At 38.2% G+C, this 144179-nt stretch overlaps 1 protein-coding gene across 1 annotated transcript; it reads right to left on the reverse strand.

Annotated features, from left to right (window-relative positions):
• Window positions 1–15385: 15385 nt before the first annotated feature.
• LOC131073106 (probable pyridoxal 5'-phosphate synthase subunit PDX2) lies at window positions 15386–113246 on the reverse strand. The gene is made up of 7 exons (XM_058009480.2): window positions 112683–113246; window positions 112457–112584; window positions 87749–87836; window positions 87563–87636; window positions 87208–87396; window positions 15996–16090; window positions 15386–15808 (listed from the first exon to the last, which is right to left on the reverse strand). Exons 1-7 carry the CDS (start codon window positions 112732–112734, stop codon window positions 15655–15657), a joined length of 780 nt encoding a protein of 259 aa, XP_057865463.2. The 5' UTR covers window positions 112735–113246; the 3' UTR covers window positions 15386–15654.
• Window positions 113247–144179: the final 30933 nt, after the last annotated feature.

Raw genomic sequence — 144179 nt, forward strand, 5'->3', positions numbered from 1 at the left:
ACCAGATGTTTGGCCTCTGAGGTCCTATGTCTTGCTTTATGATCCGTTGCCACAACCACAAGTGTTCCAATTCTAATTACAATTGGTCAATCTTTCGACTTTCTCTATCTTTCTTTGCCTTACACCATGATTGACTTTCTATACCAATTCCGAATATGTTGTTAAAAAACTACCTTCTAATGTCATCTGCAATTTTGGTGTTATCGCCAAAATGAATCATTTCATCTTTTTCTTATCATTTAGGGGTTTCTCCAGTCTCTTATCACTTTCTTAAATCTTATGTCAAATTCAGTGATCGATTAATCCTCCCATTGGGATAACTCGGACCGCAATTTGGTTACTCCTATCACTAGTTTTGAACTATCAAATTCTCCAAATGTCTTCACTTCAACCCATTCCTTGACATTCCGTAGATATGCTTTGCGATACCATTTCAACAATTCGTTCCTTAGTGATCCAACAAAATCAAACAGTTTGATGTTATCTCAACTTCCGCTCTGGCTCTGCCATATTGAATCCAACAAGAAAATATATTCTACGGCAATGTTTGTCTTTCTCTGAGATGGGCATTTTCTGCATGCTACCCATGGTGTCTTCTTCATCGCAGGTATTCTCTCCCTGACTTTAGGAATTACTTGAATTTGTAGGTGTACCAGTCGTTGGATTAAAACCCCATGCAATCACCTTTTTATCGCCTTCAATATTATCCTAATTTATTGTTAATGTTGTCCACAAGTTGTTTCTGTATTCATTCCTCTTAGACTCCTCTTCGTTCATTGTATCGTGTCAAATTTATTTGGCATTGGCGACGACTCCTGGTTCGAGGGTGGTGATTGTCCAAGGTACTAATTTAGTTCTAGAGGTGACGTTTGAATAAAGGTTGACATCATTTTTTTCTTCTATAACTTATTCCTCTTCTTCCGTGGCATTGTTGGTTTCTAGTATCTTTACTTTCCCTTTTCTATCCTTGGTTGTACCCACATCGGCGCTCTCAGTTGCACCCTGTTTGGTGTGCTTACTCCTCCCTTTAAATTTTCCCTCTGCCAACTTGTCGACTCTCACTTTGTATCTCTTTTACATCTTTTTCAATTTATGCGGCGTCTTTCTTCTCTTTCCTAAATTTTTCTCTCCTTGAGAGGTATTCATGCCCATTTCTTCTGCAATCAATTCTCTATTCTCCAGTCTCTCTTTTTCTCTCTTTCTCTCTTCTTTTCATAGTATTTTGTTCTATTCTTCTACCCCCCACATATATAAAATAGTGGTGTCTTTTTAGGGGTTTTTTCGAATCATGCTCTCTTCCATTTGCCATCTCCTTATTGCCTACCCCCCTCCTATAAAGGTGGTGCCTAGGGTATGGCACAAATCAAATTTTAGCCACTTTGCCTACTTCTGTTAAAAATTTCCAGTATTCACTCTAGGGTCCTAACAACAAAACCAATGTTAGCAAGAGGTATGGGGAAACTACAATCCAAAGATCTATACCCCAACTATGTCTTATTGTAGTCTTTATACCCTAGAGGATGCAAAGAAAATCAATAGATGTAGAAATCAATCAAAACGATAAACCATTCATATCTTAACAAATCATAAAGCATAATCAGAATACATATAATTGGATCATCAACATCATCATTATATTTTACCATGGATCTCCAAAATGCATTACATGTTTTGGATCTCAATCTTTATATCTCCTATTTCATCTATATCATCTCAATCATTCCTATCACTTATATGTATTACAAATATCATTTACAAGGCTATTATATAGATCTCCCAAGATGAGATATCACTCTTAGAGTTGGCCTAGAGGTCTATTTCTATATTGTAAACCAAATGTAGTAGCCTGAGTTAGCTTTGTTCCTAGTCTAATACCTGCTAACACTTCTTATGATCTAGAAATAAAGAAAATTGATGTTAAAACTAATTTATTGCATTGGGATCTTGAGGAATAAACTTTCATAAAATAAATTGCTTTTTTTTTAATGTTAAAAGGGAAGGAGAACTTAGTTTGTAGTTTGAGTATATAGTATACAACAATCACCATAGATGTGGTATTGGAAGCTTGATGCTTTAAGATTAAAACTTGGGTTTGTTAGAAGTGAATGTGATCAATATATTTATCTTAAATCAATTGATGGTCATTTGTTAATTATCATCTTGTATATGATGGCATGCTCATTGGAAACACTAAATAATTAAAGAGCTCAAAACTGACTTGGATAGTGCCTTTGACATGAAGGATTTTGGGGTTCTCTAGTACATTATAGGTATAAAGAATAGCAAGGATTTGGCTAGCAAAAATATTTTTCTAGTCATTGTAAGTATGTTCAAAGTATTTTACAAAGGTTCGCGATGCATGATTATAAGCCAATTAATATTTCATGTATTTGTTGGTACACGGTTATCATTAGATTAGTGTGCTAAGTTAGATTCTGAGCTAGATGATATTTTTAATGCTTCTTACATTATTTTTTTTGAGAGACTGATGTATGTTTTTAATTAGTAAAGCAATGTTAACTAGGGTGCTAACCCTTAACATAGTCAAAAACTATCAACTGCATACAAACAACACCAAAAATCATGATGTTGGCAACAAAAACAACAGCCCAAAGGCAGTGAAGAACAAAACACAGTCAAACAAGCCAAAGAAACCCCTATCAAACTGGAAAACTCTCAAAACCCCAATCAAGAAATGGGAGAGACACCCAAATCTGGACAAAGGGGGGTTTGGAGGAGGGGAGAAGACTTCCCCTTATGTGGGAGAGACTGGTGTATGTTATGCTCTATAAACGATTAGATATTGTCCAAATATTAGGATCTCTAGCAAGTTTATGTCTAACCTTGTTAAAGAGCATTAAACCTACAAGAAAAGAATTTTTAGATATTTGTAAGGGACTTCTAATAATTTTATCTATTATCATGTAGAAACACCAACACAAGCACTTGATTTATAAGCAATGGATAAACTATAAAATTGAGGTGTTTCTCGAATACTATGGTCTCAAATGGAGTGCCATAATCAAACATGCAACCTAATAGCCTATATGTATGGTTTTAACACCCCTTATGCATCGTAAGAGACCATCCAAGTGATTCTCAATCTTAAAAAGAAATATCAAGATCTTCCATACGACACCCAAATCCGTGAAGATCGTCATGACAATATTATTCTATGTAAGACATGTAAGACATGGAGCACACCTTCCTAACATTATTCACTTTTTGTATTCAAGATTTCAAAATTATAATTGTGAATTTCCATTTCCATCATCTAATTTTTGTCACATTCTTTTTCTTTTACTCACTTTGTGCACACTTTTCTAACATAAATTCAAGAACATCCTATTTGTTTATTTGGTTCTCAATTCAACTTATTGCAGTCCAATCAATTGGAGAACCGGGAACTCAACTAACACTAAGGACTTTTCATACTGGTGGAGTATTCACGGGTGATATTGCAAAACAACTAACAGTTGAGATGTATTTCAATGGCCCCAATAATTAATATCCTTTTATTTCAATATATTATTTTTTTTTATGTATTTTTACTTTGACGTGTATGTTCACATATGCATGCATGTTAAAGTGGGAGCAAAATGTAGAACAAAATATGCATACCTTAACACTTCACTGCTCCAACATTATGTTATTTGATGCAAGAGCATTTGGATCCACAAACAATCTTATGTTAACCAAAAATATTTCCCTATTTAGTTGTTTTCTTTTTTTGTTTTTGCTTGTAGGAGTTTGGGATCAAATCCCAAAAAATTCAAATTGGTTAATGGCCAAGTAATGACTTCACTTTGTGGAAAGGCCAAATGAGTGTCCATATTTCAAATTTGGTGAAGATTCGAGCTAAATTAAGTAGTTACAAATATTTGGCCTACAACAAGATGTTGTGAAACTCTCTTGATTGCCTACATGCCCTAACATTCAAAGAAGTGATTTCCACACTCCATAGTATAGATAGATCGTTGCTTTTGGATTAAATTCATACATGATTTTTATATCAACGTTTCAGATTACACTATGTGACCATCATCAAGATAATGGGAGCCAAAAGAATCATATCCTAATGATGGATCATAGAGTACGATCTGAAACATTGATACAAAAATCTTGTACACAATTTAATCCAGAAGCAACAAACTGTCTGCCCTAATACTTCTACTAGGATCTTATGCAACTAAAAACACCATTTACCACTATCTTCATGCACTGGTGAAACTTTCATATGCTTCTAAACATATCTTATCTACCCTTGAATTCCCACAATGTCATTATGTGCATTATTTCTCCACTTGTCAAAAATGACAAACAACTATTAGAAATAGTTAAATGACTTGAAGATCATATCCTAGTAGAGAATAAGCAGTTGACACGACATCCTTCATGTTAGAATGTGGGGTGGTCACCTTTACTCCATCTTGAATTTTGTAAACAATGGTTTTTGAGTTCTCTTTGAGAGAGTTGAATTAGAGAATTTCTTACATGAATGTTGCAAGGCTTGATAGTCCAGGCATGTGTAAGTCTTGTTAGATTACAAAATTGTACTCCTATTGTAATAAGTTGTTTTTCAAGTTAATATAGGAATAATACTACATTGTGTATAAACTTCAATCTCATTGCTTTGTTCAATAGCTTGTCAAAACCACTAAGCCTTGACCTACATTATTACTTTAGGTCAATGTCTTGGATGCATGGTTCTAGCATGAGTTTACCATTATAGTGCACTCGCTAACCTAAGATCTAATCTACCACTCAAAAACCTTATGCCTTGGCTTATATTATTATTTTAGGGCAATGACTTGGATGTATGATTCTAGCACATGATTTGACCATCATAATGCACTTGCTAACCTAAGATCTAATCGACAACTCAAGCATGTGTAATGGATACCCCTAGTTTTTTAAAATATATTTGCCAAACAATTTAACCCAACAAACATCTAATTGAAGGATTAATATTGTAATGAATAATAGATCATTTGAGTCTCATTTGAAATGTTGTTTTATATCATATTTGGATTACTAAAAAGTCTTTAAGTAATATAAGCATTTCACGCTAAGGATATAGACATTAAAAAACATGAAAAGTACCTCATAATGGTATTATTGACTTTCCATTCAGGATTGATCCATAGAGTTGAATAAAACAAGTATGAGACACTCAAAAATCACCTTCAACTATAGGTTAAAGACATCAACAATTAACTCCCAAAAGCTCCAAGGCCTTGTCCATGAATTCATGAACATTAGAATTATTTTTCCCACTATTTAACCACACTTAGAAAGGTCTACGATTAGTAGGTGTGCATCCAAAATTACAACACTCCAACAATACAAGATACTCTACCCAAAGCCTATTACAAGGGTAGCATAACTAAAAGTTCACCCAAATTGCTTCTAAATATCACCAAAAATACTTTTATAAGCCTATAACACTATAACGTCTCCTTTTGACCCACAAAAAATGAGTTTAGCACCCTCGTCATATAGCTTTAGCCTCCCTAATCTCCATGTACCTTCCAACAAGGTGAACATCTATCCCAAAGGGGCAATTTCACTAGAAAAATCAAGGTCACCAAAAAACCATCAAACATAAGGAGAATGATCACCTAGCCATTAAAAAAAATGGATCAATACCCTAACTAGAGAATCGCTTCCTCATATATAGCATCTCAAAATGTGTGGTACAACTAGAATAGAAGTATGGCTTGCATCAACAAGTCCTGCAAATAGCTCAAAATCCATTACCAAAACCCTCTGAAATCTTTGCAAACACTTTCAACTGAAAATCCAAAACTTCCCTTTCAAAATACACTAAAAATCTTCATGACCAAGCAAACCTCAAATCCAAAAAACTTCATCATACCCTTTGTGTTTCTTGAATGAAAACACTAGAACAGCTAAGGTGGATCCCTCACCATTGAAACTAGCAGATTAAAGAGGATTTTTGTCTTCAACAACACTCAAAAGAAATTCCCTCGTCCATTCCAACAACATTTTGTTATGTGTGCAAACTTTGTTTGAAGAAATGAAAGCCCAAACTCTAGATTATAGAGTTTGAAGGGAAATTAGGGCATTCAATTTTTAATGTTCTATTTCCCTTGAAAAGGCTCTCATAACACCTCTTTAAAACTACTTTAGTCCCCATGATCTAAGCATCCAACTCAGGGACATTTACTTTACGAAATATTTAACACTTCAATTAATAATAAAACACCATTTTAATCCTTAAGTGTAAAATTTAAAAATAATTCCAAACACCTTACAAGAACTTGCGAAGACAAAAAATAAAGAATCAAACATGTCAAAACTAACCGAAGTTGAAAGATGATAACTAATGTTGACACAAGAATATATTATAAATAGCAATGTTCTTTAAGAACCAAAAAGAATAAACCCAAAAAAACCCAAGAGGATTGATGCTATGCAAGAACTTACTAAAAATAGTAGTGTTCTTTGTGGACCAGAGAAAACAAACCCCAAAAAACCCAGAAAAAACGATGCCATGCAAGCACTTACAATAAATAGAAACCACTTTCAAACCCATTGAAACAAAGAACTAAGCTCACCAAGAAAATTGGAACCCTCCCAATGCCTCTAGAAACCTATGGAAAGCCCTAAAATCTAGCCAATGCTCATAGAACAAGATGGCATAAAAATGGTAACATTACAACATGCCATATTGCCTCGTCCAAAAGAAAAGCAACCCAATTCCTAAAAATTTAATCATCTTAGACACAATCATGACTACCATCATATGACATTGAACAAGATCATTGATGTGATATCATTTTCTAATTTCAATCTTCAAATTCTTGCATTTTGGGGTTAACATTTCCATATTTGATTATCACCCACAAGTGCCAAAAAAAACTAATTCATGTGTCAAGGGTGTGTATTTAAATACATCATTCTAAGTCATTTTAAGATAACATGTCACATTAAGAGGATAATTGTTAGAATTTTTAATCTTTACTTGGCTTAGGTTTATTTGTATTTAGTTTAGGATGTTCCTTTGGAATCCCTACATGTAATTTGTCCTCTAGTACATGTGTGAGGACAAATCATTTCTTTTATTTTCCTTTATTAAAAAAATTTGTTTCCTCCTTAAGAGGATGTGGACACATGACACGCACATTTTATGAATGGTGGCATTCATAGATTTGGGAGTTACTTTGTAACTCCTCTCCTCATCTCTATTTAAGAGATGTCTCATCTCTCATTTCTTCTTAATGACATTATTGTAATGAGCTTCTTTCTCTCTCTCTCTCTCTCTCTCTCTTTCTCATTTTAGGCATTGCCTCATGCATAATAACACAAAGGGTTTTTCTTTGTTTTTCCCCTTTCAAAAGTTTTTGTGCCTCCTTCACATTTGGGTGATTGCTCCAAAGTTTCTGCATTTCTCTTGGTAACATTTACTTCATCAATAAACTTACTTGGATTTTGTTTTTCTTTCCTTGCTCTTGTATTTATTTTTATGGTATCAAAGCCGGTTTCTAATCCTTGTTTGAAGTTGAGATTGATGAAGGTTATCATTCTGTGGAGTTCACCTTCTTGGAGGCATTCTTAAGAGGAGAAGAAGTTCTTTCTCTAATATTTTTTATTGTGCGGGTTTGGGTTTTAGTTTTAAATTTATTTATTTTTTCAAACTTGTTAAATGCATGATTAATCCATTTAGATTTTAGCAGAAAGTTTATTTTCCTTTAGTTTTGGAAGGCTTGCCGTCAAAACTCTGTTTCTAACTTCTTTAGTTTATATTCACTTTGGAAGGTTTGCCGCTAAGACATTCTCTATTTACAAGTTCTAATATTTAATTTCACTTGCAAATTATTATTGATTTATTTTTCTAACTATTTCTGTTTGCGGATTAAAAAAACTATTTTTAGTGTCTCTCTGCTTTAATCCTTTTGTTTTTCAATATTGTTTCAATCTTTTGTTAAATCTTGAATCTTTTTGTTTAAATGTATTTAAAATATTTATGTCTGACTTTAAATGAAACTTATTACAGTTTACATTTGAAACTGTCTATTTTATCTTCTGGTCAAGAAGAAATCAGTTTGAAGATTAAGCTCTTCCATTCACATTTTTTCGAGCGAATTTTGTGTTTTTCTTTGCTTTCACCTTTTCCAGAATCTTTGCCTCCTTGCTTTGAATCAGATTCTTTCAGCTCTGCTTTGTTTATTTGGTGAGTTTGATTTGATTAAGTAAAACATTCTTTTATCACCAATCGTCCTCTATGCATCTTGCATGTAACAGTTCTTCTCTAACTATCTCTTCTCTACACCCTTGGTAATGCATTGGTCCCCTTTTTTTTTTTTAAAGTCTCTTTGAAAACTCAATCATATTCTCTTTTTCTTTTTTTCCTTCCATGTATCAAGTAGGGCCATTAAGCCTACTTTATTTAAAAATAAGAGTATGGTTACTTTATTTTAAAGTTTTAAATTTAAAAGTAATTGTGTTCCTCATATTTTAAAGCAAAAACTAAAGTTCTAAGTTTATTTAAAAGTTTTTTAAAAGGTTTATAAAGTTTTATATGTATTTAAAAAGTTTATAAAGTTTATGAAATTCTTTTAAAAGTTTTCATTTTATATAAAGTTTTTTATAATATAAATAGTTATAATTTATTATTATTAAAGATTTAAAAAAATTTAATATAAATTTATTATTAAAGATTTAAAAGTTTGTTTTTTTAATTTAAATAAATCGTTATTTTTAATAAATTATTATTGACATTTTAAATCAAGGAGGTTAATTTTTTGTTTATTAATTAAAGGTGGCTTTTTTTAAGACCTAACTATTATTTGTTCAAGTTTATTTTGCAAATATGTCTATTTTAATTCCAGAAATTAAATTAAATAGTTCAAATTATCATTCATGGAAAACGCATATTTCTTTCATTTTTCGTTTAAAGCACCTTTTGGATGTTGCTATTGATAAAAGCTCATAGCCCCGCTACAACTGCTCCTCAAATCGACCAAGATAGATGGAAGGCTCAAAATGAGGAAGCACTTGGTTTGATTGGAATTTCAATGATTCTTGATTTGTATGTTTTAATTAAAAATTGTACAAAAACATATGAAGCATGGGAAATTTTAAAAACAACTTATTATAGTTCAAATGAATCTAGAAAAATTCAGCTTCAAGATCAACTCAAAGATCTCAGGTATACAGATTTTAAAACCATGGATGAATTCTTATTAAAGTTTGATTCTATTAATGGTCAATTAACTGGTTTAGGAGTTATTCTAGCTAATATACGTTTAATTCATCTTATTCTTAAAAAATGTATTCTTCGTCAATTTCAGCAATTTATTACTGATATTCATGCTCAACTTGCTATTCCTAGTTTAGCTACTCAATTAACTTATGATATTTTTCATAATTTATTACATCAAGAGGAAGCCAAATTAATTTAGTTTGGTACTCTTAAAAGTAGTGAATGTGCTTTTATGTCTAAAAATCAAAATCATAATAATAATCACAAATCTTCTAATTATCAATCTCATTCTAAATCCTATCATAACAATTCTCATAATAATAATCATAATAATACGTACAATAATCAAAGGAATAATTCTCATACAAGACCCCATTGCACATATTGTGGAAAAGATGGACATATTACTAATAAATGTTTTAAAAAGCAAAATGGTAAAAAGCCCATGAACCAAAATAATCAAAATAATCAACAACATAAACCTCATTATAAAAAAGGTAATAATAATGGTAATTCATATCGTCATACATTTACATGTACTTATAATGTTTCTCAACCACTTGAGTGGATTATTGATTCCGGTGCATCTCAGCATATTACTTCTCATAAAGAATGTTTTGAATCTTTGCATCCTGATACTTCCAATATTCTTGTTCAATTAGCTAATAATCATAGTAGTTGCAAAGTTGAAGCTATTGGTGATGTGAATGTCCCTAATGGAAAATTACATGATGTTCTTTATGTTCCTGAATTAAAATCAAATTTGCTTTCAGTTCCTAAACTTTGTCAAGATTATAAGATTAACTTTTATAGAGGCATGTGTTATATCATTGATCCAAAAACTAATCATATTATTGCTACTGGTAAAATGGATACTGATAACTTATTCAAGTTCTATGAATTTGCTCCTACAAAGTATTCCTTGCTTACTACTATTGATTTTACTATATGGCATGAAAGACTTGGCCATCTCAATTTTGATTATATTTCATTAGTGCAAAAAGAAAATATGGTTGATGGATTGCCTACTATTGTTCCTTCTCAGATTGTTTGCAATGGTTGAATGAGTGGTAAGATGCATAGGGAACCTTTTCCTCGTGATCAATCTTGGAGGGCATATACTAAATTGCATCTAGTTCATAGTGATCTCTTGGGTCCCATGGAGAATCCCTGGACATCCAAGGTTCAAGGTATGCTCTTACCTTTGTTGATGATTTTTCAAGGAGAACATAGATATATTTCCTTCACAGTAAGGATCATGTGCTTGATGTGTTCACTGAACTGTATATGTTTGTAGAAAGACAATCTGGTTCTAAAATTAAGATTCTTCGTACTGACAATGGAAGAGAATATGTCAATAATGCATTTAATGCTTATTTGAAATCTTTTGGAATTAAACGTGAGCTTACCATTCTTTATACACCACACAAAATGGTGTGGCAGAATGGAAGCATAGAACCATTGTGGAAATGGCAAGATGTTTATTGCATGCAAAAAATATGCATTACAAGTTTTGGGCTGAAGTTATGGCTTGTGCAACTTATTTAATTAATAGAACACCTACCAAAGCCTTAAAGGATAAAACTCTTAAAGAAGTTTGGTCTCGTAAAAAGCCCAATTTGCAGAATTTAAGAATTTTTGGTTCCACGGCTTATGTTCACAAACTTAAGGAGAAAAGACAAAAATTAGATGCTAAATCTTCTCCTTTCATTTTTGTTGGTTATGATGAAAATACTAAAGGTTATAGAGTTTACAATCCTATTACTAACAAGGTAAACGTTGCAAGAGATGTTTGTATTGCGAAAAAAGGCATTCGTGATTGTTCTAAAGTGGAGGATGGTGAACTTGCTCAAAGCAAAGTTGTGCTTGTGGAGGACCAACCTCCTTCTCTTAACCCTACTCCTAATGCATCTCTTTCTATTCCTTCTAGTGATAGTGATGATGATAATAATAACTCTACTCCTCATGATTCTTCTTCTAGTAATGAATCCATTTCTTCTAAAAGAAGACCTGAATGGTTTAAATCTTTAATTCAAGATAGTGATGAATATTTAGCTAGAATGGATAGACTTCAAGCTAGAAGAGTTAATTATTGTAATTATGTTTTAATGTCTACTATTAGGAATTCTAATGATCCTAAAACATTTGATCAAGCTAAAAATCAACCACATTGGCAAAAAGCAATGAAGGAAGAATATGATACTTCAATTTCTAACCGAACTTGGGATTTAGTTCCCATGCTTCATGATAAAAATCTTGTTTCTTGCAAGTGGCTTTATAAAACTAAATTGAATGCTAATAATCAAGTTAGTAAATTTAAAGCTAGATTAGTTGCTAGAGGGTTTTCTCAAATTGAAGGCTTAGATTATACTGAAACTTTTGCTCATGTTGCTAAAATGCCTACAATTAAACTTGAGCTTGCTTTAGCTTCTAGAATAAATTGGCCCATTCACCAAATGGATGCTAAAAGTGTTTTTTTAAATGGTCATTTACATGAGGAAATTTATATGTCTCAACCTCCTGGTTTTGTTAAGGAAGGTAATAAACTTTTAGTTTGCAAGTTAAAAAAATCAATTCATGGTTTGAAGCAATCTCCTGGGGAATGGTATTCTAAGATTAATGCATTCTTTCTTTCTCAAGGTTACATTAGAAGTAAAAATGATCCAAATTTGTATATTAAACATAGTGAAAATGACATTGTGATTATTATTTTATATGTAGATGATTTAATTCTAACTTCAAGTTCCAATAATTTGATTTCTAGAATTAAGTTTCAACTCAATCAAAAATTTCAAATGACTGATTTAGAACTTTTACATTATTTTTTGGGAATGCAAATTTAACAAAAAAGTAATGGTATTTTTCTCTCTCAAAGTAAATATGCTCAAGATCTTTTAGACAAGTTTAAAATGAATGATGCTAACCATGTTTCAATTCCTATTGAATTAGGCACTAAGTTAATGCTTGATATGCAAACTCCACTTGTTGATCCTACTTTGTACAGACAATTAGTTGGAAGTTTGAATTATTTAACTCTTACTAGGCCAGGTAATGCTTATAGTGTTGGTTTGGTTTCAAGATTTATGTCTAAACCTCAACAAACACACTTTAAAGTTGCTAAAAAAAATTTAAGATATTTTAAAAAAACTATTAATGTAGGTTTGTTTTATGAAGCAAATTCTGATTTATGATGCAAATTCATATTTTACTTTAAAATGTTTTACTGATTCTGATCTAGGTGGAGATCCCAATGATGGGAAATCTATTTGTGGTTATTGTTTTTTTGTTGATTCAGGAGCAATTTCTTGAAATAGTAAAAAGCAACAATCTACCTCTCTTGGATCCACTGAAGTTGATTACAAAGGATGCACTAATGCTTCCAAAGAAGCCTTGTGGCTTATAAGACTACTTGAAGATTTGGGTCTACCTCAACACGAACCAACTCCATTGTATTGTGACAACCAAAGGGCCATTGTCTTGGCTAAAAATCCAGTTTTCCATGCAAGGACAAAACACATTGCTCTCCAACACCACTTTATCAGAGAACAAATTGAAGACAAGCAAGTTTCACTCCTCTATTGCAAGGAGGAACACCAAGTTGCAGATATTTTGACCAAGCCACTTTGTAAAGAGAAGTTCCAATTTCATTGTAAAAATCTTGGTTTGCAACCCATTGAAAGGTTTGATGTAAACTCCCCAAGTAAAGCTTAAGGGGGGGTGTTAGAATATTTAATATTTACTTGGCTTAGATTTATTTGTATTTAATTTAAGATATTCTTTTGGAATCCCTACATATAATTTGTCCTCTAGTACATATGTGAGAACAAGTCATTTCTTTTTTTTCCTTTATTAAGGAATTTTAGATTTCCTCCTTAAGAGGATGTGGACACGTCACACATTTTATGAATGGTGGCATTCATAGATTTGGGAGTTACTTTGTAACTCCTCTCCTCATCTCTATTTAAGAGATATCTCCTCTCTCATTTCTTCTTAATAACATTATTCTAATGAGCTTTTTGCTCTCTTTCTCATTTTAGACATTGTTTCATTCATAATAACACAATAGGGTTTTTCTTTGTTTTTCCACTTTCAAAAGTTTTTGTGCCTCCTTCACATTTGGGTGATTGCTCCAAAGTTTCTGCATTTCTCTTGGTAACATTTACTTCATCAATAAACTTGGATTTTTTTTCTTTCCTTGCTCTTGTATTTCCTTTCAATAATACATCAACATATCTCTTACAATATTGCAAGTACATCAAGTTCTCTACAAGTAATGGATTGGCATCCACTATGAGGACACACATCGAAAGGAACACTCACTAATACAAGATCTCTCTACAAGCAATGGATCCATTGTCAAGGCATGCATTCAAAGGAACATTATCTAGCATAATCACACTTTAACTCACAACCACAACAATCTACAATTATCAATCACTTGGCAGTATTAATTGTGACCTGCACAATGGCATTCATTGTCACCCCATTTTCTCTCTTTACTTGATTGTTAATTCGATTGCATAGATTGACCAAAGTGCAAGAAAGTCCAAAACTTCAATAGTTACACCGCAGGCTCTCCAGTGCACTCTTGTACGACCCCCATTTTCCTTGCATCAATTAGCACCATGCGAAGACATTTTGCAAGTACAAAAGACCAAATTTTGTAGAGGATAGGATTGTAATTTTGCAAGATGAATTGCTACTGCAATTCTGTCCGAAACACCCAAATTCCCGAAATTCATTCATGTCAACCTTCAGATCCATCAAGTATTAATCTGAGTCATTCATCTTCTGACACTGTCTGATCAAGTAAGGTTCATTTTAAGGTACTATAAATCCATTTACATCACCCAACTAATAAAATATGTGTCACATTTAATTTAATTTATTCATATTTTGTATGGTGTGTTTTTTCCCTTACACTACTTTCCGTTGAGCTTTAAGCAGCTTTTAAATTTGTGCTGAATGGATATTTAATCATTTGACTGTTGCATTTAACATTAATCATTTACTCTTAAATCCATTAGGGGGTGACATGGTACGCTGGTACAAATGTTTTTCCATTAAGTATAATCATGAAATAATAACCTTTTGTTACACTGAAGACTGAAAGCTATGTATAAAAATCTGCATAACACATGAGTTTCACATGTATACTGAGAAAGAAATAAAGAATAGAGAACATATCTGATTTGATAGCCTCAAATGCTTCTTGTAATAAATTAATAATACAAAGCAGATCTGCAAATTCAAGTCCAAGGTACACAAACACTGCTTTGATTAAACAAACCATGCATTACCTAGAGTCCAAGACATTTACTGCATAAATGTCTTTTGCACAGAAATTTGATAACAGCATAAGACAAATTAAAGCATACTTTTCAGATCAGTCCAACATGACTAATGCATTTCAGCGCTCCCTAGGAATCTGTCCTAGACTGAAGTGCTCATACTGATCTGCATCTAATTAGCTGACTGTAAAACTAAACCATGCAACATCTTTAGTCAGCTGCCTAACGCATGCACAAGATTCTAAATGTCTGAAAAAACCTTAACCTAACTCTATGGTATATTGAGAAAATTAAGAAAAAAATGGTTACTAAAATCTATGATATATTGAGAAAATTAAGAAAAAAAAGGTTACTAAAAATAGGTTTCTTTATATCCAGATCTGCTATACAGTATCAAATTCATTTCTAAAAATAGGAACTTTTTTAAATTAGAGAAAACACATGGTGATCACATTTTTCAGCATTAGGATTACAAACAACATACCTTACATGACCAATAATAAGAGAAGATTAAACGGGAAAGGAATGAATTTAATGGATAACTATGATCATTAAAACACTACTTAATTCAAAAGTCAGGCAAAAATCCCTTAAACACCATTACTCCAATTCTATTGTATAGTGCACCACAAACCTGAACAAAATATGACTCTGGGAATGAAGATACTTGAAAGACATCGCTTGAAACTATGTTAAGGCAAGTGAACAGAATCATACCAAGATAGAGGATGATAGGCAATACCAAGTAAGTGCCAGATGAGTCATGGACACCACTTTCACAGTTTACTTCAGTGACGTGAGGGATATCAAAGGGAACGCACTACACACCATAATGCACACAAAGGACTTGCAAATGAGAGGCATATTAAGTTAAATTAGTTTAAATAATATATATGCAAGGTTGCAAGGTTTGGCTACAATCTCTTTAGAGCATAACACAGGCCAGGCCATGTAGTATGCAGGAGCATAATGCAAAATCATAAATGATAACAAATACAAATTTCAATAAATCTAGAACAAAATACATCTTCCCAACTTTTAAGAGAATGGAATATACCAGTTTGAAACAAATTACTGTTAGAAATTAACAAGAATACCTAAGTCATAAAGAAAGAATGAATATTTATTGAATTTTCACAACTCAAAACTTAATCCTTCTGTTTGTTGGAAAATTGGGAGATCTCTTTGTTGAGGTGAATGTTGAATTCTTTCTGGATCTTCCTTTGATCCTATGCATGCTGAAGTTGTATGTTCGCTATCACATACCATCTTTAGGAAATAACTGTGCCTGCAAAGTAAGGTAATGAAGATAATCTCAGAAAATACCAGTGTTTGGCCAAAAACAATATAATCAACTGAATTGAATGGAGAACTAGAAGAAAGAAAACCAGGTAATGAAATGATTTCGTGAGTTGCAATATTTTCTGCTGTTTTTGCATTCAATATTTTTTTATCTCGTCAATTGAGCCACGTACCAACGAGTGTCTGATGTCAACTCTGGGTGAAAAGCTGTTGCTAATAAGTGTCCCTGCTTCACAGCTATAATGACTTTTTCTCCTTGACTTTTCTCCTGCAAAATATTTCAGTCTATTATATAGCAGATGATGGCCGTAAGAATTTTTAAATTGTAAGAAAGAAACATGGATAATGATGATGTTAGGAGAAGCAGAAAAGAAGAGTTTTCAACACACAACACAACCTTCTTGAGTTTCATGCATCAGATTTTGGATCTTTGTGGTCAAACATCAGAGAATTGCACTATCATCAGGGCTAAATTCTTAGAAAACCGATTTTGTAAGATTAGGTCATTAGCAATTTTTCTAAAATAATCTCACCCTTTGCCTTCTAAGTTTACTTTTTCTTGGTCAATCGTCACAATTGATTTTTCCAGCCTATACGTATGCATTCTTCAGAGTATAATCCACACCAGCCCATTGAGGATAACAGTAGCCTCTGGTTGGCCATCATTTTTTTCAAGAGAAGTTCACTTTCAAGGGGATTAATGCTCCAAAGAATCCTGAAGTTTTTGGGATTAGAGGCAGGTGAGAGTTGAATGTTTATTTTATTTTGATGGCTTCAATGTGACAGAAACTGAGAAAACAATCACACTATGACTAGATCTCACTGGAAACCACAAACAATGGATGGCAAAAGTTTTTTGAATCCAAGCAAAGGCTGTGTTTCGTTGAAGTGGCCAGGACTTATTTAACTTCTAAATTAGTTAATTTCTTAAATTCCCATTACTATTATTTAGTTACAGCTAGAGATATTTCTGACTGCATTCTTAATGCAGAGGATCACTGACCTACGGAAAACTGCAATGTTTATAATCTTACATGTTAAGTTGTATGAGAATGAAGAATACTGCAGCGTTTGAAGCAATGATGGGATAAAGCATTTAAATTAGTTAAAGGATAGATTTTAACTTAACAGATATACCCCAACTTAGTGAAGATTTTCAAAAGCAAAATCAAAGAATACCCAGTAAGGTTACTTCCTTTAAATGGAACATGGAGGGAATGATTGTTTTCAAATTTGAACTAAAATCAACACTCCTAGTCCTGAGGAATTACATTATTAATGCGATGGAGCAATTCACTTTAAAAAAAATTTCACAGAAATCTGTTCATATGGGAAAGAGTTGTTCAATGCTGGCAGAAGCTGAATATGCAGGATTGGATTCACTCCCTTCAGGCTGAGTTTGATCTAGACTTGAAACAGAGAGGGAAGAAGATCTGAGGATTCATATATCCATCCAAATCATGTTGCCACAGGTGTAAACACCATTCTTATCCCCTCTTTAATCCTCCAGCCTCTTGCAGCCAACCTTCTTCCTCGGATTGATATGCATGACACAGATTACAAGTTTAGGCCTCTTCTCTCAAAGATGATGATCTTTTTTGCAAATTTGCTAATTTATGGCCTGTCCTAGGTCAAATGGAAAGTTGGGCTCTCAAACAATAGGACAAGGACATAAAAATTAGGGCACTCCCTAAAGGTTTGTTACTGCTAACTGCACAGTTGCAGGATTCAAAGTTAAACATCCCCAATAAAGAACCCTAGATTTGGAATGGCACATATCGATTTTTCAATAATATTGGAATCCAAGTCAATCTTAGTAATTGCAAGATTGATTCTACTTTGTTTGGCTCAGGTTATACAGCCTTCCCTTCCCTATTGAGCATTGGATTCCCCAAGCTCTTGCTACAGATCAGTAACAATTTGGATTCTTTTCTCTCCATGGATGAGAGTCTTAAAGGAGGGCATTTTGGAACCTACACATACATTTGTATCAATCGTAATCTATCCAAAATTCTCCCTAGTAAATTTGATCACTAAAGATGGTATCTGAAAAGGAAGGTTTTGCTGAGTTGTTACCTCTGCCATAAAACTAGCCATACCCAACTTGATACCAAGAAAAAAATTGAATTCAAAAAAAGGTGTTGGGAAAAAGGATAAGCATAAGGTCAATTCCAACATGGTTGACCCCTCAAGCTCTCCCACTAATCCCAGCTCTCTGACTCCGAAGGATCTCAACTGCATTCTTCCTACTAGCCTAATATTATAAAAATTATGAAAAATTTTGCTAATCCCATTGCCAGCATTCCTCAATCACATCAAGTTGAAGCTCCTTTTGTGAATCTCAACACATACAAGGTTACTCCCCTTCCCAAGGAAATGTTCTATGAATTGTGAAGAGCACACAACGGATGCAAAAATTTATTGCTGCAATAATTATACAGACTATTAAATGAATGGGATCTAAAGCATTTTCTAAGTCGTAACAAACAACACAAAAATTATAGAGCAACTGGTTAGTTGAAGCATGCTATTCAACATAATTTGGACAACTTGTGTTGTCTTCTAACTCAACCTAATGCTACAAAAGTTTGGCAGCAAAATTGATTGGATAAATCATAAAACAAGTATATGTCAAGGCTGAAGAGATCCAAATGTTCATCACTAATCATCATGTCACAAGCCATATTTAGATCATTCCCCAAATTGCAGCAATTGAAGGTAAATGAAAGTATGAAACAATACAATTGTACATTTCACCATAGTAATTTATTTTTTTAATTTTATGCATGTTTTTTTCTTTTTTCTTTTATTAGTTTTTTAACCTTCAAATAGGTTGCTAAGACTGAATTTCCTCGAACACAATCAACTCGAAATGACTTGTGGAAGTGTGGGAAGCACTTTCTAGCGTGGTCATCAGTCAACTTTGGTTTGCATGAAGGAAATCCAATAGTGAAAGAGCAATGAACATTAAGTGGATGATCCTAAATGAGACTCGGTGGAATCATGTGGAATATCTTCTTGTTTCAACAAAGCAATCTTGAGTATGATTTGTTTTACTTACATGATGCTTGGGAGAGGTATATTATGGCATTGATTTAACGATTGCGAAGATGAAGACCATCATTAAAGAGAAAGAGCAAGACTTTGAAAAATTCTTCAAACTCATACATGCAATTCTTGAGTTGTGGAACAAGATGATCACCTTGCATCATCTTTTGGCCTTTACATTGACTCCAAAGTATTACAACATTGAGATCCTTTTTTGGCTGAGGAGACTTGCACCATAGAAAGATGTAGTTCAGCAATGGGTACAAGCTAGTGTTTATTAAACTTTTCCCTAGTTCTAAGGTGGAGGATGTCGTTATAGGTTTGTTGATTTTGCAGACTCCAATAATCAAAGTATTTCTTCTCTTTGTGACAATTATAAGAAGAATGCTAACAATTGGTGGTAGCTCCAGAGTCAAACATTTCAACACTCACACCCTCTTGCATCAAAATTCTATTGTGACTGGGATTTTTATTTTTAAAATGGAGCTCTAAAAATTTTAAGTTCTTTTCATTTTTGAAACAATTTTTTCATGTTTAAAGTTTGATTTATAATTTTATAACTCTAGCTCTCTACGTTTACCTCAATATGTTCCCAGTTTGTCTTCATCTAAGAAAATTCGAAGTGCATGCTCTGTCCACTCAATAAAGCACAACTGATAGGCATCAAAAAAGGCAAGCGAGTTTACATTTATGCCAACTTTCAGATTCTTTTGCACCAGCAAACTAACTACAAGGGGCAACAAAGTTGTGGGGTCTAGAACCAAAGCAACTTGACTTGGGTGCTACTACTGTGAAACAATCAATCATTTTTTGAAGAGTTAGATAGCCAACATAGTTTTATTATTAGTGGCACTACTCATAGTTTCTAGTTTACATTTATCATTAAATGTCAATGATAATGATGATGATGCTCTTTATGAAGAGTAATATGATAATGATTGCTGATTTTATTTTTCTTGATTTTCATATTGAACAATGAATACGTACCATGACATTCAAGTTTGACAAACTGACATTGTAGTATTTTATGGTTATTTTATTTTTTATTAGATAAAATGGGAAACAAGAGTCCAACCCTATTACAAAGCAAGCCCATAGGCAGGGACAAACACAATGACCTCCCAAATGAGAGTAAGACACAACTGCAACCAAAAAACAAAGGAGTACCCAAGGTTCCAATGTAAACAATGTCAGATCCAACCCCCATTCAATTTCACACCTGTCACTCTATTTTGAATTTAGAGAGATTTGGCAAGACCTTTCTTCTACCTTTGTACAACTATCCAAGACATATTATCTTCCAATTCCTAAGACCTAGGTGAAGCATGTGGAAATTTGTAATGTCCCCTTTTGGGGATATACTTGTTCTTGCCCAAAATAACAATTCTCAGACTACGTTTTATTTACAAATAGTATGTTATTACATGATTGCAATTCAATTTAGGGAAAATTGTAATCAATTAATATCAAGGATCTATGATCATATACAAATAATTCCTACTGAAAAACATAGTATCCTAAATGCATTGAATCTAATTCTTAACATATTTCCAACAGTCAATCATAGTACGAATTTAATGGGAAGGCCTGGTAGGATGCCCGAAGACTGTCCCCACAATTAAGCCCAAGAACACGAAATGACCAAACAAGTCAATTCAACCCCTTGGCCCACAAGCTAACCAACTCGGGGTGGGCTACTTAATTGAAGGTCGCCCAGATACTAGTTCCTGATAAGTAAGACCAAGAGCGCAGAACAACCAACCAAGTCAATTCAACCTCTTGGCCCACATGCTACCAGCTTGGGGTGGACTACTTAATTGGGGAAAAAACGAGTACTGCTGCACCTCCCTACCACATCTTCTCACCAATCAGGTATGATTGCTTGTAGGAGAATTAAATGAATAATTACTAATATGTCTTGATGGATTGGCAATTTAATTCAATAAATAAATTAAAGATTTATTAGAGATCTCATAAGAAACAATAGATTCAACCATATTGAACACCATTCACTCTGCTAAATACAAATGGCTGCCTTTTCTGAATTTAATTTACATCTCAGAATTCTGATTTTGATTGATGCCTTTCTCCAAGTGAGGATCTGCCTTATCTAGCCCTCAAGAGAGGGTGAAGAGTCACATCTATTAACACATTTCCAATGCAGCGTCTCCTCTAAACTAACCGCTGCCCCTTCATCAACTTGTGACTGCTTGGAAACACTGCTGTTTAGGATTTGTTAAAGATAACTATCCCTTATGCTTAAAACAGATCGTCGATCATAAGTGGAGGTTCTTTATTCAATTATCCAATAAGAGGGAGATCTTCGAATTTATTTTATTTTGTTTATTACTTTTGTTTCCTTCTTACTTAAGGATGAGCATGAAAATGTCTCATGGTTGGGGCATGACAAAATTCCCCTATGGAGGGTCCATCCAAGGCGTAACAAAAATAGAGAAATGTCAAGTTGGAGTAGCCAAACATCAAACAACCACCATAAGAGTAGGTTGAAGCTGATCTGAAGCCAATGGAATAGCAAACTAAGCATGCAAAATAGATGGTGGATGTGGATCACCAATAGGAGTTGAAGGAGCGAAAGAAGCAAGATTTACTAAGAACCACATGGGAAACCCCCTTGAGAACCACAAGAAGAATAGGAAGAGAATAACCAACATCCTAAGAAGACTCGCCATCTCGAGAGGAACCATCAACCAAGTTGTTGGAAGCACGAACATTTAGGTGATCTCTGTGGGCACATCTCCACCACATTGCCATGCTCTTGTGCTAGAAAACAAGACAATAAAAAACTAGGTGACCCTCATAGTCAAGTGGTTGAGTCCAAGACCTATTCCCCACCATCAAAAGAATATCCCCATGAAACAACATAGAGATATCAATGTCCATCAAGATACGAGCAAACATAGAGTGACCCAGGTAGGAAGTAGTAGTCAACTTTCAAGAAATGTCTAAATAGCATTGCCAATGGCCTCATGGCAAGAATCTTCCGAGAATTGGATAGGAGGATGCAAAAGCCAACCCCACACAAATCTATCATTGAGAGGTTCAAAAGGGGAGTTAAAATGGTAGATCAAGGCTTGACCAAGAGAGAGTGCTCTCGCCACATCCATAACCCATTTTCAAGCACCAAATCCCTGTCCTTTGAAGAAGCAAACAATGTAATGAAGAAGCCCCTAGAACAAGGAAAAAAGTTGATCTTGCCCTTAATAAGACACTTTCATGAATCCAAGAACCAATTGTGTATACTGGGAAGATAAGGCCAAAAAACATAGTTACCAAAAGATTGGTAGTAGTACAAGAGACTGGTGCCAATATTAGTATGGCTATTTTTCGAAAAAAAGGACAAGGGTACTTGGAGTCACCATTTGTTTTAATAAAACTTCCCACGCCTATAGGAGACCACATGATGTCAAGGAAAATAAAATGCTTTGGAAAAATATAACATGTATCCTATGTCTAGATAAGCATTGGTATTTTTGCATTAAAACAACAGTAATTGACCTTTTAAGGGTTTTAATTATATTGTGACCATTTCACACATCGCCCCATACAAATGGGGGCCCCCTCTTTTTGCTTTTGTTTTACTTGTTCTCTCTCTGCTTTTAGGGTTTTGAGTAAGTGGGTGAGTCGTCTGGGCTAGGGTTAAGCCTTAGGGGTTTCTTTTGGATATTTTCAAGCCAAATCCAGTCAAATTTTGAAGGTTATTACGCATCCTCCTGAAGATTGATTATTGAAGTCAGGATTCTTTTGGGGTAAATTCAAATTTTTCTAAGTGACAGCATTTTGAGGATGAAATTGCATATTTTGTCTAGATAAATTTTGACCAAATTTTTGGAAGCAAGATGACCGATTCCCGGCCTTGAAGATGACCTAACTCTGCATGGTGAAGTGATTTGAATATTTGAATTGTGGATATTTTGGCTTATAGAGGCAAAATCGCTCCTGTCCCTCTCCCAGGGACCAAGGCGAAAATGTTATTTAATGCATATTGGTAACTGACTTGTTTAAATTGTTTTGTGCAGGGTCTCCAGGGGAGGTGATCGAGCGTGAATTGAAGATTTTGAAGATTTTGAGGATTCGAAAATGATAAATTTTGAAGGTTTAAGGTGAATTCGCTCCTGTCCTCCACTGAAGGACCAAGGCGAAGTGGCTTATCAAGGTCATTCTTGGCCTTGATTCGTCAAATTTGAGCATCGAAGGCACAAGGAAGGATGAAGTGAGTGTAATTGAATATCCAGACTTAGTCAAAAAGCAGTGAAAGGTTGAACTCTTTGTCTAAAAGACAAGTTCGCTCCTGTCCCTCTCCAAGGGACCAGAGCGATTTTCTCCACACACACCTTTTGGGACCTTTCCTAGACTTGGGCTCTCGTTCGTGGCTTGTAAAAGATGATATCTCCCCCAGCAAAGAGATTTCGATGTAAAAAGTGAAAAGATTTGGCCTTGAGGACAAAAGGAGCTCCTGTCCCTCACTGAAGGACCGGAGCTTGAATTCTAAATTTGCATTATCCTTGCAAGATTTAAGTGACTTTACGATTTGAAGAGGTCAAGGAGAATGTTTTCTGTCCATTGAATATAACTTGAATAGGTCACAATGAAGAAAATCAACCTAAGTAACAAGTTCGCTCCTGTCCCTCTCCAAGGGACCAGGGCGATTTTTCAAAGGGCGCTCCTGTCCCTCTCCAAGGGACCAGAGCGATTCTCTCACAAGACAAACTTTTGGCAAAAGAAAAGCAAGTTTCGAGTTTGACATGAATGAAGGAAGGCGTAATCAATCCATTGAAGATAATTTTGGAAAGTTAGCAAAACATAAGTGAGCTCAAAATTGCCTAGGCGCTCCTGTCCCTCACCCAGGGACCAGGGCGAAAAACACATTATCAAGTCTTCCCCTCCAAATTTGGACGAATCCAGGCCAAGGCACAAGATGGCGATGATATTTAAAATGCTTCAAGGAAGAATGAAGTTGCAAGGACCACAAAACTTGATGAAAAATGGCTAGGGCGCTCTGGTCCCTCACCAAGGGACCAGAGCGAAATCTTCAAATTTGCCTAATAAACTTAACATTTGAAATACTATTTCTCGTTTCCAGGACTCAAGATAGAATGGAGAATCATGTTTTATGCCTCGAAGGTCATTGGAAGTTGATGCGATCATGAATGTGTGCAATAAGCTAAAGAGCACTCTGTCCTTCACTGGAGGACCAAGGCGACTTTTCATAAAATCAATCATTTCCTTCCAAGACCACGTCAAGGCAAGGTTGTGCAAAGTCAGAAATGTCTTTAAGAGGATGGTGAACAAAGAATTGACCCCAAGAATCAACAATCCTAAGCTCAAGAGCAAAAATCGCTCCTATCCTTCACTGGAGGACCAGGGCGAAAATCTTTGGAGAGTCTATGTTGCCTTGGAGAAACGAGTTAAGCATGCATAGAACGAACAATAATGATCATTGCCTACCTCACATCATGAATTGGCAATTTGGAAAATGAAGTCCAAGGACAAAAGGTGGGATTGCTCTTGTCCCTCACTAAGGGACCAAGGCGAAAATGTTTTAAGGCAAGCTCCTTCCAAAGGTCACGTGAATTAAACTCAAAATTCCAAGCAAGAGTGCCATTTTGAACGTCAAGGATGGGATTTTGAACGTAAAAAAAACTAGAAATGCGAGGTCTAAAATGTATGGGCCCTCCTGTCCCTCTCCAAGGGACCAAAGCGATGTTATTCATGTCTACTATTTTCCCATGCTTGAGCACGTGCTTTGAAAAACTCGTATTAAATGCCAAATTCGCTAAAACCTTGAAATATTCTAATTAAGTTGGCATTTAACAAAGGTGCGTTGATATTTAATAATTAATTTAAGCCTTTAAAAAATCAAAATTTTTAATTATAAAGGCATTTAAAATTAATTATTATTAAATTAAATTTAAAAATAGAGCACTTGGGGTATTATTTTAATATTTTTTATAAAAGTCAGCCTCTTCTTTTATTAAATTTTGTTTATTTTTTGGCCTATTTTCACCAAGTCGGCCTATGAGGAATGAGGTAATGAGCGCCTATATAGTTGTGGTGTTTTGAAGCATTTTAATCCATCATTTAATCATCCATTCAAGTGCGATTTGAAGAAGCAATAAAGGTGCGAAATCTGGTCAAAGAAGGAGCGAATTTGGTTGAAGGCTAGAGGTGGTAAAGTTAATGCTTGCGAAGTCTAGAGGAAGACGATTTTGTTGAAGGGAGAGCCTCGATCCACATTTTGCCTAGCGAACTTGCCTAATTTTGCATTATTTCTTAGAATTAGTTCTCAAGTGGAGGTATGGCGAGATCTTCCTAGTTTAATGTTGAAATTTTGAATTTTGAATTTCCAATTGCATAGTTATATTTAGGAAATGATAATTCAAAGATTTATCATGAAGTTTCCTAAATTTAAAACTTAAATCTAGTCTATATTTCTACGTGGCAAAGTATATTGCTCATTATGAAATGTTATGTAGGTATCAAGATGGCGACCCCAAAGGCAGGAGCATCCACCAGTCGTCCAGCCCTCATGAAGGAAGATCAAAAGAATGAAGAATTGGAGACTAAGATCGTGTCAAAATGGAGCAACATTGGAGATACCAACTTGGGAAACTTCAGTGTGAAGAAGTTTCGAGACGTCCCTTACATTGGAAAGCCATCACCTGTCGCAAGGAGAATAATTGAAAGTGGCATTATTAAGGCGGCCGGTTTCTCTCCAGCAGTCCAGTGTCATGAGCTAATGATCGAGCGTGCCCGCCATTATGACCCACAATCAAGATCAATCGTGTCCAAGGAAGGAAACACTTTGGCTTACCTTTCAGAGGAGGCTATCAGTGAAGCTCTCGATCTACCAGAACATAAAGATATGATTTACAAAAGCTTGGAAGGAGCTAGATCCATGTACGAAGATGATCCAGACACTTGCTTGAGCATCATCAATAAGAATTGGTTACTCAAAAGTCGTCCTCACCTGAGCAAGATTCCCAACACACCACATAGGATCGACTTTCAGGAGGAGTACAGAGATTTGATAACTTTACTCAATCGAGTTACAGGGGCTCCTCAAGCCTTCTATTTTGAGAAGTGGATGTTATACTTCATCCAAGTGATAGTTCAAGGAAAAGGAACAATTCATTGGGCTAGAATTATTAGCCATTGCTTGGACGTGCAGTTGAGAAGACTGAAGGCTACCAAGTCATTCCACATGAGCTCGTACATCATATATGCCTTGATCAGGAGTTTTGAATATGCAGGACTACCTCACAGAGGAGTGATCGGAAGAGGGCCCGGGGAAGTCAGAGTTTGTGAATCTTATGTTCATTTGCATCATCCACCTGGAAGTAACTACAAGTTAGTTAATGATACCTTCACGATGAACATCACCAGGACATTGCAAGGCGGGATTCACAATCGGATATCTCAAGATGCACAAGAGCTTGTGAAGAGGTATGGTGCTTGGTTTATCCAATTCCAAAAGTTTACATATATTAGAGTTCATGGGTGTCCTTCACCTCCATATATGTTGCCAAGATATCCGACAGACAGAATAGTGTTACTTGAGGTGACTAGGCAGTTGGCAGCTTATGCAAAGGCATTCAAACACAGGCATGGAAATGGAATTCCTGTGCCTATCATACTAGGGAATTCAGTTGAGGTATGTCCTAATGCTCTAGCCATGGATGATGCAGAGAAAGAATTGGCCTTATACTCATTTTCGTTCTTTGCCTTGAGAGAGAACTTTGATCCTTATGGATATATAGAGGAAACAGTTGGTAGAAAGTACAAGCACAAATTTCAGATAGAGGACTTTTTGATGAATCTCTCAGATGATTTAGAAGTGAAAAGAAAGTTGCATTCCAGGATACCTTTGGATCTCCTCAGGAAATGCAAAGTTTACAGAGTGGCTGATCAAGCTCAGGACAGTGGCAGACATCTCCAATCATCTTATGACCGAGAAGACAAAGCAGTAAAGATAGATTGGAACGAGCCTGAGATTACAGACTTGAGAGCTTTGATGGCTCCAGTTTTGTCTAGTACTCGCAGATGGGTTGATGTTCAACATCAAAAGTTAAGAGAACAGAACATACCTATGACTTTTACTTTGGAGGAAAGACCAAGGGAAGGAGGAGCAAGCACAAGCGAAGGCAATCCTCATCCTAGGAGCACAAGTGAAGGCAATCCTCATCCTAGAAGCGCGAAGAGGAAAGAAAGACCTGAGAAAAGGGAACCCTCCAAGAAGAAGCAAGAGGCCCATCGAGATCACTCATCTGGCACATCTTCCCGACATGAAAAAAGGACAAGTCAAGGACAAGAGAGGAGGGTACTTGAAGTTGAGGAATCTATGGAATCAATGGTCCAGAATGATAAACATGAAGAAAGGCAAGCACCTCAACATTCATCAAGTCAATCTCCTCAAGTTAATGAGCTACATGAAGACAAGAATAGCGATGAAGTGACATCTCCTCTCCGAGAAGAAGAACCATTGCCTAAAGAGATACAAGTCAGAGAGACAAGGTCCGCCATTCCAGATTGGTTAAAGGAGAGGCTAACAAGGGTAATTGTGATCGAGGACGAAGATAATGTGATTGATTTAGAAAGCCTTGTTGGAAATTCTCAGGGAGTAATAGAAAGGAAGAAGGCCACCAAAATGTCCAAGATGATCAGAGATGAGACAGGGTCCAGGAAGTTCCAGATAGCTACACCAGCAGTGGACAAGTACGAAGGTGAAATCCTTGCAGAAGAGTATGATGTAGAAACATTTGAACTTGATCCACTCACAGCCGAGCAGACAATGGATGAGGCAACTGATTCATTTGACGCACTTAAAGACAAGCTTAAAGAAAAAATGGAAAAGAATAGAAAGCTTGAGCGAGAGGTCGGTGCTTGGAGAGGCTACTTTGGCCATCTCAATCAGCCTTTTGGACATCAGGATCCAGCAGTATCTCCTGTGCAGGCACTTCCCCTTGAATCAGTTGGTGAGGCAGAAAGAGTTAAGAGCTTGGTCCAGCTTATGAGCTCTTGGATTGACAAATCCCATACCATTGCCATTGAGTTCGCAACAAGAATGATGCAGACCACCCATCGAGCTATCCAGGTCCTTGAGATCATTCACAACCTAATGATAACAGTAGCCGCCTTTGCCCACACTAGAGATGTTATCATTCCTGTTCTGCAAGTAATCAGGCAAACACCAAGGAAGATCTTAGCACAAGAAAAGATAATGGATGGAGGAGCTCATAATTTACTCCAGTGGTCAACTCTACTTCAGATGAAGGAAGTTCTTTTCGAAGACATTAGTACGAAATGCAATCAAGTTGAGGAGGTCATCCATCCAATTCAGGACAAGGTGTTTGAGGTGTTATGTTCTATTCTTGGCAGGAGGATTGAAGATGAGACAGATGTGAATCTTCAAGAGTTGGAGGAGAAGGCCAAGGTCATCTTTTGCAAAGATGAGAATGTTATCACAGATGAGCAAAGGGATCAAATGTTCGCTACTATGCTCCTGATTGAGAAAATCAAAGACCTTGAGCCTGGATGGGACATAGCTCTTCTCAAGGCTTTTGATCAGGTCATCCACTTGGAGGAACGAATGAGGAATCTTCCAAAGATTCCTATTGTTGAGATCGAGGGAATTGTGTCTAGATTCACTGCATATGCTAAGAAGGAGCATTGGAAAGGGAACAAGGTTCTAGAAGAGAGGTTGTTATAGATGATGTGGCACCTTAATTATCATTGGTCTATGTTTCCTAGATTTTTGTGCCAATTAAATATTTGGCTATGCATTTAATATTGTTCAATAAAGGGGAACTTTTTGTAATAAAACCCTAATTAGGGTTTAGGTGTCAGAATCTCAGCCGTTGATCTTCTTTTGATCTAGGTCGTTCATTATAATTGAGGATGCTATATATACCCTCATTCATTTTCATTTTGTCATTAGAAATTAGAGTATAGATAGAGAATAGCAAAATAGAATTAGAGCTTTTGGAGAGAAGAAAGTTATTTTGTAGCAAGATTGAGTTTTGAAGACAGAATTTCAAGCAATTGTTGTCTATTTTGGCTTTGAGATCAATAAAATATTGAAGTTATGGTGTTTTATTGCAAATCTTGTGGCTACTTTCATGGTTGCTTACTTTCTTGAATCATTCTTGGTTGAAGTAGTATTTAAATTTGAAGGACTAAGTGTTGAGCTTGATCTTTGGTGAGATTCACGTTCCAAACCACTAGCTTCTTGCTGATTGTAAGGATGCCTTGTGTGGCCAACTGGAGATATTTGGATTACTTAAACCTTCAATCATCATTGAACTATTGATATGTACCTTCATGGTAGTGTCTATGATTCTTGATGATTCGAAAATCAATAATCACCTTAGAAGATCGCATCAATCTCAGTAGAGTTGTAATTCCTTGGCAATACTAAAATTGGTCGAATCCTACCAAGTCTAGCCTACATCGAGTCATTCTAAGGATTAGATTAGAATCTACCTCTTGCAAACCCTACCTTTTGATCTTTTTGAGAACTTGTTAGTTTTAGGAAATTATGTTCCTGTACGGAAACGTAAGGCCCCTTGATGAAACAGCATTCACAACGACCACTGGTGCTTATCCACACGTAGAGACCCTACATCAAAGAACCTTGGAGTCATCTTGATTGATCCTTTTTTGCGACATCTTCAGCAATCAGAGGCTTTATTCAAGAGAGGATAAGGTACCCTTGGGTATTTTATTCTGTGTTAGGCAGTGTACAAAATACACGTCAACAAATTGCCACATTTTAGCAAAAACAAATGGCTTTTTCTTATTTTTCTAGCGAGAGATGTCTCCTTTCTCACGGGAGACAGGAAGAGACATCGGGATTCTTTTTGTCGAGTTTCCTACGTTTAGGTGCGTCTTTTGGGACATCTCTGGTACTAGAGACACATCTCGGTCTCCAAGAGGCATCCCAGGGGGTCAAAGACACATCTCCTTGTAACTATGTCAAAAATTGTTGAACTTGAAAACCAAGCTGCTACACTAATAAAGGTTTTCATTATCAAGCATATCTTGCCCACAAACCACCACAAGGGAAGATTGTGCATAGGAATGACCATAATTTATCCCATAAAGGTCATGAAGCACCCTCAGAAATTGCAATGGTTGTGTCGGAACACTGATGACTTGCACCTGAAGTTGCAAACTTTGTAACACCAACAACATGTCTACTAGGAGAAACCTCAATAGCTAGAAGAGAAACCCACAAGTTTGTGGATCCATTACCAATCTTAAAAACCAAACAAGCACCAGCAAGGGTGTGGAAGTTAGATGCTAAAACATTGCCTAAATCAGCAAGAGCAAGGGGTGGAGAATATTTATTAGACTCCACAAGAGGCGGCAAGACACCCACATCAAAGGCATCCAAAATTGCACTAGCATCCAACGAAACTAAAGAAGCAGATTAAGCACCACTTTTGCTGCCTTAGGGTTAAGCACAACACCAAGGCCAATAGCATTCACAAGAGTAACACATGAATACAAGGAGTTGTGACAAGAAATAAAGAAGCACAAGCAAAAGAGACGAAAGGGTTGCAGAAACATGTGAGAGAGCCACTACATAAACAAGCATGAGATCTGTTATTAGATGCATGTCATGTGGATATCAACACCTAGTTCCTATTTTTAGGCTGAAATATGTCTATATTTATGATTTTCATATGTTTTAAACATACCCAACCCCAAAAAACGTTGTCATATTAGCATATCAAACTAGTATAGAGAAAAACAAAAGGAGAATCCTTGCATCTTGAGTCCTTGCATAAATCTTATGCAATAAAATTAAACCATCCATGAGCTAGTGTTGTTTTTCAAAAGCAAAAACAAAACTTTTTTTCAACCCAAGCCCCAACTAAGTTGAATCATCCCAATTGATTGCCCTTTCTTGGGGCGGGTGCAAACCTCCTTGCATGCAAATATTTGATCGCCTATATTCGAAGTGAGGATTTTTCACTATAAAAAGGTCAACAAAAACTATTATAAAAGGGTGTAGGATGAGCAACCTGAGCCCTATCTCCTTTTAGCCTCTAGTGCCCCCCATTGGAAGAGAAGGAAGAGCAGCAATTCCATTTCTTGCATTGTCACCATGAGATCTCATAGAATAAATAATGATGAGAGGTTGGGGATTTAAAAATTGAAATTCAAACTGAGAATATAGATGAGGGGTTGGCAAGCAATAGAATTGACAAAGCTAGTTCAATTGGGAGTGTTTCTCATTTCATTTATCCTTCCAAGTAGTTGGAACCCTTTTACGACAATTGGCTATGAAGATATAGTCAAAACAAATATACAAACTGATGGAAATGCCAATTTTCTACTGAATTCTATGGTGACATTACTAGAGTCGTTGTGCATCTCTTTTACATCCCTAGTAAAAGCATTGAAATATGTGGTATTTTGATACTGAACTGCCAAAGACAATTGGCTAAAAATATATAAAAGCAAGCAAGGATTGAAGATTAAGGTCTTACAAGTTCAAAGCATTGTATGACGGCTTTTGGTTTTAGCTGTATATATTTTTCAATAAACGTTTTGGATCACACAGTCGACATGTATATTTTTAAGAAACTATGTATATTGCTTTTGGTTTTAACAAGCTCAACACAGCCTAAAGAAATGGAATGATGAATCTATCAGGAAAATCCTAGGCAGTTGTTGCAGAATAAACGTGCAACTAAGTCAAATCAATGAGAAAGGGAAGACATGTCTAGAAAGGGAATGGGGAGATTACAGATAAATAGAGAATGAATTGGAAAGCAAGGATTAGCCTTTTTTGGTTTGTTATCTTGTTTAATATCAGTTTGCTAAGATCATTTCAATGTTGGTTTTAGTCTTTTGATAGCCTATCTTGGCAGTATTCATTTTAGTGAATTCCTATAAGGGTGTGTGAATATCCCAAGCAAGAGTCAGGATTGGCTAGTCAGGCAGCAGATTGAACAAGTGGAAGGTAATGATTGTAGTGAGTGGAGGAGAGAAAGGATTCAGAGAATCATCTTCTCATGTTTGTGTATCATCTTAAGCAAATACGCTTTCTTGTTTTATTCATCCAGCTATAAGACTCGGTTGTAGGTAGGAGTTGCAACCACAATCTAGAAATTGGAGCTCCACCACCATGATTGGTGCCTGGCAGAGGTTTTGGTGACCCCTTCTTACCTGATTATACTTGCTTGGACCCCTTGCATAAACAGTGAATATGAATAAGTGTTTGTGTTCTTGTGTTGTCTTAGACTCATTTGTACTTTATAAATGTGTCTGTTTTTATTGAGCCTTGAGTCAGGGTGAAGCCCAATATAGTCAATGTGGTGAATGAGAATGGAGAAATATTGTCGAGCATGATGCCAGATGGGAATAGTGAAATAGGTACATGAACACAATGTTACTCAGCATCAGTTTCCATTCTATGAACTTAGATGGCACACTCGTTACCCCTTCTGGAACATGGTTATCCCTTGTGAGGATGGTTAGGTGGAACAACAAAACCATGTGCTTAGTTTGGTCAATGGAGAAATGATAGTAACACACCAGGAGTTTCCCAGCAATATCTTTCCACTTTATTTTATTATATTCCAAATGTTTCAATTAGTTATGCTTGTCAAGCTGAAATGTCTAAGGATGCCTGCGAATGAATCTCATCCTAAAATATGTCATGTTTCTCTTCTTTCTGAAAATACACTAACTTGCAGGCTTGGTTTAACAAGTGAGGCCTAGCTGAAGGAGTGAATCTGAGGCTTGAAGACTAAACCAAGAGTCAAGAATTCAAGAATGTTTTATTTAGCTAATAGTGAAGTAGCTGTAAAGAAATAGTGTACCTTGTAAGAAAGAAAAGTATTCGTTGTTGTTAATACTAAGAGATTCATACTGCAAAAATTTCTTACAGCATGTTCAATTAAGTGAACTTATAATGATAGAAGAGATAGTCCTGAAGGTTTAGATTGACTGTTTCAGAACTTATCTCTGTGAAATGATATGTAGTTCAGATACTACTCAAGAATTATTTCCTCATATAGCTTTGCATTTGTATGATACAAAAATAATAATCTGTGCAATCAATTAAGGTTATGAATCAAGTTCAGTATCCATAGTAAATTGAATAATAAGATTTATTTGAAAGAGTGAACCACTTCCAATCTGTTGTATAACCCATAAAAAATTTGTGAAATAAATGAATAGTAGAAACCTTATATTTTGGTTATATGACTGGTTTGAATGTGTGGTTTAAAGGAAGTTTTGATTTTGTAGTATAGGTCCCTTATTGGTTGCAAATTGTTGATGGTTAAATGAATTTTTTCTGTGTTAGTATGTGGCCCATGATTATGATATTGAGATGTTCACTGAGTCCTTTCACAGTGTTTTCTGTGATCATTTGTCATGCCCCCGCCTTAATAACATTTCCCACACCACCCTTAGGATAAGTTCAAATAGAGATATTCAGAAAATTGTCTTATTAATAAGACTTCACGAGTGGTTATCTTCATAAGAAAGATGAGAAGGCAAACTAATATAAATAGCAGCGATTAATAAATATACAATGCAACAGCCAAACCTAGGCGTTAGCCACAAAGGATGACTAAGATTAGAAATAGACATAATAATAATAATGGTTATTGAAGGGCCGACCCAGCCCAGGAGGATAATAGTTATTGATTAATCTAAGAGGCCAACCTGGCTAGGAAGAAAGCAATGAATATAAGCAGTGGCCAACTAGGCTAAGGGATTAAGCACATTCAAAATTAATTATTTTAAGGCCGAGTAAGTAGTTAGCAAACGCAACGGTCATTATTACAAAGAGGCAGCAGTAAGGAGACAAGATCCCTTATGGAAGGAAAGCCACTTCCGATGGATGCATATCTTCAAAAAATATTAAGATATATAAATAGAAGGCCACGATGGGGAGAAGGTAGGGAGAAGAACAACAAAATAAGCTACAGTCTCATAAAAAGAAGAACAGTTATGGATACATTAGTGAATTAGGCATACAAAATAGTCCTGAAACCATTATTTATTGCAGGCTGTAGCATTATTAATTATCATGGGTATGCATGAGATACTCATTAATATGCTGGAATGATAAGCAATTAACATATTATTGTTAGTATGCACAACACACACACATATATGATAAAGATTCCTTTTAAAGCTTATAGCCAATCTGCCATCCCATTATGGAGGGGAGAATGTACATACAAGGAATGCAAGTAGCATAAGGGTCCATTCAAGTAGAGTAACCCCGAGTGGGGCTGGCAGGCTGAATGGTCTGTCATTCCATGCTCCTAGGCTTGATAAATAGGCTCAAGGCACCTTGTATGATCTCCCATGGTGCTTCATAATGTGGATGGGTTGTTGGGCAAAGCCTTAAGGGAATCCACATGCACATTATGTAAATTACAATGATGGTTAAGATAATGTTCCTAACCCTAGTAGGAAAGATCAATTTTATATCTAACATGATTGAAGGGTCTCAATCAGGATCTAATTGGTAAATGATATCTCTATTTCATTTCTTATTTTACTTGAGATTAAGATCTAGGGCAAAAAATAGGGCATTTACAAAAAGGGACATTACATTATTGTCTATGTTGGAGTCATTTCCAGTACCACAGCAAGAATCCTCGTTGTCAGTGAGTCAAATTGTCTGTGTTAAGCCCTGTAGTTTATCTGAGAGAAGATGTAACTTATCTTCATTAAAAGTGAAGCCACGACTTAACAGTGAAGTCCTTGTGTTCACCTTGTTTCAGTGTCATAATATTCCTCCACTGGCTTGGACTTCAGTCAAAACCAGTGAAAATATGGTGTTGTTGCCAAGGGATTGTTGAAACCCTAAGTTGGTTGAACCTTAAGCCTTTGGTAATGACTTGATCAGAAATTCTTCTTTTGGAAGGCATTCACTTTCTCACAAGACCAAATTCACAATCAAAGAACAGATAAAGGGTGTAGAGTATTTGATCAGTCTTTTTCTGATTGGCTTAGCCAATAGCCTTGTGTAAGCATGATAGCACACTCAAAGGGTTTGACTGATTGACTGGAAAGCTGGCATTTAGACAACAATGTAGTCAGATGAGGACCAATGCCCAACTATCCAATCAAAGGATCTACCCTTAAATCTTTTGAGGATGGAATATCTTATAAAATCCCAAGGTTTCCCACATTCAATTCCTTTGTTTATCTTAAGATGTCAATAGTTTTTTGTGGGACTTAATTCTCTCATGAATGTTCAGACATCAGCCTTCCTTTTTGTGTTTCAAAGATTCTAAGGCTGTAAGCTGGCTCTACCATTCATTAATTCCTAGTTTGGACCTGTCTCAGGTTCTCCAAAGAATGTCAAATCTTATCCAGTCAACAGCAGCCTCATTTGTTGAGTCTTTAATGTCGTAGGTTGACCAGATTGGAATTGTGTCTTATGCTTTAGTATTCCTTCCCATTTTCCCCAAAGTCTTTGCTTATTGACCAGACTTTTGTTCCTTTCAAACTCTGATCAAAGAGGTGTTGATGATAAGTCCTGTTGTTATATTTTCAACATAGCCCCAGTGCAAATGGGGACCCCCTCTTTTTGCTGAATAAACCAAGTCTTTTGAAGTCTGTGTTGTCTCTCGACCCTAAGGAATGAGTTGTAAGGTCCTGTCGGTCTGGATTTTGATCTTTGAAAATAATGAAATGACTAAGCAGGGAATGGATTCTTAAAGAGTATACAACCTAGATAGGATACAGTCTTAATATTGTCATCAAGTTGAGAATTAGGGTTTTGATGTATTGAGAAATGCATTGTGCTTATTGCTTTATCCTTCGAACTTTGCATTTTGCTAACTATGAATTTGATTGATACTTGTATTCACAATGTTTCCTTGTTTTTCTCACCTCTAATTGCTCCATCACCTCTGAACTTGATTGAAACTTTATTCTGTGATGGTGTGGTCATAAAACACCCATCAAAAAGTCCCTTGCTTGATTGAACATTCACAGGTTAAACCATTTAGTGGACAGTTGAAAAGACAAAAAAGGCACTAAGGCGAGGTGACCTAAAAACTGGCTACCAGGAATTTGGTTTTCAAAGTCTCCCAATTGAAGGGTAAAATCAGATCACCCAATCAAAGAGTCCTTATTTAAGCCACATCTCGTCATGTGACAGGCAATGTGGCAAGGATGATGCCACATCTTATTAGTGATTGATCTAGCCAATTGTTTGTTGCCTAACATCAAGATTAAAAGTGTTCCACATATGCCCTGGTGGACCCCAACCTTGATCTTTATTGTATGTTTGAGGATCTAAACCCGATCAAGAACCAATTGTTGATTAGTGTCCAAGGAGAAATAGTTAGATGTTGCCATGTACCTAAGTGGGCCTACTGTGGTGTCATAAGTCCTTTCGTTAGGATTTTGGAGTTACCCTTCGGTTGTAACAAGTGAACTCTCAATTTCCCACAGACCATTAATGTGTCTGTCTATCTTGCATAAGATAGAGTTGTGTTTCCTTAATGGTTCCCACACTCCAATCCCTTGTTTGATTGCTTTCAGGTTATACACAGCAAACATTCAAACAAGTGTCGGTTGCTAATGGTTGCAAGATTAGATGGTTGCAATCATAGCAGAAAAAACCATTGGGGAAAAAATCCGATTTAAAAAAATGTAAAAAAATCATACAAAAAGAGACAAAAAATACTTTTTCTAAAATTTAAGGGAATTTCCATAGCATAGAGATATAGAGAACAAATAAAATAGAGAGTTTAACCCATGAATTGTTGAAAATAGTTTTTTGTTGTTTATATTTATATCATTGATGTTCTTAACTTTATCGTGTACAAAAAGACCAAACATAGGCAAATGTTCACTTAACTTTTTAAGAGGGCAGTCACCAAATAGTTGTCTAAACCTGAGATCAATTATTAGCTAAGTCTATGAAGCAACTGAAATCAAAATTTATCAGACAGCGATCCAACCACTGTTAGGAAATTAGTCCTTAACACTTTGGCTTCTTGGAATAATCCCCGAAACAAGTTTTAAACTGATCCATATTTTTCTTTCTGTGCAAGTTGTTTTTCTAGGCCTGATTTTACGGAAAGGAAGAAAATGCAGCAACATGGAGGCAAGGGTGGAGACTCTTTGTATAGTGGAGCCATCTTAAATAGATCAATGAAGAAAACATTTTCCATTCCTGGTCTGAGAAGGTTAAAATGATTATGGGGCAACACGACATTGGAAAAATGATTATGTAGCCTTATTGGAATCTAATGTGAATTTAAATTTTTTTGAAGTAATATAAAATGCATTTCTTTCTAAAAAAATAGAACAGCAGCAATTACACTAAATACAAGTACAGCAATGCCCAATAGAGTAGATTTTATGAGTTATTGCAAAGCTTGAAGAACCTACTTGCTGAGAATGTGACTTAGGAGGTTTCATCTTTGCAACTCCATGCTTTCTTGAGGAGTCCCCTCACAAGACTATTTCACATTGCTCTTGTGATTTGGGATTTAACTATTTCACCCCATTGTTTGATTTCATATTTATTTATGCTGAATTCTTAGTTACTGTTTTGTAATTTAGAGCCCTTTACCATTGTACTTCTCTGTCAAAACTAAATTTACTTTTTGAACCCCATGGACATGATATTGGCTGTTCAATTATGAGCACAAAAAAGCAGAAATGTGCATGCAAAAAATAAAGTTTCCAAATTAAAATTAAGAATTATTATAGCCTTGACAAAGATATATTCCCTTTAAAAAGTAGTAATGAAGACCATTATTTATCTGTATATTGTTTTCACTGACAGAAATTATCTTATCCACTTTGGTTCTATATAGTGTCATCAAATGCTTCCATTATACCTTTTTGTGGGCAATTTGCTAGTAGGGTGATTGTGAGGTAAGTTGCTGAAAGAGTAGCTATTATTAAATAAAGAAAGAGAGGAAAATAAAAGAAAGGCTTACCTTCAAGAAAGAAAGGTAGTGGTTCATCTCTTTGATCCAAACATTTCACTTTTGGATCAAAAGTAAACATGAAACTGAGTCTACGATGATAAGTAAGGCTGAAGCAAGAAGATTAAGTAGTTTTTATAGGCCCTACAAAGTGTAACAAATGTTTTTTGTGTTACCCTCTCTTACTCTTTCTTTCTAAAGACACAGATCTGTTTCTAGTGAGGCTCCAATCTGAAACCTGCCAATATAATGAGTAAGAACCTAACATATGATATCTTGAAATTTAAAATCTTCGAAATAGAGCTATGTGCGCTTGTAAACAGAAAAGGCCAGCTAAATAGACATTTAAATCTAGAATTGATATGTAGATGCAAAGCAGAAAATGCTATGCTCAACCTCTAACTCTGCTGTAACCTAGCAAATTTGAAACTAGTAATAAATAAAATTTGATTTTGTTTCTTTGAACTGTAAAGTAGACCTTTCAAAAAGATCAAAGACTTAAAACATCAAATGGCACAACTCTAGGAATTCAAACAAATCAATACAAAACTTTAATTGACGTCACTATAGCATTTGCCGACAGTATATAGAGTCACAATTAAAACTCAGTTATCTTTTCTCAACATAATTGGTTGCTAGGCCTTCAATTACTTCTACTGTTGTATCTGCAATCCATCACGATTTTGCTGAAGAAGACATCCAACCAAATCCATTGCAATTTCACTGCTGGAAGACATCGTACAACCACCTTTTTACGAATTTTTTGGCACGCTTCAGGGTTTCGTGGATCATGGGAAAGGGACACAATTTTTTGCCAGATTAATCATAATTTTCAATGAAATTTTTTGCAGATTAATTGTGATTTAAATAGTTATAAATCGTTGACCAGAAGTCAACAATTTTTACTATAAATTGGGGAAAAATCATGGAGATGTCTAATTTTTGGGAAATCATGATTAATCAGGATTTTTTCGAAATCGCGATTAATCGGGATTTTTTTCCAGATTTTGCTTCTATGGTTGAGATTGAATGATCCATGAAAATTAGCACAAATAATCTTGACAAGCACATGAACATTAAGGTTATTGAAGAAGGGAGAAAATTGCAACTATTAACACAAGAATATTAAAACATGCCATAAAATAATGAAGGCACAAATTTACCCCAGTGAAAACCCACATGATAGAAACTCCAACAATTATGAGATCATATGGAGTCCTCATTTGTTATCTCCATGACTGAAATTCTATCTATGTTCAAAAGACAATATCAGAAGCTTTGATTCTCTCCACAATTTACATGGCTATCAAATAGAAACTCCCATCTATTAACTATGGTTCTACAGAAAACTATGAGCATAAATCAAGAGATACAAAGCATCGCGTCAATCAAATGTCTCTACACAGGTCTCAAAGGAATTCAACTTCCATGCAGACTCTTGAAAACTTCTGACTTGCTAATGGACTCTCATAGGAATTACTGGACCTCCATAACTTAAGGTTATTCCAAGGACCTCTAATTGTCATGGATGCCAAATCATCTCATTACATTTCCCAAAACATTTCCCTCCTCTCTCCTTTAAACCAGGAACATATATCTAAACTTGTGCAATCAAAAACAGAATCCAAATAGTAAAAGAAAAACGCCAAAATGAAAGAACCTTGAATGCCAACCAATTGGTTTTTCCATGCATAATGTTTTCCCTACTTTGCATAGGAAGCGTTTGCACATTTACTGTTTTTGCAAAGGGGATTTTGCACATTTGCTGCAATCAATGAAAGTTTGCTAAGGTATGTGACTCAGCATTGTAGTGATTTCGTATTCACTGCCAATGATTTCACCAGAAACAACAAAATGCCTCCTTTCTTCAAGACTTATAAACTATTGAAGCTAGAACTCAAATGTCACATGGCCATCCCACCACCTTCAACAATCTTGGCATCTGAATCTAACAAAACCTTGCATATCTTTGAAATGTGTCAACAGCACATCCTATTCAATCTCAATAGAATAGCACTTTGCAACTCTTTCAAGGACCTATGTTTCCAATCGCGCCTCCCCAATACAAAGGCTCTTGGTCCCCAAAAACTTGTCACACCATGATATGAGAAATTGCCTTCCAATGGAGAAATGACCACTATGCCCTAAGCCACACTCATATCTTATTGCTCTAATACTACTTTTCCAATAAAGATAGTGATATTCCTCAACTAGCACATCAACATTAAGGCTTTTGGAGAAAAGACAAAATTGCAACTATCAACACAAGAATATAAAAATATGCCATGAAAGTATGACTACAAATATCTGCCCTAAATAAAACCCAAATATGGGAAAAAATCCAACAAGAGTGAGGTCAAATGGCCTCCTTATTCATTATCTCTGACTGAAATTACATCTCATGAAATCGTATATAAAAAGATCAACATCAAAAGTGCCTATTAAATAAACAATACCATCTATTCAACTCTAGTTCTACAACAAATTATTAGCCTAAATCAAGTTATACAAAGAAACTAGGCAATCAAATATGGCTCTACATAATTCTCAATGTTATCCAACTTCGATGAAGACTCTTGAGCTCAACCTGACTGTTATGACGTCTTCACACATCGCCCCATTGCAAATAAGGACCCCCACTTTTTCGCTTTCTAGGGTAGTTGTCTTAGCTTAGCCTTTGGTAATTGTAGAGTCTTTACTATTAGCCTTTCATTTGTAAGACATTCAGTTGCTCGAAAGTTGGTCAAATGGTTAACTCTCGAGGTTAGGCTCCAAATGAAGTTTCTTTTGTCTTAGAGCATTGTCAATCTTAGTAGCTGAGGATGTAAGTTTCATGAAGTTGAGAGGTGCATTCAAGGATCAGGATCATTAAAGTCGCCTAGGTCAATTTGGGTTTGAGATGATGGTTTGTATCATCAAGTTCTAGTGCGAAAGAGTCTTGAAATGGTTGAGGATGAAGTATTGAATCAAGATCTGAGAGTTTGTCAAATTTAGTCTTAAAATCAGGATAGAACTTTAATGCAAGCAAATTGCAATGGTCTCTCAATTTGCCGCCTAGTTAAAGACTTGCAATGACCCCCCTAATTTCCGAAAACTTGCAAAGAACCCCCTGATTTCCAAAATTTGCAAAGACCCCCTTGATTTCCGAAACTTGCAAAGATCCCCTTGATTTCTGAAATTTGCAATGACCCCCCTGATTTCCGATAACTTTCCGAATTTTGCAATGACCCCCTTGATTTCTGAAATTTGCTTGCAATGACCCCCCTAAAAACCAATTTGATAAAGAGTTGCAATGACCTCTCTAAAATCTGCCAAAGTTGAAAGAATTAAAAAATTATTAATAATGATACAAAGTCGGCCTCCAAAAGTACAATTAAAAGTTTCTTTTTGACAATGAAAGTCGGCCTAGGAAACTTTGAAATGAAGAGACACACACTTTCAACCCCAGCATCTATAAGAAAAGTGGTGACCTCCATTATAAGCAAACAATTACAATCCGCTCTGCAATTTAAAGACAGCGAACTACACGAGACAACATCCAGATTGGTAAGGCGAACTCCTATATCAGCAATTGTGAAGAAGACATCAACTTCAAGGCAACATTAAGATTTACAATCAAGAAGGGCGAATTTGTTTTCATTAGCAAAACAAATCTGGTCATTACACATTTGCAAGGAGGGAGAAATCAATTTGATATTCAAGTCTGCACCTCCGAAAATCACAATTTTGAAGGCAAAGCTCTCTACAAGTAGCGATTTTAAGGGTTGATCATTTCATTGATCAAACACTCATCTACAAAGAGGGGCGAATTCACCTATAGCAGCAATTTTGGATAGCAGGTTTGATTATCTCATAGATTAAATACACGTTGACAAGAAGAGTGGAGTCAATTTGAAGATCATTATTCGGATTTTAAAGGCATTTTCAGATCAGAATCTTTGTGTAATCAACCCTACATTTGCATATAGAAGGTGGAATGAGATCTCCAAACATGTGACTCAGATCTTGGAGCACTTCAAAGTCAGATATGGAAATGAAAGATAGAATCACCATCTCATCATCATCTTGAGGATTTACCAAATTGTAGGTTCGTGAAACCTATCCATGTGTGTTTAATGCTATCTTTGTTTGTTTTGCAGATGACAACAAGAGGAGTATAATACATTCAAAAGACTTTCATTGCATCGTGGCAACATGAAGAAGTTGGTTGATCAAGACAAGCTCGAAGACCTTCAAGACATCATCTCAACATGAGGAAGTTGAGACACTAGAGCATGAAGGAGACAACTTCATGATGAAAAGAAAGTTTTACAATCTTGAATTCCCTTCGGGAATCCAAGAATCAAAGTCGGTACATTTGAGGAGCTAAACTCAACTAGTTGCACCATTCATCAAAGGGAGGATCAATCAAGGTCATCACACAGCCTGCATCAAACATGTTAAAGGAAGCAGATAGTTCCAAAAGAGTTAATCAAAGATTGTTAGATCATAACAATGCTTCCCATCATCATCACATTGAGCAAACTGGATAATGTTGAGTATCAAGAGATACTACTCAACACTCTTTCATGATGATGAATCAAGTCTACAAGAACAAGCAGATTAAGGTGGTGTCCCAGTCATCGTTCCAACAATCAGAGGAGTTCCACCTCAGCATGTGCAGATTCAATGCACCGAGCTCATCCATGAGGGCACAAACTTCGATGTACCTACCCTCACTATTTATCGATCGAATATTCTAAAGAGGACATGTGTCAAAGCATTGTAATTATTTCATTGGCCTGAATAAGGTTTGTTGTAACAAACCCTAATTAGGGTTTCATTGTAAAATCTCGGCCATTGATCTCTGTTTGCCCTCTCGGGTGAATACTTAAAGCACAAAGTACGTAATGCAGAACAATAACGCCATAGATATCAGATGCAATATATCAGATGTTATTCCATTCATAAGTCGTGTCCTTTACAAGTTACAATCAGGAGTATATAAAGATACCGAGGGGGGGGGATGCGAGCGCCAACCGTCGCACCGCAACTACCACCCCTCGGTTGCCAACTAACAAACCCAATTACGACTTAATTAACTATTCTTATTCCCGTATACAATAATGCGGCTAACATCATCCCCCCCAAAAAGAAAAGTCGTCTCCAAGCGACTTACAACAAAATGGAGAATACATGGAGCATGCAAAAATCCAGAAGAAGAAAAAACTAAGGAAGTGCAGAAGGCATCCCTGATGAAGAAGGCGCCGGTCGTGGTGTAGCAGTGGATGCCAAGCGCCCACGGAGCTCATACACTTGCTCCGTCCTCCTCTTGAGATCCCATTCCGTGACCATCTGCCGGTCCATAGCAGTCTTTACCATGTAGGCTGCCTCGAGCACCTCCTTATCCTTCTTGTCCACATTTTCCAGGGCACTGATCAACCAAGTCTCCAACAACTCCCTCGAGGCCCTCTCCTCCTCCAACTGTATCAACAAGGCAGACTTCTTTGCTACTAAAATGTCCACCGCTGTCTGGTTCTGTGCCATGGTAACCTCTAGCTCGCGAAACCTGGTAGCCAGCTCCTCCCAAGCTGTTACTGCTACCACCCTCAAAGCCTCAACTGTAGTTGCCATCTGTTGTGACCTCCGAAGCTCCAGATAACCTTCACGGAAGGCCTGCTCAACCTCTCTCACCAACGACTGCATCTGGGTCTCGCCAACCCCCTTAGTGAGGCGCCAAGCCTCCAACATCGCCAGGCTCTCCGTGTCCAGCCACTCAACACACTCAAAACACCTCTCAAACTCAACTTGGCATCCCATGCGGGCAAAGGTAAACAACCCTTCTATCCGCTCAACCATGGTCGCATCGGCCTGGAGCGTGGCAGATGACACAAGCCGCTGTGCTCCCAGAGTCATCTCAGTAATAAACTGCTCCAACACTCCACCCTGCTGACTTCCCACTGGCACCTCCTCTGCTCTGTACGGACTAGTTACTACCACCGCAGGGGGTGAAGCAACCCTCTGAACTGCCCTGCTACTCGGGGAACACCCTTCCTCGAGATCAATGACATCCAAGGAATACGTGGTCCGCCCTGGGGATAGAGTGGCCTCTCCCGGTGCCATGGGTGCCATCTGGTAACGGCTCAACCAGCTAGTGAGGTCATCATGAAGAGTGCCTGCTGCCGTCATTGCCTCCTGCATATATTCGGGTAACCCTGGCACATTCTGTCCTGTCAGATCCGGCACCTTGTGCACCATGGAAGCCTCTGCACTTGCCAAGGTCGCCACCAGTGGTGGTGTCATGGTTATCCTTGCCCGAGGCTGCCCGAAACTAGGAACTGGTACCGTGGTGACTACACTCACTGTCCCGAAGGACCGCAGCACCGCCAACTGACAAATCTCTAGTAAGCGGGCTAGTGTAAAGTGGACCTGCACCTGTGATGCTACAATAGACCCTACTGTACCTGCAGACTCCACTACCCCCTCTTCAGGCAACTGGTCGCCCCTTCTCCCTGCTAGTCGGAAACTCCCTACGCTTACCTGGGAGGTGTCTGCGGATTCGTCCCTGCCACTTTCTGCATCCTCAGCCTCGGACTCTTCCGTGTCGGACTCCGTATCGGACATGGCGGCCTTCTTTCTTTTTGTGCCCAAACGTGCCTCCGTGCCATGTGCCAAGATGTCTAAGTGTGACCAATAGAATATGGGCGGCTGGTCTAGTGCAACACGGCCCTGTGGCTCCAATGGTTGTGAGCCCGGGGTGATCTGTGTGCAGACTGTGTCCAGGAATAATCCAATGGCGTGATGCGACATGTAGAACTTCTTGTATTGCAGCGTCATGAACTCGTCCATCTTATCCGCCAATAGTGACGCCCAATCGTATACCACTCCATTGTGCAGCCCGTTCATCAGCACTATCTGTGCAATGGCTATGTCCGACGCGCGGGTGGCACCTGTGAGGCGACTCTTCACCACAGACAACAGGCATCGCCATACTCCCTTGGCAAAAAATTGTTTCTTCACTCCCCGACTCTTGCCTGCACTCTTGAGGCTATCTTTCTCGCCTTGGGTAAGGTTATCGCGCAACATCAACTGGAGCAGTGTGGCACGATTCTCTGGGGATATTTTCTGTGAAGTGTCTATTTTCTTTCCTTTTATCCCTGGTATGCCAAATACCCTAGTGAACTCGCTTGTCGTGAATGACACTGTTATCCTCTGATGTTGATAATCAAATACCGACTAGTGGCGATGTCTGTCATAGCTGCCAATCATGGCACGCAAAACCACCTCAAAGTCCTTTATCAAAAAAACTGGCATCTGGACAACCCAATGTACCTGTGCCTGGCGAAGGCTTTTCTTTATTAAATCATCCTGAGGTGTCTTTGCCCACCAGTTCCGACAGTCGATTCCATTCAAACCCTCGAACATAATATTATCTGCCGTTATTTCATCTTTGTCCTTTGTCGCCAAGGGTTTGGGACGATGCTTCTTGCTTTTTTGACTGGTGCTCATACCGAGACTACCTGCAATGCACAACCCAGATGGTAAAATCCGTTTGCCTGTGTCTGCACTGGTTCCTTTTTGCCCTCCCTGAAACTTGTCTTCTAACGGCTACAACTGTTTCCGCCACTCTGCCTTGTTCCTGTTTATGTCCATTAGTACAGATTACTTCTTCAATTCTGCTTTTATAACCCTTTTTTTCAAAACTAAAACCGTCTGCCGTAGCGACACGGACTTGTGCGGCTTGGTGCGTGCGGGCTTGTGCCGGCTGCGCGTGTGGGGCTGTGCAGGCTATGCGACTGTGCGGCTGCGTGGTTGTGCGGTTGCGGCTGCGGTTGCGGGCTGTGCGGCGCGGGAGTGTGCGGGCGGGAGTTTTATTTTTTTGTTTGCCATTGCCGCGGGGTTTTATTGTGCGGTTGGCAGTTGCGGTGACCACCGCACGGTGGTTCCCCCGTCGGTAGTCCCACCGTACGTCGGTGGTTCCACCATACGGTGGGCCCACTTTTTTTTATTTTTTAAATAATTTTTTATTTTTTTATTTTTATTTTTTATATTTTTTTAAGTCTTTTAAGCATCCGTCATGGTCCGAGCTCCCTCCGTTCGTGGTAAATTTTTAATTTCGACCTGTTGACGGCATCTGGTATCTCTTCCCTATCCAGCGTCCACAACTTTATTGCCCCGTTGGTATTGACCTCGCGTACCTTGAATGGTCCTAGCCAACGCACTTTGAATTTCCCAGGTTTGATTTCGTTCCTTCCGTTGAATTTCAATACCAACTGCCCAGGAGTAAACTTCATTCGCCGGAGATGCTTGTCGTGCCAAACCTTCCGTCTTTGTTGGGTTGTCTCTATCGCCCATTGAGCCATCATCCTTCGTTCGTCCAATTTGTTCAAAGCGTACAGTCTCTCCCTCAGGCTTTCCATGTCACCAAGTCGATTATCGATGGTGATCCGGAGACTCGACACCATGAATTCAACTGGCACCACGGCTTCTTGTCCATACATTAGCTGGAAGGGAGTCTGTCCAGTAGTTACCTTGTAAGTTGTTTGGTATGCCCAAAGTACTGATGGTAGGCGCTCCTCCCAGTCATCCTTCTCCACTCCGCAAGACTTATATATCATCGACATTATTATTTTATTGGTCGCCTCGGCCTGCTCGTTCGCCCGTGGATAGTAGGGGCTTGATAAGGAGTGGAAGATTTTAAACTCCGTTGTTAACAGTCGGATTATATGATTTACAAAATGGCCTCCTCTGTCACTCATCAGTTGGATTGGAATCCCATACCGTGTAATGATGTGTTCATAGATGAATTTTGTTGTATTGACCGCCGAATTGTCGGGTAAGGCCTGTGCCTCCACCCACTTGGTCAAGTATTTTGTTGCCACTACAATGTATCTGCATCGTCGAGCTCTACTTGGTTTTAATGGTCCGACAAAATCCAATCCCCATCTCTCAAACAGTTCCTGGGCATTCGATGGGTTGAGGGACATAAAATCCCTTTTTAATGGCTGTCTGGCCCGTTGGCATGTATCACAGCTTGTTACCCACTCCCTGGTGTCATTATGTAAAGTTGGCCACCACAGTCCTGCCAACAAAACTTTCCTCGCCGTGGTGTCGAGCCCCATGTGTCCACCTGCGGGCCCTTCATGTGCTTCCCTTAGGACGCCCGAAATTTCCTCTTCTAGGACGCATCACCGTAGGATCTGATCAGGCCCCATTTTATACAATAGGCCATTAATGAGTTGGAATGTTTTGCTCCTCAGTACCAGTTTCCTTCTTTCTCTTGGTGGCATCCCCCTCGGGAACCGTGATGTCGACAAATATTCCCAGGCGGGGAGAGCCGCGATGCGAAATAAGTGAGCGTCTGGAAAATCTTCATTCACTCCCTCGGCTGGTTCTCCTGACTAGATTCTCGACAGCTGGTCAACTATCACATGGCTCTTCCCAGGTCTTACCATAATGTTGAATGTAAATTCCTGCAGCAATAGCAACCATCGGCTGATTCGTCCTTGGATATTGACTTGTTTACCAGATACATTAAAGCCTGGTGGTCCACATAAAATGTGAACGGGGTGGCGAGCAAGTAATGTCGAAATTTCTGGACGGAGTACACCATCCCGAGGGCTTCCCTTTCTGTGGTGCTATAATTTTTCTCTACCTTTGACAGGAGTCTGCTTGCAAAGTAGACCGGGTGTTCTAGCCTGTGGTCGCCAACCTGCGCCAGTGTGGCCCCTATGGCAAAGTTGGATGCGTCAACGTGTACGTGGAACTCTTTGTCCCAGTCAGGATATGTTAGGATTGGCGCACCCACCAACCGTGACTTCAGTTCTTGGAAGGCCTCCTCCTGAGCCATCCCCCATGTATACCGTTCACCTTTCCTTGTCAGCTTGTCTAGAGGGCAGGATACTTGAGCAAAATTTTTGATAAATCGCCTGTAATACCCTATGTGTCCTAGGAAGGATTTGACTCCCGTGACATCTGTGGGTGCCTCCATTTCCACTATCACCCAAATCTTGTCTGGGTCAGTCTTGAGTCCAGCCTTACACACTATGTGTCCTAACAGCTTGCCTTGAGGCACCATGAATTTGCATTTTTGGGGGTTGAGTGCTAGGCGAGCTCGCCTGCATCTCTCCATGCATTCGCCAAGTGCGGCCAAATGTGTATCTTGGTTACTGTAGATGGACTAGTCGTCAAGGAACACCCTGAAGTTCCCTACTGACATCTTTTCAAATATGTGAAGGATTATCCGTTGAAAGGTCGCTGGTGCATTGCATAATCCGAACGGCATTCGATTATATGCGTACACGCCATCCTCCACTATGAAGGTGGTTTTTTAATTGTCTTCTTCAGCGATGGATATCTGGTTATACCCCAGAAATCCATCCATGAATGAATAAATTTCATGACCGGCCACTTCTTCCAAGATGCTATCCGTAAATGGTATTGGAAACGGGTCTTTTATGGTGACCACGTTAAGGCATCTGAAATCCACGCAGATTCGGATCTGGTTTGCCTCCTTTTTAAGGGATATCACTATGGGCGATACCCACTCGCTGGTCTGCACTTTAAAAATAATCCCAGCTTCGAGCATACGTTCAATTTCATCATTCACTCTTGTCGCATAGTTTTTATTCATTCTGTATGGCCTCTTCCGTATAGGTACGACCCTAGGTACGAGTGAAATTTGGTGTACGCACAGTTCTGGCGGCACCCCTTTGAGGTCCTTATACGTCCAAGCAAATACATCCTTGTATTCCATGAATATTTTAAACACGGCAGCTTTCACGACTGGGTTCCAGTCGTCGCCAACCAGGATGTTTCTTGGCTCTGCTTCGGTGCCGAGGTTTGTAGGTTTTACGGATTCTTCGTACCGGATTGGTTTTGTCGTGTCAAACCTGTGTGCTGGTACTTCGTTGATCGGGGCATCCCCTTCGGTGTATTCCCCGTATGCTGGTGGAAATTCATTCTCGTCCCGATCCTTGTCTACCTACAACATGTTACACCCATACAGCAACTCGTAGTCCTCCATTTGCCAGTGGAAAAGCCCATTAAGGGAATTGGTCTCGTCCTCAGAACATCCTTGGATTCCGAGAATGCCTTCCTCATTCGGTTCTCTTCTGTACTTTCCTCCGCCAACTCCGCCTTCGCCGTCTGATTCTGACTCTGACGCGAGTTCTTCACTCACAAGTTGTGTTTTCAGGTCAATAATAAATTTTCTCTCGGCTTTCTCCATTGACAACGTGTTACGCTTCCAGTTGTGATTCACTCTGGCTGCCACCAACCACCAACCACCCTCTCCCCAGAATGGAGTCGTATCCTTTCTTGGCTAGCGGAATCACCATGAAGTCGAGGACAAATGGTTGTCTCCCGATTGTCACTTGTTGTGCCATGAGCGTTCCAAGGGGTTTGATACCATGTTGATCCGCTCCCAATAAGTTGAAGGTTGATGGCCATAGTGTCGGTTTGCCCAGCTGCTTCCAGGTTTCTTCCAGAAGCACATTCACTCCAGACCCGCCGTCGACGATAGTGTCAGTCAGAATGGTGCCCAGTATTCCCATTTCTACCACCGTCGGGTGTCGGCCACTGTATAGTGTCAGGACCAATGGGTCTGTAGGTGTTCTGTCGGAACCATCCGTATTCCAGGTTGCTTGACTGTGCGGGGTTACTTGGACCGTACGTAGGAGTGTCGTACATAATTGCGGCATCGTTTCCAGGAGGTCCTTCATTTTCATTGGCACTTTAATCTGCAGCATTTGCTTCAAGATATTTTCCTCTGCCTCAGATCGAGAAGTACTTACCGCTTCCTGGGTGCTCCTTTGTGCCAACATTTCCTTCGCCACTTCTGCCTTGGCCTCCAGCGCCCGCTGCTTCTCCGTGCGAGGGTCCGGGTATGTGGCCTTCTTTGCCTGTGACCATGTGATTGCCAATACCCGTTCCTCCGTCCTGTCGATGTTGAGCAGGTTCACTCCAGACTTTGGGCAAGTTCCATCATCGTGGTCTCCAGGCCCACACCATTTGCATAATTTTTGTGGAGTTTCTTCTGAGGTGCATTCTCTAGCAAAGTGGCCCCATTGATTGCAGGCTCGGCACTGGATCATTGACCGTCCCTTTGCATCATATTGGATTCAGCTCCTATTATTATTATTGGTCCTCCCCCCTCGCCGGTTGTTCCGGTATCTGCCAGGTGATGCATTATTGTTGGCGGTTTGCGAAGTTCCAACGACCGGCTGCTCTTGCATAAAGAGAACTTGTTGGTTCCTGGTTTTCATTTTGTAGGGACATTCCTTTGTCAAATGTCCCGCAATCTGACAAATGTTGCAGAAAGCCTTCTTGGAATAGGAACCCTTGGTGTGTCTGTCACTCCTACAGTCGGTACACCATACGTCATTTTCTTCTGTCTTACTTGTACTCCCTTTCATGGCTTTGAATTCTTTCAGTATTCGTTCCATGTCCTTTTGGAGAGCGTGCACCTTTTTACTCGATTAGCCACCGCTACTGCTTTCCCCGTCAGAATCTTCATCATCGTCAGATGAATATTTATTACTTTTCTTCTTCCTTGATGTTTTGCATTCGCTCTCCAAGTCCATCGCCCTATTATAGGCGTCGTCATATGACGTCGGGGGTACAATTTTCATTTTTTTCCGTAGGGAGGATTTCAATCCTTCCACGAACCATCATTTTTTCAAGCCCTCAGCCGGTTGGCTTTCCATTTTACCCAACAATTCCTTCAGTCTCCTGCTGTATGCCCATACTATCTCCTTGGTACCTTGTTTGGTACTGTATATCTCTGTTACAATTTTGTTGTCGTCACGGAGCAACCGAAACTCTTCTGTGAATTCCTTCTGTAGGTTGGCCCACGTGGCCACTTTTTGCTTATCTACATGGAAGTACCAATCTATGGCAACTCCACATAACGTGGCTGGGAACTGCTGTACCCAGTCATTCTGGTCTGTCACTTCGTTGGCAGACCAAATGGTTTCACATGTACGGCAGTGCCGTAAGGGGTCTTCCTTGCCGTCCCCTGTGAACTTTGGTAATTTTTGTTTACTCGCCATCCTAGGTCGTCTTCCTAGGGCGGTTGTGTCTGTGTTTGTGGCCCTGTGCTGCTTCCTCCGGTGGCGTTGGTAGTGTGTTCTGCGTGGGCGACTGGAGGTACGGTGTTTTGCCTGTCGTGTGTGGCACCTACACCAATACGGTTGCCCTCCCCTTCGCTCTCACACGTGCCCACTCCTGGTTCCCATTGGTGATCTTCACTCCGTGGCGTAAGGGATAAGTTTCTAAACTGATCCCGAGTCTCCTCGACTAGATTTCGCCGTAACCTTGTTTCTTCCAGAAACTCTTCATGGCTCCGCGTCCTACAATGATCTAGCGACGCGTAGAAATTTCCGTCGGCCTCTGCACCCTCCGTGACACCTCCTTGGTTCCCCTCGGGCCCCCCTTCGGCAGGTCGTCCTTCGGCAAGTTGCCTTAGTCTCCATCTACGTTCTACTTGTTGCTCCAGAATCAAGGCCCTCTGCGCGGCCTCCCACTCGTTCGTTTCTGCTTTTTTATTTCTATCTTTATTCAATAGGTTTGGCATTAATTGTCGCACATTTCCATAACTCACAATTCATAAATCAAAACATGTCTTTATTAATTCATCTGCTCAAATACAACTCGTGTCAATGACACTTTTATTTGAAAATAAAAAGTTCAAGGTTCAATTCCCTCCTAGCCTGGCGCCATCCTGTTCCGTTTCCCGTCAACTGTTTTCTTTGTAGTGTCGAAGGATCTGTTGGCGTCGCTCCTCCTGGGGGATATCTCCTCCAGGTGAGCCTGTTGTGCCAGTGATGCCTGTGCAAGCAACCAGGGGAGGTGGTTCATCAACCGGTTTACTGTCGGGCTAACCTCCAGAGCTATCCACACGGCACTTGGTGGGATTTCCGCTTCCGCCGCCTCTCGTCGGACGTAGGTCTGGATGGCTACCTGGAGTAGGATTGAAAATTCTCTCGTTGCCGTGTCTTCTCCTGTGTAAAGTTCTATGTGCGCGTCGTCGGCCTCTGGGTTTATTTCACCAACAGGTAGGCCCATTGTGTCTATGCGCCATCCATGTCTTCCGTTCCCGAGTACGTCTAGGCAACGGCGCCAAATGTTTGCCCTCTCGGGTGAATACTTAAAGCATAAAGTACGTAATTGTAGCGTCGTAAATTGTACGCACTTGCTAAAGCAGTACAATTTCACACCTAGTTTAGCACCCGCCTTGGCGCAGTTTGCATTTTGCATTGCATTTCCCCTTTAGCACTTAATTAATCAAATTAATTAGGTCTAAGGTCCTATTTCATCATCCTCCACATCATAAAGGTGGGCCCTTTCATTAAAGTGTGCCCCTTTTCATTTTATTCCTCCAATACATCATCTAATCAAAAACCCTAATTAGGCCTTCTTTTGAACTTGGGGGCTTGATTTCGGGGGTCAAAACATCTCGAAATCACCTGTAACTTCGGGATTCTCTCTAAAATCATCATATCCGACGGCCCTGAAAATTTGGTGAAAAGTTGCCGGGACCATGGCGCCCGGAGTGCACACGGTCCCGGACATTTTTCCCGAAATTTTAGGAGCACGATCCAATCATAAAATAAAGCTTAACCCCAAGAAATTGGCGGGATATTCAATCTCTAGGTCGGCCAAAAGTTGGAATTAAGACCTAAGGTTTCATACATAAGAGCTCTCTTTCTTCATTAGAAAGGAGGGGAATTTTGTTTTCAGGACCTTCTATGCAACGAAAGAGCAAATCTTTGAAGACTTCAACAAGATTCAACATCCATCCATCAAGCATTCATCAATTTCATTCATCCATTTAGGGCTTTGAAGGCATTGAAGAGCAATAAGGGATCACCGACTGAAGATTGGCTTGTATCCCCCCCCTTGGGGTTGGGTATGATTTCATGTTGTTTTCATGTCTTTGCATAAGCCTCCTTACATCATTTGTATTCATGCTTTAGATCACTCTACATCTTGATTTGGAGCATTTACATTGTCATTTACAAGCAATTAGGGTTTACTTTCTAGGTTGCTCTAGTTTGCTTACTTGCATTTTTAGATCTTGCACACACACTACTTTTACAGTACAATTTGGCTATTCGTGGAGGTGGAAATCACCGAAGCGGGGGTTTGACTAAGGCAAAACCCTATATAGCCGCCCAAACACCTTTTCAGATATAAGTGCAGATTTCGGGATTCAGACGACGCCGCAAGTTGCAGATCCAAAAGAAGCAGACGGAGACGGATCCATACACCAAGTTTCAGAGCAGAAGACCAGGACAGGGGCGTGGGGCGCCCTAGTCCTGCCAGGACAGGGGCGCTGGGCGCCCTGGTCCTCCTGACAGACAGCAAGTTTTGGCAGTTCCGACAGTTTTCCAGGTTGCAAAGTGGCAGTTTCAAGTGCAGTTTCAGGAACAGAATCAGGACAGTGGCGCCCGCGCCCCCGTCCCGAACATTTTCACTCAGATTTTGACTCCGGGTACGCATCTGCATTCTTGTCTTGTCCTTATGTTTGCAGCTTTCCATTGTTTAAGTTCAATTCTGCAATCTTGTTATAAGTTCATACTTGCATTTTGGGGTTAGGAATTGAACTTGCATAATCTTACCTTTCAATTACAACAAAGGAATAGAAACCCTAATAGGTAGCCCGTGGCTCTCTCTTTCACCAAAAAGAAGTAGCCAATTGTGCGATACCTCTAGGCTCTTTCGTATTCCGTAATGTGTGTCAAAAGGTAGGATTAGGACATGTTAGCCTAGTCTCGCTTTTTCCCCCACACAGTAATGCAGAACAATAACGCCATAGATATCAGATGTTATTCCATTCATAAGTCGTGTCCTTTACAAGTTACAATCAGGAGTATATAAAGATACCGAGGGGGGGGGGGGGGTGCGAGCGCCAACCGTCGCACCGCAACTGCCACCCCTCGGTTGCCAACTAACAAACCCAATTACGACTTAATTAACTATTCTTATTCCCGTATACAATAATGCGGCTAACAATCTCAAATTAATCGGAGCCATCGAATTGTATTGAGAGCACTATAAAAGGCTCATATCTCTCATTTGTAAAGGTTAATAGTAATAGCAATAGTGAATAGTTAATAGAAGGCTAATAGCAAAATAGTAGACAGCAATTAGAGTAGAATAGGAGAAGGCAGAAATTGTTGCCAAAGTTGTAAACAAACTTCCTTTTCATTGAAGTTATGGTGGAATGTGTTGTTTTTTTACAAGTGTGTGGTTTCTTGTTGGATCTTCATGTTAGATGATAAGTAATTAGATGAATGAAAGGAATTGTGTATGATTAATGGTGAAACCCTAATCCATACCACTAGCAGTTTGTTGATTACAAATTCGCCTTGTGTGGGCAACTGGAATACTTGAATGAGCCTAAGTTCAATTGTTATTCGATCATTGATATGCATTCAAAAAAATGGTGTCTATGCTTGATAATGATTTGAAAACCATCTAATTTCCTTAGAAGATTGCACTAAGCTTTGTGGAGTTGTTGCTTTGCATGTCAAAGAAAGGCTTAGTGGAGTTCCCAAAAGATCATTCATTGTTTCTTGCATTCTCAGGAGTAGCGTAGTCTCCATAAACCCATGTCTTTTGCCACTTTGTTTCCAAGCAAGTAGTTAGATTCTAAGTTCCAACAGTTCAAACATTCAACATAAGGCCCCTTGATGAAACAACAATCACAACAACCAACTGTGCTTATCCACACGTCATGACCCAACATACAAGAACCTTGGAGTTGTCTCATTTAATCACGAAGCATCATTTGAGAGACTTTATTCAAGAGAGGATAAGATACTCTTGGTATTTTATTCTATGTTTGCATGTGCATAAAAAACACATCAACACTGACCTACACTCAAGCTCTCATAGGATCTACTGGGACTTCCATTACTTCTAGTTATTCCAAGCACCTCTAATGGCCATGAATGCCAAACTATCTCTCTACATTGCTCAAAACATGTTAAAAACTTCTCCTCTTCAAAGGACACCTCCATTGCAAATGCAGACAAGGATATCCAATGGGACTTCTTTCTAATGTTCACTAGCACATGCTTTTGGGGCTCTTGTTCACCCATCATTTCTATTTGCATTGCATTTTATTGGTAGCATGATGCTTTATGTTGTCTTATGTACTTTTATTTATTGTTTGGGTTCTAGAGTTCTCTCTTCCTAGAACTTTCTACTATTAACTACTATAACCTCTAGTCCCATTGACCTATTTTTTGTCATCTACAGACATTAATATAATTTCATTCATTCTCCTTTGAACTAGAAATGCATACATAACATGTGCAACCTAAAATAGAATCTAATTAATTCAACAAAAGGCCAAAATGAAGGAATTTGAATTGCCAACTAAATTCCATGTGTGATGTTTATGTTGCTTTGCACAATAGGTGTTTACATTTTCACCACTTTCACAATGGGGCTCTTGCACATTCACTATTACATATTACAAAACTCCATGGCAGTTGTGTCTTCACCACTAGCGATGTTGCCAAGAACAAAAAAGTACCTCTATTGGATCCTAAAACCATTGCTCCACTTCCTAGAACCAAATCCCACTCACAAGGTGTAATATACCAACTTAGGAAATAATTTGCAAATCCAAAATGACTGTTCACAACAAGATTTCAGCAATAATGAACCAAGAAACTCAGTGCAAAATAAATATGTATCAAACCATACAATCTGGATGTCTTGGTTCCATGAATAGTATTAATCAACAAAGGCAGAATTTATGAATATCAATTCTCAGTTCTAATCATCATAAAAAACATAGAGACCTTAGAACATAATTAAAGAGATTCATACTAAAACTTACTGTGTCACTAATGGTCTTTGATCGAAAGGCTTTCCTTGGTGACATAGGACAATGGATCGATGCAGGTGAATGGCCTGTCAACTTGCCCCACTGTATCCTGTGCTAGAATTTCAGGTTCTTTGATCTGTTGTAGGTGCATAAACTTTGCCCTTCTATCCTACTTATCAAAACCTGTGAATGAACAAATCAACTCATACTCAAACCTTGCAAAGGAAATAATCCGATTAGTCAGATAGGGGTATCGTCCTACTGGTTTGTGTCTTTTGGGGTTTTCGTCCCAAATGACATATGTGCTGCTGAAAGCGGAGTTCTTCCAAACTTGTGGTGCTGTAAAGACTTCCGTAGCACAAATATATAGGCGCTAACAAAAGAAATCCATCAAGTCTGCCCCATGAAAATACATCACTAATTTGCACAAGTCAGCCTTCAAAAGAAATTATTTATTAATATTAATATATTTAATATGGTCGGCCTAGAACAATTTATTCAATAATTGCATTTATTAAAAATTTTAATTTATTATTTATTCAATAATTTATTATATATTTATTTAAGAATATTGGGTTGGTCGACTCAGCTTAAAATCAGGGACATCACAGTCCTCTCATCCCAGAGATTGCTTGTCCTCAAGCAATCCACACTTGCATGCCAAACCCAAATGCCAGGATCCCATATCAACCTCAGAATCACTAATCCACTACTTTGCTGCACTACTCTGAGATAAAGAACTCTCATCAAAACTCTATCAACGATCTTATGAATCTTGGAACAAAGGAGTTTGAACATTTCGTAATGGGTGTGCATAATCACAAGGTTGTCTAGATAAACTTGCAATCTTCTTCATGGCACTCAATCTCCAACAAACCAATCATCACAACATCACTCTTAATATGTTGCATAATATCGTATAAACCGCTCATTCTCATACACTGCAAATCATCACAATTACATGATGCATTTTTGTCCATGCCTAGAATTTGGGATTCTATCTCTTGGACATTACTGTCTTCTGTTATGAAGGAGTCCTCCTGTTTGACAGCTTGAAACTCTAATCCTTCTTCCTGCACCATTATCATCTCATCTTCCTTGATCCCCTCTTGTGCTTCTGCATTCCTCCTCATTTCAGGTTCCACTCTTCTTGTTGTGGAATATTCATCTTCCTTTCTTATTCGTCTTATGTTGTCATATAGTTCCCTTTCACTTGGATTTATCCAATCCAAAAATCTCAAATAATCTTTAAAAGAAAATACAGATCTAATTTGATCAAAAAGCCCTAAATATTCTTCAAAGATTTTGATGGCTTCAAATGTGTACCTGTTTTGATCTCATCATTCCAATCCAAAACTCTCCTTACATGTTTTCTCCCCAAATTATATTCTCCTTGGTTTATACGTTTGAAGCTCAAAATACTCAATAAAGGACAAATCTTGACAGATGGTAGGGCCAAGGTTCATATATTTGGCATGACATCTGGCCACTTCCTTGGCAGGCTATTTCGATCATCGTTCTTCCTTTAGGGATTCTATGTCCCGTCTTTCTAGCAATTTCACTTTGAATAGCGGAAAGAATGTCATCAGATCGATAGCCTCTTATTTTCAAAGATTTGCATCATCAAACCCTCATAAGCTGGCAGGAAGGTGGCTCTGATACCACTGTAATACCAGCTCTGGAAATAATTTGCAAATCCAAAATGACTGTTCACAACAAGATTTCAGCAATAATGAACCAAGAAAGTCAATGCAAAATAAATATGTATCAACCCATACAACCTAGACACGTTGGTTCCATGAATAGTATTAATCAAACTATTCAAATTACAGAGGCAGAATTTATGAATATCAATTCTCTGTTTCAATCATCATAAAAAAAACAAAAACCTTAAAACGGAATTAAAGAGATTCATACTAAAACTTTAATGTGTCACTCCTTAATGGTCTCTAATCAAGAGGCTTGGCTTGGTACCCTGGGACAATGGATCGATGTAGGTTAATGAAGCTTTAAAAGTGGCACAATTAAATTACTTGTGACTTATCCAATTCATCTGCACAATCCTTCTACAGATTGTATCCTTGTGTAGGCACAGGTATCAGTCCTTGGTCTGCTCCAATCTTGCAATATTGATTTATCTCCCTGTAAACTTGTCCCACTGTAGCCTGCACTAAAATTTCAGGCTCTTTGATATATTGTAGGTGCATAAACTCTGTCCTATCCTCCTTATCAAAACCTGCAAATGGACTGATTAGCTCACACTCAGACCTTGCAGAGGAAATAATCAGATTAGCCAGATAGGAGTATCATCCTATCAGTTTGTGTCTTTTGGGTTTTTCGTCCCAAATGACATACGTGCTGCTGAGAGCGGATTTCTTCCAAATTTGCGGTGCTGGAAAAGACTCCCATAGCACAAATATATAGACACTAGCAAAAGAAATCCATCACCCAAGCAAATTACAACACTAATTTGCACAGGTCAGCCTTCAAAAGAAATTATTTATTAATATTAATATAGTTAATATGGTCAACCTGGAACAATTTATTTAATAATTGAACTTATTAATAAATTTAATTTATTATTTATTTGATAATTTACTTATTTGTTTAATTAAAAATATTGGGCTGGCCAACTCAGCTCAAAATCAGGGACATCACACAAGGCCAGGATTGTCACCAAGTGAGTACAAAAGGTTCATTGACAAAACAATGGAGGGTGGAGGGTTGAAGGCCAACTCAACAAGAGCGGATTATCTCTCCTACACTTTGCGCCCAGCTTAAACTCACAACAGTGGTCCTAGAGGCTTTGATCAAATAAATAAATAGTTCAATTTTATAATTTATTTAATTAATTAATTGAGCTATAGGATAAAATTAAATTTGAATTACAGCATGAAATAAAATCTGAAACTTGAAGGTCTTAAGCATAAAGTTCTAAACTTTTTGTAAGTTGTTTAAATTTCATTTGTTTTTCAAACTTTTTGCTAGGGCTGCTCCATGTAGAGAATATCATTACATTGTTATGATGGCAACCAATTCTAGCTCCATTAGCAAATCCATCTTCAAAATTGACTCAAGTTCACCTTTGTTTAGACATGTAGAAATGGTATGGCAAATTCCAAGAGGCAGGATATATGTTTGGATATGCAGTGGGTGTGATCAATAGTATACAAGTTCATACAATTCAGCAAAATCCTATTTGTGTCATTCCTAGATTGGGAATCAAAGCCTATACAAAAAAACTTGGTGCACCAATGCTAGCTTATTAAACAGCAAAACATATTAAAGAGAAAGAGGAAACAAATGGAAGACTTCTCAATAGAACGGGACCTTTAAAAAGAGGAAAGGGCTCATGGAGACCACCTGCTTCTCCATCTCATACTCTGTATTGTCCCTAATATTGTAGTTGAATGCCATCCATTTTTGGATTGGAATGAAGCCCAGTAATATGAAGAGAGAAAAAGGACAATTGGAAAGAACATTTAAATTTGATGCTAGAGATATTGTTCACCAAACAGTTGCAAGTAAATGACACTCCAAAAGGGTACGCAAGCCCAAGGTTATGAAAAGGTGTGTACTACCTTATTGTTAAAGGAGGTCAAAAAAAAAAAAACTTCATTCGCTCCCATTAAAGCCTCATCAAAAGAAACAAGCGTGTCTATCATTTCTAATGGATGGAAGAATGCAAGTTATAAGTCATAAATTAATGTGATTGCAATGTGCCTTAAATGGGCAATGTTTTTGAAAATCATGAATTGTGAGGGGTAGGTGAAAGTTGCACAATTTTTTGCTGACATCCTTATACAAAAAGTGGGTCCTCAAATGTTGTCCAATTCATAATGGACAATGCAAAGTATTGCAAAGCACCTGGTATGTTGGTTGAGACACCATTCTAACATATATTTTGGTATGAAATTTTTTTAATTATCTTGTAATGCTGGGCTTGGGGTCAATTTCTTGCTGGCCTCTTGCTGTCCTTTTCTCTGCTCCTGGGTTTTTTGCTGGTCTTTTGCAGCTGTCTTGTTTTGTTTCCTTCTTGAATATCTTTTGATTGTAATCGGGTTTCGGGTCCCTTAAAACCTGTTTTTACTTATTCAAAAACATATATTTTGGACAACTTGTGCTATGCAATTTCTCAACCTCTTGCTACAAAAGTTGGGTAGAAAAATAGATTGAAACAAACAAGTCTATGCTAAGGCTGAAGATATCCAAATGTTAATTACAAACCACATGTCGCAAGCAAATTTTAGATCATTCTTAGATTGGAACAAACAAGTCTATGCTAAGGCTGAAGATATCCAGATGTTAATCACAAACCACATGTCACAAGCCAATTTTAGATCATTCTTACAACTAGAGCTACTGAGGGTAATTCAAACAATGCAATTTTTTAATTTTATTTTTTAGTTAAAAATAATAATTTAACTATGCATGCTTCTTTGATTTTTATATTTTTATTTTTTATTTTCAAATAGGTTGCTAAACTAGATTCGCATCCAAATCAATCTTCTTGAGACAACTTATGAAGGTGCGAGAGATGCTTTCTGGCATGGTCATTCATCAATCATGGTCCATATGGTGGCAATCCAACATTGAGAAGGCGATATATGTAAAGCAAATGATTCTAGATGACACTTGATGGGATCGCATGGAATATCTTCTTAATTTCACTGAGCTCATTATGAGTTGATCTGCTTTACTAACGTGGACAAGCCATGCTTGGGAGAGGTTTATGATGGCATCAACTCAATGATTGAGAAGATGAAATCCATCATAAATGCAAAAGAGCAACATCCTAAAGAAACTTTCTTTAAAGCGGTGCAGTTAATTTGTGTTGAGTGGTGAAACAAAATGACCACCCCACTCCAACTCTTTGCCTTTGCATTGACTCCTAAATATTACAACAAAGAGGTCCTTGCAATGCCAACAAGGGTGCCACCATATCATGATCCAAAAGTTTTTGATTAAGGTAAAAACAGGTTTTGAAGGGGCCAAAACCCTTTAATAATAAAGCAAAGAGTAGTCTAGACTTAACAAGGCATTAAGCCAAAAAGAGACCACAAAAGACCATGCTGCCCCATAAGATATACAATAAGCCTCAAAACAGAGAGGGGGCAAACAAAAAGACAGACCAAAACAACAAAAACCAAAACACAGCAGAGAACAACAAACCCAACGAAGAGGCAACAGAGCACCAGCACTAGTCCAAAAGATTCATTGACTGTGCCATCTCCTTTTCAATCTCAATCATTGTCTTGGTGATCTTCTTTAACCTCTGGAAATCAAGAGGACATCCCACTGCCTTCCTCTTCAAGGTGCCTCTCGTTCTTTTGCCGAGGCCCAAGGAGATGTCCTGATCATTGTTGGTGTCCACATCCACAATATCTTTCAACTGGAACTATTCTTCAAGACTGCTAATCATATTCTTAAAGCTATCAACCATGGCACCAATCACACCATGACTAGTTTTGACAACAGCTTTGATAGAATTCTTAAATTTACCATTTTGTTCTTCCTGGATCGCCATCCTAGCTTCATAGTCTTTTTTGAATTTTTCAAAGGCCTCCATGGTAGTCTTTAGGCAATTGATAACAGAAGCCTTCTCCTTCTCAAACCAGGGACTGTTCTCATCAGAAACATGCACATTATCCATATTCTTAACTTTTTCTTTAATTACCTCCAAAATACTGCTATCAACTCTCTGTTTTAGTTGGATATCTTTGATCTTGTGGAACATCCACTTGAAGATTTTGAAAGTGTCCGCCGCCCCATCTCTGGCTAAGGCAAGGACATCAGATACAGACTCTTTCTCAGCACTGAGCAAAGGCGAAGTAGGGTCAAGGGCATTCGGAAAAGGCGGTCGGCTCTCGATGTTATGGTCAGGAAGAGAGTCAATGGAAACCGAAGGAGAGGGATGCTTAGAGCCCAAGTGAAGTCAACCAAAACACTAGCAGTCTTAGAGCCCAAGTGAAGTCAACCAAAACACTAGCAGTCTTAGAGCCCAAGTGAAGTTTCCGGATGGGGGAAGGGGAGCTGGAACCACAAGGTTTTTTGGATTTGGGGCTTTTCACAGCAAGGGCTTTACCCTTGGTCTTAGGGGGGAAGCTCTGGGGGAGAAATCATCATCATCAGTATTAGTATGGTAGTCATCCCTTAAAGACTGAGTATCATCCGAATCAAGATCAACCTCAGTGGGGGAGGAAGACATGAGCTGTAAAGACTTAACATGTTCAAAAATTAGAAGAATTAAACTCTCATGTAGAACAAGGTTTTTAACTAGATCTTTCTTGTGTTCAACAATGTTATCATTCAATGAGGACACATGGAAGAAGGGGAAAGAGATTCTAACCTTACGCCGAAAGTGATTGAGGAGCGCAAAATGGTAACCGAAAGCTCTTGTGAACCGCCCATCAAGGGTAATGTACTCCATGAGCACTTTCAGGACATCACCCCAAATAGTCTTTATCTTCGCTGTGTTGTAGCTTGTCATCCCATCTCTTACCAAATCTTTCTTCTCCTTCTCCTCTTTTGGGAAGAGCTTGACCGCCTTTTCAAAAAAAATTTGATCTTTATAAAACTTCGCCCCATCAGTGGAAAGACTAGTAACTTCTGCAATAAGGTCTTCATTAACAGCAATTTCCCTTCCAAAAAGGGCATCCGACCCATTGTTGTAATTTTTGACAAACTGTTTCGTCGCCTTGGCTTTGACGCCATGCAATTTTTCAACATAAATGGTAAAACCACCCTTCTCCAAAATGTGCCAGATGGTTTTGTTGTTTTTCAACTCAGTGCAGTCCATCAGCTCCACACGTTTCAAATCCCCGCCCATTTTGTGATAATCATTGTGCTCAAAGAGAGGGAAAATTTTGTAATTGACAGATACTCTGGAATTCCTCAAACCTAAAACAGCCCCAAACTGGAAGAGAGCACAAAGGAACTCCAAGCGCACCTAGAATACGTGCGAAGAGAAGCCTTAGAATGAAAATTAATGCGGGGTGCCCATGACATGTTCATAACACAAGAAGCTCGAAAAACACTCATGGCAAAATCAATCATGGCAAAATAACTTCCCTACTGGTTAGGCTATCCAGCCTTAATAATCCCCTCCCTTCATCGTCCAAACGGTCCCCTTTTCGCTATATAATTTTATCATAAGCTTGAACTCCAAAGTTGACGAAGTAGTCCACAACTTTATTACTTTCCCTATATATGTGGGAGATGTGACAACTTTCGAGAGAGTCAATTATTTTATGGGATAAGCCAATCCAGCTAGCAATAATCCATGAGGGATTAACTTCTTTTTTGAGACACTGAATAATGTTTCTAGAATCCCCTTCAATCCACACCTTAGTACAATTAATCTGTTTAGCAAGCAAGAGAGCCTGGTAGGTGCCAATGGCTTTGGCAACGTGGTTTATCTAGCTACCTAAGGGGAGCGCCACTGCCAAAATTCAAGTGCCATTACAATCCCTAATCACCTAGCTAGACCCGAATTTCCCTTCGCCGCCCCATCAAAATTAATTTAACCCAACCCGAAGGAGGCACATGCCAACAAGTTCCATCACGGGTTTTTCTGATAGGCTTGAAGACTCTAGCAATATCCAACTAAATTTTCCAAGCCTTTGCAATCCTATAATCATAGTCAGTGCAACTTTGAACCTCATTTGTCGACCGGAAACTGTTAAGACAATTGAAGTTTTCCTTCACAGCTCTGTAGATTTTGTGGAAAACAATCTCAGCAGATAAGGCCGAGTCTCTAAAGATCCTGTTGTTTCTTTCTTTCCATATACACCAGACAAGATGAGGAAGGGCATAAAGCCAGTCTTTTGATTACTTAATTTTGACTAGGAGCTCTCCATTGAAGGAACAAATCCGGCATAAAGGAAAAACCCAACAAAGATTCCAGAGTTGAAGAATTCTCCCCCAAATTTCTTAAGCAAAGGGGCACCCAATAAAAAGATAGGAAACAGACTCTGCATTGGCCATACAAAGAAGACAAATGTTGGGAAGACAAAAACCCCCTTTGCATAAATTGTTAGTGGTAAGGATCTTGTTTTGGAGAAGAATCCAGGTGAAGATATTAACTTTTGGGATAAGATTTTTAATCCAGGCCTTGGCCCAAACAAGGCTAGAGGAATTATGATTAAGAGAGAGAAGCGCAAAAGTAGAGGAAACCGAATACAAACCAGTAGGTTCAGCTTTCCACACCATCATGTCCTCTGACTGGTCCACACAAACCGAATTCAAAAGAATTTGAAGAGGGCGTAACTCCGAACTAATCTGGACCAGATTAACCCAGCGACCATTCCTCCAATAATCCGCAACCATGTGGCCAAATCTTCTAATGCAATCATCTCTGAAGGGATTGAAAGAAGCATTAAGACTAAGAGGCTCATTTCCAATCCAAGAGTCCTCCCAGAAGTTAATACTAGAACCATTACCCAACTTCCATCCAACACCTTTAGCAAGAAGACTTTTGACTTTAATAATGTTGTTCCAGAGATAGGATCCTCGAGGCAAACAATCTGAGGTGATGAAATCCTTGAAAGAGGTAACTTGACGCAAGTATTTACTATGCAATATCAAATTCCATTCCATTCTATTAGAGAAAATTCACCACACCTGCTTCGCAAGCAATGCCTCATTAAAAGATATTATGTCCCGTAATCCAAGGCCTCCTAACTTCTTAGGCTTACACACCTCATTCCAGGTTATCAAAGGAATTCTCTTTCTATTCTCAACACCGGACCACAGGAACCTCTTTTGAATGCCATCAATTAAATCAACAAATTTAGTTGGAATTCTGAAGAGACTCAGAGCATAGACAGGGAGGTTCTACAAAGTAGACTTCAATAATTGAATTTTCCCAACCTAACTGAGAAGAGCACCTTCCCAGCCAGCAAGCTTCTTATAAAATCTATCCACAAGAGACAGCCAAAAAGAGTTTGGCAGCAAAGTTCCAAAAGGAAGACCAAGGTAAATTGAAGGGAAATCACCAATACAGCACCCCAGGATATTAGCTATTCTTTGTTGTCTTTTAGCTGGAGTATTGAGGAAAAAGAGAGAACATTTACCTCCATTAATAAACTGCCCTGACGCTTCTTCATAAGTAATGAGAACCTTTTTTAAAGTTTTGGCCTCTCCAATTGCCGAAGTTCCTAGGAGAATTGTATTGTCAACAAACTGTTGATAAGAACAAATAGTAGTATCAGATGAAGGGTGGAGCCCCTTTAAACAACCATCTCTAACCATCTTTTGCAAGTACCTACCAAGACTTTCAGCCATTATGGTGAAGAGGACCGAGGATATGGGGTCCCCCTGTCTTATCCCCCTAGAGGATTGGAAGAAATGAGAAGGCGAACCATTAACCAGAATTGTAGTATTAGTTGTAGAAATCAATTGCCAGATAAGTTCCAAGACCTTGTTATCAAAACCAAAAGCCGCCAAAACCTTGAGAAGGAAATTCCAGTCCGCTCTATCATATGCTTTGGATAAATCAAGCTTTAGCAAAAAGCCCTATTTTCTAGATTCCACCAGGGAGTGAATATTTTCATGCACCATTACAATCAAATCAAGGATTTGTCTCCCAGGGACAAAGCCAGTTTGTTGGGATGAAATGATAAGAGGAAAAGCAGTCAACAGCCTGGAAGTGAGAACTTTAGAAATAATCTTGTAAAAGGAGTTACAAAGGCTGATGGGACGGAAGGCATCAAAAGAATCAGCTGCAAGAATTTTGGGGATAAGAAGGATGAAAGTAGCATTAATCTCTTTTAAAATTATCCTAGCTCCAAAAAACTCCTTCATAGCATTACAAACATCATCAGCAACAATGTCCCAAAAATTCTGAAAAAACATTGGGAAACCATCGAGACTGAGAGCCTTATTGCCTTCAAAAGAAAAGACAACTTTTTTAATTTCTTGGCTAGAAAGAATAGACGAAAGCATTTTATTATGTTCTTCATTAAGGATGCACGGAATGGCATCAATGAGGCACTGTTGAGCATGAGGATTCAATCTCAGATCAGCAGATAATAGCTCACTAAAGTATTGAACCGCTTCATATCTAATCTCTTCCTCAGACTCAAACTTGATGTCGTTTCTCAAAATGTATTAATTCTATTGGATGCCCGATGTTTCATAGTAGAGAGGTGGAAAAACTTGGTATTCCTATCACTAGAAGCTAGCCAAGTAACTCTCGACCTTTGCTTCCAAAACTCGTCTTCCTTGGTAATAATGTCATGGTATTTGGAAAGAACGTCATTTTCTCTGGCTAGATAACCATCCTTATAACCTTCTTCCTGGATTTTGTCTTAGATCTCTTTCAACTCCATCTGGATAGCAATCTTATTGATGAATATGTGCCCAAAAGAATCCTTGTTCCATTTTTTGATATTCTTCTTTACCTCTCTGAGCTTCTTCGCAACTCTAAACATGGCAGAACCATTGATTCCAATATTCCACCACTGTTTAACTTTATCATGAAGAGAAGGATGAGAAAGCCACATGTTCTCAAATCTAAACAGGAAATTTCTTTTCTTTGAAAAGGAGTCAGCAACAAAACTGATTTGATAGTGGTCAGAACCAATTCTTCAAAGCGCTGAAAGAGAACACAAATAATTACACAACCAATCATTAGAAAGTAGAGCTCGATCAAGTTTGACCTGTATAAGATCCCTACCAACTCTTCGGTTCGTCGAGGTGAAGGAGGTGCCTTTAAGATCCATGTCAATCAGGCCATGGTTGTTTATAAACTCAAAGAGGTCCAATTTACTATCCAACTGCACTTGGGATCCACCAAATTTTTCTGAATCATTTATCGGGGTGTTGAAATCACCCATAACAATCCAGTTTTCATTAGGGTATTTGGCTCTAAATTCAGCTAAAGACTTCCAAAATTTTCTTCTTGCAAATTTACAATTTGGGGCATAGATATTTGACAGAATCCAACTAAAATTATCTCTGACATGATGAAATTTCGTAGCAACATGATTAGAATCTTCCCAAACAAGGATACCACTAATAATATTAAGATTCCAGAACGAGGCAATTCCTCCAAAAGCCCCCTTAGAGTTGTTACCATGAACACCATTAGAGATGAAAAACTTTAATCTTTCCACTATCTTTTGCCATTTTTTAATCTTGGACTAGAACAATATTTGGTTTGTGATCTCTGATTAGATTACGCAAAATTTCTTGTTTATGAGAGCTATTTAGCCCTTGCATATTCCATGACATTATCTCCATTGCTTACCTAGAGTTAGGTTCTTACAAATCTCAGGGATAGTGTGTTGTATCCCATCTGCAATGTCTTGGCTACTATCTTGCTCTCTATGCCATCTTGAATATTTTCTCCCAACACTTCCTCTTGGCCCCACATCAGCTCTAGTTTTGTTCCTAGTGGTCATACCAGGAGCTGGCGTTTTCTTATTCCTTTTCTTCTTGACGACTGTAGTGAACCCACTATCCTCTTCGTAATTTGTTTCTTCCACACTCAAGTTCTCTTTGCCCGAATCATAATTTCTCTCTTTAGACTTCCCATCTATTTCCTTTTCCGGCATTGAACTCTGGATGTGCTCCTCAGAGGTAGGATGAACAACATTCCCCAATACATCCTGACCATCATGAGTGAATGTAGATTTGACACAGTTGACAGTTTCATTTGAGTCGTGAGACACATTCTCACTCAGACTATTCAAAGCTTCCTCCGAAGACAGGATAGGCAAATCAGAGATCGCCTCATGGAAAGTTTGTTTTCTATGTTCTTTTTTTCAACAGGACTAGGAACCTTATCTTCATTCTGAAATGAATCACTACCGTTCTTTTCCCCTTTTTCACAAGAGATCACATCACAATATTTTCCTTCAAGATGGGCATTTCTATCTGCCTCCATTGGATGCCCCCCGCCATCAAGGGTAGAGCTATTTCCAACCAACACTTCCTTGGTACCATGAGTATCCTTAGGGGTTTTTCTTTCTGGAGGATCACTCTTAGCTTTCCAGACTTTTTTTGCCTTGCCTTTTGGTTTCATAGCATTGTTTGGAGTCTTTGGACATTTTTTTGCCCAATGACTCGATTTTTTACAGTTGAAACAAACAAAAGGAAGAGTCTCGAATTCAATCGGTTGAATCCATTTCCCAAGCTTAGAGAGAATCTCAATCAAGGGGAGATTAGTGGATTGAACAATACTTACACAAATCCTGGCGAAGACCAACCTCTTCCTAGCAGCAGTCACTTGATCTATCGATAATAGCTCCCCAAAAGAGCTTGCGATTCCTCTAAACACATCTTTATCCCAAAATTCCATGGGGAGCCCAAGAAGCCTTACCCAGACCGGGACAGCTTCATAGAAATTTCCAGAGTCAAGACCATTAGGAGCCCATTTTTTTAAAGCCAACGATGACTTGCCAATAACCCAAGGCCCTCCACAGCGAACGGCCGAAATATCTTCTTTGTATGAAAATGAGAAGGAGAAGAAACCTTTAGGCAAAGCAACAACCTCCACTTGCCCTTTCAAGCGCCATTTCTTCCTCACAAACTCTCTAACAGCTTCGATATTTGGCCTTGGACCCATAAACTTCCCCACCAGAGATAAAGCCATCAGGGAAATGTTGTCGTCGCTCATCGGGTCTAGGACCAATATTGAAACACAACCACTGTTGGGGTCTGAGGAAACCTTTACAGGTGGAAATGAGGATTTACCATTTGGTTTAACTCCAAAAAGAGAAACCCAAGATTTTCTTTCCCCAACCTCTTTCCCGCTCAAATTTCAAATTTGAATTATTTTGAGGGTTTCTGTCGGAAACAAAGTCACCGACACTGGGCCCCAAGGCGAAACCATCTTGTGCATTGTTAACAGGGCCCCTGGCAACACACGAATCCCCCTAGGGAAAGTTCAAACCATTGTTAGAAGTCAACTTCTTATATGGGTCCAACTGAGGCAGTGGGTCACAAGAAAAAGGAGCCTTGCTCTCTATTCTTGCTCCCGTGACAACTCCAGCAAAGGGTGGAAAACCAGCTATCTGTCCTGGATCATTCCTTCCATCTCCATCACCTTCAGTACCACCATCTTCGCTCCAGCTAATCTTGATTCTCTTAATAGATTTATTCCGCCACCAAGGTTACCTGCGTACCACCATCTTTCTGCAACCCGCTACCATCTCCGCTACCCTCTTCATTTAGCAATGTTTATTACTAGAAGTACCCTATATTTGATGATCATGATCCAAAAGTTAGCAAAAGGTTTAGGAAAGCATTTACTAAACTCTTCCTTGATCTTGATATGGAAGATGTCGTTATAGGTGAGTTTGTTGATTTTGCAACCTCCGTAGGTCAAAAGTGTTTCCACTCTTTGTGACAAGGATAGGAAGGATGTTCATTCTTGCTGGTACCTCAATGACCATAAATTGCTACTTCCAAGCTCTTGCAATCAAATTTTTCTTGCAAGTTTATGAATTTCTACCCACTCTCTAGATTTGATTTTTTTCATTTTAAAAATCACTATTTTCAAACTTTAAGTTTGATTACAATTTATTAATTTAACTCTAACAAGAACTCCCTTTGCTTCGATAGGTTGCTAGTTTTTCATTTGAGGAATTGGAATCCTACTCCATAAACTCAATGAAGCACAATCAATTAGTATCAACTAAAGTAGAGGAACTTGTTTACATGCATTCCAACTTGCGCCTTCTTACTCACAAAGATGATGAATACAAGGAAGGGGCAACAAATTTGTGGGATGTAGAAACAAAGAAAACTAACTTGGATTTTTCTTTTGTTGCACAATCTTCATTTTTTAAAGAATTGAGAAGTCAGCATACTTTTAATCCAAGCTACATTGGGGTTCCATGTGGTTCTCCTAATCTACTTGCATCATCTAATGTTAATGATGACGATGACTTTGGTCTTACTGATGAAACATAGGGTGCTCATTAATGATTACTAATTGTATTATTTTAATATTGAACAATAATTATTGTAATGTCCCCTTTTGGGATTGCTAGAATCATCAATTTAAGTAAATAAGGAATGAGGTATATTTAAAGAATACAAAATTACCAACTATAAATCTTGATTTAGACCCTACAACCAAGTTAGTTATCATTATGAAAGATGACGAAACATATAATCAACAACATTATAAAGAGAATCCTAATCATCATTGTAAATTACATAATGTGATTGTGGGATTCAATAATACTTTCCCTAACAACCTATCCCCGTTAGGAGTTCCTTGGGAAATCATATAAGGCGCCTCAAGCTTATTCCTTTCCACCAAGCCCAAAAGCACGAAATGACACCCGCCATTCGGCCTCCTCTCCCCACTCGGGGTTGGCATACTTGAATGGAACTTATGTGCTACTTGCATCCCTTGAGGCCCCACTCGGGGTTGGCATACTTGAATGGAACTTATGTGCGACTTGCATCCCTTGTTATGTATTCCATTCTACCCTCCATAATGAGACAGTTCGTTGGCTTATTAAAGAGTCTTTAATTTATATATAATCTATTATGTATAAATACCATATAAATATATATTAGCAACAATATGTTAACTGCTTATCATTCCTACATACTAAAAAGTGGAAGGTCAGATAACAAGTCAGCAAGATCTGAGTTCTATGCATTATGCATCATATCAAATACTTGAACGGGATATAAGTCTGCTGACTAGTTTTAATAATTATGAAATGGAAAGTCTCTTCCTTGATCGATTGCCTTCTTTCTCTTATTCCCGTTCTCCTTTTTATTCTATTTCTTGATTCCCTCACCAGTAATCCCTTCTCCCTTTTATATCCCTTATGGTGGGATGAATAGTCACAACTTTTATAATTATTACACCCCTTTCAAAGGATGTACCCTTCATAAACCAAGCACTACATGTCTATCCACCCATTTTATGAATTATTACCAATTAGTTTTGATTAATAAAGGATCGCTGCTGTTAATATTTTATTATTATTATAATTGTATTTTGGTGTTTAGAGAAATTGCTGGAGGCACGAGAATTACCCACGATTTCCCATATTCCAGATTCATTTTTATGTTTGATCATTGTCATCTTAGTATATTAAGAGACCCTTAATAGAATCATTGTTTTATTCCTTTGAGCCTTAGCGACTGTAATTGACTGAGATAAAGGCTGTGATCTAATTGTTATACAAGCTGTAATCTATTTCGGCGGGGGCATGACAGTCCGCCCTTCCCAAGATTGCATGCCCTCAACCAATGACAGTTTTAATCTCATTAACCAAATCTTTTCAATGCGAGGGTCACTAAACAAACCCTTGGAGATTTGTAAACTTTAGATCCTTCATTTGCGTAATGTCATAGATATCTCTTAACATTAAAGCAAGAACTTATATATTAAGATGAGGATTAGAAGAATGACACACATCTGTAATGAAATGTTCTTTTCTAAATAAATTCATATCTCTTTTGGTTCACTCTCGTTACTCTCATTTTCGAGATCAACTAAAACTAGAAAACATGCTGGAAACACATCAGGTATGAGCCAAACACGGAGCATACACATAATGACGCGGAGCATACACATAATTGTATGCAAAACAGGAAGCATAGACACAAATACATCCATTGATTTATCTTCACCCTGCAGGCTGGCAGGATCAAAGCTCTGATACCAATTGTAATGTCCCCTTTTGGGAATACCCTAGATTTGGCCCTTAAATCATCAATTAAGTAAATAAGGAATGAGGTATATTTAAGGAATGCAAAATTACCAACTTTAAATCTTGATTTAGACCCTACAACCAAGTTAGTTATCATTATGAGAGATAAGGAAGCATATAATTAACAATATTATAAAGAGAATCCTAATCATCATTGTAAATTACATAATGTGCATGGGGTATTCGATAATACTTCCCCTAACAACCTATCCCCATTACGGAGTTCCTTTGGAAATCATATAAGGTGCCTTGAGCTTCTTCCTTTCCATCAAGCCCAAGAGCACAGAATGACACCCACCATTCAGCCTCCCGGTCCCACCCAAGGTTTGCATACTTGAATGGAGCTTATGTGCTACTTGCATCCCTTATTATGTATTCCATTCTACCCTCTATAATGAGACGGTTCGCTGGCTAGATTATTAAAAAGTCTTTAATATATATATAATTTATTATGCATAAATATCATATAAATATATATTAGCAACAATATGTTAACTGCTTAATGCTTATCATTCCTACATACTATCAAGTGGAAGACCAGATAACAAGTCAGCAAGATCAGAGTTCTATGCATTATACATCATACCAAATACTTGAACAGTATATAAGTTTGCTGACTAGTTTTATTAATTATGAAACTGAAAGTCTCTTCCTTGATCGATTGCCTTCTTTCTCTTATTCCATTTCTCCTTTCTATTATATTTCTTGATGCTTTCACCAATAATCCCTTCTCCCTTTTACATCCCTTATGGTGGGATGAATAGTCACAACTTTGTTGGTCGTAAAATGGGCTTTGTACTACTTGTTAAGCTACGTTGGTTAAGTATGTTAGTGTCGTCGAGGGTAGTTGTCCGTTGCACGACGGTTCCCCACGGGTGGTAACCGCAACCCTCGACCATGTCTTTATATATGATCTTGTACTTCTTGTTGGAGACACGAAGGCAGAGAATTATTATTGTACTAGACATTTTGGCATTAATGAAAGCATTGCTCTAAGTTTCTGGTTACTACTCTATCCTATCGTTATCATCTGACTGTTGATATGCAATATTAATAACACACCCCACAGGGTAAACATCTGGTGCCGTTGCTGTCTGAATCTGGGTAGCCACGGAGCGTGAATGGCCTACGGAGGATAATGGGCTAGCCCATTGGCAATAGCATCGAGGGGGATGATAGCCGACTAAGAGAACTTTACGAAGGGGAGAACGCATTGACAGACGACTTCATGATCCAGTTCCAAGCGGCTATAGAGACTTTCATACAAGGGGAGGCTACATAGGAATAGGTACCCGAGGGTGTAGTATAGGACGCTCTCAACGTCAATCCGGTGGCAAATAGGTTGTTGCACCAACTCCCACGTCTCCTAGCACAAGCAACCCCTGCCCACTAGCACCGAAGGGAGGAAACCTAGCGTGAGGAGCGACGCCAATAGGTCCTCCGGGAGTACGAAGAAAACAGCCGTCACTGGGAAGAGGAGCATAATGGCAAGTGACGACGGGAAACTTGAACCTTGAGCCTCAGGGGCAGAATAAAGAACACTCCTACATTATGTACGGGAATTAATGCCCAACTTATTAAATAAGGATAGAAATAAAAAGGCACAAAGTGAGGAGTGGGAGGCCGCACAGAGAGCCTTGATTCTGGAACAAGCAGAACGTAGACGGAGGCTGAGGCAACTTGCCGAAGGACGACCTGCCGAAGGGTTGCCCGAAGGGAACCAAGGAGGTGTCACGGAGGGTGCAGGAGCATAAGCCGAGGGAGATTTCTATGTGTCGCCAGAACACCGTAGGGTGAGAAGCTACGAAGAATTTTTGGAGGAAACAAGGCTACGAAGAAATCTGGTCAAAGAGACCCGGGATCAGTTCAGGAATTTATCCCTTACACCACACACGAAGGACCACCGAAGGGAGCGAACAGACGATGAGGGTGAGAACAAAGGGGAGGGCAACCGTACGACCGTAGGTGCGAAGGAGGCACAGGCACACGACAAGCAGGACCCCCTCTCGGGACCCATCACACCAAGCACGCGGGTACAAACCACCGTACCCCCAGTCACTCAAACAGCAAACACCACCGACGCAGGTGGGAGTGGTGCAGGTGCACGACAGGCGACACGACCCCCATCAATGGCCAGTAAACAGAAGCTGTCGAAGTTCAACGGCGACGGGAAGGAAGCTCCCATCCGCCATTGCCGCACTTGCGAAACCATATGGTCAGCGAACGATGTTACCGACCAGGACGAATGGGTTAACACAATTTCCAGCAACCTTAAGGGGAGTGGCCATCGACTGGTACTCCAATACAAATAAGGCCAAAATCGGCACATGGCCCAACCTGAAGGAGTTCGAGATAGAGTTCCACCTCCTCCGAGACGACAATGAAATAGTAGCCGAAATCTATGGCACAAAGCAGAACAAGAACGAGACGGTCCGAGCCTATAGTCGGCAGCTCAAGGAACTGTTGGGGAAAATGGAGAGTCAACCAACGGATGGGTTGAAAAAGAGATGGTTCGTGGAGGGACTGAAACACTCCCTCCGGAAGAAGATGAAAATTGTTCCACCAACCTCGTACGAAGATGCATATAATAGAGCGATGGATCTCGAGAGCGAGACCAAGACATCCAAGAAGAAAAAGAAGGATAGCTCGTCCGAGGATGATGACTCTTCCAAGGGAAGCAGTAGCGATGGCGAGTCTGGCAAAAAGGTGCAAGCCCTGCAAAAGGACATGTTGAGGATGATGAAAGAGATGAAGGTTATGAAGGGAGGCCCGAGCAAGACCGACGAAGGGGAGGTTTGGTGCACGAAATGTAAGACGGACGGCCACACGAAAGGCTCCTGCCCAAATAAGGCGGCCTATTGTGATATATGCCAGTTGATGGGGCATCCCACCAGGGAATGCCCCTACAACATGAAAACACGAAACCAACAAGTATTGCTTATGCAGGAACAACCAACTACATCGAGCGGTACCGGCAGCTCCCAGGCGAACAACAATGCAACATCGAGAGGCTACCGAGATAACCGGTGGGGAGGACGAAACAACAATAACAACAATAACAATACAAGGAGTCGGATCCAATACGACTCCAAAGGCCGACCGATGATACAATGCAAAGAGTGCAGCCAGTGGGGGAACTTCGCCCGAGACTGCCCAAAGGGAGAGGCCACACAATATTTGTGCAAATGGTGCGGACTGGGAGACCACGAAGATGCCACCTGCCCAAAGTCCAGCGTCAACTTGATCAATATCGAGGAAACCAAAGAAGAGGAAGTGCTGGCCGTAACCCACGCCCAAGCTAGACAAGCAACGTGCCCAGACTCGGAGACGCAAAAGCAAAGGGTACGGGAAGCACAGGAAGAAATTAAGAAAGAGATACGAGAGAGGGTGAAGGTGAAGGGTACGACAGGTACTTCCAGCCGACCGAAGGCGAAGGAGGCTATACTAAATCAAATTTTAAAACTGGAGGTGCCTGTGAAGGTACACGACCTCCTCCAGACGATGCCTCAATTACGAACGCCGTTGTTGAATAATCTCTCCCAACCATGCACCAATACCAACCACCACACGGATGTTCCTAGGGGGTCTGCAATAGACCCCAGGTTACTGGCAGTTAACACTGAAAGGAACCCGGCCATTGTGGAGATGGGTATCCTTGGCACCATTCTAACCGACACCATCGTCGATGGTGTATCGGGAGTGAATGTTCTTCCAGAAGAAACCTGGCGGAAGCTGGGGAAACCGACGCTATGGCCATCTACATTCAATCTGCTGGGAGCAGATCAACATGGAATCAAACCCATCAGGACACTGAGGGGCCAGCAAGTTACCATCGGGGCGCAACCCTTCATACTGGACTTCGTGGTAATCCCACTAAAGAAAAAAGGGTATGATGCAATCTTAGGGAGAGGGTGGCTGGTGGCAGCTAAGGCCACCCACAACTGGAAGAAGAACACTTTGTCTATGGAGAATGGAGGAAGGAAGTTTAGCATAGACCTTGGGACGCAGTTGGTTAGTGAGGAACTGGCATCATCTTCGAAATTGGAGGGTGAAGGAGAAGGCGACCTGAGGGACGAAGGACAGGGCTGCATGGAGCCCAACGACTAAGGGATTCTCAAACTAGGAGAGTGCTCGGAGGATGAGACGGGGTCATTGAACGAGCTATTCTACTAGCAGATGGAGGATTACGAAATGTTCCAGAGCTACAGGCTCGAAGTAGAGGAACTAGAGCAAGGAACAGAGGTGTACCTGCCAGAATACAGAGAATATTGGAAGGGAGACGCCCTTGTGAGTGACACCACCGCACACCAGTTCCCGAAGGAAGAACCCATCAAGTATCAAGAGGTAAAATTGAAGGAGACAAACCTCGGTGACCTAGATAATCCCAAGATCATTTGTGTCGGCAACGATTGGAACCCTGTGTGGAAGGCCGCAGCCTTCAAAATCTTTATTCTTCTTCTTCTTCTTCTTATGTACGGGAAGGAGACCGTGGTCCCTGTAGAATTTATGGTTCCATGTCTTCGGATGGCCATTGAAAATAGACTTGCCATCAACGGGTCCAAATTGAAACCATACCACGAGAAGCGTGCAGGGGACCCGAGAGGCTGGAAGGACACCCGAGAGTCCGGAGGGGGACCCGAGAGGATGGAAGAGGACCCGAGAGGCCGGGCAGGCGACTCGAGAGGCACAGGACCAAAGCAAGAGACTCGAGAGGCGAGGCAAACCGAGAAGGATGAAGGGCGATCCTAGAGGCACAGGACCCGAGCCAAAGACTCTCTGGACAATTAGATTAGGAAATTAAATTAAAAAAAAAAAACGGTGGCCACAGTGGAACCGTCGTGCGGTGGGACCACCGTCGGGGGGGCCACCATGCGATGGAACCACCGTCAACGGAGGTCACCGGCGAACCACCGTATGATGGACCACCGTCGATGGAGGTCACCAGCGGTGGAATACCACCGTAGGCCTAAAGGAGCACGGCGACGGCGGTGGCAATTTAAAAAAGGGTGAAAGGAAAAATACCATGACACGGCAGGGATAAACGGTGGTGATGGCACATGAAAAGAAAAATGCGCCGAAATTCAAACAAGCATGCATTTAATTTATAAAAAACAACGACCAAATTGAAAAATCATTCGATGGAGTCTGGAGCCAGGACGCTAAAAAAATTAGAGTGGAGAAGAAGGTTTTTGGCATCTTAAAATATCACAAAAATGATATGCGCCATGGACGCCGCAAGGGGCGCTGCCCCTCGACCTCGTTGGGGGCACTGCCCCCAGACCCTTAGTTTATTTTTGAGCTACAATACACTTTTGAGTTGGGCGAAGGGAATCACAGAAGTCACGGTAAGTGTTGGGGTTGTTTCGTACTGTGAGAAAGAAGCCTGAAGCTAAGCATTGGCAGGGAAGCCATAAGCCGTAGAGGGAGATGGATTTGGAGGTTGCGAACAAACAGAGTTTGAGGGAAGGCATTGCAAGAAGGCGAAATCGTATGGCACCAGGGAGTTATTCAGTTCAGTTATTAGCCTTTGGGGCATGTGATGGAGGATTTGAGGCGTCTCCTAGCCTTTGTGCCAGAGGGTTGTGGCCACTTCCAGGCATGAATGGTACGCTTTGAGGAACTGTTGACATGTATTTTGTACACAGCCAAACACAGAATAAAATACCCAAATGGTACCTTATCCTCTCTTGATTAAAGTCTCTGAATGCTGAAGATATCGCGAAAAGGATCAATCAGGGTGACTTCAAGGTTCTTCGTTGTAGGATCTCTACGTGTGGATAAGCACCAGTGGTCGTTGTAAATGCTGTTTCTTCAAGGGGTCTTACGCACTTTCTAAGAAAGCTTGTCCGTGTCACTCTCTTTTGACTGCAGGAACAGGATTTTCCTAATACTAATAGATTCTCAAAAATAGCAAAAGACAAGGGTTTTCAAGAGATGAATTCTAATCTAATCCTAAGAATGACTCAATGTAGGCTAGACTTGGTAAGATTCTACCAATTTCAGTATTGCCAAGAAATTACAACTCTACTGGAATTGATGCGATCTTCTAAGGTGATTCAGTGATTTTCAAATCATCAAGGATATAGATACTATCATAAAGATACATATCAATATTTTGACAATGATTTGAATGTTTAAGCATCTCAATATCTCCAGTTGACCACACAAGGCGTCCTCACAATCAGTGAGAAGCTAGTGGTTTGGAACGTGAATCTCACCAAAGATCAAGCACAACACTTAGTTCTTCAAACTTAAGCTTAAATACTACTTCGACTGAGAGTGATTCAAGAAAATAAACAACCATGAAGATAGCCACAAGTATTGCAATAAAACACCATAACTTCAATATTTTATTGATCTCAAAGCCAAATAGACAACAATTGTTCAAAATTCTTTCTTCACTACTCAATCTTGCTACACAATAACTTTCTTCTCTAAGCTCTCTCTCTTTTCTAACTTCTAACTATCATCAAAATGAAAATGAGTGAGGGTATATATAGCATCCTCAAATACAACGAATGGCCCAGATCGAAAGAAGATCAATGGCTGAGATTTTGACACCTAAACCCTAATTAGGTTTTGTTACAAAAAAGGTCCCCATTTAGATAAACATTATTAAATGCATAGCCAAATATTTAATTGGCACAAAAATCGAGGAAACATAGACCAATAGGAATTAATCTGCCAAATCATCCTATAACAACTTTTCATCTAGAATTTTGTTCCCTTTCCTATGCTCTTTTTTAGCATATCCAACGAATCTAGACACAATTCCCTCAATCTCAGCAATGGGAATCTCAGGAAGATTCTTCATTCGTTCTTCCAAGTGAAGGACTTGATCAAAAGCAGTGAGAAGAGTTGTCTCCCACGTAGGTTCAAGTTCTTTGATCTTCTCAATCAGGAACATGGTAGTGAACATTAGATCCCGTTGCCCATCTGTGATGACGTTCTCCTCCTTGCAAAAGATGACCTTGACTCTCTCCTCCAATTCTTGGATGTCCACATCTGTCTCAATCTCGATCCGCCTGCCAAGAATGGTACACAACACTTCAAACACCTCATCTTGAATTGGATGGATGACACCTTCAACTTGACTGCATTTGGTGTTGATGTCTTCAAAAAGGACCTCTTTCATCTGGAGCAGAGCTGACCACTGTAGGAGGTTATGAGTTCCTCCATCCATTATCTTTTCTTGTGCCAGGATCCGTCTTGGTGTTTGCCTTATCACTTGTAGAACAGGAATGATAACATCTCTAGTGTGAGTGAAAGCAGCTACAGTTATCATTAGATTATGGATAACCTCAAGGACCTGGATAGGTCGATGAACTGTCTTCATCATTCTTGTTGCAAATTCAACGGCTACCGTGTGGGATTTATCAATCCAAGAGCTCATAAGCTGAACCAAGCTCTTGACCCTTTCTGCTTCGCCAACTGATTCAAGAGGAAGTGCCTGTAAAGGAGATATTGCTGGATCCTGATGTCTCAAGGGCTGATTGAGATGACTAAAATAGCCTCTCCAAGCACCGACCTCTCCCTCAAGCCTCTTATTCTTTTCCATTTCTTCTTTAAGTTTGTCTTTAAGTGCTTCAAATGAATTGGTTGCCTCTTCCATTGCTTGTTTAGTGGTAAGTGGACCAAGCTCAAATGTTTCTAAGTCATACTCATCTGCAAGAATCTCACCTTCATACTTGTCCACTACTGGTGTAGCTATTTGCAATTTCCTGGATCCTGTCTCATCCCTTATTACCTTAGACATCTTTGTGGCCTTCCTCTTTTCCATTACTTCTTGAGAATTTCCTATAAGGCTTTCTAAATCAAATACATCTTCTTCCTCTTCAACCACAACCACCCTTGTCAGTCTCTCTTTTAACCAATCCGGAATGGCGGATCTTGTTTCTCTTGTATTTCTTTAAGCGGTGGTCCATCCTCTCGAAAGGGAGATGTCGCTTCATCATCATTCTTCTCTTCATGTAGCTCACTAGCATCATTTTGGGGAGATTCACTTGATGAATGTTGAGGCGTTTGTCCCTTCTCTGGCTTATCATTTTGCACCATGGATTCCATAGATTCATCAACTTCAGGTACCATCTTCCCCTGACCTTCCCCTTGGCTTGCCCTCTTTTCATGTCGAGAAGATGTGCTTGATGGGTGACCAAGATTGGTCCCTTGCTTCTTCTTGGAAGGTTCCCTTTTCTCAGGTCTTTCTTTCCTCTTTGCACCTCTAGGATGAGAAGTGTTCTCACTTACGCTTGCTTCTCCTTCTTCTGATCTTGCCTCCAAAGTAAAAGTCATTGATACATTCTGCTCCTTTAACTTCTGATGTTGTACATCTACCCATCTGCGAGTGCATGATAAAACAGGGGCCATCAAAGCTCTCAAGTCTAAAACCTCGGGCTCATTCCAATCTATCCTCACTCCTTTGTCTTCTTTCTCATAGGATGACTGGAGGTGTCTACCATTATCCTGGGCTTGATCAGCTACTCTATAAACTTTGCATTTCCTGATGAAATCTAAGGGTAGCTTGGAATGCATCTTTCTTTTAACCTCTAAATCACTTGGGAGATTCATCCAAAAGTCCACCTGAAACTCATGTTTGTACTTCTTACCGCTTGTCTCCTCCATATGACCGTGAGGATCAAAATTCTCCCACGAGGCAAAGGATGTGAATGAATATAAAGATAATTCCTTCTCTACATCTTCCGAGGCTTGAGTGTTAGGACATACTTCAAGTGAATTCCCTAGTATGACGGGCACAGGAATTCCATTTCCACGCTTGTGTCTGGATGCCTTCGCATAAGCTGCCAACTGTCTAGTCACCTCAAGTAGCACTATCCTGTCTGTCGGATACCTCGGCAACATGTAGGGAGGTGAAGGACACCCTTGAACTCTGATGTATGTAAACTTTTGAAACTGGATGAACCATGCACCATACTTCTTCACAAGTTCTTGTGCATCCAGAGATAGTCAATTATGAATCCCACCTTGCAATATCCTAGTAATGTTCATCGTGAAGGTATCATTGACTAACTTGTAGTCACTTCTAGGCGGATGATGCAGATGAACATAAGAGTCACAAAATCTCATTTCTCCAGGTCCTCTTCCGATCACTCCTCTGTAAGGTAGCCCTGCATACTCGAAACTCCTGATTAAGGCATACATAACATATGGGCTCATGTAGAACGATTTGGTGGGTCTTAGCCTTCTCAACTACACATCCAGACAACTGCTAATAATTTTGGCCCAATGAAGCATTCCTTTTCCTTGGACTATCACTTGAATGAAGAAGAACATCCACTTTTCGAAGTATAAGGCTTGAGGGGCCCCTGTAACTCGATTGAGCAAAGTTATCAAATCTCTATACTCCTCCTGGAAGTCGATCCTATGCGGAGTATTGGGAATCTTGTTCAGGCAAGGCCGACTTTTGAGCAACCAATTCTTCTTGATGAGATTCAGACAAGTGTCGGGATCATCTTCATAGATCGACCTGGCTCCTTCTAAGCTTTTGTAAATCATATCTTTATGCTTTGGAAGACGAAGAGCTTAACTTATAGCTTCCTCTGAAAGGTAAGCTAAAGTGTTCCCTTCCTTGGATACGATAGTCCTTGATTGTGAGTCATAGTGGCTAGCACACTCGATCATCAGCTCATGACACTTGACTGCTGGAGGTTAACCTGCCGCCTTGATGATACCACTTTCAATTATCTTCTTCGCAATAGGTGATGGTTTGCCAATGTAGGGGACCTCTCGAAACTTCTTCACGTTGAAGTTGCCTAAGTTGGTGTCTCCGATATTACTCCATTTGGACACGATCCTGGTCTCCAATTCGTCATTCTTCTGATCTTCTTTGATGAGAGCCGGGCGACTAGTAGATACTCCTACCTTTGGAGTCACCATCTTGATACCTACACAACATTTCAAAATTAGTCCTTGAGGATTAAAGGGTAGAAAATAAGACTCAAAAGGAAGATTTAAGATATTAATTAGGAAACTTCATGATAAATCTAGAGTTATCATTTCCTAATTAATTAATCAACAGACTTTTCTAAAAAAAAGCCTAAAAATCAAGTCTTAACCAAGGATATTAAGATAATTTCGCCATACCTCCTCTTGAGTACTCAAAAAAACTTGACAATGATGAAAGAAAACTAGACTTTGATGGACAAGGCCTAGATTATAGTCCTCCTTTGGATGGATTGCGCCTCCTCTAGCTTCAAAAAGAATAAATTCCACCCTCCTTAGTATCCACACTTAGTAGAAATTCGCTCAAACAAGCTATATTTCGCTCCTCCAATTTGCTCTTCAATTTCGCATTAGAAGGAATGAATGAATGATTTGAAATGTGAAGCAACGCTTCTCCATTATATAGAGCGCTCACCCTACTCCCTTCAAGGCCGACTTGGCAAAAAAGGGGTAAAAAATAAATAAAATCTCTAAAAAGGGTGGCCCACTTGCCTATAAAGGCAAAACAATTCCCTTGAGCGCTCATTAAATTTTTTAAAAATTAATTTTAATCCTCCAAGGTAAAATTTCAATTATTTCAAGGCTTAAAATTAATTCATTAAATGCAAAATGCTTTTAAATTAATGCGAATTTAACTTTAATTTTCCACACGCCTCAAATTTAGCAATTTTGGTGATTTAGTGCAAACTAGAGAATATCAATTTTTTGATCAAGGTCTTAATGAAGTTTTGCTAATGATTTTGCCCTGGACCCTCCCCAAGGGTCAGGAGCAATTTTCCAAATTTAGCCTTGAATATTTTGTACCTTGACTCTAAAATCTCTTGGAGGGTAAATTCATATCCAGTTAAGGTCTTGCATTTCAAATTTTGGTAATCAGCATGAGGAATTTAGGTGGAAATGTGGATTTCGCCCTGGACCCTCTCCAAGGGTCAGGAGCGATTTTCTCATTTTAGGCTTATAATCCACCTAAATTTTGATTGTTGAACTCTCAACGCAATTCCCAAGATCCATTTCCTTGCACCACCAAGTTACTTCATCAAAAATCTTGAAGGAAATAATGCTTTTAGAGGAATTTCGCCCTGCACCCTCTCCAAGGGTCAGGAGCGATTTTCACAATTTAGCTCAAAATTGACATTTTTAAAAAGCTCAAAATTTCTTCAAGGCATCTCAAATAGGTCTTCTTACTGAATTCCAGACTTAGCTCTATCCAACTTAGGAGAAAAAGTGTGATTTTGGTGTTTTTCGCCCTGGACCCTCTCCAAGGGTCAGGAGCGATTTTTGCAACTTTGACTAGAAATCCTCACTTCCTCATCTAAAAACTTCTTCACCAAGCAAGATCATGTTTATGCCTCCAAACTAAGCAAGAAAATCCTCTTTCCAAGTGTTTCGCCCTGGACCTTCTCCAAGGGTCAGGAGCGATTTTGCAAATGTAGACCCAATCCATCATCATTTTTCGTTGAAACTTTATTCATCACTAGGTAATGTCTTTCCTTATCCACTCCATCCAAATTTGTCTTGTTTCTGCAAGGTAAAATAAGAGGTTTTCAAATTTTCGCCCTGGACCCTCAGCAAGGGTCATGAGCAATTTTTCTTTCCTAGCCCAGGATCATCAAGTTTTGGAAGCAAACCTTTATTCATCATGTCTTTGAAGGCCTTTTCTACCTTAGTATAACCTTGCCTTAGCACAATCTTGAAGGGAACATGTTGGTTTTATGATTTTCACCCTGGATCCTCTCCAAGGGTCAGGAGCGAATTTTGAATTTTAAGCATATTCCTTCATTATTTTGACTTCAAATCAACTCTAAGGCATAACACATCACATCCTTCTCCTATCCAAGGGAGATATAACAAGATTTTGTCTTAATTCTACAAATAAAAGGAGAGAACCTTGGAAATTCGCTCTGGACCCTCTCCAAGGGTCAGGAGCGATTTTGATAATTGCCTTCAAGACTTTCATTCTCAACAATCCTTCTTTACTCTAAGGCAATTCAAACATCCTTTCAAACTCATGCCTAGGTTTAGCTTCGTTCAAACTTGGAGGAAAAAGTAGGTTTTTTAGAATTTTCGCCCTGGACCCTCAACAAGGGTCAGGAGCGATTTTCCCTATTTAGCTTGATTGATTCTTTATTGGCCATCCAAATTATCTTCAATGGGTAAAACACACCTCTTCACATTCATTCCAACCATAAAAATCACTTTGATCTTGCAAGAAAAATGTGTTTTTGAGAATTTCGCCCTGGGCCTTCAGAGAGGGTCAGGAGCGAACTTTGCCATCTAGACCAAAATGCTTCACTTTTCACCTTGAAACCTCTTCGCTAAGGAAGATTTCATCTTGTATTGTGCTATGAATAGGTTTTCATGCCTAAGAAAGGTCAAAAAATATACTTATAAAGAATTTCGCTCTGGACCCTCAGCAAGGGTCAGGAGCGAAATTGCCTTTCCTGGGCAAAACTCCTTCATCTCTTCATCTTCAAACAAGTTTGGGGGCTTCATCATGCTCACTTCTCCATTCATCATGCCTTTGATATCTCAATTTGACCAAACAAGGCCATAAATGACTCTAATAGGAATTTTCGCCCTGGACCCTCAGCAAGGGTCAAGAGCGATTTTTAGGTTTTCAACAAAGTCCTCCATCATTTCAAGTTAAAACTTTTTCAGGAGGGTAGAGGGAGTTGTTCATTTTCTAAAAACTTGATCCTTTTTCACTGCAAAATGAGGAAAAATCAAAATTTCGCCTTGGGCCTTCAGCAAGGGTCAGGAGCGATTTTACCTTTGTTGCCCAAAATTCATCATTTTTCATGTTTTCAAACCTTCAAATGCATCAAGCGACATCCAATCCTCTCTCCGGGAGACCCTGCACAAAACAAGTTAGCCAAAATTAGTGACAAATAAACTTAAACAACATTTTCGCCCCGGACCCTCAGCAAGGGTCAGGAGCGAAATCCTCATTTTAGGCTAAACTGCTCAAAATTTAAGTTCAAAACCTCTTCACAAGGCAAAGTTAGGTTATTTTCAAGGCCAGGAACCAGTTAACAAGCCTCCTCAAAACAAGAAATTGTGTTTAGAATGAAGTTCGCCCTGGACCCTCAGCAAGGGTCAGGAGCGAATTTGACATTTTCAGGCTCTTGATTTATTTCATTCCCTATTTAACTTGGCCGACTAGATTCACTTTCCTTACTGACCAAATTTAACTGACTCAGACTTGGAAACAAACAGGACTTTGCCCTAAAAAACCCTTATTCAATCTAGACCTGACCTGAGACCTGGTCCTATCCCTGACCTAACAAATTTGACCCTCCTGAAAGGTATACCTTATTCTGACAATCTCAATTCCTCAGGGAGACATTTAACAATACTCCAAAATTTGACTCAACTTAGCTTGAATGATACCAAAAAAGAACCCTTAAGGATTAGCCTTAGCCCAGACAGACAACCACTCACTCAAAATTCCAAAAGCAGAGAGAAGAACAAGTAGAGAGAAAGCAAAACAAAAAGCAAAAAAAAGGGGGTCCCCATTCTAATGGGGCGATGTATGAAATGGTCACAACAAGAACTCGGAGTATGTCTCGGTTGGACATGAGGTTGCCTTGGTGGATGCACAAAGGGCTCGGGAGGAGCTGACCACCAGGTTGGAGGCAGTAGTAGCGTGAGACTTAGCTCAGCGTACCCAGGAGTTGGATGCCGAGAGGGCAGTGCGGGTGGTGGCTATCAAGGACAAATTGGCTAGGGAGACAGTATCATTTGAGTAGCAGTTGGTGGAGGCTGAGACTGAAAAGCCTGTTTTGCAGACAAGTTTGGTTTAGGCACAGGAGGACTGTGATGTCAAGGAAAAAAAGAACTCCTTGCGGAAGCAATAATGGTGAAATCCGCACTTGAGCATCGGATGGTAGCAGAAAAGGGTTTTCAGGCAAGGATGCAGCAGGTGTATGAGTTCCGAGCTCGACTGGCGTCAGCAGTCCTGCATCTTCTTCATCGACGATGCAACTACCTCCTTCAGGGACGTCCCCTCAGCCCCTTCTTCTCAGTGATTTTCTTATTGTATACAGTGTACTTCATCCCCATTTTGTTGTGTTAGTCCCGGATTTTTGTCCTTGTTGTCTGCAGACAACTTTTCTGGGGGGGGGATAATGTTGGTCGTAAAATGGGCTTTGTACTACTTGTTAAGCTAGGTTGGTTAAGTATGTTAGTGTCGTCGAGGGTAGTTGTCCGTCACACAACGGTTCCTCACGGGTGGTAACCGCAACCCTCGACCGTGTCTTTATATATGCTCTTGTACTTGTTGTTGGAGACACGGAAGCAGAGAATGATTATTGTACTAGATATTTTGGCATTAATGAAAGCATTGCTCTGAGTTTCTGGTTACTATTCTATCCTATGGTTATCATCTGACTGTTGATATGCAATATTAATAACACACCCCACGGGGTAAACAAACTTTTATAATTATTACACCCCTTTCAAAGGATGTACCCTTCATAAACCAAGCGCTGCATGTCTAACCACCCATATTATTAATTATTACCATTTAGTTTTGATTAATAATGGATCGCGGCTGTTAATATTTTATTATTATCATGATTATATTTTGGTATTTAGAAAAATTGCTGGAGGCAGGAGAATAACCCACAATTTCCTGTATTCCAGATTCATTTTTATGTTTGATCATTGTCATCTTAATCTATTAAGCGGCCCTTAATAGAATCATTGTTTTATTTCATTGAGCCTTAATGACTGTAATTGACTGAGATAAAGGCTGCAATCTAATTGTTATACATGCTGTAATCTATTTCGACTGGGACATGACAATTGTCTATCATGACATTCAATTTTGATCCTTGTGATGTTGAATTACTAAATTTAAATTGGTAAATTGAATTCAAAATTTGAAATTTGTTATGGTTTTGATTAGCATATGCATGATATATGGTATTCTATTTTAGGCAGCCAATACATATATACACGGACATACCTAAAACATAGCCAGCCCCAAAAATAAAAATGCAATAACACCATATCCTACCCACGTTCCCGTACCCATAAATATTTCTGATTCAGCAACTTATGAAATTTGATAAATATCCATTAGCAATATGCACAGAACATGTTATATAATCTGGAAAGTATCACACAATCAGATAATTCAATCATGGCCGCCATCTTGGCTTCAGTCACTTTTTGATATTTTATGATAGCTGCATCAAAGACAATTGAGCAAACTATGCAGCTTAAGATCTAGTAATGAAATGATTCAACCCCTTGCAAGATTTTACTAAGATGCCCCCACATTGGAGTAGCTTCTACATACAAATTGTGACACCACTAATCAATGCCTTATTTAGTGACAAGGTTATTAAAAACGTGGTTTACTCACAAGCATTAATATACAAGGGAGCATGAAGATTCGGAAGGCACAGTTTGCTCTCCAACTTTGCCACAAAACCTAAACCCAAGGTATAATTTTGAAATAGTATATGTTAAGTTCTGTTAAAAAATCCCATTGTTCCCACAAGGAAGGTCTCATATACTTGTACAAGGCAAATTCAAAGATAACCCTTGTTCCCACAAGGGAGGTCTCATCCACCAGGCATTCTGAATAGGACAAGACCTAATAAGTTACCTTTACCTATAATTGCATTTGTTTAGAGGTAAAAAACCTAATTATGATGGAACACCTGCTCTATAGAAAAATAGCTAGCCCTTTTCTGAAAGTAGAACTCTTTTCTTGGACAGCACAACCCAAACTGAGATGTCAAAAGCCAAATAAACGTCCACTATATGTCTCATCATTTTCTGTTAAACCAGTGCAATGTAGGGTTATCAGGAATCCTACTAAATGTTTTTCTTATCAGCCGAATATTACTAAATTACTTTAATCACTGAAGGACTGATTTTGAAAGAATACAGGACAAACCTCATTTGCACTATCAGAACACATCTCTTTTGATTCCTTTGATGGAAGACTGTACTCAGCTAGAATTTCAACAGATGGACCTGCCTCAATAATGGCAGGAGCACGAATAAATATAGCACGGAAAGTTTTGGGTCCGCCTTCCTTTGCAACAAGTTCAGGAACTGGAAGTTCTGTTTCAAAACTGTTTAGCTGCACTCAATCACAAAATAGAACACAATAAATAGAAAAAATAATTATAATAATCACATTTGGAACAAAAAATTCAATTCCCTATGACAAGAGACTAATACATTGTGTTATATAATGGATAATGAATTCCTGTACAAATATCAGTTTAACAGATTATGCCAGTTACCTGGCTGCCAAAGAAGTTACGATGGACAGTGCAATCCAGTCCTCCAATAAGTTCCTGGCCCCCTTCTTTCTGCCCTGTGGAGCATACCTACCTTGCTTCTAAGCTAATCCTCAAAATCATTCAAGATCTTCAATGTTACACTTATGAATTCTAGAAAAAGGAAAATATGATACATCTGCTACTCACCAACTGCTTTGTTTGCCAAGAAAATAAGTCCCGCACATGTGCCCCATATAGGCTGTCCTTTGTTGCTGAACTCTCGCAATGCACGAATCTACATTTGTGATACATATGGCTCAAACATCAAACAAACATGGGCCTTTATCTAAGCTTCATGCAATATGTGTAGCTTTTTCTTCGATGAAAGCTTTTTATTGTGGCTTTATAATATTATGTCAGATTTTCCGAGATGATAAAAACCCAATCAGCTACTGCTAGATGAAAGTGTGTACAATGCTTACATTCATGCTTTATAAATGCAAACAATTGAAAGAACTATAAAAAATGAGAAATGACAATGCTATCTATGCTATAAAGAGCAGATACAAGTATATACTGATAGAATGATTTACAAATGGATGCACTAAATTTCACAAAAGGAGCAACAAATTGGGCATAAAATTATTAAAGGTCAAAATCTCCACCTAAAATTCAAATTGGGGAAGTTAGCAAACTAACTGAAATCAATTTAAATGAGGAAGAAGAGAAATAAGCAGTGAGATTTATCGTACAAAAAGATTGATCCAAAACTCAAAATCCTATTACAAAAGATGGATTATAAATGAAACCTAATATGAGTAAACAACCAAAGATGTGTATCTAATTCACACTCTAACGTGGCTTCCACATAAATTTATTTTCTTTTGCACATTTGCACAGTAGTCCGTGCATGTTGGCTAGGTTGCTGCTATGGGTATGGGTTAACTGGTGCAGCAAATTTTTTTCTAGATGCAGTACAGCTCTGTAATGCTGTATGTATGTATCTATATATATATATATATATAAAGAGAGAGAGAGAGAGCTCAAAACATAGTTGAAACTTGAAAGTGATAAAGATAATTGGTTATTCAATGTCAAATCAATACAAATAATATTCTCATCTTGCTCTTCCTCAAGAGCATTAAATCCATCATTTGGTTCTTTTGAGAAAGAGCAAAATAAAGAATATTATTTGTTACCAGAAGACACATCTCTAGACCCCTGGGATCCCACCTCAGGGGTGTCTCAAGAGTCTTCATGGTGCATCTGGTGCACAAGACAGACATCTCCACAGTATTCCGTGTCTCCCACATCAAAAACCTTTAAAAAAGTAAAAAACACCGGACTTGAGCCAAAACATGCGGCTTGCAGAGAAAATAAATTTGACGGTACAGAAAATAGTGAATACAAAGTTCAAACCGTCGGGAATAAATGGCAGTCAAAATACTAAGATTTTGCAAAGGCCTTGAAGAACTTTGAAGAAGTAAGCCATAAGGGTTTCGAGTTTGACCAGGAACCTTCGTTTTTTTATTTTTAAAATTTTTGGTATTACTGATTTGTTTTTTAAATTTTTGGTATTACCAGTTACCTATGATTATTTTACTAGTATGTCAGACTACTACAATAGCACACTTCATGTATTAGTTATTACTTGGAAATACTACCCTTCCTATTAAAATTTATTAATTGTTATTAATTTATTACCTATAAATTATTATAGAAATACCAGAGATTACTGTTTTTTGTTAGTCTACTACTATAGCACACTTCCTAATTACAAAGTCTGCAAATTTATCAATGAAAACAACAATACACAATGATACATACAACTGGACTATAAGTCTATAAATATATCAGAAAAACAACTAGACTATAAATTTATCAGAAACTGAAAAACTAACTATAAATTTTTCTGATACAAATATTTCACTGTTTTTCAAATTTTCTCCCTAAACAAAGCTAACAATGATACACCAGACACCTTATCTTTAAATATGCAAACAATTAGTGCTAAAAATATTAGACCTGCTGGTAATATTTTTTAAATTTATTTTCTTCATGCAAATTCCAGAATGTCAAGTGGGGGAAGACAAGCCTTGTAGCCCTTGTGGAAGTATGCCGACCATGTTCCGAGACAAAAATGTACAGGTGGAATAGCCACAATCAAACGCAAGCTTTGTTTGATGGCATGGCAAGGTACTTACATGAGGGTGAAGGCTCATTTCCTTAACATACCTAGAAAAGATGTTGATCCTTGTCCAAATGAATTAGAATGATATGAGGCTTTGAGGGATCAAGAAAGGGTTGATGGAAAAATTTATAATATGAGCTCCTCTCATGCTTCAACAACAAGGGCACCAGTTGCAACTCCTAATTAGAATTGAGAGACATAGGCAAATGCGTCTTCTAGAGTCAAAGATGCAGCAGCACAACAATCTCAAAAGAGACCACATACTAGCAGTTCAACCCCATTGGAAGGCTATTTGATGTGCAAGGTCAAGAAGTAGTTGATGCAGCGATTGCACGCTTCTTTTAGGCACATGAAATACCGTTTAATGCTTCTCACTCACCTTTCTATGGGGAAATGGTCCAAGCTATCAATAATGGACCAACTGGGTATAAACCACCTGGGCCTAAAAAGCTTGCCACAACTCTAATTGATAAAGAAAAATTCGATTAGAGCAACAAACTGCACCAGTGAAAAGAGTGTGGGCTACAGAAGGATGCAGTATTGTGATGGATGCGTGTATAAATGCTTAAAATCGTTCACTGTTTAATGTCATTGTGACATGCAACAAAACGCTTTATTTTTTGAAGACAATAGACTATTCAAGGCAAGAAAAAAGTGCAGGTTTTCTTCATAACCAGCTACGTAACAGCATTGAGGAGGTGGAGGCATCACATGTAGTCCAAGTTGTTACCGATGCTACCCCAAAGCAGCAAGTATGATGGTGCAAAAAAAGTACAAGCATATATTTTGGACACCATGTTGTGTGCATTCGTTGAATAATGCACTCAAAGATATTGGCAAATTCCAATGGATTTCAGATCTCATAGAAAAGGGCAAAAAATGCATATATTCATATGTAACCATCACCACACACAAGCCATTATCGTAAATTTGCCAAGGTGGAACTTCTCAAACCTACTAATTCACAGTTTGCTTTTTACTTCATTCTTCTTGACCGCCTTTGTGAAATCAAAGGAGCTTTGTGTTCCACGGTTGTTAGTGATGCATGGGCAGCTTGGAGACAATCTAAATCAGATACTACAGTTGAAGTGAGAGGTTTGGTCCTTGATGACAGTTTTTGTGTTGATGTGAGATTTGTTGTGAATTTTATTAGGCCCATATGTGAGGCGATTAAATTTGCCGATTTAGACAAGCCATGTTTGGGAGAAGTTTATAAAGAAAAATAGATTCCATGTCTAAAAGAGTCAAGAAAATAATTGATGCAAAAGATCTTTCTCTATATCCTTTGATAGAAGAAAAGTTACATAGAAGATGGAACAAACTTAACACACCCCTTAATTGTGTTGCCTGTGCCTTAAATCCTGAATGGCATAATACACAGAAGACCAATAAGAGGGTTCCACATGAGGATAGAAAGGTTATGAAGGGATTTTGGGCTGCAATAAAAAAGATTTATAGTTGAGGTGAAGATGTCTCAATTATATAGAGTCAATGGAATAAGTTTTCACATGGAAAAGGTGATTTTGCTTCAGTGGGAGCTTTATATGATATGCGAGAAAAGAAAGACCCTTTAGAGCAGTGGTGGAACTGTTATCACAAAAGCTTGCACCCTTGCTAAGCTATCAACTCAGCAACCTTGTGAAACATTGAAACAACCCTGAAGTGTGGGACCTTGCGCAAGGGGGTTGAATCTCCGGAGAAGGCCGGCTTCCTTCTCAATCCAGGTGCAGGTGTTGAACCAACTCAACACTTAAAAACTAACTCCTAAGCCTATCCTAACAACTTGCAAAGGAAAAGGAAGAGAGAATTGCTTAAAATGAAAGGAGGTGATGCACCAAAAAGAGATTGTTTCTCTCCCTACCAAAATGACACAAGTAATTAACTGAAACACCCTGAAGATGCACAACTTTCAGTTGTATGAGTAACCCCAATGCATAGATGAAGGTTAGAATCCATTGAATGCCAAGAGGGTAGAAGGATTCCCATAGTCACACTCAGAAAACCAATTAACACAGCATATATGAAGAGAAAGAGCCACAACATGCACCTATGATGAAGGTAAGAAAGCATACACAACATACATAGGTTGAAAGAAGGCAAGAATAGTGTTTTTCAATTAATCATAAGGCCAAAAGCCAATCTTACAGTTGCAGAAAATACAAAAATTACAAGTCTTCAAGAGAAGAGAAGAGCATGACAAAGCTCAAGGCAACAGGGAGAGAACCCTTTACAATGAGGCTTAACAACCTTTATATAGAAAAATGGGTTACAATGGTGATCATGACACCTGCATGTCAGTCTAGAAGTGCAGGGAAGTGCATGCACTTGACTTGTACATGCAAGCAACCTAGCCATACCTCCAAAGGCAATTCTGAGGAAGATAGATTGATTGACCTTCCAAAGTCAGACATGACATAAGTCACCCAGCATGGCCCCGTACCTTCCCTGATGGAAATCCTGCCAAAAACATTAAATGCACCCCTGTGTCTCCACAAAAAAAATGCATAAGTCACCAAAGTTGTCAGAGCATTTAAAGCTTTGAGTGTCGATCACGCCATCCGGAAGTGTTGCAAGTCGGAAGTAGTTGGAAAACCTCGGAGACCGAGGTCACCGTGGTTGGACAAGGAACTTGGGAACCTGGGGGTTTCGGAGTTCCGGGGTTGAAGACAAGGAACTTGGGAACTTGGGGGTTCCGGAGTTCTGGGGTTGAGGAGCTAGGAACTTCGGAACCTGGGGGTTCCAAAGTTCCGGGGTTGAAGACAAGGAACTTGGGAACCTGGGGGTTCCGGAGTTCCGAGGTTGAGGAACTAGGAACTTCGGAACCTGGGGGTTCCGGAGTTCTGGGGTTGAAGACAAAGAACTTGGGAGCCTGGGGGTTTCGGAGTTCCGAGGTTGAGGAACTAGGAACTTCGGACCTTGGGGGTTCCGGAGTTCCGGGGTAGAAGGACAAGGAACTTGGAAACCTGGGGGTTTCGGAGTTCCGAGGTTGAAGACAAGGAACTTGGGAACCTGGGGGTTCCGGAGTTCCGGGGTTAAGGAACTAGGAACTTCGGAACCTAGGGGTTCCGGGGTTGAGGAACTAGGAACTTCGGAACCTGGGGGTTCCGAAGTTCCGGGGTTGGAGAACTAGGAACTTCGGAACCTGGGGGTTCCAAAGTTCCGGGGTAGAAGGCTAAGGAACTTTAGAACCTGGGGGTTCCAGAGTTTCGGGGTTGAGGAACTACGAACTTCGGAACTTGGGGGTTCTGGAGTTTCGGGGTAGAAGACTTAGGAACTTCGGAGTTCCGAGGTTGGAGAACCAGAAGAAAAGCTAAGGGAAGGAAGGGAACTTAGAACCTCGAGGTTTCGAAGTTCCGGAGAAGAGAAAGAGAGGGCCAAGGAACTTCCGACAAGGCAACACTTCAAACCATGATTTCGTTGCTTTTCTCCTTGATCAACTGGGCAGCGCTGGTCCATGGAACATATCTCTGATCGATTCTCACTGGTGGACCAAGGGTGTCATAAAATGACAACATTTTTGGCGATTTTTGCGGGATGCTTGCCTGCTAAGCATGAAGTCCAAAAGCCTTAAGCATCCATTGGGCACTGAGTCATGGAAGACCCAAACATGTGTGTGCCATCACTTGGAGGAAAACTGAAAACTAGAGCATACACCCTCATAAGGAGAATGCGGCATGTGCATAAGCATTTATGAAAGCAAAACAACCTCTAGTCTAATATTTACATAGTCATCAACACGCTCTTTAGAAGCAAGGCTTGAGATGAATCCCATTCACTGGGATTGAAAGAATTTTGCCATCAAGCTTGGAGAGATGAAATGCATTGGCCTCCTTGCAACTAGTAATGACATATGGACCACTCCAGGTAGCATCAAATTTGGAGTGTCGCCCAACTTTAGCTCTGTCTGCATCCCACTTGAGAACTAGGTCTCCCTCTTTGAAGACCCTATTAGTAGCCTTTTTGTCAAAAACCTTCTTAACCTACTCTTGATGAGTCTTAAGAGTATGCATAGCCTGACTTCTAACCTCCTCCAGCTCCATCAGCTCAGCTAGTCTTACTGTCATGGCATCATTCTCTATTAATTCTAGCTAATGTGCTAGTTCAAGAGAGGGTAACTCCAGGGAAGTTGGGAGTCTTGCTTCCTTCCCATATACCATCATGAAAGGGGAGTTACCAATCGCCCTCTTGGGTGTGATCCTGTCAGCCCATAAGGTTGTCCTCATCTTAGTGTGCCATGCCCTCTGATTGTCTTCAATTGTCCTTTTGATTATCCTAATGAGGTTCTTGTTAGAAGATTCAGCTAAGCCGTTACCCTGAGGGTAATAGTTGGATGATGTCTTCAAGTATACACTATGCTTAACTACCCAAGAACCGATTTGGGTTCCAACAAATGCCTTGGCATTGTCTGATATGATGGTGGAGGGGACACTGAATCTTGTCACAATTCCCTCAAGGAATTCCAACACTGAGGCCTCAGTGGCATCCCTCAATGCGACAGCCTCCACCCACCTAGTGAAGTAATCTGTTGCGGCCAAGATCCACTTATGGCCAGCACTAGAAGGTGGGTTTATCATGCCAATGAAGTCTAAACCCCATTGGGCGAACGGTTGATTTGCTTGGATGGGATGAAGAGGTAGGGCAGCTAGTCTTTGCTTCCCAGAGAAGAGAGCACATTTCTTGCAATTCTTCACCCATCTATGTGTCACTGAATAAGAATGGCCAGTAATAACCAGCCCTCATTATTTTGATAGCCGTAGTCTTTGCAAAGAAGTGGCCCCCTAAAAAGCCATCATGAAATTCCTCTAACAATCTGCTGACTTGGTTTTGCTCGATACATCTTAGTAAGACTTCATTGGAGTCTTTTTGAAAAAGAGTGTCATTCACTAAGACATCGGGAATGGACTGCATCCTGAAATGTCTTCTTTTGGTCCGGTCTAGACCTTGGGGGTATCTACCTTCCATTAAGAAGGTGGTCATGTCACTTACCCAACTGAATTGAGTGTTGTTGTCAGTTGGCTGATCCTCTTGTAACACAAGGGCGACCTCAGAAGTAGTCTCAAAAGATGAGACAAGTTGTTCACATAGGCCCCTGCCTCTTACAAGCTTGGTGATCTTGATGTTGATGTCATACTCCATGTCCTTGGTTATCCACCCAGCCCTCTTCTCACTGATATCCTTGTTTAGAAGGAAATCCTTGACACTTGCATGCGGAACTAAGAGTTGGATCCTGTTGTTGGACAACATGTGCCTAAACTTTTTCAATGCCCTTACAACAGTGAGGACTTGCTTCTCTACATAGCTATATCTAAGTTCATAGTCCTTTAGCCCCTCACTAAAGAAAGCAATAGGTTGCTCCAACTTGTCATCGTTCAGCTGTGTTAGGATAGCTGAAATGCTAGATTCTCCTCCAAAGGTATAGAGGATAAAATCCCTTTCATAATTAGGATTGACGAGGGTAGGGGCCTGAGCAATTGCTTGTTTGATCTCTTCAAAACTGGCCCTTCCTTCCTTGGTCCAACTGAAAACCAAGTTTTTCTTCAACATGGATGTGAGGGGTTTTACCATGGTGGCAAGGTTGGGAATGAACCTCCTCACAAAGTTGATCCTACCAAGGAAACTTTGCAATCCTTTCTTGTGACTAGGGAGTGAAAGAGAAAGAATAGCCTCCACTCGCTCTGGATCAATGGTCAAACCCTCCTTGGATACGATGTGTCCTAGCAATCTTCCTTGATCAGTAGCAAATACACACTTGCTAGGGTTCAAGGACACACCATACTCCTTGCATTTCATGAACACTTGCTCAAGATGACCAAGATGGTCAGTTGCATGCTTCGAATAAACAGTTATGTCATCAAGGTATACAAGCACAAACCTTGCTAATACACCCTTGAAGGCCATGTCCATTGCTCTTTGGAATGTGGCACCTGCATTGGTTAGCCCAAAGGGCATTTTACAATAAGCATAGGTGCCCCACTTAGTAGTAAATGCAGTCTTGTATTGGTCTGATTCTTGGACCAAGATCTGATTGTAGCTTGAATACCCATCCAAGAATTAAAATCTTTTTGAGCCACTGACCTTTTGGAGAATCTGCTCCATAGAGGGAAGGGGATAGTGATCCTTGAGGGAGGTTCTATTGAGATCCCTAAAGTCTACACATAGTCTGATTTCCCCATTCTTCTTCCTTACAGGGACAAGGTTGGCCACCCAGGAGGAGTGCTTGATAGGGAAGATGATATTGGCTTCTATGAGCTTGGTCAACTCCTTCCTCATTAGTGGCTCAATTTTGGGGTTTATTGGCCTTTGCTTTTGTCTAACTGGCTTAGCATCTTGGTCTAGCTCTATGGTATGCTGGGCTAAGCTAGGGTCAAAACCCTTCAAGTCCTCATAGGTCCAAGCGACTATGTCATCATATTGTTGGCAAAGCTCAACAAAGGCCTCTTGCTCGGTTGAGGAACACACCTTGCCCAAGTTCAAGGACCTACCTTCAACAACAACAACTGGCCTGTAATCACCCCTCTTTGCAGCCAAGTTCATCCTCTTCTTCAACTGATCCTCTAAGTTGAAAATGCCCTCCAAGGTAACTAGACCTTTAGGCAACTTGTTGGAGTTGAGCTGCATGATTTGATCTCCATACTGGTCTTGCAACTTGGACTGATTTTTAGCAATAAACTCTGCTTCATTTTGCAAGAAGTTGACGATCTGCTGATCGCTTTCAAACACTTGCCAATTCACTTGATTGTACGGGACAGCAGGCCTCACAACAAGTTTGATGTGTTGCTCTTTCTCTCGTGCAACATGCGTTGGTATGTCGAACTGAGCACCAACTGTTGCAAGCCTATCAGCATGCTTGTTCTAACCTCTAGGAATGCTCTGGCTATTGAAGGCCTCAAATCCTTCAATCAAATCCCAACCCCTGTGTTTGTATGATTTGAGTAGGTTGTTCTTTGCTACGCTTTGGGCTCGGATGTGATTAACAACCAACTCACTATCTCCAAATACTTGCAGAGATCTGATCTTTCTGCTTTGTGCAAGTTGGAGACCTTGGATCAAGGCTTCATACTCGGCGACATTGTTAGTGCAACCAAATTGAAGCCTAAAAGAGAAGAAATATTTCTCCTGCTCAGGAGAAACAAGCAATACCCCAACGCCTGCACCATTCTTGTTTCTTGAACCATCAAAAAACATGTTCCATAACCCCTCTGAATCTCCTTGCGTCTTGATGAGGTTAGGGATAGGAGTATCCTCTTCATGGATACAATAGGTGCCAAGCCCAGTCTCTTCAGTCTCAGCTAATGGATCAAACTGAAAAGCATTGGCCCATTCGTCCAGCAAGCAATCAGGAACCTCTTGCAAGAGAGTAGCAAGCTCACGAACAGCACACTCCTCCCCCTCTTCATGCAAAGTGCAATTCATGTTTATAGGGCTAGGGGTGTGTTGACATGTATTTTGTACACAGCCAAACACAGAATAAAATACCCAAGGGTACCTTATCCTCTCTTGAATAAAGTTTCCGAATGCTGAAGATATCGCGAAAAGGATCAATTGGAGAAACTTCAAGGTTCTTATATGTAAGATCTCTACGTGTGGATAAGCTCTCTGTGGTATGATGTGATTTGCTGGAATCACAAGGGGACTTACATTTGATGATTGAACGTCTGATCTGCTTTGAATATTGCTGGAACACAGGGTCTTACTAACTTTGACTTGAAAAAAGGAAAAAAGAGGAGGGTTTTGAAAGAATCTAATCCTAATACTAAGGAATGTAGGAGCAATGATTGATCTTTGATGAAATTCTAACTAGGTCTTGTTTTGACATCGCAGGACCATCTCCACAAGGCTAGTGCGATCTTCGAAGGAAAGCTTTATGATGTTCAAATCATCACTACAGGCATAGACACCATCAGGTTGATGCATATCGATGAAGAAGCGACAATTGAAGTTAAGCTTAAGCTGAATGATTCCAGTTGACTACACAAGGCAAGTCTGCAATCAACAAACTGCTAGTAGTATGGATATACGAATTCCACCATCAATCAAGCACATTTCTTCCACTCATCTAATAACATGAAATCAAACATGAGAAGTATAAAGACCATGCAAATTGTCGAATCGACCCATAAATTTCACCATTTCTTCAATGAAGTTACAAGTCTTTTACAACAACATCTTGGCAACAATCTTTGCCTTCTCTCTCTACTCTATTCTAATTGCTTCCAACTATTCCTAACTATTAGAATTTACAAATGAAATGCCAGGGCTTATATAGTGCCCACAATACAATTCGATGGCCTAGATCAATTTGAGATCAATGGCCAAGATTCAACAATGAAAACCCTAATTAGGGTTTGTTACACCCATTACATAACATTTAATGCTTGACCAATGATAAAATTGTATTGCTTGGACACATGTCCTCTCTGGAAAATTCCACCAATGGATAGCTGGGGTAGGTACATCGGAGTTTGTGCCACCTTCCATGAGTTAGGTACATTGAATCTGGAAATGCTGAGGTGGACCACACTGATTGGAGAAGTGATGACTAGGATGCCACCTCGTCTGACACTTGTAACTTGGTAAATATTCAACTTGGTGTTGTTGAGAAGCTAGCTTTAATTAATTCATCTGGAACTATCTGCTTCTTCAACGAACCCTTGTTCTAACCTCTTGTGTCCTTGATGTGCAGGATGATGATGTACCTCGCCTTGTAATACTGGATTGGAGAAGGTCGCCCTTGATGACGTTAGTCCAAAGAAGGCCGTCCTTGTCGATGCTAGGCTGGAGGAGGTCGCCCTTGTCCTTGCTTGACCGTCCTTGATCTGGCTTGATTTTCCTTGAGAAGAGTCTTCCGACTTGTGGATCTTTCGAGCTTGGGAGTCGCTATCTTGGTACCTACACAACATTTCAAAATTAGTAATATATCTTGAAGTGTAGAAAGGAAAATTCAAGATTCCTTTAGGAAACTTCATGATAAATCTTGAGTTATCATTTCCTAATTTAGGATTTTCAAAGCAAAATTTAAATCTTCAAAAATGGTGCCAAGGTGATTACGCCATACCTTCACTTGGGAATTAATTCTAAAAAAATGATGCAAAAATAGGAGAATTCGCTAGGCAAAATGTAGATCAAGACTCCCTTTAGCAAAATGCACCCCCTTTAGCTTGGAAAAGAACTCCATCTTCCACTAGCTTCTTCAAGATCTGGAAATTCGCCTTCAAATGTCTTCAAAAATCTGGAAATTATCCTCCAATCTAGCAAGAAATTTGCCTCTTCAATAGCCTTCAAGATGAATTTCGCCTTCCTTAGTCTCCACACTTGGTAGAAATTCGCTCCACACAAGCTAGATTTCGCACCTCCTTCCTTGCTTCTCCAAATCGCACTTGAGAGGATGATTGAATGATTTGAATTGTGAAACAACACCTCCAATATATAGAGCGCTCACCTTCTACATCTCTCCATAGGCCGACTTGGTGGAAAAAATAAACAAAGATTAATAAAAGAATAAGGCCGACTTTATAAAAACATTAAATAATACCCCAAGCGCTCCAATTTTATTTTATTTTTTAAAATAATAATAATTAATTTTAAATGCCTTTATAATTAAAAAAAATTCGATTTTTTTAGGCTCAAAATTAATTATTAAATACCATGCGCTTTTATTAAATGCCAAAAATATTTCAAGGTTTTATCGAATCTGGCATTTAATGTAATTTGAAGGATATTGGCGCCTAGGCATGGCAAGATAATGGACATTAACAAGATCGCTCTGGTCCCTTGGTGAGGGATAGGAGCGATCTCATTCTAGACCCCACACTTCTTGTTTTTTACGTCCAAGACCTCATTTTTGACGTCCAAGATGGCATTTTAAATAGGAACCTTGAAGTTTCTCTGATTGATCCTTTTCGCGATATCTTCAGCATTCGGAAACTTTATTCAAGAGAGGATAAGGTACCCTTGGGTATTTTATTCTGTGTTTGGCTGTGTACAAAATACACGTCAACAAGGTGTAGGGCTCAATGTGGTTTTGGGCAATGGGCTATGCCCTTATGGTGACCTTGGTACCATACCTTGTTCGAAATAGCATATGGGACCAATCGGAAGACAAGTACCCACCTATCTTGGCTGTGAAGTCTCTAGACAGGCAAATGGCGAAGAAGGCAGGGAGGTCGATGATGGATACGTCTTGCAAGACAGTGCAACCAGAGCATGCATGCAATGTTAATTTCAAATTTTTTACCACCCCTACTGTCTTAATAGAAGTGCCATCTAACTGGACCACCCCTTTGGTCACGGGTTCATATTCTATGCCAAGAAGATCAGCTACCTTCTTAGGCATGACTGAGCTACTAGCTCTTGAATCTATCATGCAGTTGTGAACCAAGTTGTCTCCTATGATTAAGGAGAGATAGAAAGGGGGAGGCTTGCTGATCTTGCTTGAATCTTCCTCCTCCTTGGGTTGCACCAAACTGGTGGAGACTGCCTTTTCTCTGACTGTTGCCTCCTCACTTGACTAATTGACTTCCTTCAGTGCCTCCTTAAGCAAATCCCTTTGAGATGGGATTGAAAGGGCCTCCCACATAGTGACGTTGAGGTTGGCCTTCTTCATTTGATCAACTATGTTGAAAGGGATACCAGCTGGTTTTAGAGGCCCCTTTGAGGCTACAAGGTCTGTCTTTGCTCTTTGGACGACTTGGGTCTCCTCCTGCCTCTTGTTCCCTTGCATGGTACTTTGGCTTGTATCATGGATGGCTACATTGGGTGTTGGAGCTTGGACTGATGTTGAAGGTGAGGTAGCCTCCATGGCTCTCTTCTTTGACCTTGCATACTGCAACATGGACTCACCATTTGTTTGGTTCAAACCACAAAATTCCGCCTCCTACTGACAAAGGTAGAATCCCCTTGTAAGTGAGCCTGGGGACCAACACTAGGCTGATTTGGGTCATATTGCTGGCCAGAAGTGGTCGGCTCATCTTGCACTACTAAAGTTTGGACAAACCCTCCACTTTGGCATACACCTTGGTTGTGTGGCTGATTACATGGTTGACACCAATCTTGCTCTTGGGCAAGGTTATTTTGCATTAGAAATATCGCCTTTGAGTTGCTTGCGTTTGTGGGGTTCACACTATTCAAAGGCCTACCATTGCTCCATTGGTTTTGTCCTTGAAAAGGTGGCCTGTTTTGCTGATATTTTTGACCTTGTGTTTGGTAAGGTCTATTATACTGAGTTTGCTATCTTTTTAGTGCCACCAATTCATTGCCAAAATTTTGTAATAGAGCCTTGACCTCATGGAGCTCATTAGAAGACGTAGATGGCATGGATGGTTGACTTGCAGGTGCCATGGGAATAGGAGCCAAGGTTGGTTGTTGAGTAGGAGCTTCTGGGAAGAGAGGCATTGGAGACCTTGGAGCTATCTTCCCAGCCTAGATCAAACAATTTTCTGCTCTTATGGCTATGTCATATGCACCTAGTAGAGAGGCTCCACCCATCGATTGTACCATGACAGCTATATCGTTGTTGAGAGCTCTAAGATATTACAAGAAGGCATGATTTGGGGATGGCTTCACTAGAGCAGGAATCCTATTCCATGTTTTATGGAATCTAAAGTTGAAGTCTCCCATGAACTCGTGGGGTGCCCTCTTGATCGTAGTTAAATGCTCCACAAGTGATAGGTGATCACTTTTGTCTTCAAAATGGTTGCACAATTTCTCCCCCAATTCATCCCAATTGTGGATGGAGCTAGACGACAACCCTCTATACCACTGCAAGGCTTTGCCTTTCAAAGATGTGGCCAAGAGTCTAACAGCAACATCATCCTGAGTGACGTTATGGACGGAGCAAATGTTTGCAATGTCTGGAATGTGCTCAATGGGTGTAGTAGTTGTTTCACCAATGAAGTATGGTATACTCTTCAACGCAACCACTGGTATGTCATTCCATTGAGTCAAAACAAGGGGACTCCCCCCATTGAAGGTAACAAAGACTTGATTTCTTGCCATGTGAAACAATGGTCTATTGATATGAGTGGTGGGAGCCCTTGATAGAAAAGGTCTTGTAAATGGAGGAGTAGAACGAGACCTGGGAGATGGAGTGTTTACAACCTCGTCACCCCTGACTGGTGATAATGAAGGTCTACTTCTCCTCCTTATAGAGCCTACAGATGGAAGCTCTATGACTTGGAAACTGCCCCTAGAAGATGCCCTTGTATGAATTATGGGTATGAAATCTGCAACCGCCCTCGGGAGCTCGGAGGTCCAGAGTTGCGGAGTGTGACCACTTCGGCACCTCGGGAGCTCGGATATCCGAGGTGAGGAAGTTCAGGAGCTCGGAACCTGGGGGTTCCGGGATTCCGGAGTAAGATGGTTTCACTGACTTCAGAACTTGGGGGTTCCGGGGTTCCGGAGTAAGCAGAGCTATGATGACTTGGGAACCTGGGGGTTCCGAGGTCCCAGAGTTATGAACCTTGTGTGAGCACGAACTGGTCCTTGAGCGGAGTCGCCAAGTGCTTGAGAGATGATTGCCTCTAAAGGCCAAAACACTAAGAATAGCACTAAATCCTTAGCATGTGAATTGAATAAGTCCCACCGGGCGTGCCAAAAACTGTTATCACAAAAGCTTGCACCCTTGTTGAGCTATCAACTTAGCAACCTTGTGAAACATTGAAACAACCCCGAAGTGTGGGACCTTGCGCAAGGGAGTTGAATCTCTGGAGAAGGCCGACTTCCTTCTCAATCCAGGTGCAGGTGTTGAACCAACTCAACGCTTAAAAACTAACTCCTAAGCCAATCCTAACAACTTGCAGAGGAAAAGGAAGAGAGAATTGCTTAAAATGAAAGGAGGTGATGCACCAAGAAGAGATTGTTTCTCTCCCTACCGAAATGACACAAGTAATTAACTGAAACACCCTGAAGATGCACAACTTTCAGTTGTATGAGTAACGCCAATGCATAGATGAAGGTTAGAATCCACTGAATGCCAAGAGGGGAGAAGGATTCCCACAATCACACTCAGAAAACCAGTTAACACGGCATATATGAAGAGAAAGAGCCACAACATGCACCTATGATGAAGGTAAGAAAGCATATACAACATACATAGGTTGAAAGAAGGCAAGAATAGTGTTTTTCAATTAATCATAAGGCCAAAAGCCAATCTTACAGTTGCAAAAAATGCAAAAATTACAAGTCTTCAAGAGAAGAGAAGAGCATAAGAAAGCTCAAGGCAACAAGGAGAGAACCCTTTACAATGAGGCTTAACAACCTTTATATAGAAAAATGGGTTACAATGGTGATCATGACCCCTGCATGTCAGTCTAGAAGTGCAAGGAAGTGCATGCACTTGACTTGTACATGCAAGCAACCTAGCCATACCTCCAAAGGCAATTCTGAGGAAGATAGATTGACTGACCTTCCAAAGTCAGACATGACATAAGTCACCCAACATGGCCCCGTACCTTCCCTGATGGAAATCCTGCCAAAAACATTAAATGCACCCTTGTGGCTCCACAAAAAAAATGCATAAGTCACCAAAGTTGTCAGAGCATTTAAAGCTTTGAGTGTCGATCACGCCATCCGGAAGTGTTGCAAGTCGGAAGTAGTTGGAAAACCTCGGAGACCGGGGTCACCGTGGTTGGACAAGGAACTTGGGAACCTGGGGGTTTCGGAGTTCTGGGGTTGAAGACAAGGAACTTGGGAATCTGGGGGTTCCGGAGTTCCGGGGTTGAGGAACTAGAAACTTCGGAACTTGGGGGTTCCAGAGTTGCGGGGTTGAAGACAAGGAACTTGGGAACCTGGGGGTTCCGGTGTTCCGGGGTTGAGGAACTAGGAACTTTGGAACCTGGGGGTTCCGGAGTTCCGGGGTAGAAGGACAAGGAACTTGGGAACCTGGGGGTTTCGGAGTTCCAGGGTTGAAGACAAGGAACTTGGGAACCTGGGGGTTCCGGAGTTCCGGGGTTGAGGAACTAGGAACTTCGGAACCTGGGGGTTCCGGAGTTCCGGGGTTGAAGACAAGGAACTTGGGAACCTGGGGGTTCCGGAGTTCCAAGGTTGAGGAACTAGGAGAACTTCGGAACCGTGGGGTTCTGAAGTTCCGAGGTTGGAGAACTAGGAACTTCCGGAGTTCCGAGGTAGAAGGCTAAGGAACTTTGGAACCTGGGGGTTCCGAAGTTCCGGAGTTGAGGAACTAGGAACTTCAGAACCTGGGGGTTCTGGAGTTCCGAGGTAGAAGACTTAGGAACTTTGGAACCTGGGGGTTCCGGAGTTCCGCGGTTGGAGAACCAGAAGAAAAAGCTAAGGGAAGGAAGGGAACTCGAAACCTCGGGGTTTCGGATTTTCGGAGAAGAGAAAGAGAGGGCCAAGGAACTTCCGACAAGGCAACACTTCAAACCATGTTTTCGTTGCTTTTCTCATTGATCAACTAGGCAGCGCTGGTCCATGGAACATATCCCTGATTGGTTCTCACTGGTGGACCAAGGGTGTCATAAAATGACAACAGGAACCATGCAGGTGAAACCCCTAAATTGTAATCACTTGCAATCAGATTGCTCTCACAAGTAGCTAGCTCTTCATCTTGTGAGAGAAATTGGAGTACTTATGATTTTATTCATTCACTAAAGAGGAACCAATTAGGGTCAAAGAAAGCAGAGAACTTGATCTACATTTAGAGCTCACTTCGTCTTCTCTCTCGTGTTGATCTTAGGTACATCAAGCATCAAAATGGCACCAACTTGAACCTAATGGAGAAGTTGCAGCCATGGTGGATGAAGTGGTTCAACCAAAACGGCCTTAATGAATTACCCCCAGTTCTACTACCCTTAGAGGAACCTAAGTTAAAGAGTAATGAGTATCTAGAGAGCATCCTAGCTAAGGACCTTGATATTATGGATGATCAAAATGTAGAAGAGTAGATGATAGATTTCTGATTTTAGTTTTTTGTTTGTGTATCAGCATGAAACTATCGATATTTTTGGATTTCAATATGTAATGATAATCTAACACGAAATATGTAGTGTTAGTTTTAAATTCTTTGACACAATGGCATTTGACATTTGTATATTTAACCTTTCAAAGTTAATGTTAAACTTTACCACTGTTCTTGTTTACAAAGTTCTATGTCATAATATTTTTTGGAAATTATTAAATTATATTGAAAAAAAATTGTGTCTCCAAGTACATCTCTTTTTTTGAAAATTTGTCATACCGATACCAATACCAGTCTCCAAGTATCCCTGTCTCCTGGCAACCTTAATATATATATATGTATGTATGTATGTATGTGTATGTATGTATGTATGTATGTGTATGTGTATGTATATGTGTGTGTGTATATACGTATGTATATATACATATATATTTGTACGTATGTACATATATATGTAGATAATGTTGGCAATTGACACTCATTGGATTCATATGTTTTCATTGATAGCAACAAGATTCTATTGGAGACACACACCGGTATTTGGAGGCATACACTGGCGGATACCGGCATTGGAGTAATCAAGGTCACAACTGGCACCGGCATCGACATCCAACACTTCAAGGAAGCCGACATCAGGCTAGGATCCGAAGGAAGTTTTATTTGTAAAATCATTTTGTAATTATTGTATGAGGCCGACATTGTATATCTTTTTTAATGTATTGTAAGCCGACATAAGGCATATTGTTTGTAAAGGGTATATAAGTCAGTCTGTTGGGTCATTTTGAGATATAGAGAGATATGAGAAAGTAGTAGAATTGTGTAATGCGAAGGACATGTATGTAGATCATTTGTATGCGAATGTAATATCATGCTATGATCAGTAGATGGTTTGTAAAGCATTCTTGGAGGAAAGAAGATACTGGTAGAGGTGTTCAAGGTTTATGAACCGGTATAGAACAAAGCTATAACCGGAACTCTTTTTGGCATTGCAAATGCATTTTGTGAGTTCATCTTTACTGTTTTATCTCAGCAGAAGCTTGTAGTCAGTGAGACTCTCTTGTGTTGAGCAGTGTGCCTTCCTGCATGTGCAGACCCCATGCTATGTAATATCTTTCATATGGTCAGTGAACTGATATTGTGGGTCACAAATCCCACCGTGGTTTTTCCTCTTTTAGGTTTTCCACGTATAAATTTTGTGTGTTATGGTGTTCATTTATGTGGATGGTTTATTTGCTTCAAGATATATGTTTCTTCATCTACCGGTTTATATGTGTATGTTATAAAAGTGTAAAATCCTATGATACTGGCAGAACACTGATTCACCCTCCCCCCCCCTCCCCCTCTCAGTGTTCTTGGATCCCAACAGATAAATGCATACATACATATATATACACAAGATGAGGGATGGAAGGAGGTGAAAAGGAAGAAAGAAAAGAGACATAAGAATGAAGGACTAGGACACATACTCCTCAGATCTCATGTAAAGGACAAACAAGACTGTGCTATAATTTTCCAACCTATTAATTCACTTTTTTTATTTGTTTGTTCTTGGGGAGGTGGCTCCCTGTTTGTAGCCCCACCCGGTTCAAGCCAGACCAAAATCCTAGCTAATTTAATAAATTATAATCCTATTACCAACCAAAAAAAAATTATCTTTGCAATAATGAGATTTATTTAATTGTTTTTTCAAATTAATTAATTATTAAAGTCCACACGAGATATTTTATTAAGGACCAAGACATGTAAAAAAAATAGTATCTAAGGCTGTGATTGGAGAAAAAGGAGGAAGTTTTCGTCAAGTGGTCTTATCACCATGTTAAGTTGGTCAAGTTTGTTTAGGAAAGTCTAAATATGCAGTTTGTATTATTAAAAAGGGTTCATTTTTAAGCAATATTTACCCTTCCAATGATGAGATCTCTTTGATTCTTTTTAAAGTAATTAATTATTATAATACACAAAGATATTTTATTATGGACCAACACACATAAATATTATAATTAGCGACTGAAGTTGTGTAACATACCCTTTGTAAGAGACCTTAGTTTTGCCCTAGTTTTGCCCTAGATTTGCCCTAGATTTGCTTTTTAACCAATAGGAAGAGAATCCGAGGGAAAGTACCTTTATCTCTTTAAGAATAAAGACCTGCAAAACAAAGCTAGGAAACATTCTACAAATCATGCTACATAAATAAGTAATCATAATAACAACTATAACAAAGTAAAAAAATGATTGAAAAATAAAGAGAGAATAAAGTAAGTGCACATTCGAAACATGAACCATGATTTACTAATTGTTCATACTGCTACTTGGCTGCTAATGAAGCCTCAAGCACAGTAAGCTATTGTGGATGCTTGATAGGGTGTCTTGATCAACCATTCCCCCTCATCAAGTCCAACTAGATAGGGTGTCTTAATCAATCGTTCCCCTATCAAGCCAAACACAATAGGGTGTCTTATCAAACTGTTCCCCCTATCAGCGCTTGATAGGGTGTCTTGATCAACCGTTCCCCCTCATCAAGTCCAACCAGATAGGGTGTCTTAATCAACCGTTCCCCCTCATCAAGTCCAACCAGATAGGGTGTCTTAATCAACCGTTCCCCTATCAAGCCAAACACAATAGGGTGTATTATCAAACTGTTCCCTATCAGCCATACACGATAGGGTGTCTTATTAAACCGTTCCCCCTATCAAGCCATACACAATAGGGTGTCTTATTAAACCGTTCCCCCTATCAAGCCATACACGATAGGGTGTCTTGTTAAACCGTTCCCCCCTGTCCTACAGTATTTAGATTATAATCAGCATAAATTGATTTACAGTGCTCAGATTATTATGAATTAAGTTACAGTTCTCAGATTATTATGAACATAGACCAATATACAAAAGTATGCTAGCAGCGTTATCCCCTTTATTCATATATAACATCACCAATGACCATATCCATTGTATGATGCAGATGATGTCATTATTTAATACAAAACAGTGTTACAGATTTCCCTTATTATTATCATTGAATGATTGATACAGGCTTATGCACGTTTTGTGTTTCAATGTTATAGAACATCAATGCTGATATAAATTGAGTTGTATATGTATCGTCACCAATGACCATATCCATTGTATGATGCAGATGATGTCATTATTTAATACAAAACAATGTTATAGATTTCCCTTATTATTATCATTGAATGATTGATACAGGCTTATGCACGTTTTGTGTTTCAATGTTATAGAACATCAATGCTGATATAAATTGAGTTGTATATGTATACAAACATTGGTAGAAACACACATTCATTAATTACCTGATTGTGTGTGCCAGCCACGTCCACGATGTCTGTTTACTCTGATAACTCCTGATGCATTATTTCCCTTCCTCAGGTACTATTCGATCCAATATTATTTTCCTATTCCCCCATAATGGGATGTCGGATTGGACGAAAGCTTTAAAGGAATCCAACACTTTGGAATTAACAAAGCTTGCTAATTACTCATGATATATCTGTAGTGAGATTTCTTTTCTTATTTGATTGTCTTCCTATTGTCTGTTGTTCAATGCCCCTTGGATGATGCTTTTCTAACACTTAAATATCCCTCAATCTTGTAGGAGGGTTGTGACCCTTTGTAAGAACCTCAAAAGGCCCTCAACTGAGACAACTATCGTTTTGCTGAACCTGTTGCGTTTCAAATGGGTTCTTTGCAAATAATGACAGCAAATAGAATTTTGACAATCTTAAGCACAAAAAAGCAACTAATGGTATTTGCTGGAAATCAATTTATATTCAACAACACTGATCAAACCCTCATTACATCCGTTCATCATTTATTAATACTCAAATAAAAAATAACAAGAAGCTAGAGAAGAACTGATAAATACCAATATATTCTGTTAAAACCCTTATTTTCCTATTGCTGGTCATACACAGATTTTATAACAGCAAGCTGCAATTTATTTTAAACTGACCCGAACTGACCCGTAATACTCGCATGTTAGCCCGATGGAAAGACATTGGCAAGGCGTCCCTTCTGGCATTTGTTTTGGAATTTTTGGACTCCACCTCAGCAAAATTGTACCCTTTCAAGGAAGAAAGGTACGGCAGATCAGCAAGCTGTACATGCACAAAAAACCCCATCTGTCACACACTTATTCCTGCCTCTGTTCTGACTCTGCAGCTGCAATCAATCTTTTGCATAAAAATTAATAAACCCCTTTCCAATCTGCCCAATCTTGGTTTCTGGATAAAACCAACTAAAAGCAAAATCAGTTGATATTTCACAACCTCTGATGCTATTGCACAAGAATCCCACGTTTTCCTGCACCGATACCCCTGGTTACTGCAGAAGAATCTTCTGCTGAAACCCTAGGCCAAAACTCCTCTCAGAGCTCCAAATCAAATTATCCAAACTCAGCATAATGAAAAGAAGACCTAAAATCTTCTTTAATCTTCTCCATTTAGGGTTGGTGCGATTCCCAAGAAAGGTGCGATTTGGCCTTTAATGATGTTTTAACTTTTATTATTTATTTTTGACTATTGAAGTGTCAAAAAATAAATCATTTTCCATTTAATATAAAAACTGGCCCCATCTGATGAGAAATAGACCCTCACTTAAGTTATAACTTAAAGTGACTTTTAAAACATTAAAACATTAAAGTTCGCCATTTAATATTTAATTAAAATAATTAAATATTAATATCTCTCTAAGTATTCGTCAGAAATGCCTGCCGTTTGAACTGGAGACTGCCAAACCATAATCTGCCCTTGCCCAACCTACTGGCTATAAATAGCAGGACTGCTAAAAATAGAAAGTATCTCAAACGGAGTCCTGGAGACCTTAAACGAAAACCAAACTTGGAGTGCTCGCTCTGAAGATGGTGAATCAAACTCTAGAGGACCCTCTACCCAACCTCATCAGCCTACGAGGGTCAGTGATAGGCTAATCTACTCAGCTGACAGATGTCAACTAGAAGGGGACATCACACCCTTAGGCAATTCCCTTTCTCTTCAAAGAATGATATATCTTCCACGTGCCTCTTTATTTATTTAATTGTTGTACTCTTTAAAAATTGCTTCCTTAAATCAGTTGTTAATTCTTAATTAATTCTTATCATCATCGCCATCTTAGGATCACTATTTTATCTTAATACTATTCTTGAACATTGCAGTGACAAGTCACTAATCTTCCAAAGTAAAAGGCTACTTTATTCCAAGTTGTTGTACTTCTTCTACATTGATAGAGGGTGACATGGCATCAAGACTCAGACATGACAGTGCCCACACATACCACCAAGAACAAGGGTGTTACTGCCTGTAACTTAATAACAGTTCTGATCTAATCTGATCGATGGTGATCTACTAGATGCTTTAGATTTCTTTCCTGTAACTTAATAACAGTTCTGATCTAATCTGATCGATGGTGATCTACTAGATGCTTTAGATTTCTTTCCTTTATATCTCTTAATGTGAGGGAGAGGTCACACCTCTTCATCATATATGCCCTTTGGCAAGAGACACACCCTTTCACCATCAGCACCCTTTGGAAGAGTGCAACTATTCATTATTTCTGCCCTTTGAAAGGGACACAACTTTTCACAATCAGATCTGCACTTCTGATTCCCAAATTATCCCCCCTTCAAATGAGTTCTCTTCTCCCTTTTATAACTCATATTTGAGGGAGTCACAACTTTTCATTCCATGTCTTTTGACCATTCATTGACTTTAATCAAATTTTAATCATATTTGGTTACATTATTTTATAGTTTAATTTAATTTTAACTTTTATTCTTTTTTATTTTAATTTTATTATCAAATCATATTTCAAAGTGGGGACATTACAAGTTGTGATTGAAAAAAAAAGATGGAAAATGTCATGCAATAATTTACATGCAATGCAAGGTAGATTAGATTTAGAGGTTGGAGATTTTCTTAAGGGATGCTAGGATTGGAAGTTTTGGTCAAAATACCAGCAGACGCTCCTCTTTGCTGATACAATTTTCTTTGTAATATTCTTGCCAACATTAATTGAATACAGTATTTGACAAGATTGGAATCCAATGTTGTTCACAAATGAATTTGGTAATCTTCTTTTTTACAAAATCTGATTTTCAGCGTGATAAATGGAATTTTATCATATCCGATGAATCATTTTCCAACTGCATGATATTCTATCTCATTCATATTTTGTGATGTTAAGGTTTGAGTGGTGAAGCCTGTAACATGCTATCACCTGCATGTCTCCAGGTCTGGTGAAGACTTGGTGTTTTGAGATGATTTTAGTTGTTCCCCTATGCGAATCAAATGCCCATTTACATTGCCAATAATGACGAAGAGCTTCCAATTTAACCAAAGCTATAAGATTTCTACAATTCATTCAAATATTTAGTAGTTTCTGGATTTGATTGTGTGAGATTTTTTCTTCATCAATGTTTCGAATCACACTCCGTGATTCATCATCAGGATGCAAAAGAGCTCAAGGAGTTGTAAAATAATGAGTTGCAGACCGAGACTAAAAATATAAAGAGAGAGGAGGGGTAAGAGCACGAGGATCAAGGAGAAGCCAGGGTAAAGAATAATAAACAACACACAGCCCTAAAATATCTCTAAAAAGCTACAATAACATGAAAGAACAAAAAAGATAAAATAAGAAAATTAATAAAGAATAAAAAACAACACACAGCCCTAAAATATCTCTAAAAAGCTTCCAATTTGTCGTATTTTCCTCTTTGCTAAGTTACCTACATCTAGTTCACCTGGAGTTTCTCCCTTTCTTTTTTTCTGTCCTTTTCCTTTTAATTTTTCTGTTTCTTTTGTGTTTTCTGGTAAAATGTACACAAAAGTACAAAATCCCCAAAAAGGGAGACTGAAGAAAGTTGCCCCGTGGTGATATTCCCATGTTATATTATAGACTTCTTCACTGTCCATCTTCTATATTGCAAAGGATTGAAGCGACAAATTAAAATATTAACAACCTAATACAAGGAATTTTAACAATTTTATATGCAGTACAGAATCCAGGACATCATTTGGCAAAATCTAAATTGGAGAAACAGATAATGACAACATAATGTTGCATTGGGGATTGTATCATATCATTGCTCATATCAAAAGGCATGTTCCAAGGGTGGCAGATGATCTATGTTGACTGAGATTACACCGTTCAGCCAATCAAACAAGTTATATTTTCAAGGATGACAAAAACTGATTTATAACAAGAACAAAATAATATATGATTATAAAAATCATCAACGGAGAGCGGCAAAGCATGAGGGAGTATCGTAATGAAATTTGACGAGAAATGCTTAAAAAACAACACGGTATATAGACAAACCATATGAAGTAGGGAACATTATGACAGAACACAAAGAAACAGCTAAAAAAATAAAAAGCCATCCTTTCATGGTTTGGTTTTCATTCATTATTCGTCTGCAGATACGATAATTTTATCAAAAGATGTAAAGTTGGTTTTGCATGGGGTAAGCTTTGAAGTTCAGCATTAACAGAATCATCATCAACATCGAAAAAGAACTTTGGAGTTTGCTTTAGAGCATAAGTTTTCATTTAATAGTTATAGATAACAATCAATTATAGCTTATATTCTAGTTTATAATCTAAGCACTCACAAACAAATGTGGGTGTGATGATAGTGACCTTGGGAATTTGACATAGACTGCATTTTATTTTTCTTCCCAATGGGCATTTTTGTGGGAATAATTTCTACCAGTTTCTTTTGAAAATACTCTGTGCTTTCCACCGTTATTTGAAAATTTGACAAAAATTAAAATGGAATTGTAGAAGCGAGAAAAAAGGACCTACAAAATTGTGATACTCTGCAAGCCTTGCAATCGTAGTACTCTCCCCGCCCGGAATTATTAGTCCTGAAATCCCTTCCAGCTGCTCTGGCTTTCTTACCAAAAACCCCTTCACTCCAAGTTTCCCAAGAGCTGCCATCCAAATACTTGCAATTCCATATTTCCAACAAAAAAAACTCTTCATTTTATTTTCAAAAAATAAGAGATTTTTTTAAGACCAAAAATATTACCTGCCAAGTGCTCATGGAAAGAGCCCTGCAGAGCCAGCACCCCTACCGACATTTTACCCCTTCTTTGTCCCCTTGCTAGTCAAAGATATATCAATTTAACAAAAGACAGAGATTCCAAATTTGTGAATAAGTTTTAAAAAGGTAGAAGAGGAAGAGCAGAGGAGGCAAGCAGGGTTCCAGTCAATCTAAAAATATTAGCTACCCAATAAAAATGGCTAAACCATTGGCGTTTCCTGAGCGGTGTCTGAGCGCGTGAGCGTAGAGAATTTCATGACAATAACAGCAGGAAGATATCAAGCTAAAAGAAATTATAGAAACCAGTGGTAATAAGCGTGCAAAAAGAATATGAGAAGAGGGTATCATGAGTTCAATATAGAACAGGAATTAGAACAAGCGAAAACAACAGAAAAGAGAAAGTTCAGAAACATCGAAAAGAAGTAGCAGAATACAATTGGGAGAGTTTCAATTCGCAATTGTAAGCATGAAAATAAGAAAAAACGAGAAGAAAGAGAAAACAAGTTAAGAAAGCATGGAAGTCACATGACGCTGCTTTAGAGAACAAATAGAATAGACTAAATTTTAGTCCAAAACTTTAAACGAACAATTATTTGAAAAAAGGAAAAAATTTAAAGGGGAGGTTTCTATTAGGCTGTTTAGGTTATTTTGGCTATTAGATTTTATTATTTATTTTTAAGTTGTGATGGTATTTTTAAATAGAAATTTTAATATTTTTTATAAATAAGATTTGGAAGTAAAATTGTAGGTAAATAAAAAAGATAAAAAATAGTGAAATTACATGTCATTTTTTCTCAATAAGTAATTGTTCTTATTTCTAACCTTCATTTTTTTCAAAGCTTATTTCAACTTTTAAATAGCAATTGGTCCAAAGATTTCAATTTATCATTTTCCTCTAATTAACAAGAGACGCAAAGCGTCAAGTTCCTAGCATTAGTGTGATTAGCTTAGAGTAGATAAAAGTAGAGATAAAGTTAGAGGGGGAGAGGAAGAGGAAGAGAAATAGAGAGAGAGAGAGATAGAGAGAGGGAGAGAAATAGAGAGAGAGAGATAGAGAGAGGGAGAGGAGGAGATAAAAATAGAAAGATATAAATAAGAAAATATAAAAGGATGATACAAAGACCTAGTGTGGATCTAAGGTTTTTGAAAACTTGTTGTCAAAGGGGCAATGCATTCACATGCAAATATGGCATAACATTATGATAGAAGTGAGATCAATTTTGAGAGTAACTCAACTAGATAAGAACACTTATATAAGTTTGTATGATAGATGGATGATGGATTGTAGATCCTAGATGATAAATAATCTTAAATGAGGGGGATGCAATGTCTTTTATAATTGACTTCGACACATAATTTAATAGTGTTGCCTATTTGGAGACTTTTTTTATTGACTCTAGATCGACCACACATCGATGCCTCACATTTCCAAACAACATTCCTGTTGGGAAAAGAAAGGTTCGAGAAGCCCTAAATCTCACAAATCAATCTATCTCCACATTCCCTAACAATATTAATCTCCAACCACCAACTTTTGGGGACTTCAAGCATGAGGGTTTCAAAGGATTTGCAGTGAATAACGAATCCAGCACATATCACACAAAAAAAGTCTGGATCCAGAAACCCGTGTTGGAGCAGCCGCCGGATTCGACACCAACCATGGAAGCAGATTCACCAAGAGACTCATCGCAGGACTTGACATTAACCATGGAGGCAACTTCATCAAGAGACAGGTCGGCTTAAGAGGAGGTTGAGGCCATCTGAATTTCACTTTCAGACCATATGCTAGAGAACGAGATTTCGTTCCTAAGGAGCACAACCTTGATTGGTAAGTTCTGGTCTTGTTCCCCGTCCCCATTGCAATTAGATTCTTGGGCTACGAAATACTAGGAGGGGATAGATCAATTTTTTTATTGTGATCAAGTTTCGAAGTTTCATTGCTATCTTTAAGTCCAAAAAAAACAGGGATGATGTTCACAGAAGTGAAGGGTGGTTTTTTGAGGGCCATGGTCTGTTCACTATGATATGGTTTCCAAACTTTGACCACCAATCAGAAACACTCAAATTTGCACCCTTTTGGATCACCATGTCAAGTATCCTGTTGGAATATAGGGACCTAGATCGAATTGAGACATTTGCAAATCGTATGGGTATTTTTGTCAAACATGATTCAATCCCATACGAGAAACCTCATCTTCTTGTTCGGTTTTGCCTGTTGAGAGACTTATCCAAACTGTTCCCCAACAACTTACTTGTCTATCTTTGGTAGATGGTCACAAAAAATCCTTGTTGATGGGCCGGATACAGTTGACAAACATTCAAATTGCCTAGGGCATTTTACATCAACCTATCAAGGTTTGGGTTGTCAAAACAACATTGTTTGTGAAGGTCACATCTCAGACTTCTAGAAATGCAAGGCTCATTATCTCTTCAATGAATTTCCTCCAGTTGAATAAGACAATGATCCTCTTGAGGATCTTATAGGGTATATTATAAGAAATGGGGGAGATGAAGGGGGAAATATTCATGAAATTTCAGTTGGGACACAATCCTGCCTCTCCCAGATTCACAAGACAATGTTATTGGATGGGCGAAATCAGTCACAGGTGATTCTCATTTCATTGTCACCTTATTTGGAAATAGGCCTCAAACATTCTATCAAACTTGTTATAGGCGTTGAGCAGATTATTGGTCCTTGTATGGCTAGTAGATTATGTAAGAAGGGGGAAAATTTCCATTTTAGCAAACTATACATCGGTGAAGAGCTCTGGGGGGGAAAGATCAAAAAAGTGGCTAAGAAATGGCAGCAAAACAAAAGTATCAGAAATTTTAGGAAGCAATGTAAGTTCCCACACCCAACAGGGCCAATGGCTGACCGTGGGAATCTAAAAAGAAGTCCTATTTATTTCAATTCTACTTTTTTTGAGAGAATTTCACATAACAAGCTTCAATGGACAGAAAGTTGGGGATCGAGCATCTCTAACCTATTTAGATAGGTCCTCTTTAAAGGAGGGATCTCATCTTTCACATCATTTTTTTTCAATGCTTCTCCACCATATTCTATCAACATTCTACTCTCAAGCAAGGAGCAAGATACATTCCACACAAGGCCTAATTTCATCGTCAAGAGGACAGTTAAAGAATGACCCAATAAAAGGGAACCAAACATTGTTTACCTTATCTTTTGAGGTAATCCCTATCGTATGCTAAAATTCTTTATCAAATCAACTAGGAATGAAAGGGAAATCACGAATCCCTATCCTAATAGAATTCAAACAAACAGGCAATGAAATAATGCAAAACAAGCAAGAAATAGGAATATAAAGTTTATCAATCAAAATCCCCTATTCCAAGACTGCATATAGCTTACATTGCTCTTCTCTTCTTTGTGGTATGGTGGCTCTCAGATATCGTGCTGGCAACCTGCAAGTGACACAAAGATTCAAAGTTCATGATTGTTGAAAATGGAGATTGAATGCTTAATTTATAGATTATTGGAGAGGATTGATTGAGAGGTGGAACAGATATATCAAAAGGTGGAACTCAAGTGAGCTCACATGCTGATTGATAGTCGAACTGTTGATTTGGAGGTGGAACATAATTGATTGAATAGATAAAATGAGTAAACTGATTAAGAAAAAAGTTGATTGAAAGATGAAAAAGAAATGATTGGAGGAAAATTGAGAAATGACAAAGAAAGCTTTATTTATAAAAAGCTAACTAGAAGATAGAAAAAGAATGATTGGAGAGAATTAAAGAAAAGATGTAATTAATCAATTAATTGAAATAATCAATTAAAATAGTTAACTGATTGGAAGCTTTATTTAGAAAAAAGCAAAGTGGAAGATAGAAATAGGAATTGGAAAGATAATTGATTTAATTAATTAATTTAGCACGTGCTTGCATTTTGACTTTGATTTTCAATTTAATCTTTGCATGAGATTTAATTCAAATATTGAATTTATTTTAAATTCAATTTGTTATCTGAATATATTTAGAACTTGACTTTAATTTTCAATTTAATTTTTGAAAGCATGCACATGTATTAGAAATTAGGAGAAATTAGAAGAATATGAATTTGAATTTGAATTAGAAGAATTAATTGGCTAATTAAATGAAATTAGAATTTTGGAATTTGGAATATGAATTAATTAGCTAATTAAATAATTTAAAGAAACTATTTAATTATTTAGAATTTGAATATAATAAAATAATTAATATTTAATTAATATTTTGAAAAGGGTTAATGATTAATTGAATAGAGATAGAAATTGAAAATGAATTTATTTAATAAATAAAGATTATTTAAATTGAAGGATTAAAATCCACAATTAATTAAATAATAAATATTTAATTAACATTAGAAAATGGTTTAAATGATTAAATGGTGATAGAATTAAAAATAGAATAATTGGTAAGATGATGAGGAAATATAAAATTAGAAGAATAAGATTAACTAATTTAATTAAAGAATTAAAGAATTATTTAATCAATTAGAGGAATAATTAGTACATGATCAATGAGAGATTTTTAGGTCTCTACAGTCCCACCCACGTGGCCAATTTTTACTCCTGTAGAGTCTCTTGGCCCCTCTCCTTTTGTAAAAATAGAGACTTCCTAATGCAATTCAAATCCTCATTTGGCATAGATAAACAGGAGAAGATTATTGCATAATAGATTCATAAAGCATGTTTTGTGTTCATGGATGAACAACTATCACAAGAAGCTTCCACTCTAGAAATTGATGACTTATAGCAAATATATGACAATATTTCCAAAAGGAAGGAGACTAAAGATGAAGCCATCAGAGAATCTAGGCTCATAGAGGGATACATAATTACTGAACAAGGCCACACAAAGGAGTCAGAGCTCCATAAATTCTTACCTGCAACTATCCAGCATGACTATCCTTGAGTGTTGTCCTCCATTTACCAAACAAGATCCAAGAAACAAACACTGACTCCAAAACCTAAAGGGAAAGTGGGCAAACCCCTAGAAAGAAAAAGGATTGCAAAACAAACAAAAGAGGAAATAAAGGCAAGGTTACAATCTACACTAGATGGAAGACTTGGATTGAGGAGAGTAGAGAACTCTTCGGATCACCAATGAGGATAGTGTCTTGGAATGTCAGGGGCATTAATGCTCCTGACAAAAGACGTCTCATCAAGTCTCAAGTTGAGAATTGTGCGGCGCACATTATAATGATGCAAGAAACAAAATTTTATGAACAAAAGGAGGCCCTGCTGGTATTTTGGTATGGTTTTGTCATTGATGTCAACACCTACTAAAACACTAGCACTTTGGAGATCCAACAGCATTCACCGGCAAGCAAGTAACTATTGCACAGTTACTGGTATATGGTTCACCGGTAGGATATAATGATCACTGGCACTTGGGATGATATGGAAGACACCTGGTAATGTCGAAGACATCGTGTGGACACTTTGTTTTGAAGAATTAATCATTAGTATATTCATGTTTGCATATTTGCTTTTACCGGCAAATAGGTCCAGGGTTACCTAGGGTTACACCGACAAGTTTATCTTTTCCAGATCAACATGGTACACTATGGAGATGACTAATTATTGTTGTAAATGCATTAAGCCAACATGTTTAATCGGTTATTGCATCGGATATTATATTGTTTGTAAAATGTTTTTATTGTAATATCTTGTAGAGTCGACCTACTAAAATTGGTCTTAGGTTATGGTATAAATGCAAGATCTTATTTGTAAGATCGAATGTGGAATGTGAAAAAGAATTGTGTGAAGGTATATGCGAGATTAAGCAAAGCTATACACGAAGATATCATTTGAAGGTGAAGTTAGGTTTTTGTGAAAGCATATCAGCATTACACCGGTACTAAATCCAGCATATGAAGATGCTATCTTGTGCAGTACATTCTTATTGGATTTAACCATCCAACTGTAGTCAGTGTGACTCCCTTTTTGTGTTTGAGCAGTGAGCTCTAGGCTGTTGGTCTTTCTGCATGTGCAAACCCCATTTATGTACACTTGCTATCTGCAGTAGTATCATCTGATTGTGGGTAAGGTTTCCCACCGTGGTTTTTCCCCTTACAGGGTTTCCACGTACAAATATTGGTGTTATGTGTTGTGGATGACTTTGTGTTTATATTTCATGCATTAATCTTTACCAGTATAGCAAATAATTGTTAACATTGTCTATTGGCATACTTAACTGGTTTACCGACATTAAGCATCAAGTTGGTTAAGTTGTTTTGATTTGAATTTATTTGACAACTGATTCACCCCACCTCTCAGTTGTCTTCGGGACCTAACAATAAGATATCTATGGAAAAACACATTATCCTTTTAATGAGAGATTGGTATTGAAAAACTTTGGATAGCACATGTTGCTCCCAGGGGGAGAGATTGTTGTTTGGGAGAGATTGTTGGTTGTTGGTATTTGGCATTTTTGTTTTGGCACTTTGATGGTTTTTCCATCTTGTGTTGCCATCAATGCCAAAGGGGGAGATTGTTGGTATTTGGGTATGATTTTGTCATTGATGTCAACACCTACTAAAACACTAGCACTTTGGAGATCCGGCAACATTCACTGGCAAGCAACTATTGCACAGTTACTGGTATATGCTTCACCGACAGGATAGAGTGATGGTTCACCGATAGGACAGAGCAGTGCTCCACCGGCAAGAAGTTCTTCATCGAATTGAAAAAAGTTTCCTTGAGGGTTTGGCAATCTAATGACACATGTGCTATTATTCCCTCAGTTAGAGATGAGAAGTTGGAAATTACTTATTACCGGCAGACAATGTTAAGTGAATACTTAATCGACATGCATTTAATGTGGTAGATGGCAAAGTAACACTATAAATTTGAGGTTTTGGCTCCATTTCATTTCACCGAGATTTCAAACCTATGAAGAGCGCGAAGATTCCGAGCTAAGGCATTTTGAGCAAGAGGCAAGAACACTTCAAGCAATCATCCATCCTAAAGGTAGTAAAAGGTATTTTATCATGGCATCCACCTTTGCACTTGAATATATAGCAAATCCTACTATTGTCAAAGTTATAAAAAGACCTAGGCCTGTATTTCAATTAGTTCCCGAAATAGCAAAGAAAGATGATACTTTAGGTGCTTTTTCTCAAATTCCTAAGGGAGTTGTTTATGCTGAAGACCCCAGAATTTACATTCACTACAACATTGAGGAACTAGGAGATGAAGAGATTAAAACCATGTTTAAAACTGTCATATGTGATAACTCCGAAAATGTGAAACCGGAACATAAGATCACTGAAACCCTTGGATTTACAGAGATCCTTAGCATTCCTGAATTCCCCAAGGATGTGATTGGGATAGTCTTAAGCAAGGTACATGGTGAATTTTTCTGGTTAGATGCAATTCACAAAATCACCAAGGAAGTTGTGAAAGCTGTCACAGGGTTACCGACCACCGGTAAAAGGCCAGACAAAACTAAGAAGGTTTCCAATGACCTAGTTACTCAGTTAACTGGTGCCACATCTAATAAAAGGTCCTTAAGAGTCAATGATGTAAAAGATACTAATGTAAGATTTATCAACATGATATTAGGATATAAGGCAACTCATGCAAACAGACTCAATTCAGTGTCAAGTCTGTGCATTAAGAGTGCTTATGGCATGGTCACAGATAATGCAAAGATTGATATATGTGAGTGGTTGAAGGACGAATTAATTGACAACTTAGGCAAGATTAAGAAGGACAAGAAAGGAACTTTCAGGTTTGGAAATCTGCTAGTATGTCTGATGCTACATATAACCAAACAGGTTCCCGGTATAGGCTACAAAGAACTTGGATATGATATACCGATAGGTAAGCAACTAACAAAACTATTCAATAATATGGGAGAAGATAAGGAAAACAACATCCATGATTTCTTTCAAGCACTTAAGGCCAAATGAAGAAAAGAATCAGATTATCACAAAAGATTGTTGACAAATATAAGGATGAAATATGCTTTGTAATCAAGAAGGATGAAATTTGGATGGAAGTAGTCATACCTAGGACAGTGTGGGTAACAGAGATGGGCTACGAAACAGATGATCATATAATTGAAACTTATGCTAAAGCACTTCTGGAAGCCCCTAAAGAACCTAAGGAAGAAGTATTTGGTAGTGCAGAAACTATTGAAAGCCAAATACAATCTAAGAAAATAGTAAAAAAAGTTGAGGCAGTTGTAAGAAAAGGTTCTAGGCAAGCAAAGGAAATCAAGGATAAAGTAATGGAACAAACCGGTATAACAGAAGATGAGTTAGCAGCTCAACAATCCGAAACTCACCTATCACCGATAGGCACATCTTCAGAGAATGACATGCCTGCAACTTTCAAAAGAGTTGTAAGGAAAAGATATCCCTCACCGGCAACCACACCCTCACCTAGGAGGACAAGACAAAAACAACAAGCAGTGAGATCTCCAATAAGAAAGGCTACACCAAAGAAGAAGAAACTGACACTCAAGAAGAAGAAGAGGACAAATAAGGACTTGGCCCCTCTTGATATACTATTGAATGAAATTATAGAGGAAGGGAAATTGAAGAATATAGAGAAACTATATGACACTCTGACAACAGATGAAAAAGAACAAGTAGAAAATAGTGTTATATTACATATGGACATGTATAAGAAATTCTTGATGGAAGTTGTAGATGAAGTACCAGATGAACTATTGAAAAGATTGGAAGCAAGGAGACAAGCAGTAATATAACTTGACAAGAAAATCAAGATAGAAAAGCTACTTGTTGTATATCCAGTGAATTCACCCAAAGAAATTGATTACTTAATTGTTGAAGCCAACCAGTCAGTATTTTCTACTGCACACCGACACATTGCTTTAATGATTGGAAGAGTTAATGAGGTGACTGAAGAGACAGAAAATGTATGGGACATTTTCCTAGTAGAAAAAGAAAAACAAGAGGAATATCGGAACCCCAAACCAATAAAGGTATATCAGAAGGAAAGAGACAACTTGGGTAAAGGAAAGGTTGGTGGACCTCCGAGTATAAAAGTTAAAGATAACTTATCCCCACCGCCTCCTTCTACATCACCGATAAAAACTACAGAAGATCAACTGGCAGTTGAAAGTATGGATTTAGAGGATGTTAATCCTAATCCTAAAGTCTTATATACAGTGGATGTTGATACTCAAAAGATCAACATTGTGGTAGATAAAGATACAACTGATAAGACTGAAATGGCTAGTGAGCCACCGGTAGCTGAGCAAACTGATAACACACAGGAGAAACCGGCAGATGACAAAGAGCAACAGGTAGAGACTCAGACTCAGACTAAGACAATGCAACAAATAGAGCAAAAAGCTCCGGAACAGGAACAACAACAGAAATAGGAACAGGTTCATGAGGAAATAGTGCCACCGGCAACTAGTGAAGTACACAAACCATTGCTTAAGGAAATGCAAACACAAACAGACCTACCAGAGGTCAATACAAGCTTGGTTACTTCCATTGGAAATATTCAGAATGTAGGTTCCTCATCATCAGGCTACAAATCAACTAATGTGACTGAGGTACTCTTAGATTCAATTAAAAAGATAACAGACTGCAACTCACAAGCTTATAAGGCAACAGATGACACCATACCAATTTTGAAGGTAATTGCTCCTAATTGTAATATAGACAATAAAGATTCTTTAGGACAACTTGATACCTTGTGTAAATATATCACAAAAAACATTGAGAAAATAAAGGAAGAGACACTGAAGGATAAATTGGAAATTGAAAAGCAAAGATTCTTTGATGAGCAGATAAAGAAGTGTACTAGAGATTTTGACACACTTCTACCAGAACTGTGTAATTTATTGAAAGAGTACAAAACTCTGTACAAAGACACCTATAAGACAAACTTTTTGACTGTAGACATAGATAAGAAGATGAGCAAGGTACAAGATGAAATCAATAAACTTGCAGATAATTTTGTTAACTTGCCTAATACATTATCAGTTTTTGAACAAAAGATTACAAATTTTGAGGAAAAATTACTCAAATTGGAAAGAGAAAAGGAGAGAATAGTGAATAAGGAAAAGCATTTGAGATTAAAACTAAGTCCAAGATTGGACTATCTAGCATCATTGCGGAAGGAAATATCTGAGGCACTAATACATGGACAGAAAACACTGGCAAAGCATTTACAGCATCTCACCGGTACAGCTAAAAGGACAGAGATAGCAATAAGAGATAGTAAAAAGTTTATGGAGAGTATAAACTTGGGCGGATCTATTTCAATTTGTAACTACCCAGTTACAAGGTTGAAACTACAAACTCTGCTGACATCTTCACAACCTTTGTCTTTGATGCCAAAGGGGGAGTAGTGGGATGAGAAAATTCAACATCACGGGAATCATATGCTCAGGGGGAGCACACACATTTTTGGTAACATTTTTGGACTTCACATTTTTTGATACACTTTTGAAATTTCTTATGAGTGTTGCCATCAATGCCAAAGGGGGAGATTGTTGGCATATGCACACTCCAATGAGACATTGTAGGTGATTGAAGGTTTTGTCATTGATGGCAACCTTACAATCCTATGGCACCGACAAGGCTTTACATCGGCATGATAGTTCACCAACATCAACGATCAGACTCTACATCGACACTCAAGATACCGGCACCGACACAAAGAAAGGAAGTTTACCGGCACAGAGGCCGACAGGATTTTGTTATATTATATTTTGTTTATTATTGTAAAAACTTTGTAAGCCGACTTGATATCATTGTAAAATGACTCTTATATATAAAAGAGATCATTGTAGACATTTTGTAAGTAAGGAAGAAAGTGATGTAAGCGAAAAGGAAAAATATTAAGGCAGACCTATTATGTGAAATATAGGTTAGAGGTTTTATGCAAAGAACAGAGCACAAACCGGTACTGGATCAGGCATTATAGATGCTATTGTAAAGCAGTACAAGTTATTGGATTTGTATAATTACATTGTAAGTCAATGAGACTTCCCATTGAGCAGTGAGCTCTAGGCAATTGGCCTTCCTACATGTGCAGGCCCCTCTTGTAAGTAATATTCTCTTATTGGCCAGTAAGTGAATATTGTGAGTCACAAATCCCACCGAGTTTTTTCCCACACCGGGTTTCCTCGTTAAATCCTTGTGTTATGGTGTGTTTTTCATGTGGATGCTTTTAATTTTGTTCATTACATTATTTCTTGCATATCGGTACACTATTATAATATGTTTTGCATGTTTTAAATTGAGCAATTCTAATTACCAGTTAGATACTGATTCATCACCCCCCCCTCTCAATATCTGTGGGATTCCTAATAGGCCCAACCTTTTAAATGTTGGAAAGGATGGGAATTTGTAGCATCTCCATCCATTGGAGCAGCTGGAGGGATAGTTATTCTATGGAAGACAAATATGGGGAAGATAACTACAATCTCAACTAAGGTAAACTTTATCCATATCACAATGGAATCCATTAGAGGAATCTTCCATCTTATCTCAATCTATGGTCCTACATCAACAATAGGGAAGAAGGCTATTTGGGACGGTCTTGCTCATATACTCATCAATTTTCCTCAAGACCTCTTTGTAATAGGTGGGGATTTTAATGCGGTGCTCTCATCTAAATACAAGACAAGAGGCATCATCCCCCCGTAGAAGTCAATGCAAGATTTCAATAATTTTATAAATAATAGTGCACTAAAGGATTGTACCCTAGTTAATGGCACATTCACCTGGACCAACAGAAGGCAGGGATTTATGCATATCGCAGAACGTTTAGACAGATTCTTTGTTAACCCAACATGGACATCTTTATTTGGGGTGCCAAATTATTCAATCCTTCCACTCTCAAGGTCTTATCATTTTGCACTTCATGTCGACATACCATTGATCCCCATTCTGAGAAGAGGGATACCAATGTTCATATTTCAACAAATGTGGTTCAAGGAAGTAACCTTCTTGCCACAACTTCAGAATTGGTGGCTTTCAGCGCCCTTCGTTTAGGGAAGTAGAATGTTCCAATTTTGTAGGAAACTACAATGAATTAAAACAAATTTCAAAGGATGGAACACTTCAATTTTCAAAAACATCTTCCATAACAAAAATTAGATTGAAAATGACATCAAAATCCTCAATGAACAAATCATCCAACATGGAATTCATGAAAACTCATTTAAGCATCAAACACTCCTTAATGTCCAGCTGCAAGAAATATTGGCAAGAGAGGAAGTATTTTGGAAACAAAAGTACAGGGAGATTTGGCTTCAAGTAGAGGATAGAAACACCAAGTACTTTCATGCTTCAGTAAAAATGAGGAGATCAAGTAGCCTTATTAATCAAATCAAAAATAAATCAAGGGAAACCATTGTAGATGATGACAAAATCCAGGAAGAAGCGGTGTCTTTTGTCTCAGACTTATTCACAAATGTGGTCTCGAAGGATGATAATACTAAACAAAAATCTCAGGATATTCTACAACACATCCCTCAGCTCATTTTTGACCAGGACAACTTATTTCTTATGAAAACATTCTCATTAGAAGAAATAAGAGAATCGGTATTTTCCATGCACCCAGATAAGGCACCTTGGCCTGATGGTTTTCCTGCAAATTTTTTCCAAAAATTTTGGAATTTCATGGGATCAAATATTTGGAGATTAGTTGAAGAATCAAGAAAACATGGTAAAATGTTAAAACAGTTCAACACCGCCCTCATTGTTTTGATTCCTAAGATATCTAATCCATTATCATTTCTTGATTTCAAACTTGTCTCACTATGCAACATGATCTATAAGATAGTTACAAAGGCTATATCAATCAAATTGGCAAAGATTATACCCAAGAACATATCTAAATAGCATGGAGGCTTTGTACCAGACAGAGAGAAAACTAAGGGGGCATTAGTGGCTCACGAAGTGATTCACTTAATTGTGACCAATAAAATCAAAGCAATGATGATCAAACTTGATATGCTAAAAGCAAATGATAGGGTAAATTGGAATTTCCTATATCAAGTTCTTTCTACTTTGGGGTTCTGAAAAATATGGAGCAAATGGATTCTATCATGTATTTCAGGGGCTAAGTTTTCAGTGTTGTTGAATAGTAACCCAGTTGGTTTCTTCTCATCCTCACAAGGGGTAAGGCAAGGAGATCCTTTATCTCCTTCTCTATTTATCATAATGGTAGAAGCTTTGAGCAGATTGATAGCGTGAAGGAGTGAGGCTTCGGTTTGGAAAGGGATCCTAATCCCCCACACACAAGTGATCGTCACACATTATCTTTTTGCAGATGACACGATCCTATTTGGGGAAGCTTCAATTAAAGAAGCTAAGGAAATCAAAAGAGTGTTGCAGACTTACACAAAAGTTTCTGGCCAAAAAGTAAGTCAAGTCAAGTCTAAAGTCTTCCTTTTTCATTTCTCCCCTTTACTTTCAAACAAGTTGGTTAACACCCTAGGTTATAGACTTGCAAAGTTACCTTGTAAGTATCTGGGTATCCCCATGTTCTTTGGGATGAATAGGGGTATACATTGGGAATCAATCCTCTCTTCCATAAAAAATAAAATGGATTCTTGGAAAAACAACTGGCTCTCATTAGCTGACAAAATCTTATTTATTAAATCTATTTTGACTTCCATCCCCAACTACATTATGTCTATCCTTCCCATGCCAACAAAGATTAGAGATGAACTTGAATCCCACCTTAAGAATTTTCTTTGGAAGGGGAATAGAGATCCGAAAAACAAATTTCATCTTTTGGCTTGGGAAAAGGTCTGTTTTCCCAAAATTTATGGGGGTGCGGGCATTCCAAATTTTGAAGATAGAAACACTGCATTGGGTACAATGTTGGTATGGAAATTATACGAGGACACATCCTCAGTTTGGGATACAATTATCAAAGGCAAATATCTAGATTCCAATGAACCCAAGAGAATATTTACATTGTTAGACCCTCCCAATGGTTCCAAGATGTGGAATTTCCTAATTAATTGTAGAACAACTATACTTCCAAAACTGTCCTAGATCCTACATGATGATAGATCAGCAAGATTCTGGGAATATTCAGGGTACAACTATCTACCATTGGACAATATTGGAGGATTAGAAGATATAAAAGTCATCATGCAAGCAGATTGGGGGTTTCTTGTCAGTGATTATTTCAATATCACCACCTCAAATGGCAAATATCATGCTAAATGGAAGGATTTTGATCACCTACATGTCCATCTTCAGCAGATAAGAAGACTAGATACATAACTAAAGCAAAGAGCGTTTTATTACAAAGACACAAAAGACAAGATCATTTGAACTCTCTCCAAATCATGAGCATACACAGTCAAGGAGGGGTTCAAAGAGTTATACCATTCAGGAACCTATACATGCATCAAGGAAATAATCCTTCTGCTGGAAAGATTGTGGATTACAAAAGGTAGGTGCATTCGCATGGCTAGCCCTTAAAGGGAGAATTTTGACTAGTGAAAGGTTAGCCCTTCTCAGAATTACTCATCCTTTCCTATGCATAATGTGTAACCATCACTTGGAAACAACATATCACCTACTGTTAGAATGCCAAGTAGCTCAAGAATGTTGGTTTTGGTTAATTCAGAAACTAGAGTGGTCATCTCCCTTACAATCTTCCATTTCTGAGGTCTTTGAAGCTTGGCTTAGAAATTATAAAGAATCCTTTTTTACAGTCATTTGGGAAGTGGCTCCAACAATGATTATATGAAACATTTGGTGGGAAAGAAATAGATGCATTTTCATAAAAGAACATAATAAAATCGATGTCATCATGAACAGAATAGAGGTATCTATCTCAGAGTCAGTGAATGCTTATACATCAAGAATTAAAAAAATAAATTCATCCTTTTCATCATGGGATGTCAACATTCTAAAAAAGTGGAAACAAAATAGGCTTCCATTCAAGGGAAGCTTAATGTGTAAAGCAAAAAATAGAGTTGACATAAAGGAAATAAGATGGAAGCTTCCAAATTTAAATTGTATAAAACTAAATTTTGATGTAGCATCACGGGGAAACCCAAGTGTTTTAGGGATTGGATGTGTCATTAGAGACCAAGTAGGACACGCATTAATAGCACGCTATGAAAGGATCCCAGATAGCACTAAGAATTTAGCAGAGGCAAGGGCTTTGTTATTGGGCATTAATTTAGCTATTGGAATGAATATTAAGCACCTACTTATAGAAGGGGACTCTCAGAACATAATATCTGCACCCTAATTAAACCTCAAACCCCAAATTGGCAAATTGATTATATTATTCAGGAAGCCAAAGATCTTCTTTCACTCCTCGAGTGTTACTAGATAGATCACTACTACAGAGAAGCAAATTCCATGGCAGACATCCTAGCAAATATGGGATATGATCAGGAGTCAGGAATAACACTTTTGTCCCCAAAAGAGATAAATGAGCACACAATATTGAAGAATCAGTTGGAAACAAACATGGTCTGTGTGGTAAAATATTTTTTTTATTACTAACTTTTTGGTTGCTAGTGCAGGGGTGGAAAAAATGTAGGTTGGATTATTGCCGAGCACACATCAAAACACATATGCATGTCATGGCATACCACTTCAGCAGGCCGAGATGTGTTCAGTTACAGGTTGCAACCTGAAATGATGGATCCAGAACAAGATGTGCTCAGCCGGTCAAAATTAGTTGGCTTGAACAGTCACTTCAAATGTTGTGGAGGATTTGGAAAATCACAAATCTTGTGCATTAAAAATAATACCATGAATGACATTAGAGAGATCACTTCAGTAATTATTAGGTGCAGGTAATGGCTTCTTAGAGCAACCAGCATGGAAGGATAGGACAGAGTTATAAATTTAAACAAGACTATTTCACATGAGTTGTAGGAATTACAATTGTCCCTTCTTTTCAGATGCCTTCTTATATCCAATTTTCCAACAATTGTATCCAAATTGGCATGGTTTAGTTCTTCTTTGCAAAGCGGGCGTGGTTTTGGGTCTTCACATCAAAGTGTGCTCTGCATAGTTTAGGGGTCTTCAGCAACAAGAGAATATGGCACTATGCATCCAACTTCAAGGGTGGACTTAGAACAGGGGTTAGTAAGCAAATGTCCATCCGCTAAGTATGTTTGACACGTTTGTGGTATCGTGTGAATATGTCGATTGGGATGTGAGGACTCCCATTGGTGAAGAATGGATTGTAGCACATCCGGTGGCAACTCCAAGCATGGTGGCTTCAAGATTGGCTACGGTGGATATGGTTATGTTTTGTGTATGTCTCTTGTTCATGCTATTTCTCTTTCGCATGAGCAAAAGATCTCCCAATTTAGCATGTGGAAGAATAACTATTATCATTAGTAGGATTTTCTAGAGTAGGAGGGTTGTAACTTTGCTTATGTAATCACTATGTAATTTTTCCCATTTTTATTCAATATATTATAGGCTTCAGCCTTTTGCCCAAAAAAACAAAACAATGGTTAAGTTTGTATTTGCCACATTTTGCATTTATGATAATGTTGATGTATAGTTTAAATGTAGAATGCAAATGATGTTTATGAAGAAGCATTGCTTACATTGTGTTTGTTTGAGAATGAGATGTTAGAAAAATTAAATTGCCACTTTATTGTTTTCTCATGATTATATATTTGTCTTAATTAGAAAAAAATAAAATAACATATTTATATTATTTTCAATTATGAAGTTTTATTGCTTCTGTATATGTTAAAAAATTAAATATTTAATTATTTTATAGATATATATTAATATAAAATACAAACATATTTTAAATATCACATATATATTTTAATATTAAATACTTCTAATTGAATTTCATTTATTTTTTTATTTATTTTTTGTTGTCGTCAAGGTATCCCCGCGGCCCCGACCTTACCCTGGTTCAGGTAAGGGGCGAGACTAATCCCTGCGGCCAGCACCGCCCCCAAGTGTCTGTGGCAGAATAACTCCAGGAGAAAGAGTCGAACCCAAGACCCCCGGTAGCAAACCCAAGACTTAAGACCAACTACTCTAACCCATGGGGCAACTGAATTTCATTTATTACACTTAATGTTTTATTTTATTATAAAACAATAATTGATTTTCTTTTTGAATAAAGAATATTTATTTTTAAAATAATTAATAATAAAAAGGGCGACCCTATCTGAACATACCCCCCTCAGACTGCATAATCAATACAAAATCTATTCTTTTAAATATAAAATCTATTGTACAAGCATACAAGTCACCATTTTGTTGAATTTTTTATTTGTATTTTGATACTGTCATTAATTGATGTACTTAAATTTAATTAATAAAATAACAAAAAACATGTATTTTTTGTTTTAAAAAAATATTTTTCTACCTACACAAATTGATATTGACCAATCACATAACAAATAAATCTTATTTTGCATAACTTTTGTTAAAAAATTTGCATGTTAACTTTTGAAAAAAATGACTAATAACTATTTAAGCTATTTAAAAGCATAATGAATGCTTAAGGAACTAATAATAATAACAATGTACATGGGAACACTCCAACTCCTTAAATTTAAGCAGAGATTGTTCATAAGCAACCACATGAGAACATAAGGTAATCTCTTGTTCTCATTGATTGTTCATAAGCAACCACATGAGAACATAAGGTAATCTCTTGTTCTCATTAAGCTGTTTAAGTTGTAAATGAGCTATTATTTGAAGAAAAAAAATAAGAGAGAAAAAAGGTATGCCTTTAAGGGCAGGTTCCTATGTTGTCACTTAAGTTATTTTGACTAGCAGTTGTTGCTAAATTTATTGAACATCAATTTGTAGAATTGGTGGCCCCATAGATAATAAAATTTGTTGGTTATTTTAAAGTAGTACCCATAGATGGTATTTTTAAATGAAATTTTTAATAATATGTCTCACAAATAAGATTTGGAGGCAAAATTGAAGGCAAATAAAAAAGAAGATAAAAATGTGGTGAAGCCACATGCCATTTTTTTCAATAAGCAATTACTACTTTTTTCTAGCCCCCCACTTCTTTCAAAGCTTATTTTCAATTTTTAAGCAACAATTGCTCTACTAAAATAGGGAAAAATTATAATTTATCTTTTTCCCCTAATTAAAAATTTACATGGGAACACTCTAGCTCCTTAAATGGGGACATAGGTAATCTCAAAGCTTTGAAAAAGTAGGGGGAGATGGGGAGGGCAGAGGGGGGTGGGGCAAGGGCAAGATTGGAAATAACAACAATTGCTTACTTAAAAAAATGATATGGAACTGCACAAATTTCTTTCCCTCCTTTTTATTTCCCTAAAATCTTTTCTCCAAAATTCATCTTCAAAAATTATTATTAATGATTTCACTTTAAAAAAACATCTAAGATAACTATTTAAAACATAAGTAGAACTACTATACCTATATTTAAAAAATATATGTAAAATATGTCGAGAGATATCTTATAATAGAAGGGAATCATATGTAAAAATAAATGTTCTTCTAAAATACTAAACACCAAGAATACAAATTTATTAAAGTCCTGCTTGCAAAAAACTGTGAATCTAGCTGGAGCCAAGTGGCGAGGGTTCTATTTTATTTGGAGCAATAAAATAGCACCTCCACAAAAGTTGAAACATGGCATATTTCATGCATTTACCAATCATTTACATGTCAAATAGTTTCAAAAATGGATTTTTGTTTACGGACACTTTGATGTCATTGTAGATGCCTCTCAACATAAAAATTAAATATCAACGGGGCCATCAACTCCACAAAAAGCCCCTTAAAAAATTAAGGACCGGCTGCTAGCTAAAATAAGCGAAGCAATTGAATGAGAACCTGCTCTAAGTATCATCATTAAACTTGTTTAAAGGATTGTGAAGAGAAGGAAGCAACAAATATTTTAACAAGAGACTTTCTCAAAAAACATGTTGAATCGGGCAGGTTGTATTCAACATTAAAAAGGATTGGAAAGAAAATTTTGGAAACGAATAGGCATGCAAAAGTTTCCTTGCGAAACATTGAAGACAAGATTGTGATTCTGAATATAGGGGTTGTTTACAAGCACTTATATTTACTTAAATGAAGACTTGGCATTCCCCCAATAAGAATCACAAAGGAAGGAATGGGAGAAAGTGAAATCATTAAGAGACATAGGAAAGTGGGCATGGTTGAAAAACGGGAAAGCTCAAGTCAAGGAGATTAACACATAATATGTAGAGATTCAAAGCCCCACTATAGTATCTAATATATGGTGAGTTGAAATTGTAGAGGTTACCCATAGAGAAGAGGGTCAGGGTTGGGGACCATGGTAGAGGGGAAAGACATTATTATTCTTATAGAAACTCGTGAACATGATGGATAGTTTAAAGGATATAATAAAATCTCAACTTGGAATGAAGGGACTAGAAGCAAGTGAAGAACATGGAGGAATCACAATCCTAATAAAAGAATTGTGAAAAATGAAAAAGAGGACCCAAATAAATAGTTCATATGGTTGAAAATAACAAACAGTGAAGTAGCAATTAAGCTAGTTGCTTGTTTCTATGCCCCAAAAAATGCAATGCTCTACAAGAAGAGAAATCTAGATAATGAAGACTCTTATGTTGCATAAAAAAAGGACATTTCTATGTTCAACATTCTAAGACAAATGGTCTTAAATGGTGATTTCAATGCTTGGACAACAAACAATTCATATGTGAGTTTAAATACACATATAATTTTACTTCGGCCTATATGTACTTTTTCAATATATAAATATGGATATATATTTGTGATTATATATATATATATATATATATATATATATATATATATATATATATATATATATATATATATATATATATATATATATATATATATATATATATATATATATATATATATATATATATATATATATATATATATATATATATATATATATATATATATATATATATATATATATATATATACTCTTTACTTCCTCAATATATGAGTATGTACATGTTGTTAGGAACGTGAAGTCCAACGGTCACATGACCATTCGCCTTCTCAACTCTTGGTTTCACAGCTGAATGTGATTGAATAAATGACTATGTGCAGTCCATGTATTGTGTGAGATTCATAACGATTAATAAAGAGTTTCCCTACTTTGAGAGTGGACGTAGCCTATATGGTGAACCACTATAAATGTGTCTCTTGTGTTCTTGTTGTATTATTGTTTCTTTGTTTTGTGTTGATTAATTATTTTTCTCTACTCGTTTTAAATTATCAATTGGTATCAGAGCTTTGGTGAAGTTCTTGAGCAAAGATGGAAGAAGATGAGGTTGATTCTATCATTGAAGAATTTCCTAGTAATTTAGACTTAGAAGTAAGCCGAGTTGTGCAAGCAAAAGCTAAAACAGTCTACCATGTACATTGGTGGGATGGCTGGAAAAAAGAGGAGGTTTCAATTGAAGAGGAGGAGGATGTTGGGTATGTTTCCTGCTTGAATCTTGAGGCATATATCAATAGTTTTGACTGGGAAATAGATGTTGTCCTTTTGGTGAAGGGGGATTTCGGTGGCTCGTAATCAGGAGCAGAAGAGTATGAAGAAGTTGAGGTAGACGGTGATTGTCCAGATTCTACAGACGGTGTGGTTTTGTCAAGAGACAGAGAGAGAGTCTCGTGCGTGGAGAAGAGATTAGGTGGTGGCGCTAGGAAGGCCATCATGGAGGCCCCATCGGGAAGTTCCTTAGATGGGAATGACCAAATTTGGGAGAAGTGTGATTCTCTTAAGGAGAATCAGGAAGAGAATCTGACACTTAAAGAGCACCTTTTCACGGAGCTCGATAAACCTGAGAAGATTCTAGGACCTACAGATAAACATGCAAATAGAAATGTGGATATAGGAAGATATCCCTCAGGAGCAAGAGCATGTCAATTCGTTGGACCCCAATAGTAGATTCATTGGTGGAACTAAGATGCCATGGTTGTAGCCACTTGTGAGTGATCTAACGGTTTTTGGATAGGGAAGGGAAACTGTGCTCAGTCTAAAGCTTGATAGGTTGTCATATTTGATCTCTAGTTTGCCTGTTGTGGAACCAAAATGGTATGTTGCAAAGATTCTTCAAGGTGATGGAACAAAGGAAATCAAAGTTGGCAAAGTCATAGCAATTACAGTGGAAGATGTGGTAGACATTGCAAAGTTTAATATTTACAATCCTTCAGGACAGGGTGTTGCAACAGCTCTAGTTAAAACTTCTTTGAAAAAAGAAGAGTTTGTGGCGAACCAAGAGAGCCTCAAACTATAGGATAATTGGAACATGAAATTAGCGGATCCATCAAGCAAGAAGAGCATGAACATGAATATCAATGAGGCGGAATCATTTTTTGTGATGGAAAGGGAGAGAGACTCTATTGATTTGGAAGTAGGCTATGTTGATTAGATTCAGTGCAAAATATGTCTCGAAACTGATGGCGGGGATTTTATTACTCCTTGTAAATGTAAGGGAGCTTCATTTCCTAGGGTTTTTGTTGGCTAGTTTTGTGAAGAATATTTCTCCTAAGTGAGCCAAGGGATTCGGATGGGGTTTTCTCTATGCATTTAGGTCTTTCGACGATCTATAGGAGGTCAATAATAATGAGGATGTTGTGAAACCCAAGAATACATTCCTTTCGGTAAAGATGTTTATTGGGCGGAAGATGAACGAGATGGACGAAGAGTCAAAGAAGGTGTCTTGCAAGGTTGTTTGTGACAGTTTTGTTTCAGTGGTATTCACCCAATATGGAGAAGTAGTAGATGTCAACCTCATGAGAGACAAAGGTACATGATTTGGCTTCTTGGCATATCAAGATCTAAGGAGCACTGTAGATTTTGACTATGTTGTGTATGTATTCAAGGGTCCTTTTATGGATGAAGAAGGAGTGTTTTTTGAACCTAGAGAAAGTGGCATTCCTGGTTATGGAATAACAAGAAATTTTGTTCCTAAACGAGTAGTTGGAGAATATGTTTTTTATTTTGATTTGATTTGGAGAAGACTCATTCGAAGTATTCTTGAACAGAGTCTATTTAAGCTAAAATATTCTCAAGGTCTGGTTGTAATGTGAGTTTTGGAATGGAAGTAGGGATTTCGTTGTGCATGGCTATATCGGTTGGCCTTCACGGTGGAGATTATTGGGAATGTGAAGTCCAACACTCACATGACCATTCGCCTTCTCAACTCTTGGTTTCACAACTAAATGTGATTGTATAAATGACTATGTGAAGTCCATGTATTGTGTGAGATTGATAACAATTAATAAAGAGTTTCCTTGCTTTGAGAGTGGATGTAGCCTTTATGGTGAACCACTATGAATTTGGCTCGTGTTCTTATTGTATTTTTCTTTCTCTCTTTTGTGTTGATTAATTGTTTGTCTCTGCTCATTTAAAATTATCACATGTATATGTACATATACATATAGTTATGTATACATATGTGTGTTTAAATATGCACTTATAATGTATTTTTTGTGTATTTATATATATTTGTGCGCATTTTATATAAATTAGTATATATATTTCTCTTTTACAATTCTAATATGTATTACATTTTTATATGTGTATGTATAGGGTATTTATTTTCTTATTGTATGTGTATTATCGTATTTTATATTTTTATATGTGAAATTATATTATTGTGTGCATTTTAAGGTCTTTATATTTCTTTACTTTCTAGATTATTTGTTTGTTTTACTATTTTGAGATATGTATTTTTTCATTTGTCCTTTCTCATTTTATTCCTCTAAGTTTTATGAATATTAAGTTTATATTTATTCCTGGTTTGACTTCTTTTTTTACTATTGATCTCTAATTTATTCTTGTTCATTTTTACTCTTTTTTGGTCTTGGTCTTCGTGTCTTTCCCTCAACTACTCCTAACTCTATAAAATGGGTTTTGGTCTGCAAATTCATTCATCTTCTCTTCTCCAATTCTCCATCCTGGTGATGAATCATAGATTGATTCAAAAAATTGATGCAAAAATAATACATGCAATCAAATTCAAAAGATCTAAAATTCAATAAAAAATTAATTTATTTAGTTGGGTAGTGTTGAAGGAGAGGATAACAAGCCTCTATAGAGCTAGAGGAAAATAAAGATCAACTTCGAAAAAGGAATTTGCAAGATGAAAATGAAAGTGTGTCATACTTTGGAGTAGATTTCTTGGGTCTTTGTAGTTTATATCACATGGTTATTTGTAATGGCATGAAAACTTGAGCATTATTTAGCGGTGTTACTTATAAAATCTACAATGGACAAATTGTAGTAGATTATGTAATCTACTCTCAAATTTTTATTTCCAAATTAATGGAGATTAATAGTGGGGGATATCCTATGGAGTTTAAATCTAATCATGTGCTTCTCTTTATTAAGTTTGACATACACACAAATGACCAATGAGGAGAGAAGGCCTATCACACAAAAGAAAGTTCATACACAAGGTAAAATTCTCATTAATCGAGAAAATCAAGAGATCTTTGCTACTGCAAAAAATAGCATGGAAGGAAAGGAAAACAAGGGAAAGGGTAACTATTTTGTAATAATATATTGATTCCTTCATTTCACAAGGCTATAAAGGTTTGTAAGGAAACTTGTTCTATGAGGAGGGTTTCAAACACTTTCCTGAATAACCATGTTATGATGAATAATTTAAGGCTACTAAAAGAACCTTAAAAGAAAGTATATCAAGAAAAGAAAATAAGATAAAACATAAAATTTTGATAAAGTCAAAAGAAAGAAAGATATGTAATATCGAGAAGGAAAGAATCAATATCTTTGGGGAAGCATGACTCCAAAGTCTTTTGGAGGGAGCTAGAGCGAAAGAGAAAATAATATCACAGATGCCCATTGGTTAGATTATGTGAAGCTCCTATGTGAATAGACATTAGATAAAAGTGATCCTCCCATATTTGACACTTCAACCAATATTTTTTAGTGGAAGATATCAAACGAGGTATAAATAATCAAGCAAGTGGTAAAGCTCAAGACATTGATGGATTGCAAGGATAATTTTCAAAGTGGGGAGTTGAGATTATAACCTCACACATCAATAGAATATTTAACAAAATTATACAAAGTAGCTTACCACTTGACTGGACAACCAATGTTGTTATCTTTCTTTGAAAAATTGTAGACATCAATAATCCTTCTAACTATCATACTACTATGGCCAATCCTCTTATTGAAAAAAAAAATGGGAGAATGATAGAAAACAAACTTAGCAATTGGGTACAAAAAGAGGGAAAAAGTCAAAAAGACATGCTAGATTTAGATTTAAGCACTTTTCTATTGATCATTGCATCTCTCTTAGGCACTTCGTCGAAAAGGTTTGGGACATCCAAAACATAAAGGTTTTTTGTTGCTTCGTTGATTTCAAAAAGCATTTTTTATTGTTCTGAGGGATAAGCTTTAAAGTAGAATGAAAAAACTTGGGATTCCAAATGAGTGTAGAGTAGTTGTTCATTAAATCTATGAGAAAGTTAGAGCTAAAATAAAAAATGAATAGGGCATTTTTAAATGCTTTGATAGCAACATTAGATTCAAATTGGGGTGTCCTCTACACCCCACACTAGTTTTCTTATACATTGATAAACTTAAAGAATGGTTAAACAATACCATTGGAGAGGGTATCCAGCTAGCAAGTTAGTGGTGAATTTTCTTTTGTTGAATTTTGTAACATAGGCACATGCAAGATCAAACGTAAAACAAGAACACCTTCCACAAATGAAAGCTGCACAAATGAATGATTTATTACTCAAAAGAAAAGTATAGAATTACAATTGTACATTGAGGCCCTTATGAAGAAATCTCAGAGATAAATTTAGGATAACTAAAGTGCAAGCATGAGGAGCTAAATAAAGCTCAACTATAGCTAAATTAGATGTATAAAAGCTAAACTAGGTGCATAACTAAAATAAGCACTCCTAAGTGAACTTAAGAAATAAAAAACATAACTAGTTGTAAAAAGGCAACTAATAGCTAACTATGCTCTAAGACCCCCCCTAAGTGAAACTTAGGGTGATTAGAAAAACACTAAATGCATGAATGTAGAAATGGGTCCCAACAACAAAAGGTGTGGTTAGATGCCCATGTACAAACCAACGAAGTCTCTCTAAGCAGAAAAAAGGAGATAAACCACTTGGGAAAAAACCCCTCTCCAAAAGTGAGAGATGAAAAGAAATGAAAAAGGTATTACATGTGACTAAGATGAAGGACTCCAAGTGCCCCCCCGAGTACTTAATCAATCACATAAGTACAATCAAGATTCCCTCCATAGGAGAGACAATGTATCCCCCCATAACAAAGAAGATTCAATGCCAAAGATGAAGGCTCAAGGATGAATGTTGATGACATGAATGGCACACCACGTTCCTCTCCTTAGGAAGAAACAAATCAAGTGGATAAGGCTAAAACAATTCCATGGAAGGATATGAAAGGAAAAGTCTCATGATGTGTGCCATGGAAGACTGCTCAACTATCCAACTGTCTAAATCAAGAGACGCTAAATCAACTGAAGTAAATCCAAACTATTGTGAAGATACCAATTGAACAACCTCTGAAGGCATTGAAGATGGGATGACAAGAATGCTCAAAATTCCATCAAGGAGGAATGGAATATCCTCGGTCATGTCCCTAATGTCTAGAGTGTGTGATGTATCAAATAACCTTGCAATATATGGCAAATGCTCATCCCACTCTATTGAAACTGGAAGGGGACAATCAATCTATTGAACTAAACTAATATGTAAAGAAGCAGGAGGGGGAGGAGGATCAATACAAGTCTCAAGAACCACCGTGGATGACTGAAGCACACATAGGTTCAAGTGAGAAAACCTCTCTTCAATTTTTTGATATACTCTCGATACATGAGAGATAGGACCATATGCATGCTCAATGGGACAAAAATACGAGAAAACATACAATCATGTTGTATGATCAACACTGCCAACTACAACAAGATCTTTACCATGCAGATCTTCAATAAGAATTGAATCAAGGGTGAACTCAACTATCTTTCCTATCCCACTATGAGTAATATAGTAGGTGGAAATGTTTGAAGATAATGCAGGTACATAATGAACATTATCGAATGTGTCATCATCAACCTCAATACAACCACTCACATTAACACTCATGTAAGTGTTGTCACCCATCAAAATATGTGGAAATGTATGATGCTCAAAATAAGAGAACATACCCTTTGATGATGTCATATGATGTGAAGCTCCTGAATCTAGATGCCGCTTGGAGGATTGCGAATGTATTGATGCAAAAAGAGCATGGCCTTTCATCTTGTCTTTACCACGTGTCATAGATAAAGACCCAGAATGTTCAGGTCTTGAAAGGGTGGAAGAGGATGCACTATATGAAGGTAGCTAAATATTATTCTTTTGAAGTTCTTTTATCTCACCAAATTTGCTTTGCATAACATTGATACTCATCATGTCTAGACTTGGTGTCATAAGCACACTCAGGCTTCTCCTTCCTAGATGAAGACCTCTCGAAAGAGGTTGAAGAATTTGAATCATGTACATGAGACTCTAAATCTTGAGGCAACTAAGTAGACTATGTACCTATGTTCTTCTACTTCTTCTTTTGTTTCCCTATAGATGTAGGAATCTGAACAACCATAGCCTAAGATTTGGAACCAAAAATTGAATCAAGTTGCGATGGCTTGGGCTTCTCTTGTGTCACGCACTTACAAAACACCTCAAATTAAGGCATAGTGAATGTAGTACTAAAACATCCATGGTGGAATAGAACGATGAAGCAAAGAAGTGATATTGGCCTCGAAGCTTGGACATAATCAAGAAGATGCACTCTTTATCATTCTTTTGCTTGCCACAACCCTGTAGCTATTATTTAATGGATTTTAACTTAAATAGAAATTCCTCAATGTAAGAAAATGAATTAGGTGTCTATGATGTAAAATATGTCTCAAGCTAAAGTGCATGAAACACATTAATACCCCAAAAAAATTGCTCAAATTTGAGCCACATACTATTAGGAGTGGTGCAAGAGTAAATATGGAACTAGAGACTTTCTAAAACATGTAGGGCAATCCAGCCCTTAGCCTGATTTGTCTTGTCTCTGCACTGAATGATCTCATACTCAATAGTCAAGTTGGGTTAGGTTTGATCTAAGAAAAACCATAAACCCCTAGACCGAAGCAATTTGACCATTATAGTATTCCAACTATGATATTTATGAGGAGTGAGTTTCTCAATAGAAGGATCCACCAGTGGGATAGGGTTAGATTAATATAAAAATCTGGAAGATAATGATTCTACCCCCTTACAGCAAGAAAAATGAACCCTTTTGCACTCGTACAAGATGAGAAATCATAAAATGGAGAAATGATAAAAAAAAGAGATCACTGAGTACTTGATAAATATTCTATAAAAAATGATGACATATTTAGATAAAGGATTTTGAGATATTCTCAATGATATGTGGAAGTCAAAAAATGAAGTTCGTTTGCTCAAGTTATGGCCTTGAAAGCTCAAAACTAAAGGCTGACTTTGGAGGCTTAGTATGGAAAATTGGTGCAGAATCTAATCAAACCACATACATAAAGAGATATCCCTCTTAACCATCTTTCCAATCATATCTCGTTTGCCTAATTTTGATTTTCTATGACGAAGTTATGAGCAAAACACTGAAGACTACTTTTTAGGGTTTGGAAGGCTTGAAGGCACCCCAAAAATGGAATTTTTTTGAAAATAGCAACCTTTTGAAAATAGAAAGTTTTGAAAAATAGAAAGTTCCCAAATATAGAAACTTTCCAAACATAGAAACTTCTCAAAAATAGAATATTTTCAGAAATATAAACTTTTTGAAAATGGAAACTTGTTGAAAATGAAAACTTTCCAAACACGTAAACTTTCTGAAAAAAAATTGAAAAGAATTTGTCGATCTCCGATCTCAACAAATTGATAAGCAATTTTAGGGTTCTCAGGCCTCCTAAGCATGATGGTGATTTCTATATTGCCCCAAACGAACCAGAGTTTTTAGCTACCTCCAAAACTTGCCTTGAAAAATGTGCCTTCAACCAATTTGACCCCAAATTTTAACTACTGGATTTTGACAAAATGATAATTTATCTTAGGGTTTTTTGATGTTGAAAACGTGACCATGATAAACGTTTTACTCTAAAATTGATTAAAAAAAATGCCTACCTCCAAATCCACAAAAAGCAAATATGTGACCCTACAATGCTTCTAAGCAAAGAAACCCTGAAAACTTGAGAAGGGGCTTGCCGAATCCATGCTCTGATACCATGTTGAATTTCATAACACAAGCACCTACAAGATCAAACTAAAAAATAAGAATAACTTCCACAAATGAGAACTACACAAATGAATACTATATTACTCAAAAGCAAAGAATATGAAATTATAGGATGAATTACAATTGTACATTGAGGTGCTTATAAAGAAAGCATGAGGAGCTAAGTAAATTTCAACTCTAGCTAAACTAGATGCATAAAAGCTAAGCTAGGTGCATAACTAAAATGAGCATTCCTAAGTGAACTTAAGCAAAAAAACATAACTTGTTGTAAAAAGGCAACTAATAGTTGAATATTCTCTAGCATAATTTATATAAAAATTATTTTATTCTAATTGTAAAATATGCTCAAGATTTGAGAGAATATTTGAATTCTTTAAAGATCTTTTATCAAGAGGTTGGGATGCAAATTAACACTAACACGACCACAAAGTCATGATATTTTTCTTGAAGGGGAAGAAGAAATAGGTTGACTTTATTTTTTAGGGAAGTTCTTTGGACATAGTGGAAGAGTACAAGTACTTAGGATTTGATTTTCACAACAGGCTTAGTTGGTAGATACGTCAAAGCATAATTGGAGATAATTAGAAAGAATTCAAAAAATATTTAATCACTAGTAGTCTCAAAGTCAAATTAGTGATCCCCTACAAGATCCTTTTAGTTGAGGTTGGTATGTTCCTAATAGAGACATCAATGATATTTCATTTACTAAGATACTTAAAAAAGGTTGAAAATCTGGATAAGCATCATTGGCCCAAAATGGTTGTTGAAGAGGAATCAGATTGTAGAAAGAAGACTTGGAGGAAACATAACAATAAATGGATGGACACTTGTGGGATATTAATTTGCAAGACTGTCCTAACACTAATTTGAGGAGATAAAAATGTTTGTGATAGATAAATTTAGGACTACCATATCGACAAAATAGATTAGTTAAAAAAACCTTATTATGTCAAAGAATTAAACCCCATGTTGAAGAATGAAAAAAAAGCTAATTTGAGGGTTGCAATTAACGGAAAGGCTAAAATTTTAATCACACATTTGAGGACCAATTCTAATCATATTAGATGTGAAACAAGTAGATAAACAATCCCCAAGGAAGATTGGGAAGCAAGGACTTACATTTTTCGGCAAAGGGGTGATTGAAACTGAATGGCACTTCATCATAGTGTGTAGTGTATGAGGATATTCATAGGAAATTCAAAACCAAATTGAAAGTGGATATTCGAAATGATTTATTTCAAGAGAAAGGCTTCACAAAACTATGGGTGTTTTGGTCAAGTTTCACAATAGAAGAGTTAACATTGAAAGGAATATTAAGATGTGTTAATTTTGTCTCTTGGTCCCTTAGACTACTTATTCTCATGGACTTCATTAAAATTATTTTACATTTATCCATCATCTCCCATTGGTGTGGTACACAAATAATTTTTAGCAATGGGGATTTATAAATAAGAATCGACAATAATCATTTTTAGTGGGTCCTAGCACAATGGGGCATTCGAGGGTCGTGAGGTCTAAAAATGGGGGCATCTTCAATCTCATGGGTTCAAAAAACTATTTTGTAAGAAACAATCTTCTTAGTTCTACCATTTTTTCAAACATTGAAAACTTGAGATGTGCAAAGCATAGTTAAGAGAGACAAGGGTATGAAAATCATGTCTAAATAATAATAAAACCTCAAGTCAGAAACTCAAGGGTCCAGAGTAAAAAACACTTTTTCGTTGAAGATTTTCACCCAAAAATTCTAGGGTCAATGAAATTTTCATTAGGTTGCTTTGAGTGAATAAGTGATCTTCAAATGCAGTTAACTAGTTCTTGGATTAGGAGGTTTACCAAGAGGGTTTAAATGTTCCCTAAAATCAAACTCTTAAAATAACAAAAGGGATCACAAACCCATACACAACAGGGCATTCAAGGGTCATGAGGGTTAAAAATGGGGGCATCTTCAATCTCATGGGTTCAACAAACTATTCAATAAGAAACAAATTATCCCAACATCTCCTTTTTAATCTTCTTAGTTCTACCATGTTTTCAAACATTGCAAACTTGGGACATGCAAACCATAGTTAAGAGAGACAAGGGTATGAAAAGCATGTCTAAACAACAAGAAAACTTTCAAGAAACCTTGGGCATGGAAACTCAATGGTCTAGAGTAAAAAACACTTTTTAGTTGAAATTTTCACCCAAAAATCCTAGGGTCAATGAAATTTTCATTGGGTTGCTTTGAGTCAATAAGTGATCTTCAAATGTAGTTAACTAGTTCTTGGATCAGGAGGTTATACAAAGAGGGTTTAAAGACTCCCTAAAATCACACTCTTCAAATAACAAAAGGGATCACAAACCCATACCCTAAAGTTCAAATAGGGAATATAGCTGGACCTTGGATTTCTTTATAGACAAGGTGTCACCACGTTAATCTTGATTTTTTTTTTTAAATCTGTAATAGCAATATTTTTATTAATAATATACGAAAAATATTACATAAAAAACCAGCCAAAATTGGGCTGATGATATTCAAAAACTGCCCCCACCCTGCAACTACCATCCACCTGTCATTAAAAGACAACCCTTACATTCACCACCTGAAACTAAGATTCAAAGCTCCATAAAACTTACCACCTATACATTGTAGAAAAACTCTCCCTCCAAATGACAACAAAACCATGTACACCAAGAATATCAACACTAAAATAATTCCTACCCTAGACCACATACAACAATACAAAAATCCCTCTATTCATAGACTGTATAAACATATAACATCATCAACAAAACAAGGGAATATAAAAAAACTACCTTGTTTCTACCACAAATCATGCCCACTTTTCTCAAGCATTTCGTTGAGCCTTCCTGCATGCCTTTACCACATTTCCACCTTGAGTCCTCCGCACTCGCAGGGAACACCTACGACCCCCAGAATTTGACTCCTCATCCATCAACACCACTGCAAATTCCCTTTAGGCCTCCTTGTTCTGAATGAAGGTCTTAATTGTGTCTCATCCAATAAGGGCCTCCGCCCTCCTCTCGTCCTTGTCACATTCTGATGGCTACCTCATGAACAAAATGAGCTCATACACATCCTCCACCCGCAAATCCTCAATACCCTCACTCACATCAAACCCTACCCCCAATACTGCCCATTCCGATATGGAATCCAACCCCTCCAGCCAGTCCTTCTCCAAAATTGAATTCATAACCCACTTGATAGTGTCTGTGGGTTCACTCAAATTTGAAT

This window comes from Cryptomeria japonica, chromosome 7 (genome assembly GCF_030272615.1).
Source record: "Cryptomeria japonica chromosome 7, Sugi_1.0, whole genome shotgun sequence".
Taxonomy (NCBI): Eukaryota; Viridiplantae; Streptophyta; class Pinopsida; order Cupressales; family Cupressaceae; genus Cryptomeria; species Cryptomeria japonica.

Excerpts from the sequence above, each read along its gene's own strand:
- LOC131073106 (XM_058009480.2), bottom strand. The coding sequence starts at position 112,734 with ATGTCGGTAGGGGTGCTGGCTCTGCAGGGCTCTTTCCATGAGCACTTG. Across the intron at positions 87,837-112,456 it reads TTGCAGAGTATCACAATTTT|ATTCGTGCATTGCGAGAGTT; the intron begins GTAGGTCCTTTT and ends TCACAAATGTAG. Across the intron at positions 87,397-87,562 it reads GTAACTTCTTTGGCAGCCAG|CTAAACAGTTTTGAAACAGA; the intron begins GTAACTGGCATA and ends GATTGAGTGCAG.